The sequence below is a fragment of the Vicia villosa genome, linkage group LG3, assembly GCF_029867415.1.
Source record: "Vicia villosa cultivar HV-30 ecotype Madison, WI linkage group LG3, Vvil1.0, whole genome shotgun sequence".
NCBI classification, from domain to species: Eukaryota; Viridiplantae; Streptophyta; class Magnoliopsida; order Fabales; family Fabaceae; genus Vicia; species Vicia villosa.
The window spans coordinates 80,849,693-80,958,714 of record NC_081182.1 but is presented as its reverse complement, the minus strand read 5'-3'; the positions used below and the strand labels follow the sequence as shown (position 1 = coordinate 80,958,714).

The 109,022-nt window shown below is 35.4% G+C and overlaps 2 protein-coding genes, 2 long non-coding RNA genes and 1 pseudogene across 4 annotated transcripts; 4 read left to right on the top strand and 1 right to left on the bottom strand.

Annotated features, from left to right (window-relative positions):
- Positions 1-32,181: 32,181 nt before the first annotated feature.
- Positions 32,182-37,339, top strand: LOC131662036 (uncharacterized). The gene is made up of 3 exons (XR_009301369.1): positions 32,182-35,617; positions 35,722-35,772; positions 37,130-37,339. It is a non-coding gene; the product is annotated as an uncharacterized LOC131662036 (long non-coding RNA).
- A 1,630-nt stretch (positions 37,340-38,969) lies between these two features.
- On the top strand, positions 38,970-45,234 carry LOC131658405 (protein INVOLVED IN DE NOVO 2-like; annotated as a pseudogene).
- On the top strand, positions 44,277-45,335 carry LOC131658404 (uncharacterized). The gene is made up of 5 exons (XM_058927701.1): positions 44,277-44,510; positions 44,604-44,657; positions 44,733-44,856; positions 45,006-45,096; positions 45,185-45,335. Exons 1-5 carry the CDS (start codon positions 44,277-44,279, stop codon positions 45,333-45,335), a joined length of 654 nt encoding a protein of 217 aa, XP_058783684.1.
- Positions 45,336-45,497: 162 nt separating this feature from the next.
- LOC131662038 (uncharacterized) lies at positions 45,498-64,438 on the top strand. The gene is made up of 8 exons (XR_009301370.1): positions 45,498-45,516; positions 46,159-46,279; positions 46,702-47,517; positions 47,657-47,749; positions 48,285-57,831; positions 58,292-59,389; positions 60,091-62,254; positions 62,359-64,438. It is a non-coding gene; the product is annotated as an uncharacterized LOC131662038 (long non-coding RNA).
- Positions 64,439-87,600: 23,162 nt separating this feature from the next.
- On the bottom strand, positions 87,601-91,997 carry LOC131662035 (sulfate transporter 1.3-like). Its single transcript, XM_058931715.1, has 14 exons — positions 91,695-91,997; positions 91,041-91,371; positions 90,912-90,960; positions 90,615-90,822; positions 90,289-90,469; positions 90,096-90,161; positions 89,882-89,995; positions 89,659-89,775; positions 89,419-89,545; positions 89,037-89,323; positions 88,765-88,955; positions 88,587-88,669; positions 88,211-88,287; positions 87,601-88,106 (listed from the first exon to the last, which is right to left on the bottom strand). Exons 2-14 carry the CDS (start codon positions 91,350-91,352, stop codon positions 87,963-87,965), a joined length of 1,956 nt encoding a protein of 651 aa, XP_058787698.1. The 5' UTR covers positions 91,353-91,371; positions 91,695-91,997; the 3' UTR covers positions 87,601-87,962.
- Positions 91,998-109,022: the final 17,025 nt, after the last annotated feature.

Sequence of the window (109,022 nt, the reverse complement as noted above, 5' to 3'; positions counted from 1 at the left end):
ATTTATAACTAAATATACATTCATAAATATTGTTAAACAACATCCCTAAGACCATGTGCAATGGGTTTGTTTAGTTGAACTCAACATGCAAAATCTCTTCCAATGGGTGTTTAGAGTGGTGTTGAGTGTGAGGTGGAAGAGAGAGGTGTTGAGAAAACTCAACACAATTGAATGCTGACGCAGGGGGCATGTGGCAGCTTCTGATTGGCTGGCCAGATTTTTATCCATTTAATACTTTGAACTCAATTATTTTGTTGCAAATTATTTTTTTTATTTTTTATTTTTACCAAAATTCATAATTTTTTTTCTCTATAAATAGAGACTTGGTTCATTTGATTTGGACACAGAAAAAAAACTCAAGTTTTTCACTATCTTAATCTTATTATTATCTTTCTATTAGTGTTTACGTTACTTGTGTGTTGTATTTTAATTTAATTTAATATATTTTGTATCATATCTAATTATTTAAATAAATTTTGTTTTTATTACAAAAAATTAAAAAATAAATTGTTAAGTATTTATTATTTTAATTTAATTTTAATCGATAATTGTAATTTTATGTAATTATAAAAATAAAAATAAAATTTAAATAAGAATATGAAAATAAAAAGTGGTGGGGTAGGGTGTTGAGTGAAAAACCATTGGAGAAGGTAAAAGTTGAATGAGTGTTGAATTATTAGGTGGAAGAGAGAGAAAATGATGTGGAGTGTTGGGAATTGAAAAAGTGGGTGTTGAGTGTTGAAACCATTGTAAATGGTCTAATGGGTAGTCTCATTCGTAAATTCCTGACAGCATTTTTTAAACTACTAAAACCACTATATACCTAAAGTGCTCAACTCTAATCACATCAAGTCAGAAATACCACTAAATAATAAATATTTCAACAAGTGGATTCATTATTCAAAATATAATACAGTGACCCTTATACTCAAATGAAAACCAAATTCAATCAAGTGGATTCAATTGTCAAAATTAACAACGCTTGAAGACTTTGTTGCACAGCCCGTTGGATAAACCATTCTGCAAAATGAAAAAACTTCATTCATTTTCAACAAACTAAAACTCAAATTAAACGGTAGCAAACAAAATCGAAACACAACCTTTTGATTTTTGGGATCTCTGTTTTAATTTTCAGCAATCCTTTGATGAAATGAAGTTTTGATTTGGAATTCATCTCTCTTTTTTTCATAGATCTGGGTTTTCCAGAATTTTTCAGAGATATGAGTTTTCCAGAATTTTCCAGATATGAGTTTTGAACCATGAACAACAATTTCTTCTCCTCTTACTCCCTCACTCATCCTCAATCCTGATTCATTTTAGTCAAATCACCTCTAAATTAGGGATTGTATTACTAATTAGGGATTTAAAATTTCTAATTTGAGATAACAATTAAGATATTGATTATTGATTTGTTAATTTTGAGATTCTAATAATAATATTTTACTTGATGCTAATGAAATTGGTAAAATAATGAAACTAAGATTAATGAGGAAGAAGCTGGCTGGGATTTGAGAGCGCCAACAACATTCTGAAAATATTTTTATTGGAATAAGTTAATATTAAAATTAATAACTTATTATTATTATTGTAAAATAATAATGATTGACTAAACTTGTTACAGAGAATTACTGCAACCACTTTTTAATATATAAGCTTGAAAAAGAACGAAAATTTTAATGAGATTAAATCTAATAAAAACCTTAATAAAATATTTATATGTGATTTTTTAATTATTTTTTATCTTTTAATAAAATACTTTATTAATTAAAGTTAAAAAATCCCTCCTTTAAAAATCCAAATTAATAGCTTATTATTACAGTTTTGAATTTATTTTGAAATATAATTCCTGTGAAATATTTTTAATATGAATAAGAAATTAGTATAAATTAAATAAATGATATGGAGGATTAAATTTGCAATTAAGCCTTATTATTATTATTTATGAGAGAACTACTTTTAGAGGGGGTTTAAAACCCCCGCAATCTGTCTATTTTTTCTTTAATTCTACTTTGCTTGACGTGGCGAGACATGTGGCATGCCACATAAGCCTCCGTTAGACCAATCTAACGGGAGGGACCAAAATTTGTGACGGAAAATTTTGTGAGGACTAGAATTCGACGAAATTTTTTATAAGGATTAAAAGTGAAAAGTGCAATATTTATAGGGACTAAAAACTTATTTAACCCTAGATAAAATACTCCATAAATTTACATCATTTTAACAATTCTTCATTTTTGTATCCAAAGAATAAATTTTGTGCAATTCATTTTAAATTCCCTCAAAACATTACATTACTTCATTAAAATGCTTCATCCAAACACACTCTAAGTAAGTTAGCGTGTTTTTTATTTTCGTCAATGTGTCTTTTTTACTTGTATACAGTCCTTAAATATTAATTTTTTTGGATTTAGTCCCTAAAACTAAAATTCATAGGAAAATATGCAGATTTCTTGCGAATACTCTTTCAAATTTTATTGCAGATTTTAACTTTAAGAACTAAAACCAAAAAGATTTTAATATTGAGGATCATTCCCCCCAAAAAAACAACAGTGGCGAAATTAAAAAACACACTAATTTAAGTGGACCAATTGACTATTTAAATATTTCAATTATTTAATTTCCCTACTTTAGGATAAGGATCCTTGCAGCACTATTTTTCAGTTTCGGATATATATTATATAGTTCCCTTTTTACTTTTGTATCTTTATATCCTTCTGACAGTGCTATTGTTCTGTTGTAGAATCAGAATTGATATGCACCAATGGTGATAGATTTTGAATTGGTGGTGCTGATCTTTGATGTGGTGGCGCGGGCGGACAAGATTAGCACTCCAACGTTTAAGTTAATTCAAAATTAAAGATTAATATAATAAAAAATTAGAGATAAGAAAGACATACCGAATCTCACGGGAGCTTACTTTTATAAATGGAGTTTTTCTAAAAAAAACAGATTAATTAAATACCGCAAGTAATTACCTCACCGTCATTTGGCTTTGATATCAAAAGGATGAATAGTTAAAAAAAATAGTGAAAATAATTCTTATAATATAGTCAAATTATCAGAGTTAAGATAAATGCGGAAGTAAAGATGAAGAAATTTAATGACATGATTTTATTGATAGAATATCTACAAGAGTTTATTACAAGTTTAGGGTTTTTAGATTCAGTCTCTCAATTTTTTAATGTCCTTCTAAACAAACTAAACTCTCTTTTATAGTGAGGAGATAACACACGAACTTCAAACTAAGCTAAATTAACCCTAATACAATACAAGCAAGTGGCCGACAAGATTTAGTTATTGAAACATATAATTCAAAGAAAATGGTGGCCCACATGGCCTTTAATTATTACATCACGACAAATAAAGTAGCACGTCAGCTAAAGAGAATCTTATTTTTAAAAAGTAATGCTTATCTTGGGAGATCAATAAGGCCATAACATTCATCTTCATTGTCATTCAAGTAGTCAGATGTGCTGGAAACACCATCATTTTCTGACAAAACAGACATATCATCTTCCAATTTATTTAAAAATTCATTATGGCTAGTAGCAACTGATCTAGCAACTTAAATCGATCCATAATAAATGTAATATTTTCTTAATTAATATTGATATATTTGCAAAGGTTGGGATGAGCTTTACACCAGGTTTCCAACTTTGCTCTTGTTAGTAGATCTGAATTAAACTTAATCCATCATTTAATAGAAAAATTTTTAATCAACTGAGAAGTAGGACAATCTTGCCATAACTCCTCAGATGAAAATGTCCATGAGGGAATCTAAGTAATCCCAAAAACTGCACAAAAAGATAATAAAGTCTTGTGCGAAGGACAAGTAGTAGCTAAGGTAAAGTCATTGAACGCTTTAGAAGCATAACATGAGAAAAATGCCCAAATTGAGTCCAATAAACTGAAACCATTGAATAAATCAATATGGAAAGTTTCATTACCAAATAAATACATTTTAAAAGAATAAAATAATAGTTACAGTCTTCACGTGTTCAAGAAAAAAATTAAAATTATACAAAATAAGTTTACGGAAGATCTTTATTCAGAACGATCTAATGCCTTCTGGAAAAGGAAGATACACACAATTTCTCTACCATATGAGCCTGACTTTAAAGAAAAAGATATTTCGACTAAATTCATACCTATACAAATGAATACGTAACATTTAGATTATTCTAAAAAAGAAATACAAGATTATTTAGAAAAAAGGTTTGATTAGGCCGAGTAAGTCTTCATTGAGATGCTTTGCGTTTTATGTTGTTAATGTTGCTGAATTAGAAAGAGGTAGTCCTCTATTAGTGATAAACTATAAACCTTCAAATAAAGTTTTACAATGGATTAGGTATCATATACCTAATAAAAAAAATTTAATTAACAAATTACACCATAAAAGTATATTTTCTAAATTTGACCTTAAATCTTGATATTATTAAATTCAATTAGAAGAAACCAATAAATATAAAACTAATTTTGTAGTACCCTTTGGGTACTATGAATGGAATGTTTTGCCATTAGGGCTTAAAAACGTCCCCTCAGGATTTCAAAATAGAATGAGTTCTATTTTTAATAATTACTCACGTTTTACTATAGTCTACTTAGATGATATTCTAGTTTTATGAAATTCAATTAATCAACATTTAGAACACCTTAATAAGTTTTATGAACTAATTAAAGATAATGATTTAGTATTATCCGAAAAGAAATTAAACTTATTTCAAAGTAAAGTAAGATTTTTGGGTTTTGATATTAGTCAGTGCATATACACCCCTATTAGTAGGCCCTTAGAATTTGTTAGAAAATTTCTCGACATATTAAAAGATAAAACTCAGTTACAAGGGTTTTTATATTGTCTTAATTATGTGTCAGACTTTATTCCTAATCTTAGAATAATTTGTCTATCTTTATTTAAGATACTTAGAAAAGACCCCTCCCCCCCCCCCCCCCATCTTAGGATGATTCCATGACAAAAAAATCACCCAATTAAAACAGATAGTTAAGAGATTACCTTGCCTAGGAATCCCCGACCCAAATGCTAATCTTATTGTTGAAACATATGCCTCAGACCTAGGGTTTGGTGGTATATTAAAATATTTACTTCGGGGCATAGATAAGGAACAAGTTGTTAGATATTACTTTGAAACTTGGTCTCCAGCCCAATTAAATTATAGTACTATTAAAAAAAATAGATTTTAGCCATTGTTTTATGCATTACCAAGTTTCAAAAATGATTTTTTATTAAAAATAAATTACAAAGCTGCTAAGAGTGTTTTAAAGAAGAATGTTAAAAGTTTGGTTTCAAAACAAATTTTTGCTAGATGGCAATCTTTATTATCCTGTTTTGATTTTGAAATAGAATATATTGAAGGAATTAAAAATTATTTACCCGATTCTTTAATTCAAGAATTCTTACAGGGTAAAAATGAGCAAAAATCTAAGTGATCTCAGAGATAATAATGGACCTCAATTATCATCAAATAATAAATCCATATTTTTAGGATCACCTTCATATATTACAAAAGTTACCTCTCCAATACCTTCTCCCCCGACCTATGATTAGGTCTGCATTATTATCTCCATTATCTTTTACTCAGAAAATTACTATTTCTTCGTCTTTTCAAATTAAACCCACTTCAAAATTAGATTTTTATACTCCTCCATATTCTACCAAATATTCTTTCATTACTAAAAATCTGTTAGAATAGATTATCCTTTTGGAGCCTATGTGCTATCTTTCAGATGTGTCATTAGTACTAGTTATTTCAAGAATTTTCCCTCCTGAATTTTTCTTTTTATCAAAAGACTTATTAAAAACTTGAGAATATTATGAATTTATTTTGGTTGATATTGATTATATTTCTCTTACTCGTCAATAAGATGAGAACGATAAATCAAAAATTAATTTCTCCAAATTCAGAATATTAAAGTTTAATCTCCAGCGTATTGGCAACCCCCCCCCCCATAGAAAGAAAATCCTTCTTACGGTCTTACTCTCCTCAAAACATACAATTATATGGATTACATGGACGCCTGATCCAATTTCTTAGCAATTGAACCATTTAACACACTTGGTTTATTTGGTTTAATAAAGATATTTCATTAAATTTTACATATTGGTTTATCCAATGGTTTCAGCTTATTGGACCCAATTTGTAGGGGTGGAAATAGGCTAGGACGATAACAAGGGCCTACAGGCTAGCCTATATAGGCTCAGGCCAGGCCACACATTATTTTTAAATAGAAAAGGCCTAGGCTTTTTTATAAGCCTATTTAGTTAAAAAGGCTAGGCCTCAGGCCCTAAAAGAAGCCTTTTAAGCCTATCAGGCCGGCCTATTTAAATAAATATGAATAATTTTCTTACTATCATTATGTTATATTTTATACTTTGAATTAAAATACATAAATAAAATTTGTTCATCTTGAAGAACTTGTGAAAATAATATGAAAACATCTTATGAACATTGTTCTTATAAGTTCTCTTAAACAAATAGTCTCCTAGAACTTATGCTAAGAGGTAAGTTAAAATAAGTCAATGCAAACAAATTTTTAGTCTCTTGGTCTTTTAGTTAGTTAGTCTATTTAAACATTATTTTAATTTTTATATACATATGTCTAAAACAAGTAGGCTTTTATATAGGCTAACCAGGCCTTCGAAAAGGCCAGGCTCAGGCCTAAAAAATAAGCCTACGATAGGCCACAGGCCAGGCTTAGGCTTCAGTTTTTTTGACAGGCCAGGCTTAGGCTTGGCAAAGCCTAGCTCGGCCCAGCCTATTTCCACCCCTACCAATTTGGACATTACCTAGATTAGGCTTCTAAAGCCTTCAATGACTTTACCTCAACTACTAATAGTCTCTCGCACAAGGATTTATTATCTTTTTGTGCAGTTTTTGAGATTACCTGGATTACCTCATGGACCTTTTCATATGAAGAGGTAAGGCAAGATTATCCAGCTTCTTAATTGATTAAGAAATTTTATATTAAATGGTGGATTAAGTTCCATATTTGGATAGTTGGAAGTTTGGTGTAAAACTCTTCCCAACCTTTACAAAAATACCAATATTAGTTAAGAAGATACTACATTTCTTATGGATCGATCTAAGTTGCTAGCTACTTTATTAGCTCCTACTAACCAGAATGAATTTTTAAATAAATTGAAAGATGTTATGTTTGCTTTGTCAGAAAGTGATAGTGTTTCTTGCACATCTGACCACTTGAATGATAATGAAGATGGCTGTTGTGGCCTTAGTGATCTATAAAGATAAGCGTTAATTTTTTAAATAGGGTTAAATATATAAAACCCCTGCAATGTTAGTGAATTCAGGTTTTAGCCCCTCATAAAGTTTTTTTTTGTAAAACTCCCCTCGTAATATCTAGATTCTCTCACTATAGCCCATGATTGTCTCAGATTCTAATTTTGAGTGACTTGGCAGTTCAGTTGGATTTTTATTATATTTTTTATTAAATTTTTTATAGCCATGTGGAATACTTAATTTTTTTATTATTATTTTACTTTTTATATCAATTTTTTATTTATATTACTTATTTTTAAATTAATTATTAAAAGAATAATTTGGGGCTTAAAATTTTCCACAAAGCCCATGATCTGTTCACTTAGCCCATTACTTTCATATTTGAGAACAATTGAACTAAAGAGGTTTATAAACACTTGGATTTGATGCGATATGGGACTCTAAAATCATACAACATACACGCATCTCCTCTTGCCTTTCTCTCCATTACTTGAATGCATTTCATCTTCACCATTACCTCTATACCTTTATGCACTGCTGTAGTTAAACTCTTTTGTTAAGCATTCAGTAAAAAGCATGGGAAACAATATGAATAAGTCTTTTCAAAATGAATTCATGCTAGGGAGTGTCGAATCTTATTTATTTTTGCTTTGAAAACCTCTTACTTTTTTTTCTCTCTATATCCTCATCTCATTTTGAATGGTGTCAGGTTTCGTGTCATAATCCTTGATTCCTTATAGTCTTAAACTATGTGCTACACAATAAAGTTGCTTAACTTGAGATCTTTACCAGGAAGCTAATCCAAGGGTGTCCGAGTCTGATCTGGAGGTCTCTCGCCACCATATATCTGTATTCTTGTATACTCATACTGCATATGAACTGCTTTCTGAATCTGGGAAGGTTTGAATGATTTTTCATTAATTTTTGTCACTTTGTTGGGGTGCTTAGTGCAATGGACTTCATTCTCATATTGAAAGAGGTTTGTGGGTAATAAAACAATTATGCAACCCATCTGTGCCAGTTTTTGGCAAAAGTCATACCCTGCAAACTATAATTTTCATAGGGTCAATGTTTTAAGCTATTTAACAGCTGGTTACATAATGGTAAAAACGTAAAAACTTTGTGGATAAGAATAGATCATGGGTCAAATTTGACTGAAGAACAACTTGAGACTCATACTATAACAGAGTGGAAAAAGGGGAAATTAAAGCAAAGCAAGACCCTTGACAATAATGAGGGATCAAATCCTCCTTGTTTTATTCATGTAAGTGCTCCTGACGGCTGTGATAAAGTTGATGGTGAAGAGTTGCATGTAGTAGTTTAGATGATAGTATGCAATCTATTTATTTGGCTAAGTAATTTAGATAGTAGTATCCATCTTCATAGTTTATTGTAGTATTCTCAGAATTTTTACACTATCATTGATATTGGCATGAATGACTTAGGATATTCTTGGACAGAAGATTATAATACAATGTTGGTTGAGGAAGATTTTCATGAATTATAGTGGTAAATGTGCTTGAATATTATGCATGTGAGATATGCATGTGTATTATGGTTGAGGATGAACAAAGCAGGAAGCACTGAGGGGTTAATGGTGTAGTGATGAACCCGGTGGAAGTGATCATGTTAACAATAAAGTCCCACATCAAAATTTGATAAAGAAAGGAAAGTGTTTACATAACACTTTTACATACTTCTCGGGTTGTTGAATGAGCTATTTAGGCTATAGGCCCAATATATTATTTTGATAATTTAAAATAAAAATAATAACTCTTAAAAAATAAAAAATAAAAAATAAATGTAATTTAATAAAAAATAATTAATTAATTAATAATAATAAATATAATATATAAGAAAAGTAATAAATAATAAAAATTAAATTAAAAAATAAAGAATTCCAAAAAATTAATTAAAAAACGAATTATAAATCCAACTGGACTGCCACGTAGACTGTTTAAAATAATCTTTGTTGTAATGTGACAATCAGGGGTGTATCTAAGGAAATATGGATATTACGAGGGGAGTTTTACAAAAAAAACTTTATGATGGGCTATGTAATACGGTGAACTGACTTTATTTGAAATGTTGCGGATAGCAAGAGTCGCCACCGACTTTTATTTTATCCAATTAGGAAAGGCTAAAAGAACAGGAAAAACCTTTGAAAGATTTTGAGTTCGGGGGGTAGGTTATACAAAGGGAAGGTGTAAGGCACCCTTTGCATCCATGGTTATCCATGGGCTCTTAATTGCTTAGCTCACTTTGTTTGTTTGAATTGTTTGAAAAGTGTCGTGTGTGAATAGTAAAAAGATTTCGTTAAGGACTTTAGCTTGTAAATAAGCGTAGCCTTGTTTGAAAGTATTTGAAAGGAGGTGTGAAAAGTATTTTGAATTTGTTTGAAGTGAGCAAGCAATTAACAGCTACCTACCCTATGTTTGTCTTTCGTGTTCTTTAAGTTTTCGTTTGAAATGGCTATCCATACCATAAGAAGGGTAGGTAGTCCTTTCATTGGATGTGTGGGTCATCGAGTGTCATCGTTTGCCATAAGTCTATCCATGCCATAAGAAGGGCATGAAGTCTTTAGGAAAGGATGGAATAGTTATTTGTAGGCAACCAATAAGGATACTTTAGCATTCGAAGGGACTATCATCATTTATCGAGGCAACATCGAGGGAAGAGATCACTTTATTCGTAGGTAACTTCGAAGGGACTATGATCTTTTATTCCGAGGGACTATGATGATTTGAATTCGTAGGCAGCAAGCTAAAGTATCCCTACGCTCGAAGGAACTTGACTATTTAATCGAAATCGAAGGCAACAAGCAACAAGAGAGGTACCCTAAAGGTGAGTGTGTGCAGCAATCATGTGGTTGTATTCGATTATATTTATCTTGAATTAATGAGTGATCTAACGTCTGATTGATGATCTTGCACTCCCTATTTTACTAACCACGGCAGAAAAAATAAAGGCAGAATGAAAATCCTACGCTATTACAATAAACACCTGCGGGGATGGGGGAAATTAAAATGCGGAAATAAGAGAAATCAATAATTAGTTTTTAACATCCTTGGACACTTTTGATCTTCCTCGAACCCTCAATCGACCCGACTCTGAAAATTAAAAGAAGAAAAAATAATAGGGTGAGTGTAAGAGGGATTCGTAGACTATTCGAGACAAACCCTATTTTGGGCAAAAGGCAAAAATAAAATTAAAATAATATTTTAAAGAAGAAAAGAAATAGAAACTTAGCTTTTGTTTTGACGGTGCGTAGTCGGAGGATACTCGGGTAACCCTGAAAAAATCTGCATAAAAGAAAAAAAATTCTTAGTGTATGAATGATCTACAAACCTTAAACAGGTTTACAAACCCTACCCCTAAACCTAACAAGTTTATTTAAGAAAACTTATTGTGACCTAGAGGTTTATAAGGCCTAAAAATGCGTTAGTGGATAACGCCTACCAGTGATTAGTGATCATGATAAAATCAGGGTTTAAGACGTAGATAATTATTAGCTAAAAAAACCCAACTTGATTAATTAATTTATTAAAATATGTACAAAAAATAATATTTTTAATGTTAATATTAAAAAAAAATTGGATCTGATTAAATTAAATTAGTTATATGAAATTACTATAATACAAAAATGTTTAAATTAAGTAAAAATAAGAAAAAAGAAATAAATAAAATAAAATAAGAATTGTATTAAGAAAAATAAAAAAAGAAATACTTAGCTTTCTGATCAGGTGCTCCACGCTTCCGCAGGTTCATGATGGTCCTTCACGTCTGCTTGCGTTGGATTGGAGTGGATGCACATCTGATGGTTGCTAGTGTGAGGCGTATCAAAGGCATGCATTGGAGTAATGCACTGGATCTGTAATCAACAATTGTTACAAAAATAAAACAAAACACATGCAGTAGGCGAGATTCGATCTCATGCCCCTGCGCTAGCTCATTGGACCTGCTTCACTTCCACTGCACCATTTTTAATTCGCTGATAATAATACGAATAAGAAAGATTATAAATAAAGCAAACAGATATTCAAAATTCAAAACATTTTAGCGCCTGGGCCCCACGTATACTGAATGAGCCAATCAGCTTTGGAGAGCGCAGCAGCCCCTTTTTGATTCACGAATCAAATCGTACAACCTGTATGGAGAGAGATTATAGGAGTTGACCAACCAATAACAATACTTGGTTATTGCATGCGTGGCAATCAACATTCAGCCACACTATTCATCATCTTCATCAATTTTTTTGCTACCAAATTGCTGCAAGTTGGCCTCCACGTTAGCTGCGAAAATTTGTAGCAGTTTCTGGAAAAATAAGAAACACTAAACAACACGTTATTTTACGAACAAAAACGCCCAGGTCCACTAATTGAGATGCTGCGAACGTGATGGCGGTGTTTCTTTGGATCGAAACGGTCTAAAGGTACCAACACAAAAGCTTCATACTTCCATGCCCTAACCATGGTGCTCAACGATTCCGGCTCCAAACCTTGCATGTGATAGGTCAAAGCTCTTCTAATACAAGCTACAAACTTGATTGGATGGTTAGATCAAATAGAAATAGCCATTCATACGTAAAACGACAAGTGCAAAGAGTGAATGCATATGAATATCATAGGAATGAGACTATACACGTCCAAGGAGCCAAGATTTGATACTTACCTTCCTTTTGATGTCAATTGAGAACGAAGGAATGATTAGTTTGAGTTTTTGATGGCTGCTCTGAGGAAAACGCAAAAGTTCAAGTTTTATGTGAATTTGTGACTTGAAACCCTAGCCCTTGCCTCCAATTTTTCGTCCTCTCTAGGGTTTGGTACAATTGCCTACTTATAGTGGAAGGTTTAGGGCAACATAACTTGGACCAAATCCTTGTTAATCTTTGATTTATTTTTAGAGGAAATTTGATTCATAAAAGTTTCTAAATAAGCCAAATTTGATATAATTTCCTCTCAATCTTTCCCATCTCAATTTCCATGAATTTGATACTCAATATTGAGTATTTATGTGATCATATTTGATTGGAATCAAGGCAAAATAAGATCTCTAATTAATTTTATTATTTTATGTGATTAATTTATGACTTAAAATGATAAAAATCATAAAATAAATAATATAACAATAAAAATAAAAAGGGCTCTTGTCTTGAAGCGTGCATGGGCTTAGAACAATGATAAGATAAAAATATTATAGGCCCATTTGGAAATTTTTGGAGCTTTGGACCTTTTTCTCTTTATGTATGCCCTTGAAAATAGGTGAACCTGTGCGTCTTGCCATTTCCTCATACTTCAACATTTTTCCAAGTTCTTGAACTTTTTAGAAACCTTGAATAGTCCTCTAACCAATGTTTTTGGTCTCATGTCAAAATAATTTTCCATTCTCCTTGTATGCTCTTTTAAAAAAAATGACTTTCGGTTGACTTTTAAAAAGGACCTATAATGTTTTGATCCATATCTTCCAAATGAAGCATTTTTAGACTTGGCATGTGAGAGACAAAATTGTATAGAATTCAATTTCCTTCAAATTGAGCTTTGGATGGAAAATTTATGATGTTCCATGTGGAAGTTATGGCTGGTCAAAGTTCAGTTGACTTTCTCCTATGAAAACCCTAATTTAGAAACTTTAGGTTTTGTTGATTTCTGAACTTTTCTTGATGAATCATGATCAACACTTAATCAAATGATGAATGATGCTTCATAATGAGGATGTTGACCAAAAATCAGAAGTTTTGACTGTGGTTTGACCATAGTTTGACTTTTAGGTCAACCAGTCGATTATCGATCGTTTGGGCCATTGAATGAGCAATCTTTCGAATCAGGACTTGAAATTTGGCATAGAGATTCTTTGAATCGTATGAGAGGCCATGGGATTCATTTGAGGTATCAGAAGTTGACTTTCCTTTGAGAAAGGCAAAACCCTAGTTTTGAGGCTGTTATTTAGGAGAGAGTATAGTCAGTCGAGTCTTGAGCTTCTGATATTCAAATGATCTAGAGTGTAAAATGTGGTGGGCAAATTTTGGGGTATGACAGCTGCCCCTGTTCAATTATCTTAAACCTGAAGATGTAGAGTGGTTTGTATGCCAGTCAGTATCTGAAGGTGGAAGATGATTGAACACTAGAATACCAAGAAATTTGCCCTAGTTGAAGTAGAGACTTTTGTCGGAGATGGGCTTGAGGATGCCATCCGGGTGTTTGGAGAATATGTATGATTGAGATGGGCTTAAAGATGCCATCCAGCTTGATAGACTTGAGAGTTAGAATACGTCGTACGTTAGACCGTATCTGAAGAATAGATTGAGTCATGCGTTAGACTGAATTTAGTTTGCATCAGCAGATGATGTCTGGAAAACCATGCGTTAGGCTGGAGGATATGTCATACGTTAGATCAGATCCAATCTGCATCCTTAGATGTCTGGAAGACCATGCTTTAAGTCGAAGGATGATTCGTGCGTTAGACTAATCCAATTTGCATTCGTAGATGTCTGGAAAGCCGTGCGTTAGGCAGAAGGATGGGTCGTGCGTTAGACCGGATCCGATTTTGCATCAGTAGATGTCTGGAAGGCCGTGCGTTAGGCTGAAGAATGGGTCGTGCGTTAGACCATATCCAATTTGTTGTTGAGAAGTATCAAAATGAGCCATATGTTAGGCTGCATCTAAGCTTAGAAGTGTTTGTTGGAGATTGATCGTGTCAGCACCGTTCGTAGTAACTGAATTAGACTTTGGAAAAGTTGATCGTGTCTACGCCATTCGTGATGATAGAATTAGATCTTGGAATGTTGATAGTGTCAGCACCGTTCGTAGTAACTGAATTAGACCTTGGAAAAGTTGACCGTTACGGAACCGTCCGAGGTTACCGCTTTTAGATTTTGAAAGTTGATTGTTTAAGGAACCGTCTGAGGTATCGACTTAAATCTGAAGGTGGATTGTTTAAGGAACCGTCCGAGGTATCGACTTAAATCTGAGGGTAGATTGTTTAAGGAACCGTCTGAGGTATCGACTTTAAATCTGAAGGTAGATCATTTAAGGAACCGTCTGAGGTATCGACTTAGATCCGAAGGTAGATCATTAAGGAACCGTCCAAGGTATCGACTTAGATCCAAAGGTAGATCATTAAGGAACCGTCTGAGGTATCGACTTAGATCCGAAGGTAGATCATTAAGGAACCGTCCAAGGTATCGACTTAGATCCAAAGGTAGATCATTAAGGAACCGTCCAAGGTATCGACTTAGATCCAAAGGTAGATCATTAAGGAACCGTCCAAGGTATCGACTTAGATCCAAAGGTAGATCATTAAGGAACCGTCCAAGGTATCGACTTAGATCCGAAGGGTTTTGAAGTTGTTTATTTGACTGCAGCAGTAACTTGAAAAAGGAAAAGTTAGTTTTTTTATGCCATGTCATGATGCATGTAATGCGTTTATGTGACGGGATTCTCAAAATAAATGAGAATCTTGCATGTTATGTACGCATTTGTCGCGATAAATTATGTATTATGTATGAACATGTATGCAATTGTATGAATATGTTTATGATTTATGACGTATGACTATGATTTATGCTATTTGACACATCTTAATTGAGAAGGTGGCTCTCCATGTCATTGTAATTTTGATGTTTGATCTTATCTTGAAGATGCTCAGCTGGGGATTTATGATTTCTGCTTGGGGACGATCAGTGACTTGATGTGCCCTGATTGGGGATTAAAGATATTAGTAAACCATGTTGGAGGGGAGCAACGTGTTGGAGAACCGGTAGTGTTAAAGATGCAAACTCTGTTGGGGAGCCATTTGAAGATATCTTCTTAATGATTACTCTGTGGGGATATGATCTTGTGAACCCGGCTCTGTGGGGAGACATGGGTGTCTTGAAAGTTGCCCCCAGTATTATAGTTGCCATTCATGGATTTGATTAAGACACACCACCGAATATTGATCAAGATGTCAAAACTAGACTTGCATAGATTTGCCCCTGCTAGTAGGGATTTGGAAAGATTCGCCTCCCGAGGACCTTGTGAGATGTGTACTATGGAAGACATGCCCCTAGTACTTAGTATGATGCCCCTGGCTGATCGGGCGGTAGCTTCGGCCCCACTTGGGCGCATGCTCCTGATTGTTGATGCTTCTGAGATATTTTGAAATTCGACTGATTATCCCAAATTGATCGGGAAATAGTTGGAAACTCACTTGATATAGGCACTTGAGAGTTCTTGATTGGGAAATAGTTTGAAATCCACTTGGGATGTATGCCCTTGACTGTTTGGCATTTGAGAGATTCTTCGAATCTTGACTTGATTGCCCCAGATTGATTGAGAAAAACGTGTTATGCCCCATTGTATACGTAGGAGACATTGCTTCTAGGAGTAATATTGTCTGTCGGGATAACTTTTAGTCATTAGTTGTACCCTGTGCAAATTCTTTTTGTTGCTAACATTTGAAATTATGTAGCAGAATATGTTTAATAATGAATTCATGAGATGCAATGCATACGTTTGTCTTGAGTTTTTGAAAAACATTAAAACAGGAGATGTAAAAGCGTGATGTTTATAAAAACATGATTTTTGTAAAAATATGATGTTTGTAAAAAACAGGATATCAACTTAACATTTGTAGTAAACCTTAAGGAGTCGGGATACCTTTTTGGTGACAGTATGCTTTCGAACTAACCATGCTTCAATTAGGACTTTCAAGGGTTGTAACGTGGCTTGGTTCACGGTTTGAGAAACAAAGGATAAAGGCTCAAAATTTGATTGTACCCACCCCTCTTCGTGATGATCTTCAGTCCTAAGCTTAGTTATTTCAACTTATGCATTCAGGTTCCAAGAGACTTTTGGATTTGCACCTTTGATAATGATGATGGTTCACAAACAAAGAGAACTTTTTGAGATGACAGTCATTTCTTACTTTCGGTAGTCACAACATTATGTTGTTCAGGAATTTACTGACTTATCTGTTTTCATCTTTGTGATATCCCTAACTTTTGCCTGAACTGTTTATTTTTGAGATTACAGTCAGCGGGATGCCTTGATTTTTGCCTAAGTCATCTTTTTGATTTTTGACTTAGCAGGCTTTTCTTTATATATATGTTTTTTCATTTTTTTTCTTTTTGAAAGATATTGACTGCCTTGCTTAATGATTGATGAACCATCATTGGCTTTTGATTGACATCTCCAACACTTCTTTGATGTGTGCGGATGAACGCTTGTAATTGAAACCTTTATTGAAAGGTGTATTGAATGATTCTCTTAAAATAGAATGCACAGCCAAATTAACTGAGAACTACCCTGCCCCAGGTTATGATCAAGGGTTTTAATTAGTACAAGAAAGAACTTCTACTTCTTAGGCTCAAAGGGGTTGACGAGGGATTAACATCCTTATATCTCCACTGTTTAGGAATTGAAACAATGCCTGTACATCGTCATCATAGTCCGCTCAAAAGCATACTGTATGAGGTTGCGGTATCGCTTTCGTCATCCTCCCTCAAAAGGTATACAACTTTAGCAGGAGTTGAGTATCATAAAACATATGCAAAGTAAAGATGCAGTTTAGATGAGTGATAGCGAAATAATTTATTCAAGACAAACATATGCAATGCACTGATGATGATTATTAAAACAAATAATGTCTATCATAAGCCGAATGTTTAAACAAATAGAATAGGAATTGCGCATGAAAGTAGATCTAATGATCCAAAAGTTCGTCCGTCTAGACGTCAATCAGTCTTGTCATGACTAGTCATAGGAGTGGTGATTATCACAGGAGTTTCGGGAGAGTTGAATTTGATTTCCCTGTTATCGATTAGATCTTGAATCTTATTCCTCAATGTCCACCAATTGTTTATGTAATGTCCAGGAATGTTGGAATGATACGCGCACCTTGCATTGAGTTTATAGTAGGTGTTAGAATTCGTTGGCTCGATTGCCCTGAGCGTCTGGATCATATGAGTGAATTGATTGTTGTGACTCAGTTGTCGTGATTCCGTTATCGTGACTCAGTTGTCGTGACTTTGTTGTCGTGATTCCATTATCGTGACTCAGTTGTCATGATTCCATTATCGTGACTCAGTCGTCGTGACTTTGTTGTCGTGACTCAGTTGTCGTGATTCCATTATCGTGACTCAGTTGTCGTGACTTTGTTGTCGTGATTCCATTATCGTGACTCAGTTGTCGTGATTCCATTATCGTGACTCAGTTGTCGTGATTCCATTATCGTGGCTCAGTTGTCGTGACTTTGTTGTCGTGACTCAGTTGTCGTGATTCCATTATCGTGGTCTTTTCTGCTTTGAGTGTCATGATTAAATCTTTAATGGCATGCTTCAATGGTCTACCATCCTTTACACCATAACCAGGATTGTTAGAATAATAAGCGCATCTCGCATTATAATTGTACCCCAAGAATATGAGTGTCTTTAATTCTTCTTGCCCCTTGGACAAGTTCAGGATCAAATCTTGAAACTGGGTATTCTGAGCTTGAAGGTCTTTGACTGATTGCTCGAGATTCATGATGCTGAAATAAACAGCAAGGAGGTGAGAAACCTGTGGTGGAAACCTGTGATGCGATGTTATGAATGCAGATGCAATATTTTCAGGGATCTTTAGGAATTTAGTTAGCAACTTTAGAGAATGACTTGGTCGCATCTTTGTTTGAAGAACTCTGATTTTTGGATGTTCTTCTATGGGAATCGAGCTCACCATATCCAGTGGGTCATAGCCTCTGATTCGGGATATCTTTGAACTTGAAGGTATATGGCTAGAGGAAAATAAATCCTCTTGCCCCTTGGTAGGTGTTGAGCCTTTTGAATTGGAAGGTATGTGGCTAGAGGAAAATAAATCCTCTTGCCCCTTGATTAGGAAATCAATCCTTGATAGGAGTCCCTGAAATTGTGCGCCCTAAATCCCTAAGATCCTTGAAAGGGTTAGTTTACATGTGATGTTATGATGTTATGATGTCATGCAGATGCAATGCATTAAGTAAAGCATAAGGTCAAATTGTCCTACAGGAAGATCCTGCAAGGAAATAGAAAGTTAAAGCATAAGGTAATGAGGACGAAATGTCCTACAAGCAAATCCTGCAAGGAAATAGAAGGTTAGAGCATAAGGTAATGGGGACGAATTGTCCTACAGGCAAATCCTGCAAGGAAATAGGAAGGTTAGATAACAAATAAGTCACACAAGAGTCCTTAAGTTTAAATGTTTGTATGAAGTATGACCAGGTAACTACCCTTCCCCAAAGGTACTTCTAAGGATAAGGATGATATCAGCAACGGGTTCTACCAAGTTACTCAGAATTGTCAGCCCCTCCAAAGCACCTTCGAACATGGTACATGCATACCACACAATGATACTTTGAGAGAGAACCTATCTGAGTTGTAGTATCGGGTAGCGACTATGCCCTTAACATGCATCAAGAGTAGTCCCCCCACTACGTTCCTAAAGGTTAAGATGGGTTAAAGGTGACTAAAGGTCCTTGAGCTCCGACGCACCCAAAGATACATGCGTAAACCTCTCTCATGCAAAAGAGGTACACAATAACCAGTGGAGGCCTAACTCAAGCGCGAACTTCATTTTAACCAATCCCAAGCATGCACAAGGGAGGTCTCCATGACTATGCCGCTCCTATCTTAAGGTGCACTCGAATCTGGGTGTAGGATTCATCTTCCATTCAATACCCAAAACAACCTTAAAAAAAATAAAGCAAGCAAACAAACAATTATGTGATCCTAAACTTTAAGGTAACCCCTCTTTTAATTCGTAAGCATCCCCAGCAGAGTCGCCAGTTCTGTAATACGGTGAACTGACTTTATTTGAAATGTTGCGGATAGCAGGAGTCGCCACCGACTTTTATTTTATCCAATTAGGAAAGGCTAAAAGAACAGGAAAAACCTTTGAAAGATTTTGAGTTCGGGGGGTAGGTTATACAAAGGGAAGGTGTAAGGCACCCTTTGCATCCATGGTTATCCATGGGCTCTTAATTGCTTAGCTCACTTTGTTTGTTTGAATTGTTTGAAAAGTGTCGTGTGTGAATAGTAAAAAGATTTCGTTAAGGACTTTAGCTTGTAAATAAGCGTAGCCTTGTTTGAAAGTATTTGAAAGGAGGTGTGAAAAGTATTTTGAATTTGTTTGAAGTGAGCAAGCAATTAACAGCTACCTACCCTATGTTTGTCTTTCGTGTTCTTTAAGTTTTCGTTTGAAATGGCTATCCATACCATAAGAAGGGTAGGTAGTCCTTTCATTGGATGTGTGGGTCATCGAGTGTCATCGTTTGCCATAAGTCTATCCATGCCATAAGAAGGGTAGGAAGTCTTTAGGAAAGGATGGAATAGTCATTTGTAGGCAACCAATAAGGATACTTTAGCATTCGAAGGGACTATCATCATTTATCGAGGCAACATCGAGGGACGAGATCACTTTATTCGTAGGTAACTTCGAAGGGACTATGATCTTTTAATCCGAGGGACTATGATGATTTGAATTCGTAGGCAGCAAGCTAAAGTATCCCTACGCTCGAAGGGACTTGACTATTTAATCGAAATCGAAGGCAACAGGCAACAAGAGAGGTACCCTAAAGGTGAGTGTGTGCAGCAATCATGTGGTTGTATTCGATTATATTTATCTTGAATTAATGAGTGATCTAACGTCTGATTGATGATCTTGCACTCCCTATTTTACTAACCACGGCAGAAAAAATAAAGGCAGAATGAAAATCCTACGCTATTACAATAAACACCTGCGGGGATGGGGGAAATTAAAAGGCGGAAATAAGAGAAATCAATAATTAGTTTTTAACATCCTTGGACACTTTTGATCTTCCTCGAACCCTCAATCGACCCGACTCTGAAAATTAAAAGAAGAAAAAATAATAGGGTGAGTGTAAGAGGGATTCGTAGACTATTCGAGACAAACCCTATTTTGGGCAAAAGGCAAAAATAAAATTAAAATAATATTTTAAAGAAGAAAAGAAATAGAAACTTAGCTTTTGTTTTGACGGTGCGTAGTCAGAGGATACTCGGGTAACCCTGAAAAAATCTGCATAAAAGAAAAAAAATCTTAGTGTATGAATGATCTACAAACCTTAAACAGGTTTACAAACCCTACCCCTAAACCTAACAAGTTTATTTAAGAAAACTTATTGTGACCTAGAGGTTTATAAGGCCTAAAAATGCGTTAGTGGATAACGCCTACCAGTGATTAGTGATCATGATAAAATCAGGGTTTAAGACGTAGATAATTATTAGCTAAAAAAACCCAACTTGATTAATTAATTTATTAAAATATGTGCAACAAATAATATTTTTAATGTTAATATTAAAAAAAAATTGGATCTGATTAAATTAAATTAGTTATATGAAATTACTATAATACAAAAATGTTTAAATTAAGTAAAAATAAGAAAAAAAGAAATAAATAAAATAAAATAAGAATTGTATTAAGAAAAATAAAAAAAGAAATACTTAGGTTTCTGATCAGGTGCTCCACGCTTCCGCAGGTTCATGATCGTCCTTCACGGCTGCTTGCGTTGGATTGGAGTGGATGCACATCTGATGGTTGCTAGTGTGAGGCGTATCAAAGGCATGCATTGGAGTAATGCACTGGATCTGGAATCAACAATTGTTATAAAAATAAAACAAAACACATGCAGTAGGCGAGATTCGATCTCATGCCCCTGCGCTAGCTCATTGGACCTGCTTCACTTCCACTGCACCATTTTTAATTCGCTGATAATAATACGAATAAGAAAGATTATAAATAAAGCAAACCGATATTCAAAATTCAAAATATTTTAGCGCCTGGGCCCCACGTCTGAATGAGCCAATCAGCTTTGGAGAGCGCAGCAGCCCCTTTTTTGATTCACGAATCAAATCGTACAACCTGTATGGAGAGAGATTATAGGAGTTGACCAACCAATAACAATACTTGGTTATTGCATGCGTGGCAGTCAACATTCAGCCACACTATTCATCATCTTCATCAATTTTTTTGCTACCAAATTGCTGCAAGTTGGCCCCCACGTTAGCTGCGAAAATTTGTAGCAGTTTCTGGAAAAATAAGAAACACTAAACAACACGTTATTTTACGAACAAAAACGCCCAGGTCCACTAATTGAGATGCTGCGAACGCGATGGCGGTGTTTCTTTGGATCGAAACGGTCTAAAGGTACCAACACGAAAGCTTCATACTTCCATGCCCTAACCATGGTGCTCAACGATTCCGGCTCCAAACCTTGCATGTGATAGGTCAAAGCTCTTCTAATACAAGCTACAAACTTGATTGGATGGTTAGATCAAATAGAAATAGCCATTCATACGTAAAACAACAAGTGCAAAGAGTGAATGCATATGAATATCATAGGAATGAGACTATACACGTCCAAGGGGCCAAGATTTGATACTTACCTTCCTTTTGATGTCAATTGAGAACGAAGGAATGATTAGTTTGAGTTTTTGATGGCTGCTTTTAGGAAAACGCAAAAGTTCAAGTTTTATGTGAATTTGTGACTTGAAACCCTAGCCCTTGCCTCCAATTTTTCGTCCTCTCTAGGGTTTGGTACAATTGCCTACTTATAGTGGAAGGTTTAGGGCAACATAACTTGGACCAAATCCTTGTTAATCTTTGATTTATTTTTAGAGGAAATTTGATTCATAAAAGTTTCTAAATAAGCCAAATTTGATTTAATTTCCTCTCAATCTTTCCCATCTCAATTTCCACGAATTTAATACTCAATATTGAGTATTTATGTGATCATATTTGATTGGAATCAAGGCAAAATAAGATCTCTAATTAATTTTATTATTTTATGTGATTAATTTATGACTTAAAATGATAAAAATCATAAAATAAATAATAAAACAATAAAAATAAAAAGGGCTCTTGTCTTGAAGCGTGCATGGGCTTAGAACAATGATAAGATAAAAATATTATAGGCCCATTTGGAAATTTTTGGAGCTTTGGACCTTTTTCTCTTTATGTATGCCCTTGAAAATAGGTGAACCTGTGCGTCTTGCCATTTCCTCATACTTCAACATTTTTCTAAGTTCTTGAACTTTTTAGAAACCTTGAATAGTCCTCTAACCAATGTTTTTTGTCTCATGTCAAAATAATTTTCCATTCTCCTTGTATGCTCTTTTGAAAAAAAATGACTTTCGGTTGACTTTTAAAAAAGACCTATAATGTTTTGATCCATATCTTCCAAATGAAGCATTTTTAGACTTGGCATGTGAGAGACAAAATTGTAGAGAATTCAATTTCCTTCAAATTGAGCTTTGGATGGAAAATTTCTAATGTTCCATGTGGAAGTTATGGCTGGTCAAAATTCAGTTGACTTTCTCCTATGAAAACCCTAATTTAGAAACTTTAGGTTTTGTTGATTTCTGAACTTTTCTTGATGAATCATGATCAACACTTGATCAAATGATGAATGATGCTTCATAATGAGGATGTTGACCAAAAATCAGAAGTTTTGACTGTGGTTTGACTATAGTTTGACTTTTAGGTCAACCAGTCGATTATCGATCGTTTGGGCCATTGAATGAGCAATCTTTCGAATCAGGACTTGAAATTTGGCATAGAGATTCTTTGAATCGTATGAGAGGCCATGGGATTCATTTGAGGTATCAGAAGTTGACTTTCCTTTGAGAAAGGCAAAACCCTATTTGTGAGGCTGTTATTTAGGAGAGAGTATAGTCAGTCGAGTCTTGAGCTTCTGATATTCAAATGATCTAGAGTGTAAAATGTGGTGGGCAAATTTTGGGGTATGACAGGCTAAAACCTGAATTCGCTAACATTGCAGGGGGATTTATATATTTAACCCTTTTAAATATAATATAGCTCTTTCTCTGGCGTACTACTTTATTTATCGGGGTATAATAATTAAAAGCCATGTGGGCCACCATTATCGGTGAATTATATGTTTCGATAACTAGGCCTTGTCAGACACTTACTTGTATATTATTAAGGTTTATTTAATTTGGTTTTAAGTCCATGTGTTGTCTCCTCTCTATAAAGGAGGGTTTAATTTGTTTAGAAGGGAATTTGAAAAATTGAGAGACTCTACCTATAAACCATGAGCTTGCAATCAACTCTTGTAAGTATTTTATCTGTTGTGAATTTAATGCCAAGAACAAAGTATAAAACAAGGGATGAATATTGAACAAGGAAGAAGAAGAACACAAGAATTGATTATAACTGTTATTCTTTTACTTTCTCTTAGAAAACAAGATTACAAGCTTACAAGAATAACAAATAACCTCTCTCACCCTAAATTAGGATTTGTAGCATGCAATGATGAGAGGCCAGTATGCTATTTATAATAAAACCTAACACACTAACTAATGGGCTTTTTCCACAAGGCCCATTACACAAGTTAACTTAATAAACAATCTAACTTAACAAATTAGGATTTAAACACTAAAACCTAATTTAGCATGCTAATAACCCTAGCATCTTCGACACCAATATGTGAACAACCTTCGACTTCATGCTTAATCCTGTCGAACCAAGAAGCTATCCTTCGATCATATTAGAGTTCGATCCAATATCTCACAAATCTCCACCTTGGACCTAACTCTACAACATCAAGGGAACAAACTAGCTTTCTTCATGCAGCTTTATCAACTGCATATAGTGGAAAAACTTGCAACTCGGCGATGTCTTAGTGATAATATCGGCAGCCTTTTCCTCAGTCGAAACCTTCAGCACTTTAACTTCTCCACGCTCGATTACTTCTCTGACGAAATGCAGCCTCACATCAATGTGCTTAGTTCACTCATGATAGACTGAATTCTTCGACATGTGTATTGCACTTTGACTATCACATTTAACAGTGATACCTACTAAAGCTACACCAATTCAGATGAACAAACAACATTTGAATTATTGTAAAACTGAAATACAAGATTATTTTAAAAACGGTCTAATCATGCCAAGCAAATCTCCTTGGAGTTGCTCTGCCTATTATGTTGTCAATGCCTCTGAATTAGAACGAGGAATTACTCGTCTGGTAATTAATTATAAACCCTTAAAAACCGCATTACAATGGATTAGATATCCAATTTCTAATAAGAAAGACTTGATCAATAGATTTAATAACTAAAGTGTACTTTCTAAATTTGACATGAAATCTATATATTACCAAATTCAATTAAAAGAGGAAGATAAATACAAAATCGCTTTTAGGTACCTTTTGGGCATTGTGAGTGGAATAACGCCTTTAGGTCTGAAGAATACGCCTTTAGAATTCCAAAACATTATAAAAGATTAGATTTTTCTCACTTCACCATAGTTTATTTGGATGATATCCTAGTTTTTTCTGATTCTATTAATCAACACCATATAAACAAATTCTATGAAATAATTAAGTCTAATGGTCTAGTCCTTCATGAAAAGAGATTTAAAATATTTCAATAAAAGATTAGATTTTTAGGTTTTGTAATTAGCCAGGAAATGTATACCCATATTAGTTGGTCTCTAGAATTTGTAAGTAAATTCCCAAATGAAATAAAATATAAAATCCCGTTACAAAGATTTTTAGGTTGTCTTAATTATGTCTCAGACTTCTTCGCAATTAAATTACATCACTATTAAAAAAGAAATTTTAGCAATTGTTTTATGCATTATGAAATTTTAAGATGATTTATTTTTAAAATCATTTTTATTAAAAACTGATTGCAAATTTGCAAAAAATCACTTTACAAAAGGATGTAAAAAAATTAGTTTCAAAACATATCTTTTCCAGATGGCAATCTTAACTTGCATGTTTTGATTTTGAAATCATGCATATAGAAAGAATTAAGAACGTTTTGCCAAATTTTGTTAACAAGAGAATTTATGCATGTAACCGTGAACAACAAAAAGATGAACACTAAATCGTTTTATGGCCCTCCATTACAAATAAATGATAAGTAGATTTTTTGGGTTCTCCCACCTACTTATAGAAAATTAATCCTCCTAGTTCATCCTCTAAGGGGACTGGAGCCAAAAATGCATTGGTTTCTCCTTTGCAGTTCACTCAGAAAATTACAACTTCTCCTTCTCCACAGAAGGCTTTGCCATCCAAATTATCATATTATACTCATCCTCATACGAAGAGGAAAACTTTTATTACAATTTTTTTGCATTACCTATTATTCCCCGGGAATCACATTACTGTCCTCAGGGCTCTTCTTTGGTATAGGTTATTACAAAAATATTTCCTATGGGATTATTCTTTTTACCAAAAGATACTTTATAAATAAAAGAATTTTATGAGTTTATTTTAGTAGACTCAGACTCCACTACTATCCCTCATGAATATAAGAATTCAATTATTAAATTTTAAAAGTTTAAAATTAATAAGGTATTATCACCCGCTGATTGAAATCTTCCTCCAACAACTGTTGAATCATTTTCAAGATAGTATACTCCTCAATATTACAACTATCTTGATTACATGGACGCCTTGTACAATTTTTTTTTTGTGTAAAACCTTTTGAATACACTTGGTTCATTTAGTTTAATTAGAATATTACATTATCTTTTCCTAACTGGTTCATATAGTGGTTTAATGTGTACAGAATTAATAAAGATATATTTCTAGATTATGCCACCAAAGCTTACACAGAATTTACTTCAACTATTACATGCCCAAAACACAAATATTTAGTGGCTTTTTGCATCGTCTTTGGCATTAACTATATTACCTCTTAGACGTTATCTTCTGAACAAATCTGGCCAGAATGTTCAGCCCATCAATTATTTAATGGGATATCTATTAAATGGTGGTTAGGTTTAACCCTGAACTATTATCACAAACAATATTAGAGAATTGGTTTAAAGGCCATCCAAAATTATGCAAGACTTCATCTTCTTCCAAGGTTATTACTTTTTTTGGCAGATAGATCTAAAGTGTTAGTCGTGTTATCTTCTACCTCTAATCCCAGAGAGTTTATAAAAATATTAAAAGATGCTATGTTATCTATTTCCAAAAGTTATAGTGCCTCCAGCACATCCGACCTTACACCACAAAACGAAGACGATTATTACGGTAATCCAGATATATAAATACGGATGCATCATGTACCTTGATATTATTAAATTGCAAGATAAGAGTCGTTCCCATCAACATTAAAGCTAATTTGGCTTTTGTGTCAACCATTATTAAAGCTACTTTGGCTTTTGTGCCTAAAAGGTAAGGATGAAATTATTGTTGGCTTTACAACTCAAGAGGGTTTTCTACATCACTCATCTTGGTTTTATTAAGTGTACCATTAAGCCATGTTGGCTACTTTACTTTTACTTTTGCTTTGGCCATATTGCTTTGTCGGCCACTAGTTGGTTTATTTTTCCTTTGATATCCGGTTGTAATAAGTTTAAAGTTTGGACTTCTTAGTTTTCTCCAATATATAAGAGTAATGAGGGTTTATTTAAGGAATTCGAAAATTGTAGAACATATTTGTTTAATAATTGTAGTCTCCTTGAGCAAACAACTCTTGTAAGTTTTATCAATAAAAATATCTTTGAACATATTTATCTATGCTAATTATATGTTTGCATGTGATTATTACAACTTTGATATTTTAAATGATATTAATTTAAATATTTGTGCATTTATTAACACTTTTATTTAATCTACTATTTCCCTTTATACTAGTCACTCAATCCTTTTTCCTTTTGGTTTAGGATTTAGGGTCGATCCTTTTGCCTTCTGGCTCTGATACCAAAAGGCAAAAGGATAAAGTGAACAATATAAAGGGTAATTGTATAGTCAATAAAAGTTTTACTAAATACACAAATATTTAAATTAATATCATTTAAAATATCAGAGTTGTAATAATCAAATGCAGGAATATAATTAACATATATAAATATGCTCAAAGACATTTTTATTGATAAAACTTACAAGAGTTGTTTGCTCAGGGAGACTACAATTGTTAAACAAGTATGTTCTACAATTTTAGAATGCCTTAAACAAACCCCCATTACTCTTATATATAGGAGAAAAAAATAAGTCCGGACATCAAACTTATTACAACCGGATATTAAAGGAAAAATAAACAAACTAGTGGTCGACAAACCAATATGGCAAAAGAAAGAGCAAAAGTAAATTAGCCAACATGGCTTAATAATACCAAGATGAGTGATGTAGAGAAACCTTTTGAGCTGTAAAGCCAACAACAATTTTATCTTTATCTTTTAGGAACAAGAGCCAAAGTAGCCTTCATAATGGTTGATACAAAAGCCAAAGTATCTTTAATGTTGATAGGAACAACTCTTATCTTCCAATTTAATAATATCATGGTACATGATACATCCCTCTTTAGATATCTGGACTACCATAACAATCGTCTTCAATTTTCGGTGTAAGGTCGGATGTAATATCTGACAACTTGTTCCTTTTCTCTACTCAAAAGCATTTGTTTTAAAACTCCTCCAAACCCAAGATCAGAGGCATCTGTTTTAACAATCAGTTTCACACTATGACATGGGATACTTAGACATGGTAATTTTTTTGACTATTTTCTTTAGATGAATAATACTTTGAGATATAGAATCATCCAAGGGGAAGGGTCGTTTGAATAATGGTGCACAAAGAGTTCTAAGGTCGGGAATGAGGTTTGAGACATAATTAAGACAACCTAGAAACCTTTGTAACTGGGTTTTATCTTTTATTTCATTTGGGAATTTACTAACAAATTCTAGAGACCGACTAATAAGAGTATACATTCCTTGTCTAATAACAAAACCTAAAAATCTAATCTTTGATTGAAATATTTTTAATTTATTTTCAGATAGGACTATACCATTAGAATTAATTATTTCATAGAATTTATTCATATGGTCCTTGTGTAGATTAATAGAATCAGAAAAACTAGGATATCATCCAAATAAACTATGTGAAGTGCAAATAATCATTAAATATACTGTTCATAATGTTTTGGAATTCTGAAGGTGCATTCTTCAAACTTAAAGGCATGATATTCCACTCATAATGCCCAAAAGGCACCACAAAAGCGATTTTGTATTTATCTTTCTCTTTAAATTGAATTTGGTAATATCCTGATTTAAGTTCAAATTTAGAAAATACACTTTAATTGTGTGATTTATTGATCAAGTCTTTCTTATTAGAAATTGGATATCTAATCCATTGTAATACTGTGTTTAAGGGTTTATAATTAATTACTAGACGAGGACTTCCTCGTCCTAATTCAGAGGCATTGACAACATAAAAGGTAGAGCAAATCCAAGGAGATTAGCTTGGCCTAATAAGACCCCTTTTTAAAATAATCTTGTATTTTAGTTTTTCACTAATCTAGATGTTGTTTGTTCATCATGATTGGTGTAGCTTTAATAGGTATATCAAAATTTTGTTGGTACAGGCAATGCATGTTCATACTAATATCAGAATTAATATCGAGACAGATGTTCCGACATCTGTTATGATATCCTGAACAAAATTGTAAAACTGTGTGATTATGCCAAAAATAAATATGCAAAAACATAAATAACACATAGAATTGTTTACCCAGTTTGGTGAAACATCACCTACTCTAGGGGTTACCAGGCCAGGAAGAAAGTCCAATATAGTATTAGTTTAAAGCCTAAACCAGTCTCATGCTTACAACTTTCCATCCTAATCACTACCCTGTGCAACTTCTACATAAGAACCTCCTAGATATGAGAAATCTCATTCCATTTCCAATCACTAGAGTGATGTCTAACAATCGCAGTCTCAATTATTGTATCAACGACCTTTCACCTAATTGAAGATCAAACTTGAAATACACAAAAAACACCTTAATCAAGACACCCCTTGATTAAGAGCAAAATACTTAGTTAAGACACTCCTTAACCAAGAACAACTACTTGATCTTGCTTAAAAGCTTCGATCAAATACTCAACTATCATGCTTAAAAGCTTAAAAAGTGAGAACAACACTCAACTCATTGCCTAAAGGCTTCTAAGTAAGAGCATTACGTCTACCACAAGTATTAGAAGATACAAGGGTGACAAAGCACCTACACAAGAGACTCTCAAACCTGCAACTTATTGCTTCCCCTAATTTATAATTTCTGAAAAGTTCCAATTACATTAGGTCAGGTTTTCTCTTTAAATACACTTTTGCAGTCCATGGGCTACAAAATCTGCATAAGATATTTCTTAATCCATGAGTTGATTGATGCACCTAACATGTAAATAAATCTCTTTAAATCTTGGAACACAAATATCAAGTTTCCTAAATTGTCTTAACATCCAATTTTGGCAACTTGTACAGCTGAGATACACAAATTTGTTCCAGATTAAATCTTCTTGACCTGTAAAATAAACTAAGATATATCCAACAGAGATATCACTTAATCAAATCAAATTTGTCAAGATTTAAAAATAGCATGTGTTAATGTTGTGCTATAACATGTCACAACATCTATCAGGACATCTTTCTTTAACAGCATGTTAAAAGATCTCCCGTAATATCTGTAGTAAACCATGTTTTAGAAAAATTGTGTCAATCCTAAAACCATGGTTCTAACAATCTCCCCCTTTGGCAAATTTTGGCTAAAACAAACTCAAAATTAGGAGTGGGACATGGAATTTTTCACCTTTGTAATTATTTGAGCCATAGACTTGTTGTTTGGTAACTTGAAATTCTTTTCGATATTCCATCAAAGATTCTCTTCCAACCTCAAAGTTCTTTCACTTAGCTTGGTCTTGATCCCACCTGTGAGCGGGCCTCACCCATTTCCCCTTAGGGGCTTCAACAATTGGTTTGAAAGATGCTTGATTATTTGCACAGAAACTTTGTCCAACCTGGTTCTGGTTTCTTGGAATTCCTCTTTTATCGAAGGTAAACATGTTATTATCATTTTACTGATTTCTTCTCTCTTTGATCCTTGGGTAACCTTCATTGTTGTCAGCATCCTTCTTGTCAAAGACCGAACTACACCTAAGGCACAACATGACTTCATATATTCTTTCTTTGGCACCTATAGAGAAACTCCAACAAACCCTTAGCCTTATTGGGAAATGCTACTTGGTTGTACTCTTCCTTCCTCTTGGCTTCCTCATCCACTTCCATTTAAGCTTTTTGTGAAACTTCGACCGTGCTCACTTCTACACCTGCATCCTCAGCGATGCCCATATCTTGTAACTTAACCGCAAGGCCTTCAGTAGCTTTGATCATATTATCAACCTACACGAAATCGTTAGTATTTTTTGTTAGCATTTGGGTGGAATCCTCAGTGATTCCCTGTGAAACCTTCAACTTGGACCATGACCACCTCTTTGGCGTAGTCTTCACTGACTGTTACCATGTTAATCGAAGATGGTTCACCATAGAGGGCCTCAACCACTAGAAGGGGGTCAACATCAATCCTCATATGGGGCTTCAACTTCTCCCCAAATTTGACCCGTCCTTCTTTGATTGCATTGTGAATGAGATCCCTAAAAATAAAACATTGAGAAGTTTTATACCCCAAAAAGTTATGATACTGACAAAAACCCCTCCTTTTCCTTTGTTCTAAAGGGGTATCTTAACACCATGAGGTACTATCGTTTGACCATCTTTGACTAATAAATTAAAAGTTTCGTCACATGTAGTGACGTTGAAAGTGTAAGTTTTCTTAGGGAATCTATTGCCCTTATCAGGTTTGACTGGGTTTTTACCATTTGAAGGCGCTACACCCTTACAAGAATAGCAGGTCCTTGCTTTAGTTCAACAAGGTCTATTTCGCCTTTGTCCAAATCTAAAGGATCTTCATATAACCCCTGGTCGCCTTCGTCGAATTTGACATAGGCTATTCCTTGTTTCCTATTATTCTTACTTGCCCTGGATTTTTTATTTTCAAGTGTTCTATCTATCGAACCCTATTAGCCAACTGGGCCATGTCCCTCAATTGTTGGGTGTCAAACTTATTCCTAATGGAATAGTCGAGACCCCCTGCGGCCATTTCGACCAATTCATGTTTAGGCACTTGAGTGAAACATCTAGCTTTGAGTAAACAAAATCGATTTAGATAATCATTTATTGCCTCAGTGAATTTCCACTTAACACTTGCCAATTCCTTCAAACTAATCTTAGTCTGTCCCATGTAGAATTGTTCATGGAATAACCTTTCCAATTGAGCCCAACTATGAATCAAATTCGCTCAATGGCAAAGTGTAATTTGGTCTATAAAGGGCAACATTTGTACCTAAGTTTTGTTCTTTCCTTGGTTGCCAAAAAATTGCATATCAATTCATTATTTTTGAATTAATTAATTCATTAATAAATAAATTATTCATCCCTTTAAATTAAAATAATTAAAAATTTATTTCATCAATTTATTTATCTACTTATTATATTATTATTTTTTATTGTTCCCCTTTTTTATCTCAACCACTTATACTCTTTCTCTTTCCAATAAATATGATTTAATATTTTTTTCAACTCAATCAATATTGATTTCTTTAACCTATGTTAAAATCAAAAGTGATTTTTTTAGCTGTCTAAAAATTTTTCATACCAATTCATTATTATTAATTAATTAGTAAATAAATTATTCATCTTATTAAATTATAATAATTAAAAATTTATTTCATCAATTTAAATTATTATATTATTGTTTTTGTGTATCTTTTTATTTATAAATTATATTATTATAGGAAGTTATTACAAAATATTATATTTGATTTTTTAGGGACCACCACCATGCTTTCTTGGATGAAGAAGTAATGTTTATTTTATTTGTTTATCAATTTAATTATTAAATATATATTAAATTATATTTTATAAACTAACTCATAGTTAAAATCACTTAATTATTTTTAAAAGGGATAATGTTGCTATAGAGGAAATAATTCAACTTTAATACCTTTGGACTGAGTGAATACCTTAAAAATATGGGTACAAAATATATTTTTAAATAGTTTAAATTCAGTATTCAAAAATATATATTTTTGATTCTCAACTCTCTATTTATCTTTCTTTTATATAATAATTATAATAAAAATCAAAACTGGTCGCCGGTGCTGTATTCTATATAATCGTGGGTTAGATTCTATTGCCACCGCCTTCAGCTATTCTGTTGAAGGTCGAATCGAAAAGGGCGATGATTATAACGAGAGAGGCCTTTAGTAGGAAATACCCAATTCCATCTCAAAATCAAGAAAAGAAGAAAAAAAACAAATATAAGTCAGAATTTGAAGGTGCCGCCATCCCTTTTCATCGATGGGGTTTGGCTTTGGTATCACAGATTCTGCCGTCTTCTTTTTTCTCCTCTTCATCTTTCTGTCGCTTCGAATTGAATTGGGTTTTTTTCCTACTGTGATAGATCTTTCCAAATTTACACTTGATATGAGCCCTGAAACTTTTCATATTCTTTACGAATTCTTGATTTTTATCAACTTTGTTTTTTCTTTTAAGATTTGTTGTCGGTTTTTTGCACTCAGTTACATTTACTTCAATTTTCTGTAGTTTTTTTAAACCTAAAATTTTGGGGTTTTATAATAAGTAGAAAACATTCGTTTGCACATGTATACCGAGTTTGAATCTATGTTCAAACAGTTCTTTTGGACTGGGAGAAAATTCAACTCGGTGAAGTGGGATAGGATTTACATTCCTACAGATAATTGACTCAAGTGAGGCTTGAGAATTTTTTTTCAAGGGTTTTTAAGAAAGCCCTCTTGGTGGGCTATCGATCTTGATTCAAAACTATGAGTTGGCGGATTCGAATGCGTTGGCAGATAAATGTGTATACCTAGTATTGGTATTAGCGGGCTATCGATCTTGATTCGAAACTATGCGTTGGCGGATAAATGTGTGTACCTAGTATTGGTATTGGTGAGCTATCGGTCTTGATTCGAAACTTTGCGTTGGCGGATAAATGTTGGCGGATAAATGTGTGTACCCAGTAGTGGTATTGGTGGGCTATCGTTCTTGATTCTAAAGTATGCGTTGGCGGATAAATGTGTACCTAGTATTGGTATTTGTGGGCTATCGGTCTTGTTCGAAACTATGCGTTGGCGGATAAATTTGTGTACCTAGTATTGGTATTGGTGGGCTATCGGTCTTGATTCAAAACTTTGCATAGGCGGATAAATGTGTGTACCCAGTAGTGGTATTGGTGGGCTATCGGTCTTGATTCGAAACTTTGCGTTGGCGGATAAATGTGTGTACCTAGTAGTGGTATTGGTGGGCTATCGTTCTTGATTCTAAAGTATGCGTTGGCGGATAAATGTGTACCTGGTATAGGTGGGCTATTGGTCTTGATTCGAAACCGCTGAGTACAAAGAGAAATGTTATGAAGAACAAAAAAATAGAAGTCAGAATGTGAAAACCTCGAACGAGAAGTTCACCTATGCATACTGTCCGAAGAAAAGAAAACAAGATTATTTAGACATGGAGCATTAGGATTTGCATTCCTATAGACCAGTGACTCAATTGAGGCTTGAGAAGAATTTTTTTTGAGGGTTTTTAAGGAAGCCCTCTTGATTAAATGGGAGTGGAAGATCAGATTTGAGAGGAGACGAAGGAAACAGTAAATGGTGGTGGATAGTAATCCATAACGTGGCATTGGTGGCATGTATTTGCAGAACAATATTCTATTAGAACATAGTTATATGTCCATGGTGTTATGATTCAGTAATAAAGAAATTAAAATACATATATTAGATTGATATATGAAAAAACCATAAATTTTACTCAAAATTGAATAATAAAAAAAATAAGTACCAAAACTATAGTACATGGTATCCAATAAATGGTATTGGTGGGCTATCGGTCTTGATTCAAAACTATGCGTTGGCGGATAAATGTGTATACCTAGTATTGGTATTAGCGGGCTATCGGTCTTGATTCGAAACTATGCGTTGGCGGATAAATGTGTGTACCTAGTATTGGTATTGGGGTGGGCTATCGGTCTTGATTCGAATGCGTTGGCAGATAAATGTGTACCTGATAATGGTATTGGTGGGCTATCGGTCTTGATTCGAAACTATGAGTTGGCGGATTCGAATGCGTTGGCAGATAAATGTGTATACCTAGTATTGGTATTAGCGGGGTATCGGTCTTGATTCGAAACTATGCGTTGGCGGATAAATGTGTGTACCTAGTATTGGTATCGGTGGACTATCGGTCTTGATTCGAAACTTTGCGTTGGCGGATAAATGTGTGTACCCACTAGTGGTATTGGTGGGTTATCGTTCTTGATTCTAAAGTATGCGTTGGCGTGTATGCCAAGACATTGTTATACTGTTAAGACAAAAAATTGGTAGTGAATCTCTGAATTTGTCAAAATTGTTTAATTAGTGAATCTCTTAGTCTCTCAATGTCAATGTGTGTACTCACCTTTTATAGCTATTTATTTGTTTCAAACATGGAGTTTTACCGTCTTACACGATTGGATTGATGTTAACTAGGAAATTGTCTTGAGTTTTGGAGGTGTTTATTGATGAGTGAAGCCGAAGAGTTTTACCGTCTTAACAGATTTATCTTGATTGTTGACAATATAACCTTTGGTGTGATCTAGTTTTGGAAAGAGGAGCTTTCTGCTGGGTTGAAATTATGGTCTGTATTAGTTTATCAGTTGGTTTGCAGCAGTTTTTTTATGGCCTGTACTATTTTTTGAGTTGGTCTTTATGACGTAGTGAATGCTTAAACCCTTTTATATACCCATGCTTTGTAACATGGTGTACTAACATTTTGTACTTGTTACACTAGCATCTCTCATGCTAGTTAAAGTTTTAATATGAATATCTTTTTGCCTTTTTAAAAAAAAAAGAGGTTTCTTAGACAAATATGCAAGTGGACAAATATTCTTAATTAGTATCTTATAGGATAATCCATTTAGTCTTTTCTATTGGTTTGATTATCACTAACAACATGCTATAATATTTGAAAAGAAGACGAAATGCTATAATAGACAAAAAGACAAAATTTATAGTCTAGTGATATACTGATATTTAACACCTTTATGATGTTTTATGATTAAGAAATTAGATAATGTCTACATAATTTATGTCTTTTTTGGACTTCAAAAGAATTATGAGTTAGTTCGGAGCTATATCCTTTTTTGAGCTTGAGATACCACCAGCCTGACAGGTATTAGTCAGGTATTATGCTTTTGCTTTTGGTTTTAGACGTCGTGGAGATGGTTAAGAAAGGTGAAGTGTAGATTGTCCTAAGTGCATTTACTGCAAGAAATTTGGTCATATTGATTATAAGCATTATTCTTTTATTGGCTTCATAGAAGCACTAGTAAATTTGACTTTGCCTACTGATAATGGAAGAAAAAATGAAGGTAAAATTGGTTAAGATTCAATGAAGGTCCATTTCCAACTATTCTGAATTTTCGGTTATTCAGAACCATGGTCTCGCAGTTGGTGAAGCATGAGCGTATCGAAACTACTGTTGCCAAGGTATAAACAAAAACCGATCGTATGCATTTTCGTTTGATTTGTCAATTTCAAATTTTAGTATTTTATGTCACTCTATTATATGATGCTTGAAAATTTGAATGTAGGCTAAGGAGGTTAGAAGGCTGGCAGATAATATGGTACAGCTTGGAAAAGAGGTTAGTGCTTGTAAAATTTGAGCAATTTAAGCAATTTTGAGAAGTTCATGTGAGGTTAAGTTCATCTTTTTACAATAAATTAGTATCTTTAGTTTGAAATCGATTGAATTGAACCCATATCTTTGTTTTTTGCAATTATTGAAGAGCTGGTATGGTTGCAATTTGCAAGGTTATTAACTAGTGGTATAATTATGTGTAATGAGGTTTATGTACTCTTTTGATAGACATCACTTACAGTAACTCTTTATCTCTCGTTCTTTTATTAATCAACAAACGGTATTTTATCAAACTGCTTTTAGTTTGTATGGTAAGGGAAGTTCAAAATTCGGATCAGATATGGAATATACACTTAGACATGTGTAGTCTTTAGTTATCTTCAGCCTGCTTCTAATACTGAGTGATGCCAATGTATTTCAGTTGTATGGATGTTTCAATTTTTAAGCTTAGAAACACCTCATGCGAAAGGGCAAAAAGGACACTCTCTTTTGCTTTTGTCACCACTATTGAGGTAGACAATTTATTTCAATTTTCAAGGAATAGACTTTTCTTCATCTATCACTCGTGCCAAGTTTGAAGAAATCAATGCAGACCTTTTTAAAGAGTATGAAAATAGTAAAGAGTTGTCTTGTGGATTCTTAGAGGCTCAGCTCTAGGCAAAAATAATTTTTTAAGGAACAAAACAAACCTCTGGTTACCTTTAGGAAGTCTACTTTGTGAATGAATTATTGCTATAATGCATCAAGTGAGAACTGTCCCCCTCAACGTGGTCTGCAGCAATGCACTAGGCATGCACTTTTGTGGCATAAGTTTCCCTTCAAGTCAGTTCAAGATCAAGGCAGTCTCAGCCAGAAATAAGTGCCCATCCAAAGAGCTCATGGCAGAGGCCCATCCAAAGAGCTCATGGCAGAGGCTAGTTTGCACGTAAATGATAGAAGAATGAATCCGCAAGTGTGGAATAAATGTCTAGCCCATAGGCTGCTGTTCCTCCCAAATAGGTTAGGCAGGAGGTTTTGTGCAGATATTTTTCAAGTTTGGTATGCCGTGTGGCTAATCAATATGGAATGACATATGGTAGAGAAAAAACATTTGCAGGCTCTGTATGCACAGCTTCTGCCCATACCTGCAGTGTATCCGCAACCTCTGAAGATTTCACCACGGGTTTTTTTTCTTGTGATTGATTGCTGCCTCCCATAAGACTATGGCTGATGGTTGCCAGTGTTAATGTGTTTGTCAGTATTATCTGATTAACATGGACATTTTTTTGGCCTTGAGCATATACACGATAGGATGATAACCATTTCATCAATTTATCTAGTTTGACTACTTGGATTGACCTATGAACACAATATACTTTTAGGGATCTGTATGTGCTGCAAGGCGTGCTGCTAGTTTTGTGCGAGGAGACGATGCTCTATTCTATATAATCGTGGGTTAGATTCTATTGTCACCGCCTTCAGCTATTATGTTGAAGGTAAAATTGAAAGAGGGGCGATGATTATAATGAGAGATGACTTTAGTAGGAAATACCCAATTCCCTCCCAAAATCAAAAAAAGAAGAAAAAAAAAACAAATATAGGTCAGAATTTGAAGGTGCCGCCATCCCTTTTCATCGAAGGGGTTTTGCTTTGGTATCACAGATTCTGCCGTCTTCTTCTTTCTCCTCTTCATCTTTCCGTCCCTTCCAATTGAATTGGGTTTTTTCCGACTGTGATAGAAATTTACACTTGATATGAGCCCTGAAACTTTTCATATTCTTTACGAATTCTTGATTTTTATCAACTTTGTTTTTTCTTTTAGGATTTGTTGTCGGTTTTTTGCACTCAGTTACATTTTCTTCAATTTTCTGTAGTTTTTTTAAACCTAAATTTTTGGGGTTTTATAATAAGTAGAAAACATTCGTTTGCACACATGTATACCGAGTTTGAATCTATGTTCAATCAGTTCTTTTGGATTGGGAGAAAAATCAACTCGGTGAAGTTGGATAGGATTTACATTCCTACAGATAATTGACTCAATTGAGGCTTGAGAATTTTTTTTCGAGGGTTTTTAAGAAAGCACTCTTGGTGGGCTATCGGTCTTGATTCAAAACTATGAGTTGACGGATTCGAATGCGTTGGCAGATAAATGTGTATACCTAGTATTGGTATTAGCGGGCTATCGGTCTTGATTCGAAATTATGCGTTGGCGGATAAATGTGTGTACCTAGTATTGGTATTGGTGGGCTATCGGTCTTGATTCGAAACTTTGCGTTGGCGGATAAATGTTGGTGGATAAATGTGTGTACCCACTAGTGGTATTGGTGGGTTATCGTTCTTGATTCTAAAGTATGCGTTGGCGGATAAATGTGTACCTAGTATTGGTATTTGTGGGCTATCGGTCTTGTTCGAAACTATGCGTTGGTGGATAAATGTGTGTATCTAGTATTGGTGGGCTATCGGTCTTGATTCGAAACTATGCATAGGCGGATAAATTTGTATACCTAGTATTGGTATTGGTGGGCTATCGGTCTTGATTCGAAACTTTGCGTTGGCGGATAAATGTTGGCGGATAAATGTGTGTACCTAGTAGTGGTATTGGTGGGCTATCGTTCTTGATTCTAAAGTATGCGTTGGCGGATAAATGTGTACCTGGTATAGGTGGGCTATTGGTCTTGATTCGAAACCACTGAGTACAAAGAGAAAAGTTATGAAGAACAAAAAAATAGAAGTCGGAATGTGAAAACCTCGGACGAGAAGTTCACCTATGCATACTGTCCGAAGAAAAGAAAACAAGATTATTTATACATGGAGCATTAGGATTTGCATTCTTACAGACCAGTGACTCAATTGAGGCTTGAGAATAAATTTTTTTGAGGGTTTTTAAGGAAGCCCTCTTGATTAAATGGGAGTGGAAGATCAGATTTGAGAGGAGACGAGGGAAACAGTAAATGGTGGTGGATAGTAATCCATAACGTGGCCTTGGTGGCATGTATTTGCAGAACAATATTCTATTAGAACATAGTTATATGTCCATGGTGTTATGATTCAGTAATAAAGAAATTAAAATACATATATTAGATTGATATAAGAAAAAACCATAAATTTTACTCAAAATTGAATAATAAAAAAAAATAAGTACCAAAACTATAGTACATGGTATCCAATAAATGGTATTGGTGGGCTATCGGTCTTGATTCAAAACTATGCGTTGGCGGATAAATGTGTATACCTAGTATTGGTATTAGCGGGCTATCGGTCTTGATTCGAAACTATGCGTTAGCGGATAAATGTGTGTACCTAGTATTGGTATTGGGGTGGGCTATCGGTCTTGATTCGAATGCGTTGGCAGATAAATGTGTACCTGATAATGGTATTGGTGGGCTATCGGTCTTGATTCGAAACTATGCGTTGGCGGATAAATGTGTGTATCTTGTATTGGTGTTAGTGGGCTATCGGTCTTGATTCGAAACTATGCGTAGGCGGATAAATTTGTGTACCTAGTATTGGTATTGGTGGGCTATCGGTCTTGATTTGAAACTATGCGTAGGCGGATAAATTTGTGTACCTAGTATTGGTATTGGTGGGCTATCGGTCTTGATTCGAAACTCTGCGTTGGCGGATAAATGTGTGTACCCAATAGTGGGATTGGTGGGCTATCGGTCTTGATTCTAAAGTATGCGTTGGCGGATAAATGTGTACCTAGTATTGGTATTTGTGGGCTATTGGTCTTGTTCGAAACTATGTGTTGGAGGATAAATGTGTGTATCTGGTATTGGTATTGGTGGGCTAACGATCTCGATTTGAAACTATGCCTTGGCGGATAAATTTGTGTACCTGGTATAGGCGGGCTATAGGTCTTGATTTGAAACTACTGAGTACGAAGAGAAATGTTATGAAGAACAAAAAAATGGAAGTCAGAATGTGAAAACCTCGGACGAGAAGTTCACCTATCCATACTGTCCGAAGAAAAGAAAACAAAATTATTTATACAAGGAGCTTCTGCAACATGCTTCCGGGGTGGGTCAGAATAGTTCACAAAAGCAAAAGCCAAGAGAAAAGGCAACTCATTTGGCTTTAGTGAAGTATTTAGAAAAGGATCCTATGAATGTAGATGTAGATGCTCCAAAGGAACCAGTTGATGATGATAAAAGTGACACTCCTATTGATTCTGATGAGATGTTTGTGTGGCCTTGGATGGGAATAATAGTTAATATTCCAACTAGCAAAATTGAAGAAGGGCGCAAAGTTGGTGCAAGTGGTTCCAAGATAAGAGATGAGTATAGAAGTAGGGGTTTCAATCCAATTCGAGTCAATCCTTTATGGAACTACAAAGGTCACTCTGGAACTGCTCTTGTGGAATTCAATAAAAACTGGCCTGGCTTAGATAATGCACTTGCTTTTGAAAAAGCGTACGCGTTAGAACATCATGGAGATAAACTCGGAGGCAAGATAAAATCGTGTCCAATTTGACCAACATTATTCAAGTGAAAAACAAGCACTTAACTGAGATTGAAGCAAGATGCACCGAGACTACGGCGAAAATGAATTCTGCCATGACAAAAATAAATCTACTCATTCAATCTTATAATGAAGGTAGATTGTATATGTTGTGGTTGTGGGTGTTTAGTTTTTCATGTTTCTGATTTGGGACGGGTGCTTTGGTTACACATACAACGACCACTGTGGTGGTGCCAAATATTGCTAGAATCATTGCAATGATTGCATCCTAAAATATGGCATAGTTTAATTGATTTCGGATGAATATTTTGCTTGAACTTTGTTTTAAAATTTTAAGAATTGATTATTAATTTTAAATTTCATGATCTTTTGAGTTTAGAGATGAAGAAAGTACAGGCAAGTGCTAAGGATCACTTCCAAAGGATTTTTAATGATCACAAAAAGCTTAAATCGCAACTGGAATCTCTGAAAAGTGAGCTTGAATTGCGGAGAATTGCTTTGGAAAAACGTGAAACACATAATGAAAGGGAAAGTAAAAAGTTGGAAGAGGAGATTGAGGAGGTATAGTATTTTTATTTTGCTCCATCCCCTATGATTGGGATTCATGACAAATTTATATTGATGAAACAACTTTTTTTGTGTACGGTATTGATTACTATTCATATGATTTTTTTTGACAAATGTTTGTCCACATGATTGTTGCAAAGATGTGTTAGTGCTGTCAATGAAGGATTTATCAACCAAGGTTAATCAATATCCACTTTGCTTATCATGTTTAAAATCATGGAATGATTGGTTGGGTTTATTTTCTATTGAATCTTTGGATAGTTAATTATGAAAATACGGGCATTATGATAAAACTGGTTTTTATTCAGTAGTACCTCGTTGAAGGTTGTGAATCCAGAACAAGTTAGTGTATGGATTGGAGGTGTATTTACTTTAAAAGGGAAAGTAGCTCATGTTTTAATTTTGAACCGAACCTTATAATCTATGTATAGACTATTTGTGAACTTCAGCGGAGTGTGTCTCTGATCTTAATCTTGGTAGTGCTCCCTTGCTTGTTACTTAAGTCCCTGGTGATGTGGGAGAAGTTAGTACCAATATTTAACAGTAATTGTTGACTCTAATTAAAATGGTGAACTCCAATGTGTGGTTATATTCTATGCTTTTAATGATATGAAATTATGTTCTTACTGTGTCTGCGAAGTCATTTAAATAATATTTTGCTTCAAAAGCTTGTAGAAGGCTTTGTGTAGCTCTGCTGGCATTTATTGTTTATGCAGAATACAACAAAAAATAGCTCTCTTCAGATGGCTTCAATAGAGTAACTGAAAGCGGATCAAATGTTTTGAAACTGGCTGAAGATCAAAAGGTCAGTACCGCCTTTCTATTAGTTTTGTTAATGATCAATAGTGTGCTTGTCAGGTTCAAAGTAACGTAGTATTTATGCTATTTGAATGTCTATTATACAGAAACAAAAGCAGGAATTGGAGATTCAACATTTTAATTAGAGAGATACTCATCTAGAGAGAAATACTCATCTAGAGAGATACTACTCATCTAGAGAGATACTACTAGTACTAAGAGTATTAATTTTGCTTATAGTCAGTGCTATCATGCCTGCCGTGACACCGATTTTAAAACCTTTCCCAAGGTATTCGCCGCTAAAATAAATATCATGAACAGATGAAGGATTGATCCCTTTCTCAATATGATTTACCTTCACATATCAATGAACAAACACTTTAGTTCTATGGAAATTAAGACTAACACATGTTCATATTCTGAAATATTCAGAATGAGGATGGACTTTATATAAACTTACAATTTCTACTCCTTGTTTATCCACGCGTGTTAAGAATACGAAAAAAGTCAACAGAACAACTGATATCAATGGAGCAATTGCTGGCACCCAGAAGAATTTGTTGTTCTTCTTTCCCTATTGAACACAACATGAAATAATATTAGGAAAAACTTTGTAGTCCTAACTATTTACGAAATAATAGTCAGATGAAAAATGGAGTTTAATGTCATACGATAAAACTTGGCGAGCAGAAGAAAACACAAAAAGCTAGCTCCGATTAATAGTTCCACTGCAAGATGGTAAATATTAGAGAATTCATCAATTGTGTGCTTAGTTTATGCTGATAGTGCATTTTGCATTTTCTTATTTAGTTAATATAATAACTTGCTTGTGCATATTGAGAGAGGGAGAGAGAGCATACTCCATGTTTGGCTGATGCGAACACTGAATGCAGTACGGAGACAATGTCGGTTTTTGTTGTGAACATTTTGGTTTTAATGCCAAGGAAACCCTTTAGCTGTTGAAGGTCAATTGTGATGGCAGCACCTCCCATAAAACCAACAATAGCAGCATGGGATAGGAAGTCAATCAAGAATCCTAACCTGTTTTTTCGACATAAAAAAAAGATCATTATGATATATTAAATAATGTAAAATTTTGTTTACTTCATTGTCACCATTTTTATTTGATGAAAAGAAGTGCTTCAAATATTAATCAATAGTGAGAAAGGTTGCAGCTTAAGCATTGGTCCTAGAAATTGGTTAAATTGTGTGATTTTGGAAATAGAGATTGCTTGAGTTAAAAGATTCGGCATATAAGTGTAAGCAAAGTTGAATTGACTGAGAAAAGAAGTGGGTGAAAAGGCATATAATGCAGTGGTGGCAGCTTTAACAGAGATTAATAAATGTAATCCTAGTGGGCGATATGTAATCTCTGAATTATGAAACTACAAAACTGGAAAAACAGCAACTTTGAAGGAAGGAGTACAATTTTTGCTGAACACATGAAAGCGCAAGAAAGGAATGTTGTGAAGGTTTGTATACACCTTCATTCCTATATATTCAGGTTACCTAAATTTTCTTAAATCTTGGGAAAAACATTAAGAAAAGAAATCTATGACCAATTGTTTTATCTTACTCCTTTGCATCTTTTCTCAAGAAGTTACAAGTGATCTATAATCACTGCTACTATTTTAATGACCATGTCATGTTACAGTGACTTTATTGCAAAAGGATGGTTGATGTTGATGGCGCGAATATAATAACTTATGCATGGCAGCTGGTTTGCTCACATCCATATTTGTAGAGCTGTGAACTCATGGTTATGTATGTCTAAGTGATCTATTATGTTAAACTAGTTAGTTTCACTATTTCACAAGACGGATGGTAATTTTCAAGACTCAACTGCTTTAGCTCTTAAGAGTGACAGACTTTGTATTATCTCTAGTGGGGAAGACATATTTTTATGTGAAACTTGCATGACTATATTATTAACCTTTTAATTATCATGCTTCTTTCGTTTTCTCTTCGAATGAAGAAGTGAGGCAGATCAAAAACAACCCACCAGATCATAAAGCAGGCAAGATGTTAGTTTCTATGAGTAAAGAGCATTTTGATAAGATTTTAGTTTGTGTCTGTGTTGAATAAACCGCCGTGTATGCCAAGGCATTGTTATACTGTTAAGACAAAAAAATGGTAGTGAATCTCTGAATTTGTCAAAATTGTTTAATTAGTGAATCTCTTAGTCTCTCAACGTCAAGGTCACTGCCAAACGCATTTTTTTGACGCTGTTATATTCAGTTTATGTCTAAAGATGTGTTCATAATTCCTAAATCCCCAGGGAATGAGATTAACAAGTATGGATCTATTGTTAATAGTCTCATTTTCTCTGTAATACCGAGTTATAGGTATAACATTCAAGAAACTCAACTATTAAAACTTTTTAAATTGGCCAGTTTAGTAAACAGCTATTCCTCGTATGCTAGGGTGTTTTCGCGTAATTATCAATCGGTGCAGCAGGGTAGTGAAAGTCACGAAGCATATAGGTTTTATCTGGGAATTTGGTTACTGTATCATGGGCGTTCGTCGATTTGAGGCCCCGATCTGGAACGTCTATCGGGACAGAAGTGAAAAGGAAATTGATTCAGATTTTAATAAGTGTCGGTGACAATGTCCTGCAGATTTCAATAATTCAGAGCATTCATATTTTGGTGGCGCAGTAGCGGTGTTCCTGTTATCCTTCAGTTAATAGCTATCATTCATATTATGGTCTATAATGGTGAAACAATGATCAATGAAATGCCGCTGAAAGTTTGTGATAACAAATACAAGGTGTTTTTTAACCGTGCAACAACTGTCACTGCCGTTGACGTACCAGACATTCTAGGACATCAATTTAACTTCAAGTCATTCACTGACTTCTTGAGTGGAGAGTTCATCCCTGATCGCCTATACGGTATTCCTTCTCATTTTCATGTTTTCAGTTCATTTTCATATACGGTATATATCGATAACACCTATACTGTATTCCTTCTCATTTTCATGTTCTTAGTTCATTCATCATAATTTCCATGAAGTTTCTAAGTTATGCAGACTGTCTTTTCAGATGTAATAGGTGCTGTCCAACATGTTATCAGGACACAACGTGTAAGTGCTGGAAAGAAAGCATGTCTGAACCTCACTTTAGCAGACGAATGATCTTTTTCTTATTATTCTCATTAGTTGTCTATTTCACCATTTTGCAACGTATTTGTTGGTAGTCATGTAAATGATTTCAAGTTGTGTATGACACTGATTTCAACTTGTATTTGTAGTGGGACTGAGATAGATGTTACTCTATTTGAAGGTTATGCTAACCAATTTATGAATTACGCGGCTGAAAGTGGACATGTGTTTCTCATGCTTGGTGTCGACTAGGCTCATGTAATGTAGTTTTGCGTTCAGTAAATGAAATCCTCTTATCATTTTATTTTATCATTGGTTTACTTATTGCAGCAAATGGAAAGCTCAACATTTCGAATGCGTGGAGTGGATCTAAACTGCTACTAAATCATGATCATCCACAAGTTGAGGAATTTAAGACAAAGTATAGTTCTCTCTGAAATTTGTCATTTACTAATGTGCTCATATTCTCCTTACCTTAACAGTTTAATGAAATGTTTCCTTTGGAGCAGATTTCTGGATGTTAATCAAGAACAAACAACTACCCAACCATTTTCTCTGAATTCGTGTTCGCAAGGAGCAATTGACGACAGGGCTTTTTCATTCACCAAGGATGTTCTAAGCATTGCTGAGATGACCCATCTTACTGAAGTACTATTTTAAAACCATTCATCTAAACATGTAAATATATACTTATCCTAATTCAATCTATTTTGATACCTGTTATTTACTATGTAGGAAACCTTCTGCAATATTGTTGGTAAGACAATGAGGTTCAGGGCCAATCCTTTCGGGTGGTTTTATGAGTTGTGTCCAACTTGTAACAAAACCAATCAATCTCCAGGTAACCCATTTCGGTGCAACTGTTCTGATAATAACTCTACTCCTATCACTAAGTAAGCATTGTTATTGGTTGAAATATATTCTTATATTTGTTTTTGGTTTATATATTCTGAAATTATATTCTGATTTTTGTTTTTGGTTGAAAAATCTAAAGGGGTGATATTGTTGAGGTTAACTGTTGGTGGTTCTGTATCATGCTCTTCTTTTGGTTGGTTTAAATTTAATCAATGTTTCTTACCTTTAATTGTTTGATTAATGAATGCATGATGTATACTATTTTGTTAGAGTAATGATTGTTTGATTAATGGAGTTCAGCTATCACTCTGATTTATTTTATCAGAATAGAATAACAATTTCAGCGGCTGGAATTTGGGGATTGTTGTTCATATTTATGATGATTTTTTTTCCTCCTAAATGCTGTTATAATATATTCTGGAATAATATGAAATTTTTTCCCTCCTATATCATCTTCCCTTTGATCTGTTAGAATTGTTGAAAACTTCCTCAGGAAAAGATCATCTGTTTTAGATGTAGTGTATTTTCCTTATGTACCACTCATAATTAGATATATGGAAATAGTAGATTTGTAGATTATTCTGCTGATTTTTATTCAAATTGATGCTCAATATCGTGTTAATTTTAGGTACAAAATTGAGATTGAGGTGGAACACGATTCCCAGACTGTTAAGTTTGTCTTTTGGGACAAGGAATGCATCCCTTATGTTGGAATGTCGGCTCATGCCCTTCGACAATTAATGAAAAAGGTTTGTCTTCTCAGCATACTTGCACAAACTATAGAGGAATTCAATCTAACATGAGATACAACCATTTCAAATGGCAAACTACTTATGAAATCTGCTGTACAATTCTAACTACTTCATTTTAGTGCAACCACTGTGTTCACTCTATAATTCAAACAAATTTAAGGATACTTCTAATATAAAATTCCAGTACATGTTATACTAATATAATCTTTCTATATTACTCTCTATGTTAACTTCATATGTTTACTTCTATATGCCATATACTTATACATCATAAACCAAATCCCAGTACATCACTTATATAGTCTTTCTTTAGATTAAATTCAAAGTTTACTTCTAATACAAATTCATGAGACACTTATATAATCGCTCTATATACTTTCTATATACTTTCCATAAACTAATTACTTCCTACATCATAGACAAATGAGGATCATCCACATGTCTCCGACGGATTTTAGTGTCAAAGAGTTTCCCATATGTCTCCGACAGATTCTCCGTCCACTTCACCCTTGTTGTCGGCCTCTCTGGCGCCGAAATCACCTCTTCCATAGTCCTCATAGCTGGCATAGCTGAAGTTGCAGCAGGCGCCATTTCCATGACTCTGGTTTTGTCGGTTTCGCGAGGCTTTTCTGTTCAGTGTTTGGGTTGACGTCTTTTGTTAATTTCTGTGCAGGTTATAAAGTCAACTCAAGTGTGAAATGCTGTGTTGCTACAGTCTTGGGTACGCAGTCGTATCATTCACCGTTTCTTAGTCAGCATCAACAACACCCCATAGTTGGACAACTTCATCACGACATGATTTCGGTAACATTATAAGAGTTTTTTTGTGATAAGGTTTAAATTAACTGTAACCATTGTTTGAATTGAGTCTCTATTTGGTAACCATGTTTTGTTGCCTGTTCCATCAAGTAAGTAAGCTATAAGGTCTTTTGCTGTGAAATTTGCCAAAGCTTTTGGTGCTAATGTTACTGTCATTAGTACATCAGTTTGTGATTGGCATTGGTAACACTTTGAAACCAAGTTCTTAAATTTTGCAGTTTCAATTGTCAATTGATTTTTGTTCTTGTATGCATTAAGTGTATTATTACATAGGAACTGATTGTTCTTGTATGCATTAAGTGTCAATATTACATATTTCCAACTCCATGATATAGGTTATGCTGCTCTATTAAATTTTTGGTCCTTCAGGTGCGGTTGAATCCGAACGCTTCTTCACCAAGCTCATCGAGCAACAGGTTCATTTAACGCATTTGTTCAATTTTGTCTAAACTTCGTTTTCCTCCTTTGTTCAATTTTGCCTGCAATGTTCTTTATGGTGTGGCTTCAAATTTTATCACACGGTTGCGGCGGTATGAAATTTTCTATTGTACACAGGCAAATTTCATGGTGTGACTATGGGGACTGGAAGCAACCGAAATAAGGTTACTGGTCCTGCCCAAAATTCAACATCTCCTGCAACAAGTCAGGGTAGGTTTGCAATTATATGATATATTGTTTTTTATTTATAGCCATTTCGTACAATAGAAAACTAAGTTAAACTATTAAGGCTTTGATTGTTGTTTTTGTGTAGTTTGTTAGGTTTTCATCGATAAATTGTATACTTGTATTGGTTCATACTTCTAAAGTCTCGACACTATGGATCTACCTAGAAGCAAAGTTTTGGGCCTTTTGCTTTTCACTGTGATAGAAATTTATTTACCTTGGATCTTACTTATACCTCTTTTTCTTACATTATGGTAATAAACAAAAGAGATACCGGCAAGGGCCTGTTTGGTTTGAAAACATGTTTTCTGTTATCATTTTATGTGTTCCTGCTTATTGCATATGACTTGGAAGTGCAACTAATATAAATTTTCTTCATTGATCAACCACAAAACTCTGATTCAATTACATATATCATAGTTTTGTTGTTTTTTTAACACACTTTATATAGGGACTGGTTTTGAAACATACTTTTTTAATATTGATGTCAACAACATTTATATCTTTTGATACAATTTAGGGACTGTTTTTTATGTCAACAACTTTATCCAGCAGTGAGATTTCTCAGCATTTGCTACGGTGTACAATGTTCAATAATTCCAACAGTTTCAGAGCTTTTGGTTTGAAGCATTTTGGATTATTTTTCAATTCATGTCATTAGGTAATCCAATTGGTGCATTACTTTTCTCAGCACTTCGAACTGAACGTATATATGACAGTGAGCATGCAAAGCAACAAGCTTTTGGTCTCATTGCTTCAAGTGTTTCATGTGCTGGTCTAGATTGTTTTAAGATTACCTTTCTCGTACTTGCTGTTGTGTGTGTTGCTGGTACAATATCCAGCCTTGACCTCAAAAATTCAAATTTGGTGGGATATTTTGTGAAGATGAATAGTCTCTCTTTAAGAAAAGTCAATGATTTTTAGACAAGTTTAGATATGTTAGCCAAATTATGATACAAACATGTATATTCAAATTTGCAGAAAGGATGGTTAATGTTGATGGCCTGAATATTATAACTTATGCATGGCAGCTGGTTTGCACATCCATATTTAATAGAGATGTGAACTTAAGGTTATCTATGTTTAAGTGATCTATGGTTATGTTAAACTAGTTAGTTTCACTATTTCACTAGACAAATGGTAATTTTCAAGACTCAACTGCTTTTGCTGTTATAGTGACAGTCTTTGTATTATCTCTAGCGTGGATGACACGTATTTTGCTGTTAAACTTGTATGACAATATATTATTAGCCTGTTAATTATCATGTTTCTTTCTTATTCTCTTCGAATGAAGAAGTGAGGCTCCAAAAACAACCCACCATATCAAAAAGAAGTAACATCTTACTTTCTATGAGTAAGAGTATTTTGTCAAGATTTTAGTGTGTTGAATAAAACCGTCTTTAACTATATCGATCAAATTAAGTCGTGTATGGGGATGCATAAGTCATCTTTTAGACTTCATGCCAAGGCATTGTTATACTATTAAGACAAAAATTTGGTAGTGAATCTCTGAATTTGTCAAAATTGTTTAATTAGTGAATCTATTGGTCTATCGGTGCATGAAGCTTATGCTTATGCGTCACCCCGTGTCTAGGTCACTGCCAAATCCATTCTATTTGACTTTGTCTACTGATAATGGAAGATAATATGAATTGTGAATCTCTAAATACAATATGGTATCTGATGTTGTGTATACATGATACTTGAACTTTAGGGCTTCAAATGCTTCATCATCGACAAGAATGACTCACGTTGGTAGTTCTACCATCTTATTATCTCGGCTCTTGTTTGCTAGCCATTGGGTTTTATACTTTGAAGCTTTTGAACATGTTTATCTTAATTTGGCTCTCTTATAATAAATAAAAAAATCTAAACCTAAACCCACACATCACATTATAGTTGGAGACAGATAAAAAAACAAAAGTGACATTGGTCAAGTCACTCCTCTTCCATCTTTGTGTGTAGACGTTGTTCTTTTAGTTTTTAATAGTACATTCAATTTAACCTGTTAGTTGTTTAACTCGAAGTCTAAATTGACACATAATTTTCAATCCTGATTCTTTTTTATATAAGACTGAATTATGAAGCAAATAATTGGTACATGCTATGAGTCACATGGATTTTATTACATTCGGACTACATTCGGACTTCACATACAATTGTTTTCTCTTCTACTACAAAATTGAATAATAAAAAAAATGAAGTACCAAAACTATAGTACATGGTATCCAATAAATGTGTGTACAATGGTATTGGTGGGCTATCGGTCTTGATTTGAAACTATGTGTTGGCGGATAAATGTGTGTACCTAGTATTGGTATTTATGGGCTATCGGTCTTGTTCGAAACTATGCGTTGGCGGATAAATGTATGTACCTAGTATTGGTATGGATGGGCTATCGGTCTTGATTCGAAACTATGCGTTAGCGGATAAATCTGTGTACCTAGTATTGGTATTGGTGGGCTATCGGTCTTGATTCGAAACTGTGTTGACGGATAAATTTGTGTACCTAGTATTGGCATTGGAGGGCTATCGGTCTTGATTCAAATGCGTTGGCGGATAAATGTGTCTACCTAATATTGGTATTTGTGGGCTATCGGTCTTGATTCGAAACTATGTGTTGGCGGATAAATGTGTGTACCTAGTATTGATATTGGCGGGCTATCGGTCTTGATTCAAAGCTATGCGTTGGCGGATAAATGTGTGTACCTAGGATTGGTATTGGTGGGCTATCGGTCTTGATTAGAATGCGTTGGTGGGTAAATGTGTGTACCTAGTATTGGTATTTATGGGCTACCGGTCTTGTTCGAAACTATGCGTTTGCGGATAAATTTGTGTACCTAGTATTGGTATTGGTGGGCTATCGGTTTTGATTCGAAACTATGTGTTGGCGGATAAATGTGTGTACCTAGTATTGGTATTGGTGGGCTATCGGTCTTGATTCTAAGCTATGCGTTGGCGGATAAATGTGTGTACCTAGGATTGGTATTGGTGGGCTATCGGTCTTGATTAGAATGCGTTGATGGGTAAATGTGTGTGCCTAGTATTGGTATTTATGGGCTATCGGTCTTGTTCGAAACTATGTGTTTGCGGATAAATTTGTGTACCTAGTATTGGTATTGGTGGGCTATCGGTCTTGATTTGAAACTATGTGTTGGCGGATAAATGTGTGTACCTAGTATTGGTATTGGTGGGCTATCGGTCTTGATTCAAAGCTATGAGTTGGCGGATAAATGTGTGTACCTAGGATTGGTATTGGTGGGCTATCAGTCTTGATTAGAATGCGTTGGCGGATAAATCTGTGTACCTGGTATTGATATCGGTGGGCTATTAGTCTTGAGTTAAATCATGCGTTGGCGGATAAATTTGTGTACCTGGTATTGGTATTGGTAATGGTAGGCTATCGGTCTTGATTTAAAACTATGTGTTGGCAGATAAAGTATGTACCTGGTATTGGTATTGGTATTGGTGGGCTATCGGTCCTGATTAGAATGCGTTGGTGGGTAAATGTGTGTACCTAGTATTTGTATTTATGAGCTATCGGTCTTGTTCGAAACTATGCGTTTGCGGATAAATTTGTGTACCTAGTATTGGTATTGGTGGGCTATCGGTCTTGATTCGAAACTATGTGTTGGCGGATAAATGTGTGTACCTAGTATTGGTATTGGTGGGCTATCGGTCTTGATTCAAAGCTATGCGTTGGCGGATAAATGTGTGTACCTAGGATTGGTATTGGTGGGCTATCGGGCTTGAATATAATGCGTTGGCAGATAAATCTGTGTACCTGGTATTGATATCGGTGGGCTATTGGTCTTGAGTTAAATCATGCGTTGGCGGATAAATTTGTGTACCTGGTAGTGGTATTGGTAATGGTGGGCTATCGGTCTTGATTTGAAACTATGTGTTGGCAGATAAAGTATGTACCTGGTATTGGTATTGGTGGGCTATCGGTCTTGATTAGAAACTATGTGTTGGCGGATAAATGTTTGTACCTGGTATTGGTATTGGTGGGCTATTGGTCATGTTTCAAAACTATGCGTTGGCGGATAAAAGTGTGTACCTGGTATTGGTATCAGTGGGTTATCGGTCTTGATTCAAAACTACGCGTTGGCGGTTAAATGTGTCTACCGGGTAATGGTATTTGTGGGCTATCTGTCTTGATTCGAAACTATGCGTTGGCGGATAAATGTGTGTACCTGGTATTGGTATTGGTATTAGTGGGCTATCAGTCTTTATTCGAAACTATGTGTTGGCGGATGAAAGTGTGTACCTGGTATTGGTATTGGTGGGCTATCGGTCTTGATTCAAAATTATGTGTTGGGGGATAAATGTGTGTACCTGGTATTTGTATTGGTGGACTATCGATCTTGGTTCAAAAGTATGTGTTTGCGGAGAAATGTGTGTAACTAGTATTGGTATTGGTGGGCTATCGGTCTTGATTCGAAACAATGTGTTGGCGGATAAAAGTATGTACCTTATATTGGTATTGGTGGGCTATCGGTCTTGATTCGAAACTATGCGTTGGCGGATAAATGTGTCTACCTAGTATTGGTACTGGTGGGCTATTGGTCTTGATTCGAAAATATGCGTTGGCGGATAGATGTGTGTGCCCGGTATTGGTACTGGTGGGTTATCGATGTTGATTGGAAACTATGAGTTTGGCGGATAAACACGTGTACCTGGTAATGGTACTGGTGGGCTATCGGTCTCGATTCGAAACTATGTATTGACGGATAAATGTGTGTACCTGGTATTGGTACTAGTGGGCTATCGGTCTTGATACGAAACAATGCGTCGGGGGACAATTATGTGTACCTGGTATTGGTACTGGTGGACTATCAGTCACAATAATGTTTTCAAATTTCATTTTGTTCTAGAATTTGAATTGTCATAGTGTTGATTAAGCTATATGACGGAACCAGTTTATTTGTTGTGGATATTGGTAGGGTCATCAGATAAGCCTAAACATTTGATCTTTTGCAGTTGATGGGATCTGTGGGTGCTTTAATTTGGCCGGATAGTGGATCAGGCTGTTTTGATTGTGGTTGTAACTGGATCAGAAAATCGGTAGTTGACACTCGCCGTGTTGGCGCAGTCAGACAACATTTTGCAGCAATTTTTATCGCTTAGTGGTTTTTGTGCAGCTGTGTACTTGTCAATAGCTTGGGATGATTTTGGTATTACGGTGGGAAAGCTTGGCATTTGGAGTGGTTCACCACTAGGATCGATAACGGCGAACGGCGAGTATTTTCTAGGATAGTCAGCATAATTTGGTTCACTTCCAAGGGATCCTAAAGAATTAAAGTGAGCTCTTGTACCAAAAGATGTTGCACGACAGGTACACACATTTATCCGCTATTATTGTCAGCATATTTTGGAACTGCTATTATTGTTGAGCTGGTTAAAACTAAAGATAAAGACATTGTTTATTTCCACTTTCCAATCAAAGGCTTGGATGGTCAAGAACATTAAGAAAATTGTGTTAGTTGTGTTGGTATTGGGAATATCAGTTTTGGCACATTATGCCGATCACCAATTAAGAGGTTTTGCTGAATTAATGTGATACTGTTTTGCTGGTTTTAGTCTAGGTGGTGTCTGCCTCTAGAAGTTGAGTTTTTTTTATTCTGTAGTTTGGATTGCTTCAATGCCTTTATGGCTGACTCTATTTTTGTTTTGTATTGGCATATCTTATGCCAGGGATATATTTTAGTTATTAATAAATGACTTTGTTGCCTTTTTAAAATTTTGTTTACTTCATTGTCACCATATTTATTCTTTTAATTTGATGAAAGAAGTGCTTCAAATATTTATCAATAGCGATAAAGGTTGCAGGTTAAGCATTGGTCCTAGAAATTGGTTAAATTGTGTGATTATGGAAATAGAGATTGATTGAGTTAAAAGATTCGGCATATAAGTGTAAGCGAAGTTGAATTGACTGAGAAAAGAAGTGGGTGAAAAGGCATATAATGCAGTGGTGGCAACTTTAACTGAGATTAATAAATATAATCCTAGTGGGCGATATGTAGTCTCTGAATTATGAAACTACAAAACTGGAAAAACAACAACTTTGAAGGAAGGAGTACAATTTTTGTTGAACACATGGAAGCGCAAGAAAGGAATGTTGTAAAGGTTTTTATACAACTTTATTCCTATATGTGTTTCAAATAAGAGAAAAGTTTAATACACCCTTATACGGGTGGAATAAATTTTTGAAAATTCGAAAATGTCCTCCGGAGATGCATCTTCAAACGCACCCAAAATCAATTTTCGATGTGTTTCAAAAATAATATTTTAACTGCTGAATGGTTGTTTCACAATAATATTTGATGTTTTGCTGTATGGTTGGAGCTATCTTTGCAGGATGGATTAACTGTTGACCGACTGTTTCACAATAATGTTTTAACATTTCATTTTGCTCTATTCTATATAATCGTTGGTTAGATTCTGTTGAAGGTAAAATTGAAAGAGGGGCAATGATTATAATGAGAGATGACTTTAGTAGGAAATACCCAATTGCATCCCAAAATCAAAAAAAAAAGAAAAGAAAAACAAATATAGGCCAGAATTTGAAGGTGCCGCCATCCCTTTTCATCGAAGGGGTTTGGCTTTGGTATCACAGATTCTGCCTTCTTCTTCTTTCTCCTCTTCGTATTTCCGTCCCTTCCAATTGAATTGGGTTTTTTTCCTACTGTGATAGATCTTTCAAAATTTACACTTGATATGAGCCCTGAAACTTTTCATATTCTTTACGAATTCTTGATTTTTATCAACTTTGTTTTTTTTTTTTAGATTTGTTGTCGGTTTTTTGCACTCAGTTACATTTAGTTCAATTTTCTGTAGTTTTTTTAACCTAAATTTTTGGGGTTTTATAATAAGTAGAAAACATTAGTTTGCATATGTATACCGACTTTGAATCTATGTTCAAACAGTTCTTTTGGACTGGGAGGAAAATCAACTCAGTGAAGTGGGATATGATTTAAATTCCTACAGACAATTGACTCAAGTGAGGCTTGAGAATTTTTTTTCAAGGGTTTTAAGAAAGCCCTCTTGGTGGGCTATCGGTCTTGATTCGAAACTATGAGTTGGCGGATAAATGTGTATACCTATTATTGGTATTAGCGGGCTATCGGTCTTGATTCGAAACTATTCGTTGGCGGATAAATGTGTGTACCTAGTATTGGTATTAGTGGGCTATCGGTCTTGATTAGAAACTATGCGTTGGCGGATAAATGTGTATACCTGGTAATGATATTGGTGGGCTATCGGTCTTGATTAGAAACTATGCGTAGGCGGATTAATGTGTGTACCTAGTATTGTTATTGGTGGGCTATCGGTCTTGATTCGAAACTATGCGTTGGCGGATAAATTTGTGTACCTAGTATTGGTATTGGTGGGCTGTCGGTCTTGATTCGAAACTTTGAATTGGCGGATAAATGTGTGTACCCAGTAGTGGTATTGGTGGGCTATCGGTCTTGATTCGAAAGTATGCGTTGGCGGATAAATGTGTGTACCCAGTAGTGGTATTGGTGGGCTATCGGTCTTGATTCTAAAGTATGCGTTGGCGGATAAATGTGTACCTAGTATTGGTATTTGTGGGCTATTGGTCTTGTTCGAAACTATGTGTTGGTGGATAAATGTGTGTACCTGGCTGCTATTGGTATTGGTGGGCTATCGATCTCGATTTGAAACTATGCCTTTGCGGATAAATGTATGTACCTGGTATAGGCGGGCTATTGGTCTTGATTTGAAACTACTGAGTACGAAGAGAAATGTTATGAAGAACAAAAAAATAGAAGTCAGAATGTGAAAACCTTGGACGAGAAGTTCACCTATGCATACTATCCGAAGAAAAGAAAACAAGATTACTTATACAAGGAGCATTAGGATTTGCATTCCTATAGACCAGTGACTCAATTGAGGCTTCAGAATAAATTTTTTTGAGGGTTTTTAAGGAAGTCCTCTTGATTAAATGGGAGTGGAAGATCAGATTTGAGAGGAGACGAGGGAAACAGTTAATGGTGGTGGAGAGTAATCCATAACTTGGACATTGGTGGCATGTATTTGCAGAACAATATTCTATTAGAACATAGCTATATAAAATACATATATTAGATTGATATATGAAAAAACCATAAATGTCACTCAAAATTGAATAATAAAAAAAATAAGTACCAAAATTATAGTACATGGTATCCAATAAATGGTATTGGTGGGCTATTGGTCTTGATTCGAAACTATGCTTTGGCGGATAAATGTGTATACCTAGTATTGGTATTAGTGGGCTATCGGTCTTGATTCGAAACTATGCGTTGGCGGATAAATGTGTGTACCTAGTATTGGTATCGGTGGGCTATCGGTCTTGATTCAAATGGGTTAGCGGATAAATGTGCGTACCTGGTAATGGTATTGGTGGGCTATCGGTCTTGATTCGAAACTATGCGTTGGTGGATTAATTTGTGTACCTAGTATTGGTATTGGTGGGCTATCGGTCTTGATTTGAAACTATGCGTAGGCGGATAAGTGTGTACCTAGTATTGGTATTGGTGGGCTATCGGTCTTGATTAGAAACTGTGCGTTGGCGGATAAGTGTGTACCCAGTAGTGGTATTGGTGGGCTATCGGTCTTGATTCTAAAGTATGCGTTGGTGGATAAATGTGTACCTTGTATTGATATTTGTGGGCTATCGGTCTTGTTCGAAACTATGCGTTGGTGGATAAATGTGTGTACTTGGTATTGGTGGGTTATCAGTCTCGATTTGAAACTATGCTTTGGCGGATAAATGTGTGTACCTATTATAGGTGGGCTATTGGTCTTGATTCGAAACTACTGAGTACGAAGAGAAATGTTATGAAGAACAAAAAATGGAAGTTAGAGTGTGAAAACCTCGGACTAGAGGTTCACCTATCCATACTGTCCGAAGAAAAGAAAACAAGATTATTTATTGAAGGAGCTTCTGCAACATGCTTCTGGGGTGGGTCAGAGTATTTCACAAAAGCAAAATCCAAGAGAAAAGGCAACTCATTTGGCTTTAGTGAAGTATTTAGAAAAGGATCTTATGAATGTAGATGTAGATGCTCCAAAGGAACCAGTTGATGATGATAAAAGTGACACTCCTATTGATTCTGATGAGCAGTTTGTGTGGCCTTGGATGGGAATAATAGTTAATATTCCAACTAGCAAAATTGAAGGGCGCAAAGTTGGTGCAAGTGGTTCCAAGATTAGAGATGAGTATAGAAGTAGGGGTTTCAATCCAGGTTGAGTAAATCCTTTATGGAACTACAAAGGTCACTCTGGAACTGCTCTTGTGGAATTCAATAAAAACTGGCCTGACTTAGATAATGCACTTGCATTTGAAAAATTGTATGCGTTAGAACATCATGGAGATAAACTCGGAGGCAAGATAAAATCGTGTCCAATTTGACCAACATTATTCAAGTGAAAAACAAGCACTTAACTGAGATTGAAGCAAGATGCACCGAGACTTCGGCGAAAATGAATTCTGCCATGACAAATAAATTTACTCATTCAATCTTATAATGAAGGTAGATAGTATATGTTGTGGTTGTGGGTGTTTAGTTTTCATGTTTCTGTTTTGCGACTGGTGCTTTGGTTACACATACAACGGCCACTGTGGTGGTGCCAAATATTGCTAGAATCATTGCAATGATTGCACCCTAAAATATGGCATAGTTTAATTGATTTCGGATGAATATTATGCTTGAACTTTGTTTTAAAATTTTTAGAGATGAAGAAAGTACAAGCAAGTGCTAAGGATCACTTCCAAAGGATTATTAATGATCACGAAAAGCTTAAATCGCAACTGGAATCTCATAAAAGTGAGCTTTAATTGCGGAGAATTGCTCTGGAAAAACGTGAAGCACATAATGAAAGTGAAAGAAAAAAGTTGACATTGAGCCATTCCTTCATTCCTTGAAGCTATGAAGCAAAGATATAATGAGGAGGAAGCCGAAGACAAAGCTACAAAACTATGTTCATTGTGGGAAAAGTTACTAAAAGACCCAGATTGGCATCCGTTCAAAGTTGTCATGATCGACGGCAAAGAAAGAGTATGTTTCTGTTAAACATGGTTCTCTTTTTATATATTTGGCCTATTGAACCTATAATTCTGTCACTTTTTGTCATCTAAGGGACTTACTGGTGTCGAGCCCTGTTTGGAAATGTCATAGGGGATCAATAGAAGAAAGAAAGCATAGACAACCAAGAATAGGTCAATAACTGTATTTTTAACAATGGAGTATGAATTCTTTAAGAAGCAACCTCATTTTCTCTCTGTTGATTTTCACCCACCTTGTTCTTATCTCGGATTTCCAGCCTCGTAGAGTGAGAATAAGTGATATACCATGTAATCCTTCCTTTGAGACTGATATCAGATTAACGGTTTGAAAGAGGGAAGTTTAATTTGTGAATAGGTTACAATGGCTTCAGGTTCCTTTTAATCTACAATTATCCTCTGTTGTTTCTGATTTGGTGAAACTTCTAATCATACTTGGTTTTATGTGGTTTCAGGCATGTTTTGATTCAGGAATTTATTAAAGAAGATGATGAAAAGCTGAATGGAATGAGAAAAGAAATGGGTGAAAAGGCATATATGTGTGTGTACCTAGTATTGGTATTGGTGTGCTATCAGTCTTTGATTTGAAACTATGCGTTGGCGGATAATTGTGTGTACCTGGTATTGGTATTGGTGGGCTATCGGTCTTGATTCGAAACTATGCGTTGGCGGATAAATGTGTGTACCTGGTATTGGTACTGGTGGGCTATTGGTCTTGATTCGAAAATATGCGTTGGCGGATAAATGTGTGTGCCCGGTATTGGTACTGGTGGGTTATCGACGTTGATTCGAAACTATGCGTTTGGCGGATAAATGTGTGTACCTGGTACTGGTACTGGTGGGCTATCGGTCTCGATTCGAAACTATGCGTTGACGGATAAATATGTGTACCTGGTATTGGTACTAGTGGGCTATCGGTCTTGATACGAAACAATGCGTTGGCGGACAATTATGTGTACCTGGTATTGGTACTGGTGGACTATCAGTCACAATAATGTTTTCAAATTTCATTTTGTTCTAGAATTTGGATTGTCATAGTGTTGATTCAGCTATATGATGGAACCCGTTTGTTTGGTGTGGATATTGGTAGAGTCATCAGATAAGCCTAAACATTTGATCATTTGCAGTTGATGGGATCTGTGGGTGCTTTAATTTGGCCGGATAGTGGATCAGGCTGTTTTGATTGTGGTTGTAACTGGATCAGAAAATCGGTAGTTGACGCTCGCCGTGGTAGCGCAGCCAGACAGTATTTCGCAGCAATTTTAATCGCGTGTGGTACTGGTGGTTTAAGCTAACTAGAGCAGTTTTGCTTTGAAGCATAGCTGTCATGCGCAGGCTCGCATAGTGGTTTTTGTGCAGCTGTGTACTTGTCAATAGCTAGGGATGATTTTGGTGTTACAGTGGGAAAGCTTGGCATTTGGAGTGGTTCACCGCTAGGATCGATAACGGCGAAAGGTGAGTATTTTCTAGGATAATCAGCATAATTTGGTTCACTTCCAAGGGATCCTAAAGAATTAAAGTGAGCTCTTGTACCAATAGATGTTGCACGGCAGGTACACACATTTATCCGCTATTATTGTCAGCATATCTTGGAATTGCTATTATTGTTGAGCTGGTTAAAACTAAAGATAAAGGCATTGTTTTTGCTGAATTAACGTGATACTGTTTTGCTGGTTTTAGTCTAGGTGGTGTCTGCCTCTAGAAGTTGAGTTTTGTTTATTCTGTAGTTTGGCTTGCTTCAATGACTTTATGGCTGACTCTATTTTTGTTTTGTATTGGCATATCTTATGCCATTGCTACTGTTTTAATGACCATGTCATGTTACAATGGCTTTATTGCATAAAAGATGGTTGGTGTTAGTTTCTATGAGTAAAGAGCATTTTGGTAAGATTTTAGTTTGTGTCTGTGCTGAATAAACTGTCGTGTATGCCAAGGCATTGTTAAACTGTTACGACAAAAAATTGGTAGTGAATCTCTGAATTTGTCAAAATTGTTTAATTAGTGAATCTCTTAGTCTCTCAACATCAAGGTCACTGCCAAACGCATTTTTTTGATGCTGTTATATTCAATTTATGTCTAAAGATGTGTTCATAATTCCTAAATCCCCAGGGAATGAGATTAACAAGTATGGATCTATTGTTAATAGTCTCATTTTCTCTGTAATACCGAGTTATAGGAATAACATTCAAGAAACTCAACTATTAAAACTATTTAAATTGGCCAGTTGAGTAAACAACTATTCCTCGTATGTTAGGGTGTTTTCGTGTAATTATCAATCGGTGCAGCAAGGTGGTGAAAGTCACGGATCATGTAGGTTTTATCCGGAAATTTGGTTACTGTATCGTGGGTGTTCGTCAATTTGAGGCGCCGATCTGGAACGTTTACCCGGTCAGAAGTGAAAAGGAAATTGATTCAGATTTTAATAAGTGTCGGTGACAATGTCCTGCAGATTTCAATAGTTCAGAGCATTCATATTTTGGTGGCGTAGTAGCGGTGTTCCTGCTATCCTTTAGTTAATAGCTAGTGATGTTCAGGGTACTGTGTTGGCTGCTTGTCAAGTTTTGAAGATTGCAAATGACAGCGGCACCAGAATTATATGATTCTTCTCATCTTTTCAGCAGACTGTTTCGGAATTTTAGAGTTCGCTTTCAGTTTATACCAGCTCTGAACATTTAATCATTGCGTAGTGGCCGCAAATTGGTGTGGTTGATTTCAGCTATGATCATGTTGTTATTCTGAATATTAGCTTGTGAATGATTGTGTTGAAACAGTGGATTCCTTATCCATCACACTGGAATTTCATTATTTTCCCAAGTATACTCGCCTCAATTAGACTCAACTCCTCCAAGATGAGTTCATGTTGCACATCGGATACTTCTGTTTTTGTACTAGGTTAGCTAACTTCTCATATTGTGGTACTTGCTCACTTGTTCTTAATCTTCATTAGTATATATGAGGATTAGAGTATTCAATATTTATTTTGCAGAGTTTGTGAGAATACTAAGGAAAGTTAGTATTGGAACATAATCACCATATAATGCTCAAGTTTTTGAAAATCAAGACAAAATAAAGCAATACACTTTTGTTTCTAATACTGGTTTCTCTATGAGTGTTCGTTCAATAAACAATTTTCAATATGGAGAGGAACATATTATAATAATGTCTATTGTGAGATCAAATTTTAATGAAAAAGTGAGTTTTCTTTCAAATAGGCAAAGAACAAATATCATTTGATTTTAGATCTGGGAACTAGAGCCAGGAACTTATATATGTGTAGCTATTTATTTATTTCAAACATGTTATTTTGATGTTATTTTCTTTCGAATGACTAGTGCGCCAGGAACTCACCTTTTATAGCTATTTATTTATTTCAAACATGGAGTTTTACCGTCTTACACGATTGGATTGATGTTAACTAGGAAATTGTCTTGAGTTTTGGAGGTGTTTATTGATGAGTGAAGCCGAAGAGTTTTACCGTCTTAACAGATTTATCTTGATTGTTGACAATATAACCTTTGGTGTGATCTAGTTTTGGAAAGAGGAGCTTTCTGCTGGGTTGAAATTATGGTCTGTATTAGTTTATCAGTTGGTTTGCAGCAGTTTTTTTATGGCCTGTACTATTTTTTGAGTTGGTCTTTATGACGTAGTGAATGCTTAAACCCTTTTATATACCCATGCTTTGTAACATGGTGTACTAACATTTTGTACTTGTTACACTAGCATCTCTCATGCTAGTTAAAGTTTTAATATGAATATCTTTTTGCCTTTTTAAAAAAAAAAGAGGTTTCTTAGACAAATATGCAAGTGGACAAATATTCTTAATTAGTATCTTATAGGATAATCCATTTAGTCTTTTCTATTGGTTTGATTATCACTAACAACATGCTATAATATTTGAAAAGAAGACGAAATGCTATAATAGACAAAAAGACAAAATTTATAGTCTAGTGATATACTGATATTTAACACCTTTATGATGTTTTATGATTAAGAAATTAGATAATGTCTACATAATTTATGTCTTTTTTGGACTTCAAAAGAATTATGAGTTAGTTCGGAGCCATATCCTTTTTTGAGCTTGAGATACCACCAGCCTGACAGGTATTAGTCAGGTATTATGCTTTTGCTTTTGGTTTTAGACGTCGTGGAGATGGTTAAGAAAGGTGAAGTGTAGATTGTCCTAAGTGCATTTACTGCAAGAAATTTGGTCATATTGATTATAAGCATTATTCTTTTATTGGCTTCATAGAAGCACTAGTAAATTTGACTTTGCCTACTGATAATGGAAGAAAAAATGAAGGTAAAATTGGTTAAGATTCAATGAAGGTCCATTTCCAACTATTCTGAATTTTCGGTTATTCAGAACCATGGTCTCGCAGTTGGTGAAGCATGAGCGTATCGAAACTACTGTTGCCAAGGTATAAACAAAAACCGATCGTATGCATTTTCGTTTGATTTGTCAATTTCAAATTTTAGTATTTTATGTCACTCTATTATATGATGCTTGAAAATTTGAATGTAGGCTAAGGAGGTTAGAAGGCTGGCAGATAATATGGTACAGCTTGGAAAAGAGGTTAGTGCTTGTAAAATTTGAGCAATTTAAGCAATTTTGAGAAGTTCATGTGAGGTTAAGTTCATCTTTTTACAATAAATTAGTATCTTTAGTTTGAAATCGATTGAATTGAACCCATATCTTTGTTTTTTGCAATTATTGAAGAGCTGGTATGGTTGCAATTTGCAAGGTTATTAACTAGTGGTATACTTATGTGTAATGAGGTTTATGTACTCTTTTGATAGACATCACTTACAGTAACTCTTTATCTCTCGTTCTTTTATTAATCAACAAACGGTATTTTATCAAACTGCTTTTAGTTTGTATGGTAAGGGAAGTTCAAAATTCGGATCAGATATGGAATATACACTTAGACATGTGTAGTCTTTAGTTATCTTCAGCCTGCTTTTAATACTGAGTGATGCCAATGTATTTCAGTTGTATGGATGTTTCAATTTTTAAGCTTAGAAACACCTCATGCGAAAGGGCAAAAAGGACGCTCTCTTTTGCTTTTGTCACCACTATTGAGGTAGACAATTTATTTCAATTTTCAAGGAATAGACTTTTCTTCATCTATCACTCGTGCCAAGTTTGAAGAAATCAATGCAGACCTTTTTAAAGAGTATGAAAATAGTAAAGAGTTGTCTTGTGGATTCTTAGAGGCTCAGCTCTAGGCAAAAATAATTTTTTAAGGAACAAAACAAACCTCTGGTTACCTTTAGGAAGTCTACTTTGTGAATGAATTATTGCTATAATGCATCAAGTGAGAACTGTCCCCCTCAACGTGGTCTGCAGCAATGCACCAGGCATGCACTTTTGTGGCATAAGTTTCCCTTCAAGTCAGTTCAAGATCAAGGCAGTCTCAGCCAGAAATAAGTGCCCATCCAAAGAGCTCATGGCAGAGGCTATATGGAACCATTGCGTAGAATCAGCATCATAACTTCACCTAAGCTTAAGTCGAATGTTATCTTTTTTTGGTTTTTCACCACCGGTATAATCCGATCAGCCTCCTTCCAATCGAATTTACGGGGGATCGAACCGTAGTCCTCCCTACCAAATCTAGTACCAATCACCACTGGACTAACTAACTATTGATTATGATGGACTAATTTATTACAACTCTTTACAAAGTGATTTTTACAATATTATAAATTTATGTCTAAAAGTTAAAAAGGTTTTTCTTTAAAGAAAAATTAAAATAAAAGATTTTATTTCAAATCTTTTATTTGTTCAACTTCCAAATTGCAACGGTAACTGTGTTTAGTATAATTATTTCAAGTGATCCTTCCAACTTCCACCACTTTCAAGTATACAAGGTATATCAACCGTAGCATCCTTCACGTTCCATTAAATAGTTAGAATCTTTTTCACACATTTCACATATCCAAGCGGAAGTGCTATCACCACCATCACCAAACAAGAAAAAAAAAAACTAACGAAAGAGTAAACAGTTGGAATCGTGCAACCTTAATCCACTCTCATTTCGCTTTCTTCACAGATTTTACGTAAGCTAAATTCAAACCCATTTCGTTTAATTCTCTTTTACGCTTCACAGCTTACTGCGTTCTGCTCTAAAACCCTAGTCTATAATGGCGACAGAACAGGTCCCCTACTCCTCAAAGTCAATTAAGGTAAGTCTTCCTCTTTTCAATTTCAATTACTATGATATTTATATCACTTCTATTTTAATTCACTGAGTTGCAAATGATATTCTTCAATTAGTACCTACATGATTTGTTTCTGTCTTGTTTTGAATTAAAGCTCACAATATAATTCCACTTAATTTTGCTATCTTGTTATCTTTCTTTTCTAGGATCAAAAAGACAAATCACAAGATGTTAAGCTTGCAACAAGCTTAACAACACTTTCGAGCCTTAAATTGACAAGTGAAAAGAAAAAGTTAATGGAAAATTCCATTTTTTCTACTTTGTTGAAAGTCAAAGATGGAAAAGAGAGTTCTGCAACTCTCATATCAAGTTTTTGCAAATTATATGAACATAAAAATCGAAGGTTTGTCTTAAACAATGAGACTTCCTTCACTTTTTGTGTCCAAGAAGTAGCGGATGTCCTCGGTGTTGAAAATACCAATCTGTATATGAGCTTCTTCGGGATGCAAGAAATAAACTCAATACAGCACGTCTTAAGGATTATTTGAGAACGATGGCTATTGATGACGAACAGAGCAAAAATAATCTGTATCGTTCTCAAATAATCCTTAAGACGTGCTGTATTGAGTTTATTTCTTGCATCCCGAAGAAGCTCATATACAGATTGAGGAAGTGTTGACCTATTAGACGGAACGTAATCAGTCCCGGTATTTTCAACACCGAGGACATCCGCTACTTCTTGGACACAAAAAGTGAAGGATGTCTCATTGTTTAAGACAAACCTTCGATTTTTATGTTCATATAATTTGCAAAAACTTGATATGAGAGTTGCAGAACTCTCTTTTCCATCTTTGACTTTCAACAAAGTAGAAAAAATGGAATTTTCCATTAACTTTTTCTTTTCACTTGTCAATTTAAGGCTCGAAAGTGTTGTTAAGCTTGTTGCAAGCTTAACATCTTGTGATTTGTCTTTTTGATCCTAGAAAAGAAAGATAACAAGATAGCAAAATTAAGTGGAATTATATTGTGAGCTTTAATTCAAAACAAGACAGAAACAAATCATGTAGGTACTAATTGAAGAATATCATTTGCAACTCAGTGAATTAAAATAGAAGTGATATAAATATCATAATAATTGAAATTGAAGAGAGGAAGACTTACCTTAATTGACTTTGAGGAGTAGGGGACCTGTTCTGTCGCCATTATAGACTAGGGTTCTAGAGCAGAACGCAGTAAGCTGTGAAGCGTAAAAGAGAATTAAACGAAATGGGTTTGAATTTAGCTTACGTAAAATCTGTGAAGAAAGCGAAATGAGAGTGGATTAAGGTTGCACGATTCCAACTGTTTACTCCTTCGTTAGTTTTTTTTTTTCTTGTTTGGTGATGGTGGTGATAGCACTTCCGCTTGGATATGTGAAATGTGTGAAAAAGATTCTAACTATTTAATGGAACGTGAAGGATGCAACGGTTGATATACCTTGTATACTTGAAAGTGGTGGAAGTTGGAAGGATCACTTGAAATAATTATACTAAACACAGTTACCGTTGCAATTTGGAAGTTGAACAAATAAAAGATTTGAAATAAAATCTTTTATTTTAATTTTTCTTTAAAGAAAAACCTTTTTAACTTTTAGACATAAATTTATAATATTATAAAAATCACTTTGTAAAGAGTTGTAATAAATTAGTCCATCATAATCAATAGTTAGTTAGTCCAGTGGTGATTGGTACTAGATTTGGTAGGGAGGACTACGGTTCGATCCCCCGTAAATTCGATTGGAAGGAGGCTGATCGGATTATACCGGTGGTGAAAAACCAAAAAAAATAACATTCGACTTAAGCTTAGGTGAAGTTATGATGCTGATTCTACGCAATGGTTCCATGTAGCTTTCATATAAAAGAATGAATCAGCAAGTGTGGAATAAATGTCTAGCCCATAGGCTGCTGTTCCTCCCAAATAGGTTAGGCAGGAGGTTTTGTGCAGATATTTTTCAAGTTTGGTATGCCGTGTGGCTAATCAATATGGAATGACATATGGTAGAGCAAAAACATCTGCAGGCTCTGTATGCACAGCTTCTGCCCATACCTGCAGTGTATCCGCAACCTCTGAAGATTTCACCTCGGGTTTTTTTTCTTGTGATTGATTGCTGCCTCCCATAAGACTATGGCTGATGGTTGCCAGTGTTAATGTGTTTGTCAGTATTATCTGATTAACATGGACATTTTTTTGGCCTTGAGCATATACGCGATAGGATGATAACCATTTCATCAATTTATCTAGCTTGACTACTTGGATTGACCTATGAACACAATATACTTTTAGGGATCTGTATGTGCTGCAAGGCGTGCTGCTAGTTTTGTGCGAGGAGACGATGCTCTATTCTATATAATCGTGGGTTAGATTCTATTGTCACCGCCTTCAGCTATTATGTTGAAGGTAAAATTGAAAGAGGGGCGATGATTATAATGAGAGATGACTTTAGTAGGAAATACCCAATTCCCTCCCAAAATCAAAAAAAGAAGAAAAAAAAAACAAATATAGGTCAGAATTTGAAGGTGCCGCCATCCCTTTTCATCGAAGGGGTTTTGCTTTGGTATCACAGATTCTGCCGTCTTCTTCTTTCTCCTCTTCATCTTTCCGTCCCTTCCAATTGAATTGGGTTTTTTCCGACTGTGATAGAAATTTACACTTGATATGAGCCCTGAAACTTTTCATATTCTTTACGAATTCTTGATTTTTATCAACTTTGTTTTTTCTTTTAGGATTTGTTGTCGGTTTTTTGCACTCAGTTACATTTACTTCAATTTTCTGTAGTTTTTTTAAACCTAAATTTTTGGGGTTTTATAATAAGTAGAAAACATTCGTTTGCACACATGTATACCGAGTTTGAATCTATGTTCAAACAGTTCTTTTGGATTGGGAGAAAAATCAACTCGGTGAAGTTGGATAGGATTTACATTCCTACAGATAATTGACTCAATTGAGGCTTGAGAATATTTTTTCGAGGGTTTTTAAGAAAGCCCTCTTGGTGGGCTATCGGTCTTGATTCAAAACTATGAGTTGACGGATTCGAATGCGTTGGCAGATAAATGTGTATACCTAGTATTGGTATTAGCGGGCTATCGGTCTTGATTCGAAATTATGCGTTGGCGGATAAATGTGTGTACCTAGTATTGGTATTGGTGGGCTATCGGTCTTGATTCGAAATTGGTTAAATTGTGTGATTTTGGAAATAGAGATTGCTTGAGTTAAAAGATTTGGCATATAAGTGTAAGCAAAGTTGAATTGACTGAGAAAAGAAGTGGGTGAAAAGGCATATAATGCAGTGGTGGCAGCTTTAACAGAGATTAATAAATGTAATCCTAGTGGGCGATATGTAATCTCTGAATTATGAAACTACAAAACTGGAAAAACAGCAACTTTGAAGGAAGGAGTACAATTTTTGCTGAACACATGAAAGCGCAAGAAAGGAATGTTGTGAAGGTTTGTATACACCTTCATTCCTATATATTCAAGTTACTGAAATTTTCTTAAATCTTGTGAAAAAAAATTAAGAAAAGAAATCTATGACCAATTGTTTTATCTTACTCCTTTGCATCTTTTCTCAAGAAGTTACAAGTGATCTATAATCACTGCTACTATTTTAATGACCATGTCATGTTACAGTGACTTTATTGCAAAAGGATGGTTGATGTTGATGGCGCGAATATAATAACTTATGCATGGCAGCTGGTTTGCTCACATCCATATTTGTAGAGCTGTGAACTCATGGTTATGTATGTCTAAGTGATCTATTATGTTAAACTAGTTAGTTTCACTATTTCACAAGACGGATGGTAATTTTCAAGACTCAACTGCTTTAGCTCTTAAGAGTGACAGACTTTGTATTATCTCTAGTGGGGAAGACATATTTTTATGTGAAACTTGCATGACTATATTATTAACCTTTTAATTATCATGCTTCTTTCGTCTTCTCTTCGAATGAAGAAGTGAGGCAGATCAAAAACAACCCACCAGATCAAAAAGTAGGCAAGATGTTAGTTTCTATGAGTAAAGAGCATTTTAGTAAGATTTTAGTTTGTGTCTGTGTTGAATAAACCGTCGTGTATGCCAAGGCATTGTTATAGTGTTAAGACAAAAAATTGGTAGTGAATCTCTGAATTTGTCAAAATTGTTTAATTAGTGAATCTCTTAGTCTCTCAACGTCAAGGTCACTGCCAAACGCATTCTTTTGACGCTGTTATATTCAATTTATGTCTAAAGATGTGTTCATAATTCCTAAATCCCCAGGGAATGAGATTAACAAGTATGGATCTATTGTTAATAGTCTCATTTTCTCTGTAATACCGAGTTATAGGAATAACATTCAAGAAACTCAACTATTAAAACTATTTAAATTGGCCAGTTGAGTAAACAACTATTCGTCGTATGTTAGGGTGTTGTCGCGTAATTATCAATCAGTGCAGCAAGGTGGTGAAAGTCACGGAGCATGTAGGTTTTATCCGGAAATTTGGTTACTGTATCGTGGGTGTTCGTCAATTTGAGGCCCCGATCTGGAACGTTTACCGGGTCAGAAGTGAAAAGGAAATTGATTCAGATTTTAATAAGTGTCGGTGACAATGTCCTGCAGATTTCAATAGTTCAGAGCATTCATATTTTGGTGGCGTAGTAGCGGTGTTCCTGCTATCCTTTAGTTAATAGCTAGTGATGTTCAGGGTACTGTGTTGGCTGCTTGTCAAGTTTTGAAGATTGCAAATGACAGCGGCACCAGAATTATATGATTCTTCTCATCTTTTCAGCAGACTGTTTCGGAATTTTAGAGTTCGCTTTCAGTTTATACCAGCTCTGAACATTTAATCATTGCGTAGTGGCCGCAAATTGGTGTGGTTGATTTCAGCTATGATCATGTTGTTATTCTGAATATTAGCTTGTGAATGATTGTGTTGAAACAGTGGATTCCTTATCCATCACACTGGAATTTCATTATTTTCCCAAGTATACTCGCCTCAATTAGACTCAGCTCCTCCAAGATGAGTTCATGTTGCACATCGGATACTTCTGTTTTTGTACTAGGTTAGCTAACTTCTCATATTGTGGTACTTGCTCACTTGTTCTTAATCTTCATTAGTATATATGAGGATTAGAGTATTCAATATTTATTTTGCAGAGTTTGTGAGAATACTAAGGAAAGTTAGTATTGGAACATAATCACCATATAATGCTCAAGTTTTTGAAAATCAAGACAAAATAAAGCAATACACTTTTGTTTCTAATACTGGTTTCTCTATGAGTGTTCGTTCAATAAACAATTTTCAATATGGAGAGGAACATATTATAATAATGTCTATTGTGAGATCAAATTTTAATGAAAAAGTGAGTTTTCTTTCAAATAGGCAAAGAACAAATATCATTTGATTTTAGATCTGGGAACTAGAGCCAGGAACTTATATATGTGTAGCTATTTATTTATTTCAAACATGTTATTTTGATGTTATTTTCTTTCGAATGACTAGTGCGCCAGGAACTCACCTTTTATTGCTATTTATTTATCTCAAACATGGAGTTTTACCGTCTTACACGATTGGATTGATGTTAACTAGGAAATTGTCTCGAGTTTTGGAGGTGTTTATTGATGAGTGAAGCCGAAGAGTTTTACCGTCTTAACAGATTGATCTTGATTGTTGACAATATAACCTTTGGTGTGATCTAGTTTTGGAGAGAGGATCTTTCTGGTGGGTTGAAATTATGGTCTGTATTAGTTTATCAGTTGGTTTGCAGCAGTTTTTTTATGGCCTGTACTATTTTTTGAGTTGGTCTTTATGATGTAGTGAATGCTTAAACACTTTTATATACCCATGCTTTGTAACATGGTGTACTAACATTTTGTACTTATTACACTAGCATCTCTCATGCTAGTTAAAGTTTTAATATGAATATTTTTTTGCCTTTTAAAAAAAAAAGAAGTTTCTTAGACAAATATTCTTAAGTCATCTCACTAAGAAGTCAAAAGAAACTCAAAAGAGTTACGTGTTGAATGAGAGAGCAAGTGGACAAATATTCTTAATTAGTCTCTTATAGGATAATCCATTTAGTCTTTTCTATTGGTTTGATTATCACTCTATACAACATGCTATAATATTTGAAAAGAAGACAAAATGCTATAATATTTGACAAAAAGATAAAATTTATAGTCTAGTGATATACTGATATTTAACACCTTTATGATGTTTTATGATTAAGAAATTAGATAATGTATACATAATTTATGTCTTTTTTGGACTTCATAAGAATTATGAGTTAGTTCGGAGCCATATCCTTTTTTGAGCTTGAGATACCACCAGCCTGACAGGTATTATGCTTTTGCTTTTGGTTTTAGATGTCGTGGAGATGGTTAAGAAAGGTGAAGTGTAGATTGTCCTAAGTGCATTTACTGCAAGAAATTTGGCCATATTGATTATAAGCATTATTCTTTTATTGGCTTCATAGAAGCACTAGTAAATTTGACTTTGCCTACTGATAATGGAAGAAAAAATGAATTGAGATACACTAAATGCAATGTGGAATATGATTTTGTGGCTTCAAGAGCTTCATCATCGACAAGTAATGAGAGAGGCCTTTAGTAGGAAATACCCAATTCCATTTCCATCTCAAAATCAAGAAAAGAAGAAAAAAAACAAATATAGGTCAGAATTTGAAGGTGCCGCCATCCCTTTTCATCGAAGAGGTTTGGCTTTGGTATCACAGATTCTGCCGTCTTTTTCTTTCTCCTCTTCATCTTTTCGTCCCTTCGAATTGAATTGGGTTTTTTTCCTACTGTGATAGATCTTTCAAAATTTACTCTTGATATGAGCCCTGAGACTTTTCATATTCTTTACGAATTCTTGATTTTTATCAACTTTGTTTTTTCTTTTAAGATTTGTTGTCGGTTTTTTGCACTCAGTTACATTTAGTTCAATTTTCTGTAGTTTTTTTAAACCTAAATTTTTGGGGTTTTTATAATAAGTAGAAAACATTCGTTTGCACATGTATACCGAGTTTGAATCTATGTTCAAACAGTTCTTTTGGACTGGGAGAAAAATCAACTCGGTGAAGTGGGATAGGATTTACATTCCTACAGATAATTGACTCAACCGAGGCTTGAGAATTTTTTTTCGAGGGTTTTTAAGAAAGCCCTCTTGGTGGGCTATCGGTCTTTATTCAAAACTATGAGTTGGCGGATTCGAATGCGTTGGCAGATAAATGTGTGTACCTAGTATTGGTATTCGTCGGCCATCGGTCTTGATTCGAAACTATGCGTTGGTGGATAAATGTGTGTACCTAGTATTGGTATTGGTTGGCTATCGATCTTGATTCGAAACTAGGCGTAGGCGGATTAATGTGTGTACCTAGTATTGGTATTGATGGGTTATCGATCTTGATTCGAAACTATGCGTTGGCGGATAAATGTGTGTGCCTAGTATTGGTATTAGTGGGCTATCGGTCTTGATTCGAAACTACGCGTAAGCGGATAGATTTGTGTACCTAGTATTGGTATTGGTGGGCTGTCGGTCTTGATTCGAAACTTTGCATTGGCGGATAAATGTGTGTACCAAGTAGTGGTATTGGTGGGCTATCGATCTTGATTCGAAACTTTGCGTTGGCGGATAATTGTGTGTACCCAGTAGTGGTATTGGTGGGCTATCGGTCTCGATTCGAAACTATGATTGGCGGATAAATGTGTGTTTAGTGTTGGTATTTGAGGGCTATCGATCTTGATTCGAATGCGTTGGCGGATAAATGTGTGTACCTAGTATTGGTATTTGTGGGCTATCGGTCTTGTTCGAAACTATGCGTTGGCGGATAAATTTGTGTACCTAGTATGGGTATTGGTGGGTTATCGGTCTTGATTCAAAACTATATGTTGGCGGATAAATGTGTGTACCTAGTATTGGTATTGGTGGGCTATCGGTCTTGATTAGATTGCGTTGGCGGATAAATGTATGTACCCGGTATTGGTATCGGTGGGCTATTGGTCTTGAGTTGAATCATGCGTTGGCGGATAAATGTGTGTATTGGTATTGGTATTGGTATTGGTATTGGTATTGGTATTGGTATTAGTATTAGTATTGAGTTGAATCACGCGTTGGCGGATAAATGTGTGTACCTGGTATTGGTGGGCTATTGGTCTTGATTCGAATCTATGCTTTGCCGGATAAATGTGTTTACCTAGCATTGGTATTAGTGGGCTATCGGTCTTGATTCGAAAATATGCGTTGGCGGATAAATGTGTGTACTTAGTATTGGTATTGGTGGGCTATCGGTCTTGATTCAAATGCGTTGGCGGATAAATGTGCGTACCTGGTAATGGTATTGGTGGGCTATCGGTCTTGATTCGAAACTATGCGTTGGTGGATTAATTTGTGTACCTAGTATTGGTATTGGTGGGCTATCGGTCTTGATTCTAAAGTATGCGTTGGCGGATAAATGTGTACCTAGTATTGATATTTGTGGGCTGTCGGTCTTGTTCGAAACTATGCGTTGGTGGATAAATGTGTGTAATTGGTATTGGTGGGCTATCAGTCTCGATTTGAAACTATGCCTTGGCGGATAAATGTGTGTACCTATTATAGGTAGGCTATTGGTATTGATTCGAAACTACTGAGTACGAAGAGAAATGTTATGAAGAACAAAAAATGGAAGTCAGAGTGTGAAGACCTCGGACTAGAAGTTCACCTATCCATACTGTCCGAAGAAAAGAAAACAACATTATTTATACAAGGAGCTTCTGCAACATGCTTCTGGGGTGGGTCAGAGTAGTTCACAAAAGTAAAAGCCAAGAGAAAAGGCAACTCATTTGGCTTTAGTGAAGTATTTAGAAAAGGATCTTATGAATGTAGATGTAGATGCTCCAAAGGAACCCGTCGATGATGATAAAAGTGACACTACTATAGATTCTGATGAGCAGTTTGTGTGGCCTTGGATGGGAATAATAGTTAAAATTCCAACTAGCAAAATTGAAGGGCGCAAAGTTGGTGCAAGTGGTTCCAAGATTAGAGATGAGTATAGAAGTAGGGGTTTCAATCCAGTTCTAGTCAATCCTTTATGGCCTTTATGGAACTACAAAGGTCACTCTGGAACTGCTCTTGTGGAATTCAATAAAAACTGAAAGCGTATGCGTTAGAACATCATGGAGATAAACTCGGAGGCATGATAAACTCGTCCAATTTGACAACATTATTCAAGTGAAAAACAAGCACTTAACTGAGATTGAAGCAAGATGCACCATGACTATGGCGAAAATGAATTCTGCCATGACAAAAATAAATTTACTCATTCAGTCTTATAATGAAGGTAAATAGTATATGTTGTGGGTTGTGGGTGTTTAGTTTTCATGTTTCTGATTTGCGACGGGTGCTTTGGTTACACATACAACGGCCACTGTGGTGGTGCCAAATATAGCTAGAACCATTGCAATGATTGCACCCTAAAATATGGCATAGTTTAATTGATTTCGGATGAATATTATGCTTGAACTTTGTTTTAAAATTTTAAGAATTGATTATTAATTCTAAATTTCGTGATCTTTTGAATTTAGAGATAAAGAAAGTACAGGCAAGTGCGAAGGATCACTTCCAAAGGATTTTTAATGATCACGAAAAAGCTTAAATTGCAACTGGAATCTTTGAAAAGTGAGCTTGAATTGCGGAGAATTGAGGAGGTACATAATGAAAGTGAAAGAAAAAAGTTGGAAGAGGAGATTGAGGAGGTATAGTATTTTTATTTTGCTCCATCCCCTATGATTGGGATTCATGACAAATTTATATTGTTGGAACAACTTTTTTTGTGTACGGTATTGATTACTATTCATATGTTTTTTTTATACAAATGTTTGTCCACATGGTTGATGTTAGATGTGTTAGTGCTTTCAATGAAGGATTTATCAACCAAGGTTAATCAATATCCATTTTGCTTATCATGTTTAGAATCATGGAATGATTGGTTGGGAGTTTATTTTCGGTTGAATCTTTGGATAGTTAATTATGAAAATACGGGCATTATGATAAAACTGGTTTTTATTCGGGAGTACCTCGTTGAAGGTTGTGAATCCAAAACAAGTTAGTGTATGTATTGGAGGTGTATTTACTTTAAAAGGGAAAGTAGCTCATGATTGAATTTTGAACGGAACCTTATAATCTATGTTATAGTGACAGTCTTTGTATTATCTCAAGCGTGGAAGACACGTATTTTGCTGTTAAACTTGTATGACAATATATTGTTAGCCTGTTAATTATCATGTTTCTTTCTTCTTCTTCTCTTCGAATGAAGAAGTGAGGGTCCAAAAACAATCCACCAGATCAAAAAGCAGCAACATCTTACTTTCTATGAGTAAGAGCATTTTGTTAAGATTTGTGTGTGTGTGTTGAATAAAACCGTCTTTAGCTATATCGATCAAATTAAGTCGTGTATGGGGATGCATAAGTCATCTTTTAGACTTCATGCCAAGGCATTGTTATTCTATTAAGACAAAAGTTTGGTAGTGAATCTCTGAATTTGTCAAAATTGTTTAATTAGTGAATCTCTTGGTCTATCGGTGCAAGAAGCTTATGCGTCACCCCGTGTCAAGGTCACTGCCAAATCCCTTCTATTTGACTGTCTACTGATACTGGAAGATAATATGAATTGAGAATCTCTAAATACAATATGGTATCTGATGATGTCTATACATGATACTTGAACTTTAAGGCTTCAAATGCTTCATCATAGACAAGAATGACTCACGTTGGTAGTTCTACCATCTCATTATCTCAGCCCTTGTTTACTAGCCATTGGGTTTTAGACTTTGAAGCTTTTGAACATATTTATCTTAATTTGGGGCTCTTATAATAAATAAAAAAATCTGAACCTAAACCCCCACATCACATTATAGTTGGAGACTGAAAAAAACAAAAGTGACATTGGTCAAGTCACTCCTCTTCCTCCATCTTTGTGTCTAGACTTTGTTCTTTTAGTTTTTAATTGTCCATTCAATTTAACTTGTTAGTTGTTTAACTCGAAGTCTAAATTGACACATAACTTTCAATCCTGATTCTTTTTTATATAAGACTGAATTATGAAGCAAATAATTGGTACATGCTATGAGTCACATGGATTTTATTACATTCAGACTTCGCATACAATTGTTTTCTCTTCTACTACAGAATTGAATATTCAAAAAAATGAAGTACCAAAACTATAGTACATGGTATCCAATAAATGTGTGTACAATGGTATTGGTGGGTTATCGGTCTTGATTTGAAACTATGTGTTGGCGAATAAATGTGGGTACCTAGTATTGGTATTGGTGGGCTATCAACCTTGATTCGAAACTATGCGTTGGCGGATAAATTTGTGTACCTAGTATTGGTATTGGTGGGCTATCGGTCTTGATTCGAAACTATGCGTAGGCGGATAAATTTGTGTACCTAGTATTGGTATTGGTGGGCTATCGGTCTTGATTCGAAACTTTACGCTGGCGGATAAATGTGTGTACCCAGTAGTGGTATTAGTGGGCTATCGGACTTGATTCTAAAGTGTGCGTTGGCGGATAAATGTGTACCTAGTATTGGTAATTGTGGGCTATCGGTCTTGTTCAAAACTATGCGTTGGCAGATAAATGTGTGTACGTAGTATTGGTATTGGTGGGCTATCGGTCTCGATTCGAAACTATGGGTTGGCGGATAAATGTGTGTACCTAGTATTGGTATTGGAGGGCTATCGATCTTGATTCGAATGCGTTGGCGGATAAATGTGTGTACCTAGTATTGGTATTTGTGGGCTATCGGTCTTGTTCGAAACTATGCGTTGGTGGATAAATTTGTGTACCTAGTATTGGTATTGGTGGGTTATCGGTCTTGATTCGAAACTATATGTTGGCGGATAAATGTGTGTACCTAGTATTGGTATTGATGGGCTATCGGTCTTGATTAGATTGCGTTGGCGGATAAATGTGTGTATCCGGTATTAGTATCGGTGGGCTATTGGTCTTGAGTTGAATCATGCGTTGGCGGATAAATGTGTGTATTGGTATTGGAATTGGTATTGGTATTGGTATTGGTATTGGTATTGGTATTAGTATTGAGTTGAATCACGCGTTGGCGGATAAATGTGTGTACCTGGTATTGGTATTGGTTGGCTATCGGTCTTGATTTGAAACTATGTGTTGGAGGATAAAATATGTACCTGGTATTATTGGTATTGGTGGGCTCTCCGTCTTGATTCGAATGCATTGGCGGATAAATGTGTGTACCTGGTATTGGTATCAGCGGGCTATTGGTCTTGATTTGAAACTATCGGTAGGCTATTGTTCTTGATTTGAAACTATGCGTTGGCGGATAAATGTGTGCACTTGGTATTGGTATTGGTGGGCTATCGATCATGTTTCAAAACTATGCGTTGGCAGATAAAAGTGTATACCTGGTATTGGTATCGGTGGGCTATCGGTCTTGATTTAAATTCTGCGTTTGCGGTTAAATGTGTCTACCAGGTAATGGTATTGGTGGACTATTTGTCTTGATTCGAAACTATGTGTTGGCGGATAAATGTGTGTACCTGGTATTGGTATTAGTAAGCTATCGGTCTTTATTCGAAACTATGCATTGGCGGATAAAAGTATGTACCTGGTATTGGTATTGGTGGGCTATCGGTCTTGATTCAAAACTATGTGTTGGCGGATAAATGTGTGTATCTGGTATTGGTATTGGTGGGCTATCGGTCTTGATTCGAAACTATGCGTTTTTGGAGAAATAAATGTACCTAGTATTGGTATTAGTGGGCTATCGGTCTTGATCCGAAACAATGCGTTGGCGAATAAGAGTATGTACCTTATATTGGTATTGGTGGGCTATCAGTCTTGATTCGAATGCGTTGGCGGTTACATGTGTGTACCTGGTATTGGTGTCGTTGGGCTATCAATCTTGATTCGAAACTATGCGTTGGGAGATAAATGTGTCTACCTGGTTTTGGTATTGGTTGTCAATAGGAATTAGTTTAGTTATAGATTAATTGTTTGTTCCTAGAATAAGGGAAACAAATATTGATTTGTTCTCATTAAATGCAATTAATTGTGTAATTACTTGTATAACCCTGTAACCTCTATATATACCAGAAATAATAATGAGAAAGGCATCAAGCCAAGAATTATTGACATGGTATCAGAAGGTTTTCGATCAAACCTGTGAATTTTAGGTTAATCTTGGCTTTATTCAGCGACACTCCACTGGGTCGCTCTTGAAATCATCTCGGCAGATCTCGGTTCTCGATAATTTCTTCCAAGCTCGCGATTGTGATCTTTGGTACTTACAATCGTTCTTCGGATCAGTTCATGGTCGTGCTCACAAGTTGCAATTTCGGTGTTGCTCCTTATTCGCAAATTGTGTTTGATTTGGCCGTGCTCTCGTAGGTGTCGGCAAGTATTTTATTCCAGTTTTTCTTTTTTTTTCTTTTCACGTTGATAAGAAAGAAAAAAAAATTGACAATCAAGAAAGGTAGCACTACTGTATTCATCTAGGGCATCTTTTCTTTCTCTTGTAAACAAGTTCCAGCGGCACATATTTTTTAGGCTTTATTAATTGGTTTCAAGTGAAATATATATATATATATATATATATATATATATATATATATATATATATATATATATATATATATATATATATATATTTGCTTATACTTGCAACGTGTAGTATCTTTTTCCAGCATCTTTGTTATTTGACAATTGCTACCATGGCTTCGGAAAAGGAAAGAGATAATTTTTGTGTTCGTTTTACCGGCAAAAATTATTCAGCTTGGGAATTTCAGTTCAGAATGTATGTTAAAGGGAAGGGATTATGGAGTCACTTGGACGATATCTCTATGGCACCGTTAGAGACAACCGATTTAGATGCATGGGAAACCAAAGATGCTCAAATTATCACTTGGATTCTTGGTACTATTGATCCTCAGATGATTAATAATTTGCGATCTTTTTCCACTGCTCAAGAGATGTGGAACTATTTAAAGCGTATTTACAATCAGGACAATGCAGCCAAACGTTTTCAGTTGGAGCTAGAGATAGCCAATTACCAACAAGGTAATCTGTCAGTTCAAGAATATTATTCTGGTTTTTTGAATTTGTGGACCGAACACTCTGCGATTATACATGTTAATGTTCCCAAGAGTTCTCTTGCGGATGTCCAGGAGGTCTACAACACTAGTAGCCGAGATCAATTTCTTATGAAACTTCGTCCAGAATTTGAAGTTGTCAGAGGTGCTTTGCTCAATAGGAATCCTGTTCCTTCTTTGGATACTTGTGTCGGTGAACTTCTAAGGGAGGAACAACGTCTACTTACTCAAGGAACCATGTCTCATGATGCTGTCAATTCCGAACCTGTGGCAATTGCATATGCTGCTCAAAGTAGAGGAAAGAGTCGTGATATGCAACAAGTCAAATGTTTTTCTTGCAAACAATTTGGACATTTGGCTCGCAGTTGCAGTAAGAAGTTTTGCAACTATTGCAAACAACAGGGTCATATCATCTCTGACTGTCCCACACGTCCTCCCCGACCAACACAACGTTCAGCTCAAGCATTCCATGCCACTACCAACTCTGCAGTTGGTCCTCTCCATACTGATACATCTACTGGTGGTGTTCTACAACCCGAAGTGATTCAACAAATGGTACTTTCTGCTCTTTCAGCCTTGGAAATTCAGGGTAAGTCTTCTAATGCATCTCAACCATGGTTTCTTGATTCGGGTGCATCCAATCACATGACGGGTGCCTCTGGATACTTGCAAAATTTACATTCCTATAATGGTCATCGACAAATTCAAATTGCTGATGGTAGTAAACTTTCTATCAGTGATGTTGGTGACATAAACCCTAACTTTCGTGACGTGCTTGTATCACCCGGACTTGCTTCCAACTTATTGTCGGTTGGTCAATTGGTGGATAACAATTGTAATGTTAATTTTTCTCATGATGGTTGTCTTGTGCAGGAGCAGGTGTCGGGGAAGGTGATCGCGAAGGGGCCTAAAGTGGGAAGACTGTTTCCGCTCCAGTTTAGTTCGAGTCATTTATCTTTTGCGTGTAATGTTGTTTTGAACTCTTATGAGGATTGGCATAGAAAATTGGGCCATCCTAATTCTGTTGTTTTGTCTCATTTATTTAAAACTGGTTTGTTGGGAAATAAACATGCTTGTACTGCTTCTATTTCTTGTTCTGTTTGCAAATTGGCTAAAAGTAAAACACTTCCTTTTCCGTCAGGTGCTCATCGTGCTTCTACTTGTTTTGAGATGATTCACAGTGATGTGTGGGGAATGTCTCCTGCAGCATCTCATGCTCACTATAAATATTTTGTCACATTTATTGATGATTACAGCCGTTTTACTTGGATATACTTTCTTAGATATAAGTCTGAAGTGTTTTCTATGTTTCAGAAGTTTTTGACATATGTTGAAAATCAATTTCAAGCAAGTGTTAAAATTTTCCGCTCTGACTCAGGAGGTGAGTATATGTCTCATGAATTTCAGGAATACCTTCAACAAAAAGGGATATTGTCTCAACGGTCTTGTCCCAATACCCCTCAACAAAACGGGATGGCAGAGCGAAAGAATCGCCATTTACTTGATGTAACGCGCACCTTACTTCTTCAAGCTTCTGTGCCATCCCGATTTTGGGTAGAGGCTCTTTCCACAGCCGTATTCTTGATCAATCGTCTTCCTTCTACGGTTATTGATTTTGATTCTCCATTCTTTCGCCTTTTTAAAATTCAGCCTAATTATAGTGATTTGCATACTTTTGGGTGTGTTTGTTTTGTCCACTTACCTCCATTTGAAAGGCATAAGCTTGGAGCGCAGTCTGTTCAATGTGCATTTATGGGGTGTAGTCATTCTCATAAGGGATTTGTGTGTTATGATGTCACTAACCATCGTTTTCGCATTTCTAGAAATGTGAGATTTTTTGATAATCAGTTTATGTTTCCATGTGTTTCTCCTGGTTTTTCATGATATTGTTACTCTTCCTAAGTTTTCTATTATGCCTCAATCTATTGAACGTTATAAACCAGGTCATGTATATGTCAGAAAACACAGGCAACAGGTTCCCACACCCCTTCCCGACGCTGAACCGCCACCTGATCCTGTACCGGTTGAACCACGACGTTCTGGTCGAATATCACGCGCACCAGATAGATATTCACCAGACAGGTATGATTCCTCACATACTTCTTTGACTGCCACACTCTCTAGCATATCTATTCCTACTTGTTACTCACAGGCTGTTAAAGATGTGCGATGGATAAAAGCAATGAATGAAGAGCTTCAAGCTCTTCAAGAGAATTTCACGTGGGATATTGTCTCTAGTCCTCCTGATGTCAAACCTATAGGTTGCAAATGGGTGTATTCTGTGAAATTGAATTCTGATGGGTCCCTCAACCGTTACAAGGCTCGTTTGGTTGCTTTAGGAAACAAGCAGGAATATGGAATTGATTATGATGAGACATTTGCACCGGTTGCCAAAATGACAACTGTTCGCACGATCATATCTATAGCTGCTTCTAGTGGGTGGTCTCTTCATCAAATGGATGTGAAGAATGCTTTTCTTCATGGTGACCTGACAGAAGATATATATATGACTCCACCTCAAGGCTTATTCTCTTCATTTAAAGGCGTGTGCAAGCTCAAACGCTCCTTATATGGTTTGAAACAGGCACCTAGAGCATGGTACGAGAAATTCCGCTCCACTCTACTTGGATTCTCCTTTACTCAAAGTCAGTATGATTCCTCATTATTTATTCATAGCACGTCTGCGGGTATTGTTCTGCTTCTTTTATATGTTGATGATATGGTTATTACTGGTTCTGATCATGCTTCCATTCAACGACTTAAGCAACAGTTACAGGCCGCATTTCACATGAAAGATCTGGGTAATCTTCATTATTTTCTTGGTCTTGAGGTTCATTCTACATCAAAGGGCATTTTTCTCCATCAACACAAATATGCTACAGATTTGATTTCTATGGCTGGTCTTGAATCGGCTATTCCGGTAGATACTCCTCTTGAGGTTAATGTTAAATATCATCGTGATGATGGTGATCTTTTGCCTGATCCCTTATTGTATCGACAACTTGTGGGTAGCCTCAACTACTTGACTATTACTCGCCCTGACATATCTTTTGCTGTTCAACAAGTAAGTCAATTTATGCATTCTCCTCGCCATCTTCACTTAGCTGCGGTTCGTCGTATAATTCGCTACTTGAAGGGAAGCTCTCATCGTGGTTTATTCTTTCCTGCTGGAACTACTCCTACATTGAGTGCTTATAGTGATGCCGATTGGGCAGGGTGTCCAGATACTCGACGATCTGTCACTGGTTGGTGCATGTTTCTTGGTTCTTCATTGATTTCATGGAAAAGTAAGAAACAAGCGAGAGTCTCTAAATCTTCTACTGAATCTGAGTATCGTGCCATGTCTGCTGCTTGTTCCGAAATCATTTGGCTTCGCGGACTTTTGGCTGAACTTGGATTTTCTCAAACAGAGCCAACTTCACTTTCTGCTGACAATACAAGTGCCATCCAAATCGTTGCAAATCCTGTTTTTCATGAACGCACCAAACATATCGAAGTTGATTGTCACTCAATCCGTGACGCATATGATGATAGAATAATATCACTTCCTCATGTCAGTACTCAGTTGCAAGTTGCAGATATTCTTACCAAGGCTGTTCCGCGTCCACGTCATCAGTTTCTTGTTAGCAAATTGATGCTCATTGACCAGCAGCATCAATTTGAGGGGGGATGTCAATAGGAATTAGTTTAGTTATAGATTAATTGTTTGTTCCTAGAATAAGGGAAACAAATATTGATTTGTTCTCATTAAATGCAATTAATTGTGTAATTACTTGTATAACCCTGTAACCTCTATATATACCAGAAATAATAATGAGAAAGGCATCAAGCCAAGAATTATTGACATTGGTATTAGTGGGCTATCGGTCTTAATTCGATACTATGCGTTGGCGGATAAAAGTGTGTACTTGGTATTGGTATTGATATTGGTATTGGTGGGCTATCAGTCTTGATTCGAAACTATGCGTTGGGGGATAAATGCATGTACCTGGTATCGGTGGGCTATCGGTCTTGATTCCAAACTACGCGTTGGCGGATAAATGTGTGTACCTGGTATTGGTATTGGTATTAGTGGGCTATTGGTTTTGATTCGAAACTATGCGTTGGCGTATGAAAGTGTGTACCTGGTATTGGTGGGCTATCGATCTTGATTCGAAACTATGCGTTGGCGGATAAATGCTTGTACCTGGTATTGGTATTGTTATTGGTATTGGTGGGCTATCGGTCTTGATTCGAAACAATGCGTTGACGGATATAAGTCTGTACCTGGTATTGGTATTGGTGGGCTATTAGTCTTGATTCGAATGCGTTGGCGATAATTGTGTGTACCTGATATTGGTATCATTGGGCTATCGATCTTGATTCGAAACTATGCGTTATAGGTATAACAATCAAGAAACTCAACTATTAAAACTATTTAAATTGGCCAGTTTAGTAAACAACTATTCCTCGTATGCTAGGGTGTTTTCGCGTAATTATAAATCGGTGCAGCAGGGTGGTGAAAGTCACGAAGCATATAGGTTTTACACGGAAATTTGGTTACTGTATCCTGGGCGTTCGTCGATTTGAGGCCCCGATCTGGAACGTCTATCGGGACAGAAGTGAAAAGGAAATTGATTCAGATTTTAATAAGTGTCGGTGACAATGTCCTGCAGATTTCAATAATTCAGAGCATTCATATTTTGGTGGCGCACTAGCGGTGTTCCTGCAAATGCTAGTGATGTTCAGGGTACTGTGTTGGCGTATCTACATCCAAGAGCTGGCTGCTTGTCAAGTTTTGAAGATTGCAAACGACAGTGGCACCAGAATTATATGATTCTTCTCATCTTTTCAGCAGACTTATTCGGAACTTTGGAGTCCACTTTCAGTTTATACCAGCTCTGAACATTTAATCATTGCGTAGTGGCCACAAATTGGTGTGGTTGCTATAATCATGTTGTTATTCTGAATATTAGCTTTTGGATGGATTTAGGGTGTTCTTTTGCATGTTTGTTGCATTAACGGTAGTCAAAGCGAAACAGTATCTCTTAATTATGTAAGAATTGGAGATTGGATTGATGTTAACTAGGAAATTGTCTAGAGTTTTGGAGGTGTTTATTGATGAGTGAAGCCGAAAAGTTTTACCGTCTTAATAGATTGATCTTGATTGTTGACAATATAACCTTTGGTGTGATCTAGTTTTGGGGAGAGGATCTTTCTGGTGGGTTGAAATTATGGTCTGTATTAGTTTATCAGTTGGTTTGCAGCAGTTTTTTTTATGGCGTGTACTATTTTATGAGTTGGTCTTTATGATGTAGTGATGCTTAAACACTTTGATATACCCATGCTTTGTAACATGGTGTACTAACGTTTTGTACTTATTACACTAGCATCTCTTATGCTAGTTAAAGTTTTAATATGAATATCTTTTTGCCTTTTTTCATAAAAACTTGAGGTTTCTTAGACAAATATTTTTAAGTCATCTCAATAAGAAGTCAAAAGAAACTCAAAAAAGTTGTACTGAATGAGAGAGCAAGTGGACTGTTAATTAGTCTCTTGTATGATAATCCATTTAGTCTTTTCTATTGGTTTGATTATCACTCTATATAACATGCTATAATATTTGAAAAGAAGAGAAAATGCTATAATATTTGACAAAAAGGCAAAATGAATAGTCTAGTGGTATACTGATAAAGTCTACATAATTTACGTCATAAGAATGGCAGGGCACGACTCTTCTCTAAAATAATCCTATCATCTATGTCTTCGTCCAAGTGGATTTCCCATGGTTTGAAAAGTCGGGAATATATATATATACATAAAAGAATTTGTGGACGGATGCCCTTGATCAGAAAGTCGATGAGTTAGTTCGGAGCCATATCCTTTTTTGAGCTTGAGATACCACCAGCCTGACAGGTATTATGCTTTTGCTTTTGGTTTTAGACGTCGTGGAGATGGTTAAGAAAGGTGAAGTGGAGATTGTCCTAAGTGCATTTACTGCAAGAAATTTGGTCATATTGATTATAAGCATTATTCTTTTATTGGCTTCATAGAAGCACTAGTAAATTTGACTTTGCCTACTGATAATGAAAGAAAAAATGAATTGAGATATACTAAATACAATGTGGTGTATGATTATGTGTACAGGTTAAGGCTTCATGTGCTTCATCATCGACAAGAATTACGCATATTGCTAGTTGCACTCGTGCATCCAACATTCACATTACATCCTGGGTCGTATTTATTGAGATATGCGTTTCAAATAAGAGAAATTTTTAATACACCCTTATACGGGTGAAATAAATTTTTGAAAATTTGAAAATATCTTCCGTAGATTCATCTCCAAACGCACTCAAAATTAATTTTCATTGTGTTTCAGAAATAATGTTCTAGCTGCTGAATGGTTGTTTCACAATAATATTTGGTGTTCCTAGCAGTATGGTTGGAGCTATCTTTGCAGGATGGGTTAACTGCTGACTGACTGTTTCAGAATAATTTTTTCACATTTCATTTTGTTCCTGAATTTGGATTTCCATAGTGTTAATTCATCTATATGATGGAACCATTTTGCCGTGGATATTAGTAGAGTCCTCGGATAAGCCTAGACATTTGATCTTTTGCAGCTGATGGGATCTATGGGTACTTTAATTTGGTCGGATAGTGGATGAACTCTGCTGTGTGGATCAGGCTGTTTTGATTGTGGTTGTAACTGGATCAGAAAAACGGTAGTTGTCTCTCGCTGTGTTAGAGCATCCAGACAGCACTGTGCAGCGATTTTAGTCCCATGTGGTACTGGTGGTTTAACCTGACTGGAGAAATTTTGGTTTGAAGCAAAACTCTCCCGCGTAGGCTCGCATAGTGGTTTTTGTGCAGCTGTGTACTTGTCAATTGGGATGATTTTGGTGTTACAGTGGGAAAGCTTGGCACATTTGGAGCAGTTCACCGCTAGAACCGATAACGGCAGAGTATTTTCTAGGATAGTCCGCATAATTTGGTTCACTTCCTAGGAATCCTAAAGAATTGAAGTGGTCTCTTGTACAGAAAGAGAAAGATGTTGCATGACAGTTTGGAACTGCTATTAATGTCGAGCAATATGGATTCAATTGATAATTTGACTGGAATGAGCAATATGGATTCAGTTGATAATTTCCAATCAAAGGCCTGGTTGGTCAAGAGCATTAATGAAATTGTGAGCTGTGTTGATCTTGGAATATCAGCTACTACAGATGCTATACACATATCTTAATACTATAAATACATATTCATATATTTCATAGAACAGTGAAACAAATAAATAAACACAGAGTTTGTTCGTTATTAAAACCAAATGACATTATATGTACATATATACATCGATGTTCTAAATTGTTTCTTAGAAGCATGAACACGCCCCTGGAAGCTTGCCTGTTGTTCTAGCTCTTGCAACAATCCCATCTATGTATTTTATCTTCTCTTCATATTTTCTCCATGCTTTCTGCTTTTTCCTCTCATTTTCACTCTGCTGCATTTTTCACAAAGGTGTATCAATCAAACTTTATCAAAACACTATAAGCATAAAGTATGGTTGATCAGTTGAATAGAAAATCTAACCTCATGCTTATTTATGACTAGCTCTCTTTGAATATTCACTAAAAGTTTGAGTCTTTTTCATTGATGGTAATGAAGGGAATGTGATTGTCTTTTCAGGCTTCTTTTCTTCTCTTGAAGTTAATGTTGTTGGCACCTTGTTAACTTTTTCATATGTGCTTTTAAATGAGCCTACAATTTACGCAAATAGATTCATTTAATTATAATCGTATTTCTAGAATTTCTTAACCAGCGATACTTAGTTTGAATCTAGCCTTTGAGAATATGATATCATTTAAACTCCCGAGGATATGGGTGTAATTGGATCGATTTGGACAAATTTTTGATCAAAAATAGGTTCGAACCGGTGATATTTTCATCGGTTTGGTTTGGTTCGGTTTTTAACAGTTTTACCAAACCAAATTAACCGGTTTAGTTTGGTTTGGTTTGGATGATCGGTTTGCAATGTTTATTTTTTAAAATATTATATTCATTAGTATATTCTTCACTATCGTATACTATTAAATCAAAATCAAGTAAAATTGGTTGAATTTTTTTAATGTTTGAATCTAAGTTTGTAGGAATTACTAAGATTTGGAAGTACAGTCGTAAACATTGAGGGGAAAAAAATTTAAAAATTTGAAAAATGTAAATGTTCTCAATTTAAATGTGCAAAAAGTTTAATTTTCTAATGGAGTGTGTTAGTTTGGCGTTAAGAGTTTAGAATAAATGTAGGAGGAGCCATATCCTGAACTCGAGATTCCACCAGCCTCACAGGTATTATGCTTTTGCTTTTGGTTGCAAGAAATTTGGCCATATTGATTATAAACATTATTCTTTTATTTGCTTCATAGAAGCACTAGTAAATTTGACTTTGCCTACTGATAATGAAGAAAATATGAATTGAGATACACTAAATACAATGTGGTAGTAGTATATGATTATGTGTACAGTTTAAGGCTTCAAGAGCTTCATCATCGACAAGAATTACGCACATTGCTAGTTGCACGCCCCTTTGTTTTTTTCTTTTTGGGAGGATAATGTCTTGTCAATATTATTGTTGTGCATCCAACATTCACATCGTGGGTCGTATTTATTAGGATTTGCGTTTCAAATAAGAGAATTTCGTAATACACTTTTATAGAGGTGAAATACATTTTTGAAAATTCGAAAATGCTCTTCCGAGATGCATATTTGAACGCACTCAAAATCAATTTTCAATGTGTTTCGGAAATGTATCTCTAAAACCACTCTGTTTATACGTTATTATTATTTGAACGTTGGATTCAAACATTCGATGGTATTTTTCAGATATGCATATCCACAAACATTGTTGTTATATCAATTTGCTACATGATCACCCATACCACTATTTCATTCACTTAGATTGCTGATTATGCAATCTGAGTAGGGAAGCAACAAAATATTCAAGGTGGATGTGGAGACAGTTGAAATTAAATGGCCTTAATGTAGAAGGCGTTGAAGGTGACAGTGAGTTGTGGCACAAGAGATCGGGGAATCTGAATTTCTGAAACTTAGGGCATCTGAATTCTAAGAAGCTGGTACATGACATTTCTAAGATTGTGAAACCTACGAAGTCATCTGAGATATGTATGAAAGACAATCGACCCAAATTACCATTTTGATAATTGCATTAATATAATTCATTGTGTATAGAATATGAACACATACTTCAATTAGAAACCAAAACATAACTTTGTTTGTGTATAGAACACGAACACATACTTCAATTAGAAACCAAAAACATAATTTTTATGCGATTATCATTCAAAGCTCAAAGTGAACCTAACTTAAACAAGAATTGCCATGAAATGAATGAAAAAGTAAACATTTTGTTGCATCATACATCATATAAAATGAGAGGTATAGATGAACATCTCTTATGAAAATGAGACTATTCTTCATACTACTATACATACATAGATACATAGTTACATACCCATGTTAGCTTTCTAAGGATAATACATATATATCACAATGACAAAACTAGGGGACTAGTTAATGATTATTGTGAGTGCACAATTCATGCACCTTTTATGTTTGAATTATTTAATTTCCTGACTTTAGGATAAGGATCCTTGTAGCACTATTTTTCAGTATCGGATATATACTATATAGTCCCCTTTTTACTAACTTTAGTTAGTGATATCATATCATATCATATCCCATCTTTTGTATCTTTATCCTTTTGACTTTGCTACCATCTTCTAAGCTGAAATGAAAATCACTATGCCAATGTCTATTTCATTCTCACAAACCCAATTTTCTCTCTTGATGAATTTTTCATGGATTCACATCCAGCTTTGGAGAACAATATGCAACAGCCTCTGCAACTGTGAGGAAAATCTTGTCTTGGCCTATTATGTTAGCAAAATTTGATGTGTAAAGTTTGTCTGTCACTGCTGAACCAGGATTTGCCAGAACAAGCTGCTCTAACAAGTAACACAATATTGGTAAGAAAATTGTTAACATGTTTTGTCCTATGATATAGTTACATCATTTTCATGCTTCATTAATTTAGTAGAACTTACTTGAACACTTCTTTTTTCAAGACTTCTATGTAACTCTTCAAAGGCTTGGATGCCACTTGTATCAATATCAGTAACAGCTGCAATAGGATCATAAAATTTAGTCTATAAAACAACATGAAAATTGATGTTTTTACTATAGTAGTATCACCAGAGCCGTCTCAAGTTTTTGAAACCTCTGTGTAGGTTAGCCGCAGTGTTACTGTGGCAAAACAAGTAGAGACTCTATTAACTACAATTTAACTGTGACAATATTTTATAGGTTCTATTTAATCATAGTTTAACTGTGACAAATTTTAGGTCCTGGGCGGTAGTCCGCTCTCAAAGATGGCCCTGCGTATGAGGCTAAAACAAATAAGGACAAAATTTAGAGACTAACGTGACATTTCAACTATCAAAAACTGAATTCTTGTGTGGTAGTCTCCTTTCACAGTTTCTTCATCCGTTAACCATCTTAATATCCTGCAATGCAACAGAATACAATCTTAAGTCTCAAGAAAGTGTTCTTCTTAATAGTTGCGAACGTATAAACAAAGGAGGAGTTAGTTATTCTATACCTTTCTTTAACATAGTTGGAGTTGGAAAAATATATTGCGGAATCAACTCTTACAATCATTACACCTGGAATCCTACTAGCTTCTGGATATTGTTGGATGTTTCTATAGACAGTTGTCCGAGGAATCTTCCCCAAAATAGCAGTTCTTGGCCTTGTCACTTGTAATAGGATTTTCGCAAAAGATATAGAAACCTGCCACAAAGGGTAGAGATAATAAGGTTTCATTTATCTAAAACTGTTTAGAGCATAGGATAAGTAAGTTTTGGTACTTACAGCAATTAGAAGTCCTATCTCAACCGAGACGAAAACGACCCCAAAGAATGCTCCCATGCAAGCAATGAAATCGAATTTATCGATCTTCCAAATCAAAATTGCTGCCTGATAGTCTATAAGGCTGATGACAGCAGAAATGATGATTGCCGCGAGAATGGCGTTTGGAGTGTACTTAAAAAGAGGAGTTAGGAATTGCAGCGTTAAGAAAACAACCACAGACATCACAATATTAGATACCGCAGTTTGGCAGCCAGCCATGTAGTTTACCGCCGACCGAGAGAAAGAACCTAAGAAAATAATAATATATCAGCTGCTTAAAATATTCGTCTAAGTCGTAAATTTAGTTCATAAAATTTTAACAGTTAGAAATTTATGATCTTACCGGTTGCCACATAACATGAAGTCATCGAACCAACAACATTCATTGTTCCTAATGCAACCATTTCTCTGTTTCCATCGAGTTGATAGTCCTTCATAGATGCAAAAGTTCTTCCAATAGCTATGGCTTCCTGAAAACCATAATGCAACCGTTTAATTTGAAATGTCGTAGTAAGTAATGGAAGAAATACTCATCTAGAGAGATAGTACTACTACTAGTACTAATAGTATTAATTTTGCTTACAGTCAGTGCTATCATGCCTGCCGTGACACCGATTTTAAATCCTTTCCCAAGGTATTCGCCGCTAAAATAAATATCATGAACAGATGAAGGATTGATCCCTTTCTCTATATGATTTACCTTCATATGGCAATGAACAAACACTTTAGTTCTATGGAAATTAAGACTAACACATGTTCATATTCTGAAATATTCAGAATGAGGATGGAACTTTATATATACTTACAATTTCTACTCCTTGCTTATCTGCGCGTGTTAAGAATACGAAAAAAGTGGACAGAACAACGGAAATCAACGGAGCAATTGCTGGCACCCAGAAGAATTTATTGTTCTTCTTTCCCTAATCAACGCAACATGAAATAATATTAGAAAAAACATTGTAGTCCTCCTAACTATTTGCGAAATAATAGTCAGATGAAAAATGGAGTTTAATGTCATACGATAAACTTGGCGAGCAGAAGAAAACACAAAAAGCTAGCTCCGATTAATATAGTATGCCAGTTCCACTGCAAGATGGTAAATATTAGAGAATTCATCAATTGTATGCTTAGTTTACACTGATAGTGCATTTTGCATTTTCTTATTTAGTTAATAACTTGCTTGTGCATATTGAGAGAGGGAGAGAGAGCATACTCCATGTTTGGCTGATGCGAACACTGAATGCAGCACGGAGACAATATCGGTTTTTGTTGTGAACATTTTGGTTTTAATGCCAAGAAAACCCTTTAGCTGTTGTAGGCCAATTGTAATGGCAGCACCTCCCATAAAACCAACAATAGCAGCATGGGATAGGAAGTCAATCAAGAATCCTAACCTGTTTTTTCGACATAAAAAAAGAAGAGAATCAACATAACTATAAGATCATCATGATTCATGCTATATTAAATAGTGTAACATTTGTAATACATGTTTATCCGGTGTTTTTGTCTGTGTCTGTATCAGTGCTTTGTAGGATATACCTGAAAATCCCAAGAGTTGCTTGAGTAATCCCAGCGAAAAACGTGGCTGTAAAAGCAAGTCTTTGATATTCTTCTTTATGAGTAACAGGATCAATCTCATTACTAAGCAAAGTCCCCATCAAGAGAGAAACCACTGCCACCGGTCCTATAGCTATATCGCGAGAACTCCCCATGAACGCATAAATCAGCGGCGGAACAAAGCTCGAGTCTGCAAAACGTAGACCAAAAATAACAAAATTTCAGTTCAACACCCAAATTTCCAAAAACAAAACTTCGGATTCAAGACAAGTCTCTTACACAGTCCATACTGCGGAGCCAAATGCGCAAGCTTCGAGTATCCAATATCCTATTTTTCAAACCAAGTACTATTAGAACATAAAATATGAATCTTAACTGTGTAATATCATCATCATAAAGAAAATTTACCTGAGGTATGCAAAGACTTGCAATAGTGAGACCAGCAATTATATCTCCCCTAAACTTCTTAAGATTATAGCCTCTCCCCCAACTAAATATTGGGAATATGGCCTCGATACAAAGGATAAACTTTCTTGACTTGGTTTGATCTTTGAAGGATCTTAGAGGATCATCAGCAAAGAATGTTTCTTTAACAGTATATTTGAATTCCTTGAATAAATTCTGTTTCGGAGGAATTGCAACTTTGTAAGCATTCGGTGCTTCATCGTCTAAAGGCGTTATCTGGTTTCTTTCTGTTTCTTTATGAGTTGGAGAATCCATTGAAACAGTGACCTTCACTCTGTTGTATTATAGAGAGTAAAGTCAGAACTAATGATGGTGCATAAATATTGCATGCAAAGTCTACTATGTTGATTACAGCTCAACTAGATAGTTCATAAATGAAGATGATCAGAGATATAATAGAGGCAGATTCTACGGTGAATCGGTGATTAATAAAATACACAAAACACTGAGAAACTCATGGACCACCTTGTCCATACGGTCGACGGTGTGACTTAATTGGTGTTCGTTCAACGTACATTGTTTCAAGTCGCGGACACACTTATAATTTTCCTAAAATAAATCATACGTAGAGAAATAATTATGAAAAGTGAAGCAAACCTGAAGACAAGATTTGAATGGTCACTGCCACACTGGTTGTTCAATCTGTAATGTCTTATTGTGAAGCTATTGGATTATATAACTTGTATGATTTTATGTTTGAGTCAATGTTCTCAAGCTGAAATTGAAAACTTAACAAATTATTGTGTGAAACGTATCCTTATACTTGTCAAAATTTATGCATTCAATGCATAATTTTCAATCACTACCAAACAATAACCATGGAATTTTCCTAAGTCATATGGTCATCTAGCAATTTGGTTAACTGTAGCAAGACATGAAGAATAGGACAATTAGCATATGTAGGGCTTTAAAAACCACAAAGTCTTGAAGTTTGAAAAAGAGAGACAGCAAAATTAAATCTAATTAAGTCAATTTAATCATTCATTTGAAAATTGAAATGCTAATATAATATGTAGTTTCCTTTGTCAAATCTAGGACCAATAATTTTGATGGAAAAAAAATATCTAGAAGGAAGACAAAAATATATGACTAATATGCCAGAACTCGCCTCCGAACCGGACTAAACCGGTGGTATAAAGCCAAAAAAAATATTAAGTGTACAATAAAGAAAATACCATAATCATGTTCATATTATGGGTCATTGATTGTGATTTATTTTTGGTGTACAATTGTCATGTACTCTTTTTAAAAGGAATATAAAAACACGTCATTCTCAGAAAGCAAATAAAAAAATCAATTAGAAAGGAATCAAATCCTAAAACCTCAAATAAGATGAGACCAAAAAGTCACTATAAAGAAAGGAAAACAATAAAAGACATATTTGACTGACCAATATAAAACAAATGGTTTACTTTTGAGGATTCCATTACTATAATTCATGGTGTATAATAAGAAAATAGAAACGCGCAGTTTTACACCGTCATCCAATGAACTACGTATTTTCCATCAAATTATACTGATATTTTAAGACAAATTCTATGATTTTTTATTAAATGTTAAAACGAGTTTTATGATTTTTTATTAAATGACAGTGTAAAATTTGACGTTGCATGTCCCATGAAACTCAGTATAATATCAAAAAAATACATATTTTGAGAATTGCATTACTATAATTCATTGTGTATAGAACATGAACACATACTTCAATTAGAAACCAAAATCATAACTTTTTAGTTTTCTCCTATGAGCCACTAATTAACTATAAAAAATAAAGTCAAAAACTGACTTACCTGTCAATTGTTAGCTTCTGATGCAAGCCATTGATAGTGGAGAATTTCAATCTCAATAAAATAATAGTAACGCCAAAAGTAATATTCACGAATGCACTTTAAAAACTCCATTGTCAGAATTTGTGAAAAAAGGACAGATTGAAACTTAACTGAAAATGAAAATGATGAACATGAAAAAGGAATTAAAGAATTATTTTACAGGTAAGGTTTCCACTGTTCTCATGGTTGTGATGTGTAAGATTCGATTTGAACTTTTGAATGTACGATGAAAAATAGAAGAAATAACATGAACAGAAAACAGTGTCTAGGTACGATGAATCCTTAACCACAATAACAATAGCAATAGCAATAGTAATACTAATTTTTGTGTGTGTACTTTTTGGTTGAATGAGGACGGGAATAGAGGTTTGTTCACAATCGTATACCTCGGAGGAAAATGGTTGCTAAGAGGATTTTTTTTTGAAATTTTCAAAAAATTCATAAATGCATTATAAATAATATTATTATTTATAATTTATAATGCAAATCAATAGTATTTCATTTTTAATTATGTACATATTAAATATATTAAATGCGGGTCAAAGTTTTCACACTATGTATATATTCTTTAGTCATATCATATGAGTAATTAGCGTCTGATTTGATAAGAGTTCGTGTCGAGAGGTTATGGACTTATGGTACTGACAAAATATTGTTTTTACGAATTCCTCATTTTCTGAACCTTTAATTTTAGCAAAAGTTGGTTTATCACTCGAGGTAAATTTCTTATTTCTTGTTATATTTTTTTGTATCTTTATTATGAAAAAAATTTAAAACTTTGTATAAATAGTCCAAATTCATTAATTGTCAAATAAATTAAAGCATGTAAATTAAAAAGTGAGAGTTGTTAGGTCAATATTTTCATTTCAACGTTGCTCTTTGTTTGCTTTTGATTTTTTGTGTTGGCTTGGCGGTCTACTCCACACGTGTAAGTCAATATTGAATCAAGACGCCATTGCGTCCATATTCACTCTCACAATGCGCGGATGCCGCATTTTTGCCTCTTGAATTCAATATTTTAGAATGGACCCATGTTTGAATGAGTCATGGGGACCTAAAATTAAAGTACTCATCATCGATATATTAATTAGAGTATTTAATTGTTACCCACCTACCCTAAACTTCTATATTTTATTATTTTATTTCATGGACTATTTTATTCTTTAAATAAAAAATAAATTAATAACTTTTAATAAAAAAATTTATTCATATTTATTTACTCAAATATCATTTGGTAGAGATACTCTATATGATTTTTTTTAATGAGATCTCTATGTGATTATGATAATTTTGTTTGAGAGGATGATAATTTTGTCCTTATAATAATTACAAATTGAATTATGATTCTAAGAGTTTTATTTTTGTTTTCTTGTTTGTGGGTGTGTTTTCGCGTGCATAGAAATTTGATTTTTTTTTTTAATTTTTAAATAAATGGTATTAGAGATAAAGTTTTGATCAATGGAGGAAACAAAATTTTTGAACAAGCGTAAAAAGAAACCAGTAACAAAAAATTGATGATCACTTTGAAGACGAAGTTGAAGACATAGTGGAAATATGTGGGGACAAAGTAAAGATATGTGAGACTTTGAATGAAATGAGGATTTGTTAGATCAAATAGTATATGGTTAATAGTCATTTACCCCTTGTCATATAGACGGGTTTTGATTTACCCCCTTTTAAAAAAAGTTTTGGATTACTCCTATAATATTTGGGCACCCCCTAAGCATGTAAAAACCAGAGAATAAATAAAAAAATATATATTTTACTGGGGGTTAATTTTTCCTCTTAGGGGGCAAAAGACTTAGAATTTTAAAATTATAGGGGGTAATCCAAAACTTTTTTTAAAAGGGGATAAATCAAAACTCGCCTATATGGCAGATGATAAATGACTATTAATTCAATAGTATATTAATTCAAGTCTCTCATTGGGTAGTACTAGGAAGAAAATAGAATTTGAGTATTAATATAAATAGAGTTTGAATTTTCTATAACACAACAAAATGTAATCTTTTGGATGTGTTGAGAATTTGAGTAATTATGTCTGGGATGATTTTTATTTTTTTTTCAAAAATTATAGTTGAGAGGATTTTCAATATTTTTTCCAAAAAATTATTATTGGGAGAGGATTTGCAATTTTTTCAAATTTATACATTTGTTAATGTAAATAAAGAGTTTATAAATGTTTTATTCAATTTCGTACCTTTATAATAGGTTTTTTATATTAAAATTAAATTATATATATTTTACTATATATTTAAAAATTTCTACATAAAACCATAAATTATATAGATATTTATGGAAATTTTTTAAAAAAAGTTTGCACTAAATTTATCACAAATATCTAGTATTGTTTAAGGAGTGTGATCTTTTTTTTTTTTTAAATATAAAAATAGGTGTATATTTTTTTTGTACAATTAATATATAAATAAAGTTGTTGATTTACAAATATCAATAATTTATTTATATTAATATATTATAAAAAATATAAAGAAATATTAATGCTAGAGATCAAACCATAGATCAACAGGTCACATTCATTTAACTAAACTAACAAATAACACATGAGCTATTCTAAGAACCCCCAAATTAATATGTCTTGTAGGGTGTTACTAAATTTTAAAATAAACTTGTATATGATGTAGAGGTGCACCTGTTTTTTTTTTTATGAATCTGCTATGTGTTGTGAGGTGTCATCGAGTTTTTAAAAAACCTGATATATGACTTAAGGGTGCACAAGATTTTTTGATAAATTAGATAGACTATTTTTTTCTAATTATTTACAAACACTATCATATTAACACCAAGTTACCTCATCGCGGTTTTTGATTAACTTTTTCTCTATAGAATCATACAACCTATAATCAAACTCATTTTGCCTATAGCCGATGAAGATACATTGGTTTGAATTTGCACCCAATTTGGATCTTTCATCCTTTAGAATATGCACAAAATCCTTACAACCAAAGACTCTCGAATGATCATACTTAACATTCTTTCCAAACCAAAATTTTTCTGGAACTTCACTGTTCAAAGCAACAGTAGGAGTGAGTTTACGAACATGCACCACCGTGTAAAATGCCTCACCCCAATAATGATTGGACAACTTAGATTCAAAAAGCATACACCTTACTCTCTCAATTAATGTTTGATTCATCCTCTATGTTAAACCATTCAGTTTAGGAGTTTTAGAAGGAATATTTTCATGTGAAATACCATACTGCTTGCAATGGGAATCAAATGGCCCACAATATCCACCACCATTTTTAGAACGAATACATTTCAGCTTCTCGCATGTCTGCCTCTCAACCAAAGCATGTAATTCTTTGAACTTATTCAACACATGGTCTTTTGTCTTCAAGGCATAAAATCATAGTTCCTGGAACCATCATCAATCAAGGTAACAAAATAAAGTGCACCAATAAAGTATTTTACCTTGAATGAACCACAAACATCAGAATGTCCCAATTGAAGCAACTTTGACTTCCTTAAGGGAGGATGTCTCTTGAACGATATTCTAGTCTGTTTACTAGCCATGCAATAAGAACACTTTTCCAAATCTTTATTATTTAATCCTGGAAGAACATCATTTTTGGCCAAAACATTTAGTCCCTTTTCACTAATATGACTAAGTCTTCAATGCCACAAAGATACTTCCTTGTCGGTAGCATTCACACTGTCTCTAGAAACCAAAGCTTTTGTCCATTACAATTTAGAAAGCTCCTCCCTTCTAGTCATAACAAAGTTTCCTTTGTTGAGTTTCCATTTTCCAGAACTAAAGTGATTGTCATAACCACAATCATTAAGCATATGCGTAAAGATCAAACTAAAGCAGACATCTGAAGCATGTTTGACATCTATAAGCAATAACTATATTCACATGTTGGTTTGCAAGCAAACATCACCATTACCAATTACCTTAGATACACCATTATTATCCATCTTTAACACTACTAAGTTACCATAAGTATAAGATGTGAAGAAATCCTTCCTTGGTGTAACATGCAATGTAGCACCACTATCAACTGTCCACATGCTCTCGTCTGATATGAGAGTAATAGAATCATGATCACGTAGAATAACAAGATCATTATAAGTAGCTGTAGTAACAGGATCATTACCATGATCTATATGATCTCTTTGTTTAGACTTAACCTTCTTTCATTTGTTATCCCTTTCCCATTGATAGTCATGCTTCTGTATGTGTCCTGTTTTTGACAATAATGACACTCTAGATTCTTGTATCGCGGCTTGGACTTGCTTCCACTATTCTCTCTACCACCCTTCAGTTCCTTTTTATGAATTATTCCCTATATTCAGTGAAAAAACCTCAGATTGAGATTGTTGTGAAAAACGATACCAATAACAAAGTATAATAGGGAATTAGGGAAGAGAATAAGAACACAAGAATTGGTTATAACTGCTATTCTTTCACTTTCTCTTAAAACAAGATTACAAGTTTACAAGAATAACAAATAACCTCTCTCACCCTAAATTAGGATTTGCAGCTTAGCAATGATGAGAGACTAGTATGCTATTTATAATAAAACCTAACATACTAACTAATGGGCTTTTTCAGCAAGGCCCATTACACAAGCCAACTTAATAAACAAGCTAACTTAACAAATTAGGGTTTAAACATTAAAACCTAATTTAACATGCTAACAACCCTAGCATCTTCGACATCTGCATGCTAGACCCATCTTCGACTACAGCATGCACACTTCGACACCAGCATGTGAACAACCTTCGACTTCATGCTTAACCCTGTCGAACCAAGAAGCTACCCTTCGGCCATACTAGAGTTCGATCCAAAATCTCACAAATCTCCACCTTGGATCTAACTCTACAACATCAAGGGAACAAACTAGCTTTCTTCATGCAGCTTTATCAGCTGCATACAGTGGAAAAACTTGCAACTCGGCAATGTCTTGGTGATCATATCAGCAGCATTGTCTTCAGTCGAAACCTTCAGCACTTGGACTTCTCCACGCTCGATTACTCCTCTGACGAAATGCAGCCTCACATCAATGTGCTTAGTTCGCTCATGATAGGCTGAATTCTTCGACAGGTGTATTGCACTTTGACTATCACATTTAACAGTGATACCTCGACCTTGAAGTTTCAGCTCCTTCGCAAAACCTTCAAGCCACAATGCTTCTTTCACAGCTTCAGTTAATGCAATGTACTCCGCTTCAGTGGTTGATAGAGCAACAACCTTCTGAAGTGTTGCTTTCCAACTAATTGTTGTGCCAAACATAGTGAAAACATATCCAGAAATAGATTTCCTGGAATCCATACAACCTGCATAATCAGAGTCGACATATCCTTCGATTACTGCTTTACCATCTTCACCCAAGGCTCCACCATAAATTAGGACTCTATTCAGAGACCCATTTATGTACCTTAAAATCCACTTCAATGCTTGCCAGTGAGCCTTTCCAGGATTCGCCATGTACCTGCTTACAAGACTTACTGCGTATGCTATGTCGGGTCTAGTACAAACCATAGCATACATCAAAGAACCAACTATATTAGCATATGGGATGCTATTCATATAGGCTCTTTCCACATCAGTACTGGGACACTGATCAATACTCAGCTTGAATTGAGGGTTTGTTGGAGTCACAACTGGCTTCGAATTCGACATACCAAACTTTTCAAGAATCTTCCGTAGATATGCCTCTTGAGATAGGCATAACTTCGACTTCTTTCTATCTCTTCGAATGTCAATTCCAAGAATCCTGGAAGCAGCTCCCAGATCCTTCATATCGAACTCCTTATTGAGTTCAGCCTTCACCCTCATCACATCTTCGACACTGTTGCTTGCTATGAGAATATCATCCACATAAAGCAACAAAATAACAAATGAATTACCAGGTCGAAATCTGAAGTAAACACAGTGGTCGAACTGACTTCTAATGAAACTTATGCGTGCCATGAACTTGTCGAATCTCCTATTCCACTGTCGAGGAGATTGTTTCAGACCATACAAAGATCTCTTTAACTTGCACACATAATCTTCCTTCCCCTTTTCGACATACCCTTCAGGTTGCCTCATCAGGATCGTTTCATCTAGATCACCATACAAGAACGCAGTCTTCACATCCATCTGTTCCAGTTCAAGATCGAACTGTGCCACCATGGCAAGCAACATTCGAATGGACCTATGCTTCACAACAGGAGAAAACACATCATTGAAGTCGACACCTTCTTTCTGAGTGAAACCCCTTGCAACTAACCTTGCCTTGTATCTTTTCGACGTCACTCCTTCAATTCCTTCCTTAACTTTGAAAATCCATTTACAGCTGACTAACCTTGCCCCAACAGGTTTCTTGATCAGTTCCCAAGTATGATTATCATGAAGAGATTTCATCTCATCATCCATGGCCTTCAGCCATTCAGTCTTATTTTGACTCCTCATAACTTCCTTATAATCTCTAGGTTCATCATCAAGAACCTCACTGGCAGAGATTAATGCATAAGCTATAAGATCTGCATACCCAAGTCTCTGAGGTGGTTTGATGACTCTTCTCGACCTATCTCTCGACAATAGGTAGTCATCGTCAGTTTCCTCAACTTCCTCAGCATCTTCTGCTTCTTCTTCGACTTCATCAGGGACATGCAATTCAGCATCAACATGCTCCACCTCAACAGGAATCTCTACCTGTTCCAGCTCTTCGTCAGATGTTTCTGTACTTCGACCAACATCATCAGTTTTCTTAAAAGCCATTTCAGCTTCATTGAAAACAACATCTCGACTAGTGATACACCTCCTGTGACCTGGCTCTAGGCACCATAGCCTATAAGCTTTGACTCCTTCTGGGTATCCCATGAACATGCATTTCAGAGCTCTAGGTTCGACCTTGTCTTGCCTAATGTGAGCATAGGCTATGCAGCCAAATACTCTCAGTTTGTCGAGATCTGGTGGATGTCCCGACCAAACTTCTTCAGGTGTCTTCATATCTAACGCTGTCGAAGGACATCTGTTTATCAGATATGTTGCTGTCGCAACAGCCTCAGCCCAGAACACCTTCTTTAACCCCGCACTAGTCAACATACATCTAACTCTCTCCAAAATAGTTCGATTAAACCTTTCAGCCAAACCATTTTGTTGTGGAGTACCTGCAGTAGTTCTATGCCTTGCAATACCAGAGGTAGCACAAAAACTGTCGAATGCCTCATTGCAAAATTCAAGGCCATTGTCGGTTCTCAACCTCTTGACCTTTCTGCCAGTCTGATTTTCAACCAGAGTCTTCCAACTTTTGAAATTCTCAAACGTTTCATCCTTAGTCTTCTGGATGAATACCCATAATTTTCTGGAATAATCATCTACTATGGATAGGAAATACCTTGCCCCAGAATGTGATGAACACCTTGCAGGCCCCCAAAGATCAGCATGGATGTAATCAAGGGATCCATGTGTTCTTGATTTGCCTTTGTTAAACTTCACTCTGCAAGATTTTCCAAGTACACAGGGTTCACAAAACTTCAGCTTTTCGACTTTGTCTCCACCAAGCAGATTTTGTTTCCCTAATTCGACCAGACCCCTTTCACTGACATGGCCCAATCTCATGTGCCAGATTTCAGTTTTCGACAAAGGTTTCGTGGATGCAACATTTGTCGAACCACTTACAACTTCAGCCTCAAGGGTATACAAGCCTTGTTTCTTCACGCCTCTCAAGACTTCCTTCGAACCCTTCATGACTCTTAGGATACTTTTCTCTCCTTGGAAAACATATCCTTTCTTGTCGAATTCACCAAGAGAAAGCAGATTTCTCTTCAAATCAGGAACATACCTGACTTCAGTCAACAACCTTATTGACTCATCATGGAGCTTGAATCTAACAGATCCAATACCTGCAATCTTGCAAGCCTTGTTGTTTCCCAGCAATACTGATCCACCATCTTGATCACATAATTCCTCGAACAAGTCTTTGTTTGGAGTCATGTGCCAAGTGCAACCTGAATCCATAATCCACTCTCTCTTAGAGTCACTGCTTGAAACCACAAGAACATCAGATGATTCGAAATCATCTTGAACAATGGCAGCGTTGCCATTATCCTTACCTCCATGATATTTCAGGCGTTCAGGGCACACCTTTCTTGTGTGACCCTCCTTTTTACAATGGTAGCATCGAATGCCAGATGCTTCGCCACTGTAAGACTTCGACTGGCTTTTGCCTTTCTTCTTGTCGAACTTACCATCCTTTCGTAAGAGTTTTCCTTTAACGGCCAAACCTTCGCCAACAGTCGAAGGTTTATGCTCCTTTCGTTCATTCAAGTCCTTAGAGTACAAGGCTGATTGAACTTAATAAACAAGCTAACTTAACAAATTAGGGTTTAAACATTAAAACCTAATTTAACATGCTAACAACCCTAGCATCTTCGACATCTGCATGCTAGACCCATCTTCGACTACAGCATGCACACTTTGACACCAGCATGTGAACAACCTTCGACTTCATGCTTAACCCTGTCGAACCAAGAAGCTACCCTTCGGCCATACTAGAGTTCGATCCAAAATCTCACAGAGATGAAGAACCATGTTCCTTCCTTCTTATCTCCTCATTAAGAATACCGCCCTTAGTCGTTTCCAAAGAAACAACACCTCTAAGAGCAGAGCTTGTGATAAAAATGTGAAACATCTCTTAAGACTCTGGAAACGATAACAATAGAAATAGTCCCAAAAGTTCATCATCAAATTTAATAACCATTCCCAACATCTAATCAAGGAGCCCTTGAAATCCACTCAAGTGATCTGAAATAGAAGTCTCCTCCTTATACTTAAAACTTACGAAGCAATTCAGGAAGAAAAATTTATTATTCTCTTATTTAGAGGCATATTGTAACACTCTAATTCTCCAACGGTAATTCAATAAAATCAGAGTAATTTAATTTCATAAATTAAAACACAACAATTAGGATGATACACTTTGCAACTTATAAAAACCTGCTCAAACTTGCATACAAAGATTCATAACAAATCATATGAATGAACCAACAATTAATCAACATATGTTCTCAACTTTAACTTCATTAACGCAACGGAAAGAAAGCATATTATTCTTCAAAATCCTCTACAATATAAAGCAACACTTATTCAATAAAAATGAGTTCTTAATACCCCAACAAATCAACAAAATTAAAATGTCAACATAAAAAAACATACAAGCGTTCACCCCCCTGGTGTTACGTATTAGAGCATAGACTCCGACTCATAAAGTAAGAGGAGCAACCTCTTTTGGACTTCGAAACCTCATACTACTCCTGATTACCTGCACGATGCCGTATAAAGCATCATTTCAAGAGAAGGGTGAGATATCTGTTGAAGCGGTAAAGCGGCAAGCAAAAAGTAATAGGTATTATTTATTACCGGGTGATATAGGTTATATCGTATCGTAGTCCACAGAGATTGGTAGAGAAAAACTGTCGTTCGACTATCTCGCGTTCTAAGTTTCATGATTGGGTGCGGAAAGGTAAATGCGGGAAAAGTAAATAAAAGCAATTAAACAATCTATTGTAGCTTAAGAGAATTTATTCTGGAATCGTATTTCTACTTAACCCGTAGAATACTTAAATATGAAGATCTTATCGAAAACACACTCACAATATGCATCAAAATCACCAGGCATCATTCGAGATGCCACATCAGTGTCCATTTCTGCAACACTGACGAAAGCTCAACCGTACTACTCACATAATCGATTTCTCCACCGACACAAACAACACGGAGGCATTAAACTCGATATCCATTACGATTGATAGCCCTAAATCCATGGCTGAAACCTAGAAACTAACATATACCATTCCTAATCAAGATCTATGATGTCCATTTCTGCAACAATACAAATCCAGAGCATTTAAGCAAAAAGATCAAGAACAACAACAATGATGATTTGTAAAGAGAATATATAAACGATTCCAAGATTAACAAATATACATACAAGAGAGGAAAAATATACATACAAACCCCACCATTGGAATGGGTCATAGGGAAGAAGAAAAACAAGCAGAAACTTCTCGTGTTTGTCGGCACAATCGGAGACCACCCGAGGTAAATCGACATGATGAGTCACCCAATAGTGTTGCTTGAACCTCTAAACTACAAAGAATAGATCAGAGCTCAACTTTGTCCAAGAAGAGGTGATAAAAACCTAAAAACACAAAGCTGAACTGTTTATACAAAAACACAATTTCGCAGTGGGCGCGACGTGTCCTAAGTCGGACCGACGTGCCCTGTACTAAATGTACCAAACCGCCCTAGCGCGCGACGCGACTTCAGTTCTGCCAAAAATTTATTCTTTTGCTCCTACAGCGCGCGACGCGCCCTAATCCAGTGCGACGCGAGCTACACCAGAACATCAACTTTATTTCTTCAAAACGCGTCCGCAGCCGTGTCTTCAACACTTTACTCCTCGAGGCGCCGAAAATGCAAAAATACCTTCAAAAAGATAACAAAACTATCAAACGGTACATAATTACACGAAAACATATTAAAACACAAATGATACAAATATACACAAAACGAGGAATTATTCAAACGGTATTAACAAAAAGTATCGATAAGTGCCACTATTTACATACACAAAATAACTACATTTTGGCACTTATCAATATCACAACAATATAATACATTATATAATAATAAGTATGCAAGAGATATCTCATGCAGGTTATCCTGTCGCTATCGCAAAAATTAACAGAGTTGCCACTAACATATTTATCCTAAAAGGAAGAGAATGCCAGCAAACCAAAAAACAAGGAGCAATGGTCTCTTGACCAGAAAAGAGGGTAAGGGAGTCGGTTACGCGAGGGGAATGTGCTAGCACCCCTCACGTCCACCGTACTCGACGGGATCCACGCTTGTTGTCTAATCTATGAGTGTGTAAAAAGTCTATGCCTAAAATTGAACTAGGATGCATGCAAAATGTAGGGAAAAGAAAGAGTTGTACTCGCACGGGTCCAACCCCGCTGCCTACATATCCTTTTTGAGGAATCAGAGGTACCATAGCTCGGCTAACTATTTTCTTTTTGTTTTGTGTTTTTTAGGAGAACAGTTACATTCACACTCCGTTGCTCGACCGTTGGAGACTTAAGCTGGGAATGGAGCAGAAATAACATTCTCTTAAGAAAATAAAATCGAAGAGTTTGGTTTGTATTTTAAACAATGCATGGGGGTAACATAAGCTAAGGGGTGAAAGCTTGCTACCTATATTGTCATGCAAAGGGTGAAAGTCTATACTAAACTAGCAAACTACAGAGAATAAGCAAAAGCAAACAAAGTAACAAACAAACGAGCTCGGCTCGTGCACACACATCTACAGGCGTAGGCCTAGTAGTAGAAAGATGGTCCCACCATAGCCAAGGGGAACGTATCACCCTAGTCAACCAAGCATCAAACCTAGGAGATGTGAATCCTTAACCGCGACATTGTATTATCGGGGCAAGGAGGAGCAGAGGCAAATCGGCGCGTGCGTACACCGAGTATCAACGTCGGTCGATGTGAGCTAAGAAACGTGAGGATCCGAATACATGGTCCTACCACTTGACATACTCGATAACAGGATCTTGGGATAATTCAAAAGCAAGCAACACGTGGCGTGCGCTAACTGAACGGACTCGATGAGATTGGGAGGGGGTTAATTACGAACCCTCTCCGCATGCCTTCCATGAGGACTTAACGGTGTACCTGTAAAGAGGTCTTATCGCACCGTGACTCCCTGCCGCAAAGCACAAATATAAACACACCGACAAATACATAACCTCCGACACACGCATCAGAGGATTTCCAGATGCAAGATTCCTAATCCTACTTCTCATGTTATGAATGATGCCCGAAAGCGATAAAATGCGGGAAAATGGTAAAATGAAACGAGATCAATACCAAACAGATTATGATCCATAAATTATTGCAAAATGTAAGAAAGAAAACCAGAGATCCTGCGAGCGAGCTAGCAATAGCAACAGGTAAACAATCATGCGCCGACATATGCGTCGAGCACAAACGCATCGTACACCTGCAAAGGAAACACGCAATCCAGACAAAGCAGGTATGAAAGCAACAAGCGCGTCTCACATTGAGAACGCGGATCGAGAAGAGATAATATCATGTCCCGCAAGTAAAGCGGAACACGAGTGAATAAGCGCCAATCTGAAGATGCCTTTGAAGCCTTGCATACTAGTACACAAGTTAGAGATAACAAAAAACCGCAATTGGAATTGCGTTGGTGCTTTACAAATCACACCGAAAATTGATAAAGAAATAAAAAATTAAAATGCGGTAAGAGGAAACCAACACCCACACGGGGCAGCAACTACGCACATAAGAAAACAAGCATAAATCGTATCGTAACAAGCAACAAACATCTGCAAGCGGACAAAACACAAATAGAAACAAAATAAACGAGTTTTAAGCGGAAATTTGACATTTAACACACTTTTTAAGCATAAACCGAATGAAAGCAAGATAGCAATACGAAATAGCACTCAAATGTTAACCAAATATGTACATAAGTATTGTGGAAATCAAAGCAAATATTTACAAGTCAAACGGTACACCGAAACGGCGAAACCGGATAAAAACGGTAAAAACTAAACTTGTCGGAATTAAATCAAAATTTTATGGTATGCTATAAACGTGCCAAAGAATTCAAATATGCAGACGTAAATTATTAAATCAGCCCAGAGACATGTTTTAAGCGAAAATTTGACATTTAACACACTTTTTAAGCATAAACCGAACGAAAGCAAGATAGCAATACAGAATAGCACTCAAATGTTACCCAAATATATACATAAGTATTGTGGAAACCAAAGCAAATATTTACAAGTGAAACGGTACACCGAAACGACGAAACTGGGTAAAATTGGTAAAAACTAAACTTGTCGGAATTAAACCAAAATTTTATGGTATGCTATAAACGTGCCAAAGAATTTAAATATGCAGTCAGGAATTATTAAGTTGGCCCAGAGGCATGGCTTTCGAGACAGTGCAGTAGCGAAAATGGTAATAAGAGTCGGCCGAAACCAAAAATAAACCTCACCAACAGCTCCGGAAGTATTATTCTACTTGAGAAATATTATTCACACTTACAAAAATTCAAAGCGGTTTAAAAGATATGGCGTTTTGAAACGAAGCCGATACGACGCGCGTATTTTGCAAAATTGGTAAAAAGAGAAGTAAGCATGACATAGCAGAAAATTTCCAGCATTTAACGGCATTATTTAGCATACTAAGAAGTCCTATTACCATATTGAATCAACATCCAACCAATATGCAAAGCACACAACAATTAACTTCCACTTTTTATGCTTTTCATGAGTCAAAAATGGTGAAATGCAACACAAATAGATCAACAAAAAAATACTGCATTATAATGCTACTAAAACAGTACCAAATAGCTCACAAAAATCACACATAAACTCAAGGAAATAGTTCATGGCAAATAGCACAAAAGACATATAATTTGCAAGTTGGAATTTAGCAGAAAACATGATTTCAAGTAAGCCTCAAAGCATCAAATTCTCCATAAATAGCTCCAAATTTATGCACCAATACACTACCACAAAATGGAACTCAAAGTGAAATTAGACCAACACAACAAGTAGCATTATTACTATTTTCAAGATTTTGCCAACTTTCCACAAAGCAACAACAACACATAACAACAAGTAAGGATTAAGCATCCATTGAAACATCAATTACTAACTCAAGCAAATAAGCATCTAATCCTCAACCAATTCCACACTTATTCATCACCAACAACACTTAGAATCACTCAACAATTAACACCCTTTCTCACTTGCAATAAATCAACACACAAGTGCTAAAGTTAACTGCACTCATGAATACAAGTTGAAATCAAACGTCACATGCAACAAATAGCATTTAGAGGCTTTATTACCAAAAATCAACTGGCATGATTTATCAAAATTATATGAAGCTTTACATACACGCGTGGACTCAAAAAGATGGTCGGTTCAGTCACTTTTCAACAAAAAAACTAGTTTTTGCACAAAAGACCAGAACTGCCTGACTTGATCGAAAAGTGTCAGAATCGAGAAACCGTTTGCATAGGAGAGCTTTGGAATGCCCCAAAACCTATGGTTCCATGTAAAAAAGTCGGAAAACGAACTTACGGATCAAAATTTAGAGCAAAAACAAGTTAACTGACACAATTACGTCACACATGAAATTTTGGAAAATGCAACAATTATGCACCATTCAAGCATTTAAACTCATGCAACATCAACAATTAGGCACAATAATGTTCATTTGGCAATTGAATTCAAGCAACAAGCAACTCCAACTATTTTGAATCAAGTAGCAAAAACAAAGTTTGTTCATATTTTTTTGGATTTTTCATGTCAATTATTTCTTAGGCATTTTAACAAACACCTAAACTACAACAATTATCAATTCAATTCACCCATTCACACTTCAATTTTTACAATCCTATATCAATTCACCAAGATCAAGTAAATAGATGTTACATAATTTACCAAATCGAAGCTAAGAGTTGATCGAAAAATAAATATGAGAGAAGAGAAATTGAAGTGTGAATCAGAGAGGGAGAAGAGAGAGATAGAGACTTGAGAGAGATGAAGATCTTGAGTTTTGTTCTTGGATCTTGAATCTTGATGAAGAAGTTGTTGGAGATTGTTGAAGTTGTTGTGTGTTCTTGAGTTTTTGTATGAAGTTGTTGAATGTTCTGGAGGAAATATGAGTTTGATTCAAGAGATAAGGGAGAGAATTTTGGGACTTTTGTTTGTGAGGAGAGAGAGTGAGAGTTGATGAATGAATGAAAATAGTAGTAAAATGGAATATACAGTGTAAGTGTGAAATGCCCGAAATACCCTCGACGCATCTCTTTTTAGCTCGTTCTTGGGTAAACTCGGCTCGGTGCAAAACTCGACAACGAAACCAAATCCAATGCGAAGATGACTAAAATTTTGACTCGTAGTCACGAGAATCGTTTCGATACGATGAGCGGTAAAAAAGTTACACACGTTTGAATGACGAGAAACGTCGGTTCATCTGGCGCGACAGTGCAGAATTTTATTAGTGTCGTTCAAAAAACGCGATCAAACTCATACTTCGGCTCGAAATCTGAATGAGCATATTTGACGGAGGATCAAAACTAACGAAATTTCAGAGAGAATGCCGCTGGAATGGGCTTTATACGATAAAAATAGAAGAAGTTGTGAATTTTCAAACTCGGCGCGACACACCCGAAAACACACTTTTCGCTGAAAAATTGAGACGCTCTCGTAATTTTTTGGGATTTTCGGTGGAGAATTGGTCGACGGGCCAAACATATGAAATGTCGGGGATAATGACACAGAGCTGCAGTTAAAATCTCGAGTGAATTGGATAAGCGAATCATGAGACATGAATTTATTAGCGTCCAAAAACTTGCGGTTCAACACCATTTTTCATTGTGAAATTTCAGGTAAATCGTGAATTCAGAAGCCTTCTTCAAAGAATAAATTGTCAAGCCCAACAAACCAAACAAATTAGATCACAATACAAAACTTTTGGCATCGGCTTCGCTTCAGGATGGTAAGCCAACCGGGAAATATGAATTTTTAAGCATCTGACCGACTGCAGCGCGGTACACCCGAAGTTTAAAAAACAATTAATTCCCGCCACTTTCCTTTAAGAGTCAGCTTTCGACTTGAACACGAAAGATGTCGAGAATGTCGAAACAGACGAGACTTGCGAATTTTTATATTTTCACCGTATAAACATAATTTCATACCGCACTTTCTTGAAACCATGAGAACTCTTTATTATTTTTCCTTGATTTCCGAATGACGAAATAAATGTCCTTTATAACTTATATCACAAATGAAGAGGGTAAATTTTGAGGTGCAACATATCTCAATACACATTCTACCGTTTGATACCATCGACAACAATTCAAGTACATGATAATCACACAAGCATACACAATTCATCATTATATTGGCATATAATTCATACCTCAACCATACAATTCAACATCATGCAAATCATTCATCTTCATGTTATGGGACTAACCCGACTCGATGCATGTGCTACAAACAAAGCATAAACTCTCTTCATAATGCCAAT

Bases quoted from the DNA above. Each gene is read 5' to 3' on its own strand.
- LOC131662035 (XM_058931715.1), bottom strand. From the start codon at position 91,352: ATGGATTCTCCAACTCATAAAGAAACAGAAAGAAACCAGATAACGCCT. The intron at 90,823-90,911 runs GTAAGAGACTTG...TACGTTTTGCAG, and splicing joins GGCTCCGCAGTATGGACTGT to ACTCGAGCTTTGTTCCGCCG. The intron at 89,546-89,658 runs GTAAGCAAAATT...TATGGTTTTCAG, and splicing joins CAGGCATGATAGCACTGACT to GAAGCCATAGCTATTGGAAG.
- LOC131658404 (XM_058927701.1), top strand. From the start codon at position 44,277: ATGGTCTATAATGGTGAAACAATGATCAATGAAATGCCGCTGAAAGTT. The intron at 44,658-44,732 runs GTAAGTGCTGGA...TATTCTCATTAG, and splicing joins ATGTTATCAGGACACAACGT to TTGTCTATTTCACCATTTTG. The intron at 45,097-45,184 runs GTATAGTTCTCT...CCTTTGGAGCAG, and splicing joins GTTGAGGAATTTAAGACAAA to ATTTCTGGATGTTAATCAAG.